Source organism: Vombatus ursinus, unplaced genomic scaffold (genome assembly GCF_900497805.2).
Source record: "Vombatus ursinus unplaced genomic scaffold, bare-nosed wombat genome assembly UNPS02014812.1, whole genome shotgun sequence".
NCBI classification, from domain to species: domain Eukaryota; kingdom Metazoa; phylum Chordata; class Mammalia; order Diprotodontia; family Vombatidae; genus Vombatus; species Vombatus ursinus.
The window spans coordinates 88018517-88162695 of NW_020954590.1; the positions used below are offsets into that span (position 1 = coordinate 88018517).

Here is a 144179-nt window from a genome sequence, read left to right on the forward strand (position 1 = left end):
CGTTGTGAGTATGGATAAAGGACAGATTGGAGAGAGCTGGAAGAAAACTTCAACCAAGTAAATTGTTACTTCTAAAATGGCAGGGAGTGGGTGGTGGCAATCATAGGGAGAGTGCCTCTTCCTCAACGCATCACCCTCCGAGAAGATTTTGTCAAGCCTGATTGAATGGCACGAGGGGATTTCAGCATCCTACTCTTCAGCTGTACTGCTCATCCCATCCCTGAGCCCTAGAAGTTCCTTTGGTCCGTGACACAATCCTCATTGTGTTGTAACAGTCTTCTTGGCTAGGTCCTAGAGAAGATCTTTATACAATGAGATGGCCTGAAAGCTGTCCTTGTCTTTTAAAGATTTCCTGACTCTCTCAATTCTCTTCTAACTAGTCGATATGCTTAAATATCTTTGGCAGACTGTAGACCATTACTTTAGACAGAGGCTTCATGACCACTTGCCTGTGATGTTGTATAGAAGATTCCTGTTCAGTTTTGTGTTGTACTAGAAGACTTGGGACGTGTCTGCTAACTGAAATTCTAGGATTTTATGAAACTAATATTATAGTATTCCATTATTTACTACCATATAATGTCATTACAAGGTTGGAATTAGAAGATTTGGGAGAGCTTGAGCTTATGAAAAGTGCTGAACAATTTTCCTTTTCCATTGTAGTGCTGGTCCAAAATATATGTGCTGATAGACTAACTCAAAGGGCTGTCCATCGAACTGCTTGGCATAGTTGGAGCAATATACTATCTCCATCTACTTGGTTCTCCCTGTTTGGATTGTTAAGTTGATCTTCTTTGAGTGTTCATTAAAGAGACCCAATCACACTTGGGGACTTGATGGAGTTAGCACAAAGGCATCTGGAAGATTCTACCATCTACATGGAACCCCACTTCCATTTGGACAGCCCATATGTCATTGGTGAATACCTTTGGTGAGCATGTCTCCCTGTTTTATGCTTCCCTTGATATTGATATTCAGAAGATTACTGAACAAATTTATCTCTGTGGTTGTACCTCTCAAGAAATCTCACGTTATCTTAAGTTATACATGGGAGACACTTTATTGGAGGAGAGGTTTAAGAATTTTTTTTGTCCAACCAAACCAAATACTTAAAAAAACAACAACAAATAATAAACACATTGGGCTCTTGTATTCTCTACACCTTCCAAGCATTTGTATGAGTACAGAAATGTGACCTCCTGTTAAAATCATTCACTAAAGTCTGCTTATTCCTTCTCATATTTCATCAAGGAATCTTATATTTATTCTCATAAAGATTTTTATAAAGATGAGAAAGTATGTGTACAGGTAGGTGGTTAATGATGTCCTCTCACTCATCACATTTTGGTAAAAAAAATATCTAGCGTGATTTTTTTCCCCAGTGGTTCATTATATTCCCCTTTACCAGACACATTAAAAATCTGTCCTTCAAAGCATTCAAATTTGCGACACTTCCAGCATAGATTTCTTCCGTAACACTTCCTGGTATGTTTTGTCTAATTAAACAATTCTTCCTGTCTTCTTTATCAGTGCTACTCCTACTTCCTCATATGTTATATGACCACGATGGACGAAGGCATTAGAATCCAGATGTGGTGAATGCAAATTTCACTTGCCCCAAATGATGTGAAATATTTGATATGAAAAGGTTGACAGATTTGTTCCACGTTTCATCTGCTTGTTCCTCTAATTTCATCTATAAATGCCCTTATGAGCCAGCATTGTTAGGCTTTATGCTAAACTTTATGCAGATTTATTTTCCCCTTCATTGATTTTTCTCTGATTTGTGAGGCAATCTTTCATCCTCCTCTTCCATCGTCGTTTTGCAAATAGCTTTATATTCAAAGCCAGGCAGTCAGTCAATAGGCATTGATTAACCACTTGCTCCGCTTCAGGAGCTGTGTTAATTGCCAGGCATACAAAGGAAGACAAAACCAGCCCTAGCATTGCCCTTGGTGGTCATTGGTGGCCATGAAGCCTGCTTGGTAAGAAAGTGAAGTTTGTGTTGATTAAAGCAGTTTGCTTTTTTTGTTGTAATGAAATAGCCAGGGGTCCCAGAAAGCCCTGGACAATAGCCAGCACTCAAGTAGTGAGTAGTACAGACTCCAAATCCAGCATTCTCTCCACAGCCCCAGTGGCCTCAATCTCTACCCAGATAAATCAAAACAAGCTAGTTTGAAGAAAGAGAAACCACTAACCATTTTGGAGGTGATTGCATTTACAAAGTGCTATGGGCCAGGAGCGGGGTATACAGATACAAAAGTAAGACAGTCCCTGCTTCAAGGAACTTAAATTCAAATAGGGTTTTATTCTAATGATATATTCAAGGTCATAACATTAGAATATATAGCAGAGCTGGGATTCTAACCCAGTCCTCTGATTCCAAACTCAGTTTTTTTGTTTGTTTTTGTTTTGTTTTATTTGTTTCTCCAGTTTCTGTAATCAGAATTTCTATAATCTATAGTTGTAGAAAAAGAATAACATTTTGGAAAATATTGCAAAAAAACCCAAACAAACATTATTACCAATTTAACCACTGGTACTATAAATATGAGTCCTTGTCCAAAAAACAATGAGTTGACATACTGGAGAAGCTCAGTCATATCAGTGTGAAATTCTCACTAGAAATAAAATTGGATATATAGAAGTTACAATTCAATGGGAGAATGCTACATGGATTCCCCCTAGGGAGACAAATAAGGCTCTTATATTATGCCTCGATAGATACTCTTTGATCCAGCAACACTGGCCTCCTTGTCATCCCATGAACAAGACACTCCATTTCTCAGCTCTGAGCATTCTCTTTAGCCGTACTCCGCATCTGGAACACTCTCCTTATTCCACTCCAACTACTGACCTCCCTGGCCTCCTTTAAATCCCAACCAAAATCCCACCTTCTACAGGAAGACTTCCCCTACTCCTTTAAATTCCAGTGCCTTCCCTCTTCTAATGATTTCCTGTTTATCCTGTATATAGTTCCCTTCATATACATTTGCTTGCATGTTAGATTGAAAGCTCTCCCATTAGACTGAAAGCTCCTTGAAGGTAGGGACTGTCTTTTGTATCTTTTTGTATTTCCAACACTTATCTCAGTGCATGGCACACAGTGAGTACTTAATATTTGTTTGTTTGGTTAGCTGGCTGTTGTCCTTCGTTTTTGAAGAGGACCAAAATGACATCATGATGTTAGTTAGAGTCAAGGCACAGTGTGTCCAACCTCGGACCAATATGAGGTTGGAATGCTCTGCCACAGATCAGGTACACATAGTCCGTATGAACATTTGGAGGGGAGATGTCTAAATTTGTGCATCTCATATTTCTTTTGAGCTTCTACAATTCTGCTTTGCTCATGTAGAGTACAGCACCTTTTTGGATGTGGCACGCTGTGCTGGGCAGTCCTGAGCCGTTGTCTCCCATGTCTCACAACTGATTCCAAAGTTCTTTAGAAAGACTTCGAGAGCGTCCTGATATTGCTTCTTCTGACTTCCGCGTGGGCTCTTGTCTTGTGTGGGTGCTCCTTAAAATCGTCTTTTAGGCAAACTTACTGTTGTCATTGGAACAATGTGGCCAGCCCATCAGAGTTGTGCTCTCTGCAGTACAGTTTGAATGCTTCGCAGTTCAGCTCAAGAAAGAACCTCAGGGTCTCATACCTTATCTTGCCTGGTGATCTTCAGACTCTTCCTAAGACAATTCAGATGGAACTGATTCAGTTTCCTGGCATGGCACTGGTAGACTGTCCAGGTTTCACATGCATACAGCAATGAGGTCAGCACAACAGCTCTGTAGACCTTCAACTTGGTAGGCAGCCTAATACCTCTTTCTCTCCCACACTTTTTTTCCAAGCCTCCCAAACACTGAGCTAGCTCTGGCAATTCATGCATCAATCTCTTCACCTATGTATACAACCTGGAAGGTATACTGACAAAGTAAGTGAACTTATGCACAGCATTCAAAATTTCTCCATTTGATGTAACTGACAGTTCTACATATGGATGGTGAGGTGCTGGCTGGTGGAGAACCTGTGTTTTCTTGGTATTGATTGTTAGGCCAGAATTAGCACAAGTAGCAGAGAATCAATTTATATTTTGTTGCATCTCAGCTCAGAAGCTGCACTGAGTGCACAATCATCTGCAACCAGAAAGTCTGACACCAACTCTCCCTCCACTTTTGTCTTGGCTTGTAGCCTTTGCACGTTAAATAATTTATCATCAGTTCAGTAGCTGACCTTGATGCCATTTTTTGTCCTCATTGAAGGCGTCTGATGACATCACTAAAAACATCATGCTAAAAAGCATGGGAGCAAGCGGGTAACTGGGAAAGCGTGAGAACATTATCCATTGTCCAGAACTTGGGCAAATATGTTGTCATGAAACTAACATACAATACTAATGAACTTCTCCAGGCAACCAAATTTTTCCATAATTTTCTGCAAGTTCTCACAACTGACAGTATCAAAGGCCTTCATTAGAGTGCATCGATTCTATAGCTGGAATGCACTCCCTCCTCATCTGTTATGCTCAGAATCATGATCATCATTTGAGGCTAAGCTTAGGTACTATTTTCTCTAAAAAGTCTTCTTATTCTACCTGCTCTTATGTCCACAATGGCTAGGACTTTCCTGCTTCTCAAATTAGTTTGTTTTTATTTATCTCTAAATGTATCAGGGCTATGGAGAGAATGCTGGATTTGGAGACTTTGCTAATTACTACTTGTATGACATTGGCTAAGTCAGTTAACCTTTCTGGGTCTCAGTTTCCTCATTTGACTGACTCAAGGACATTGGACTGCTAGATGACATCTAAGGTTCCTTCCAACTCTAAATCTATGATTATATATTCTATGGTAAAATGTAAGCTCCTCGAGGGCAGGAGACTATTTTTTTTTGCTTTTATAGGTGCTCATGAAATGTATGTTAAATGTTGAAATAAAATGTGTCATACTCTGATCAGTAAAAATAGTCATTTTAAATAAAGTTTTAGAAATTTACTTAGCACTCATTATATGAAAATAGAAATAGTATCATACTTCATTCGTTCATTCACCATTCATCCATATATTTGCCCAACAGAATGAATGTCCATTTCAGTGGAAGTGAATTTTCCTACTTATCTTTCTACCCCTTTGCTCAACTGAAATTGAATAAAATATTTCCCTCATAAACGGAGACCACTCTTTCAGTCATTTTCCTCCACTAACTGGGAGAGTATGCCATAGTGTGGTAAAAATGTTACTGGACTTACAGTCAGGAAACCTGGATTTGATTCAGACCTCAAAGATGCTTACTAGCTCTGAGATCATGATTGAATCATACCAGTCTGTCTGAAGCTATTTCCCCATTTGCCAAACTGGGATAATACTACATGTCTCACAAGGCTACTGTGAAAAAACTGCTTTGTAACAACAGATTGTTGTATAAACACAGAATAAGTCATTGTTGTTCTACCTTTGTTCTCTGCTGCCATCTCTTTCCAAATGTGACCCACCAGCATTACTCAATGGTGGCTCCTCTTTTGAAAAACCCCTTTTTTCATTCTTATTTTCTCTAGAACACCTACTACTTTCTTAAAATGATTTTAGTGCCTGGCTCACAACCCTCTTTTCTACCCTGCCATTATCTTTGGTATAACTAGGGCCATCAGATGTAAAGGGAGAGATATAAATGATGTTTCAAAAGCAGTTCTAGGTTGTGGCAGAAATTAGTCAAGAAATATTAAGTGCTTACTATGTGCCAGGCACTGTGGTAAGCGCTGGAGAAGGTAGTGAATGGATAAGCAAAAACTAAAATTGATAAATGGAGGTCAGTAGTGAGGAAGTTTAACACAAGCTAGTCGAGAATTTCAGGAAGTATATAAAAGTTGTTTAATTGGAGTTAAAGGACATTAACCCTTTCATATCCAGAGACTATGTTTCATACCTGCAGCCCTATTATGTTGACCAGTGGTTGCCTCAGGCACCTATATCTAGGCCTGGGCTCATTCCATTCCCAGGCCATCTCATCAGTGGTTAAGCCTTGCCCACCTCCTCTTCCAGTTCTGTAATGATAATCAAATCAACTCCCACTCCCCACCCCTGTTACTTTCCAAACCAAAATATCACTTCTTGGCCATGACTCTCTTAAATATATGTTTAGTCATTTTTCAGTTATGTCTGATTCTTCATGACCCCATTTGGGGTTTCCTTGGCAAAGATACTGGAGTGGTTTGCCATTTCCTTCTCCAGCTCATTTTACAGATGAGGAAACTGAGGCAAACAGGGTTAAATGACTTGCCCAGGGTCACACAGCTAGTAAGTGTCTGAGGGATTTGAACTCAGGTCTTCTTGACTCCAGGTCCAATGCTCTATCCACTGTGCCACCTAGCTGCCCTGGCTCACTATAACAATGTCCTGAAACAAATTCTTCTTCCACCTACAACATGCAGCCTGTGAATTGTATGTCCTCAGTCTCCAATTTGTCTCCTTCATACCCCTCACTCCAGGGATGCTTCTCCCAGGCTGACTTGATTTTTAGTTTTCGACTTGTGCTCCAAGTAGACCCCTTCCCACACCTCCCTCCCCTCCTCAGATCCCACCTTGGGGAGCTTAGTGGAAAGAAGGACCGCAGAGAGCAACAGAGATCAGGCATACTTCCTTGCCCTCAGCTAAGGGGCCAACCTCTCCCCTCTGTCGGGGATAGCTGGCCCAAGCAGACCGTTCCCAGTCACCCAGGCCTGAAGATTCTGAGTCATCTTTTACTCCTACCCATCTCCCACATCTGATTAGTCAACAAATCTCATCAATTCAATTTCCCCTGTAACTTCCTCCGGCGTCGGCCTTTCTCCTCCCACGGCTACCACTCTCATCCAGTCCCTCATTACCACTGTCTTGGAAACGACAGCCTTTCTTCAACTCTAGGGATTTTCTCCCTCCAATCCACTAATAAGTTTATCTTCCTAACTTAGGGCTTTGATCATATCACTCCCTAGATCACAATACTTCCTGCAGTGACTTGTTGCCAAGTGAATGACATCTGAGCTTGTTATCTTCCCACTGGAGACTTCCAGAGTCTGACCCTTACCTGCCCCCGCCCCCAGCCGCGTCTTACACTATGGCCCCTAACGGACCTCAGCAATTTTCAAACTTTTTAGTCTCGGGACCCCTTCACACTCTTAAAAATTATTAAGGATGCTCCCCCAAGAACTTTTAAGTGAATTATAGCTATCAATATTTACCTTACTAAAAATTAAAGCATCTTATTATTATGAAAATAATTCTGACCTCAAGGACCCTCTGAAAAGGCCCCTAGACTGTACATTGAGAATTGCTGATGTACCTTATATTTCAGCCAGACCGGACTACCTGTTTTCTGGACATTTTTTGGGGGGGGGCAAGGCAATTGGGGTTAAGTGACTTGCCTAGGGTCACACAGCTAGTAAGTGTCAAGTGTCTGGTCTGAGACGGGATTTGAATTTAGGTCATCTTGACTCTAGGGTCGGTGCTCTATCCACTGTGCCACCTAGCTGCCCCTGGACACTTTTCATACCATCGATTCCACAGCTCAATCTGTCTGGAATACCTCTCTCTTTCACCTCTGCGTGCTGAAACCCTACCCATTCTTTGAGGCCCAATTCCAATGCCACTTCCTTTCTGAAGCCTTCCCTGATTCCTCCCATGTTCCAGGTAGAAGTGATCTTACCCTAATCTGAACTCTTATAAGATAGTGGTATAGTGTCGCAGTGGCAGCTAAGTGGTGCAGTGGATAGAGTGCTGGGTCTGGAGTCAGGAAGACCTGAGTTCAAATCCAGCCTTAACAATCAGTAGATGTGTGACCCTGAGATAGTCATTTAACTTCTATCCACTTCAGTTTCCTCATTTGCAAAATGAGGATTGGGCAGCTAGGTGCAGTGGCTAGAGTGCTGAGCCTGGAGTCAGGAAGGCTCATCTTCACAAGTTTTAAATCTGGCCTCAGACTTGGCAAGTCACTTAACCCTATTTGCCTCAGTTCCCTCATCTGTGAAATGAGTGAGAAGGAAATGGTAAACCACTCCTGTGTCTTTGCCAAGAAAACCCCAAGTGGGGTCATGAAGAGTTGGACGCAACTGAAAAATGACTGAACAACAACAAAAATGAGGATAATAATAGCATCTACTCCTCAAGGTTTGTTCTGAGGATCAAATGAGATGATAATTGTAAAGTGCTTAGCATAGTGTCTAGCATACAGTAAGTTATATATAAATGTTAGCCACTATTATTATTATTGTTGGACTTGAAGACTTCCAAGCTGCCATCTAACTCTAAATCTACGATTCTATATCACTTTGTTTCTCTCATATACTCAAAACATTTTACCTCATACTAATTTATGGGTGTGCTCTTTCTCAAGATGCAACATTGCATAGGGAGTAGAGAACTGGCCTCAGAGCCAGAATGACTTGAGTTTTCTCAGTCTCTGACAACTTCTGACCATGTGACCTTGGACGAGTCACTTAACCTCAATGTTCTAGGGCTAGGCAATTAACTAAGATTGTAAATTACAGCAAAGTGCCAACCTGCACTGGTCAAGGAAGTTCCTTACTGGAAGCTCTTATAACCAATGAAATCACAGGTCTAGTTCCTATCCCTACACCTTCTCTCACCTACAAGATCCAAATAAACTTCTTAAAGGCAAGAACTGTGCCTTATTCCTCTTTGTATTACCTAAAACAGAATTAACGTAGTGCCTAGTACATAGGAAGAACTCAATAAATATTTGCTGAATGAATGAAATAAATTCTTTTTTTTTAAAACAAGGCAGAGAAATTGCCTCTTGAATTAACCAGTCATTTCCCATCACATATTCACAAAATGCATTTGAAAAATTAAAATTAATTAAAAATTTAAATTTAAAAAATTAAAAACCAGACTGCGACTTTGTCAGCCAAGTAGGATCACATAGATGGAAGATTTTCTCCTTCCTTACAGTGTTTTAGCCATGATAAGAGTATCTGGTAGCATCCCCACAGGAGGGAAGGGTGCAGAGTTTTCATGGCCTAGATTGACATACGAGTTGCTGAACCTACAAACAATGTCATTAGTCCAGGAAGGGACCTGTACAGTTTCATCAATTAAGCAGAGCAACCTGTAAGTGTATAATTCTGTACATCCTCAAATTAAACCCAGAGGAGAGCTTTCTTTGCACAAACTTTAAGGAAAGGGTACAATATCACTTTCTCATCTGGGAAGAGGAGAGTTACTTTGGAGATAAAGAACTGATACAAGGGGGTGATCTCTAATGGTGTAGTAAATCTCAGGCGGATCCCCTTGATAAGGAAAAAGGCAATAAAATGAGAAAGACTACTCACCTGGAAATAAGGGAACTAGGCAGTTGTTATCGTAAATGAAAAAAAATTATGCATTTGATTCAGAACCCCCAAAATATAGTGCAAAGTGTGTCTTACTTAACTTAGGGATCACTTAGCATGTGATCAATTTATTTTTTAATGGAATAGACTTATTATAGTTTCTTTTTTTTCTGAATGATAAGTCCATTAGTTGAATTGGCAGATACCCTGCTACCATAGGATTATTTAAAATCTACTTGTTTTGTTTGGCTCTTTTATTCATAATAATAAAATTTGATTTTTTACATAGTGCTCCACAATTAGCAGAATGATTAGATCATCTGACTCTCACCACGACCCCATGCATCCGGTAGTACAGTATGATGTCCATTTCACAGACTAGGTTATTGAGATTTAGAGCGATTAAGCTGTTTCTCTAAGGTCATCCAGGTCTTTTTGACTCTAAGGCCGGTGCTCTTACCTCCATACCTCCGCCATTTTGCTAGTAAGTGTGGAGGGGTGGGAGTGGGGGAGGAACTAGCCAATGAGGATCCAGTCCTTAGAGTATGTGTAGCATAGGCTGCCTGGTCTGGTAAATGTTTGGTGACCTTGTTTCTGGGCCTGTGTATTGGAAGGGGCTCTTTCCACACACAAGCTGTCTCTTTGCCCCACTGCTTATAGCAGTTCTTGCCTTGATGGCTACCAGAGAAGAGAGTTCTGTTAATGTAAAGCTTTTCTATACATATTCAATTTCCTAGTCATTTGAAGGACCAGAATTTAAGAATACCTGGTAGGGTCAACCTGTGCCAATTGGTGAATTTGCACATACTAGAGACAGTAAAGTGAAAACTTTTATTTCAAAGTAAAATTTTAATATCTGCTTGTAATTATTTGTATTTAAAGTATATATGCACAGATGGGAGAAATTAGAGTAAAATTATAAAAAATATTATTGTGTCAATAGACGTAATTGATGCAAGTCCTTCAAATAATTAAAATATTTAATCACCACCCAGTAAGCAGACAGGGAAAACAGTCAAGATACCTGCTTATGCTCTGAAGTGGGGAAAGGGCCTCTCCAACCATATATCTGTCCAGAAATAAATTTACCAAGCCTCCATCCATGTAGGTTAATACCAAGCAAAGCATATTTTGCATGTTCAAAGGACTGAGCCTTTATTGGCCAGTTCTCCCCCTCCCTCCTTACTCAAGGTTCTAGAGGAGATGGAAGGTTTAACATTCAAATATGTCTGATTATGTAGAGTTTTTCATTAGAAGAAAGATTATTCACAGTTAAATTGAAAGGCATCTATAAGTCAACCTTATTAAAGGAATCCCAGAATGCAAAGTTGACTAGATTCAAAAAAATGTTTCTGTTATCTGACTTGCCAGTGACTTGTTAGCTTCCTGTTAGTACACTGACATTCTGAAACAGCTAAATTTGCCCGTCTGGTTTCCTGGGTCAGTGCAGATGGTGAACAGAGAGAGGTGATGACAGATGCTTCATTGTGAGCAGACTTTTAAGCTGAGGCAGATAGGCACTTAACCATAACAACCATAATAATAATAATAAACAATAATAATAATTTGCATGTATATAGAACTTTAAGGTTTTCCAAGTGCTTTGCACGTTACCTCATTTAATCCTCACAATAACTCTGAGGGGTAGATACAATTATTGTCATCATTTGACAGATGAGGAATTTGGGACTTGCCCAGGGTCACATATTAAGCTCAGGTTTTCCTGGCTTCAAGTCTAGCACTCTATCCTGTGTACCACCCAACAGCCTGAATTGGACACTATGGCAGCCTAAGGTATGCCTTTTGCATGATCATTTTCTGTCTTCAGTCTATGAAATGAAGGAATGCTTTATGGCTATGAGCATCTGAGTATACTTAAGCCACACTCAGATTAGTGCTATTCACTTCACGGGCCCATCAAAACAGCACTACTGCTGATACATCTATGCAATCTGGTAACACACACAGAGATGGAAGTATAATTGTCATACTAACTCCTGGGTACAGATCACTGTGACAGAGTTTGACATTTGTATTTCGACAGTTTGACATCATGAGATCTCATGATCTCTTTGTCCTTGCCAATAAGGAAGAAAAAGAAATTGAGTTCAACCTTGATGTTATCTTTTCTGTCTTTCCATTCCAAATCTTCTAAGATTAAACCACTATAATGCATTAGCTATTTCTACCTAAAATAAAAGGCAACTAAAAATTATTTAGGTGTCTATCATGAGCATTTTCTTCTAGAAACTTACTTTAAAAATACCTTTTCTAGGAAACTTTCCTTAATTAAATAGAAAGTATAACAATAGCTAGCATTAATACAATGCTTTACATACATACATACTTTCCTTTGATCCCCACCAAAACAACCTTGTGAAGTAGGTGCTATTATTATCACCATTTTATGGATAAGTAAGTAGAGACTCAGAGGTTAAGTGATCTGCCTCAAGGTAACATAGGTAGGTAAGTGTCTGAGGCAGGATCTGAACTCAGGTCTTCTTGACTTCAAGGCCAGCAATCTATAATGATACTAATAATTCTGTTATGATCACATCTTCTTCCAGTATGGCAATTATGTGTTTCACTGTAACATATAAGAATATATGCACAAAGTTCTAAATTATTTATGTCTTTATGCATATTTATATAATTTTATAAGAATGATTTACACACCCATTAAGGGCATCCTTGGTGAAAGTGTTCTATAGGAACAAGCAGGCTTTCACAAGTGATATTCCACAGTAGAATATAGCTATACCATCGCATGTTTGACTTAAAATGAAGAGAATGCAAAAATATATTGTATTTATTTTTTGTTTTTTTAAAATGCATTTGGTTCAGGAGAACAAAACACTACCTTAATAGTTTCCCTCCAAAAAGTTATCTTTCATGGATATGTCAAAATTATACAAAATACCTGGAAAAACATAGCAACAGAGTAAACCATGTGCAGTGACACTCTGTTCATTAATATCAATGGAAGCATTTTTTTAAAAGTTGCCAAACGTTTTTTTTAATCACTTTCAGGGATGAAATCCAACACAGAGTCCAAGTTAAGGAGGGGTTACCTATAGATGGAAAGTTTCTCCAGGTCCTCTTATTTATGGACTAGCTTGTGTTGAGGTGGCATTAAGCACTGGAACATTGCAAAACCTCCTAAATGGATAATCATAATAATGCTAAAGTATTTGGCCTAACTCTTTATTCAGGAAAAACCCAGTGGATGAAGGATGACTATCACAGAGGCTATGATATAAAATTGGATGGACATCTATAGAACTCATCCATTAATATATCTCTTGCACAGATATTGCAGTTGGGTCCAGAATTGAACAGGAAAATGAGGTACATTGCCTTTGCTGAACAGCAAAGTTATGGAAATGCCCATAAGCTTTCTTGACACAAAAGCCTATCATCTTAATACCAACATTCTTCAAGTGTTGTCCTATGGTTGTGAGTCATAGAACACTACAGTTTCCAAAGAACTAAAATTGAGAATAACCCTAAAGGCCATAATGGGCATCAGTGGGCTCCAACAAATTACAAAAAATTATGGATATATCACCAAAGAAATGTATTGATGAAAAAAGGATTGATAAATGGTCAAAGGATATGAACAGGCAGCTTTCAGATAAAGAAATTAAAACTATAGTCATATAAAAATGCTCTAAATCACTATTGATTAGAGAAATGCAAATCAAAACAACTCTGAGGTACCACATCACAACTATCAGATTGGCTAACATGACAAAACAGTGCAATGATAAATGCTGGAGAACATGTGGGAAAATTGGAACACTAATGCATTGCTGGTGGAGTTGTGAACTGATCCAACCATTCTGGAGAGCAATTTGGAACTGCAACGAAAGGACTACAAAACTATGCATACCCTTTGACCCAGCAATAGCACTTCTAAGTCTGTATCCCAAAGAGATCATACAAATGGGGAAAGGATATACATGTATAAACATATTTATAGCAGTTCTTTTTGTGGTGGCCAAGAATTGGAAATTGAGGGGATGCCCATTGATTGGGGAATGGCTGAACAAGTTGTGGTATATGAATGTAATGGAAATCTATTGTGCTATAAGAAATGATGAGCAGGCAAACTTCAGAAAAACCTGGAAAGACTTGCATGAACCAGGAGAACATTGTACACAGTAACAGCCCCATTGTACAATGACTAACTTTCATAGACTTGGCTCTTCTGGACAATGCAAGGATCTAAGACAACTCCAAAAGACTCATGATGGAAAATGCTGTCCACATCCAGAGAAAGAACTATGGAGTCTGAGTGTAGATCAAAGAATACTATTTGCTGTCCTTTTCTTTTGTGGTTTTGTTTTGTTTCTTCATTCTCATGGTTCCTCCCATTAGTTCTAATTCTTCTTTATAGCATGACTAATGTGAAAATATGTTTAATATGAATGTATATGTAGCACCTATAATAGATTGCATGCCATCTTGGGAAGGGGGAAGGGGGAAAGTTAAAATTCAAAAGCTTATGGAAGTGAATGTTGAAAACTAAAAATAAGTTAATTTTTTTTAAAAAAAGAATTGGGCTGGTTATATGCAAGGAATGGATAGTCTTTGTATGTTGTTGGTGTCCACACGGTGCTAAGAGAAATAAAAAAGACCATCACCTCTTGTACATTGGGTGGGTTTAATAGTTACACAAGATGGTAGGCATGGATGGCTTATAATCTGCATCATTGGAGAGAATTTCTACAACAATGAGATCTCAGAACCATTTGTGTACTGGAGTAAATGTATTGATTTTGCGTCCTGTTTAAATTGTAAAGTCCTCAGAACAGACGTTGCATTTTCTCCTACCTTTGTAATGTTATAGTGCCCACCATAGCTCAATGCCCCCAAAGAGCATGCAATACTTTTCATAATTATTTTCATATACAACTGATTTCAGCAACACCATGACAATAATGGTCAAGTGAGCTCATTGGTACCCAAAGCAATGGCTTTATCCTAAAGTAGAATTTAGGAATTTAGAAACAGATCTTAATTGACTTCTTCTTTGAAAGAATGAAGACCATTTCCTGTGGTTTGGGAACAAGTAGTTAAGTATAATCCTGAATTTCTAAAGCAGACAAATTAGGGAATGGCTATTTGCTTCATGAGGTAGCTAGGTGGCTCAGTGGACAGAGCGCTGGGCCTGGAGTCAGGAAGACCTAAGTTCAAATGTGGCCTCAGACACTTACTAGCTGTGTGACCCTGGGCAAGTCACTTACCCCTGTTTGCCTCAGCTTCCTCATCTGTAAAATGAACCGGAGAAGGAAATGGCAAACCGCTCCAGTATCTTGGCCAAGAAAACCCCATAGACAGTATTGGCCAGCTATGTTCCACGAGGTCACAAAAAGTTGGACACTACTGAACAACAACAACTTGCTTTGTAGGATATATTGCAGAAGAAAAAGAAAAAAGAAGGGGAGGGGAAAGGATTCTTTGTAGAATCCTTCAAATAACTAGCTCCCTTTGTGTATTTTAAAAACAGAATTGATTTACAAATAGATTTACCATTTACTAAATTTACTGAATGGAAATACAAACGCTCATCTGTTTGCAGTGGGGAGAGGTAGATTTGGAATCAGAAGACCTGGAAATCAGAGGCTCTACTACCTACTTGTGTGTGACCTGGGGTCAATCACTTTAACTCTTTGATCCTCAGTTTGGTAATTAAGGGATTGAATTAGATTACCCATAAGATCTCTACCAGCTCCAAATGTATGATCCTATCTGTTGGAAACAGTGTCTTCTGCTTCTGTTATCTTCTTAGAAAAAGGGGAAAAAAACCAACCTAGTGCCTCCTGGTGGCCTCAGCACCCTGGTTTGCAAATGCAACTGTATGGACTGTCTTGCCTCTGCGGCCAGACCACATCGACAGAGGACATCATTCAGGAGTAGCAGGATAATCTCTCATGATACAGTCTTTAGACTTCCATTTGGATCATAGAATCTAAGGCTCCAAGGGCCCTTCGAGATTATCTGGTCCAATGAGCTTATTTTCCAGGTGAGGAAACTGAGGTCCTGATAAGTGAAGTGATTTGTCCAAGGTCCTACTGTGAGTGTGGCGTTAGTGAAGTGAGGTCTGAGTCAAGGTTTCCTATTTCCAAATCCCGTGCACCTGCAGAAATTGTTTACATTTTGTTTTGAAAACAGGTAAATGTATATTTTAAAATGAAAGAAGCCTTAGGTCAAAGTGGGGATGGAACCCCTACTTTTCAGACTAAACAACAAAATATTTTGGTGTTTGAAAACACTGATGGAGAAAATCTGAGCACCTCTGTAACCATTGGCAGCAGGCCTATGTAGAACAATGGGTGAACATTCATGAAAAGTGGAAATGATGTACAGTTTGGTATCACTGGCTGTCCTGTAATAGCAACCCGTATGGTCTTGCATGTTTTATTCATGCTTTCTTAGGTTTTCCAGAGGGATAACCAATTGGCTGCTAGGGTAACAAATGAAAAGTAAGCTGACTCCATTGACCTGCTTAACCCTGCACAGAAAGGATGGAAAAGAGCAGCCATTTGCTCTGAAACCGAACGACAGGTATGGAAAGTGTTTCTTCCATCATCCTTGTCCCACATCTCTTTGGCACAGTTATTTCTACACCAGCATAAAACTCAGCAACACGTTCCCATTTGGAGGTGACAGACTGGATTCCCGGTTTAAGGCTCTCCATCAGTGGTTTTAGGAACAGGTACTGTGGGTCCCTGTTGACACCTTAGCGTGTTTGGCTTTGTAGTTTGTTTACCTGATTGCTTATGCAATTCTGGAAAAATTAAATGTTTCCAGAGAACATAGAGGTAGTGCTGTTTGATGGCGAGGTTAAAATTTTTTAAACAAATAATTAACAGTTTTTAATCTGATCTTAGCTATGAGATGCAATGTTATTTAAATGTGGGGATTTTGTTCGGTGGAAAATATGGAGACAGATGAAACCAAGTGTGATTTTCTGTCCTGGGAAAGGCCCCAAGAGTGAGGGGTCTTGTTCTTCCAGGGGTAACTGCATAAAGGGAAAAGTTAATTTAGTTTTTAAAAGTGAGCTAGAAGTGTTTTACTCATTATTTCTCCCCTCCTTCAATCTTTTTTTTTCCTTTTAAGTTCTGAAAGGAACCTGTCAAGAGAGACTGGGTTTGGGTTTTTTTATATTTCAGGTAGATTGAAGAAACAGATTCTTTTGTTTTGTAAGAAAACTTCCGTTTTCTCCTTAAGGAAACTTTACCATCTGAAGTGACAACTATTCTACTATCCAAGGCTTAAAAATTATGATTTAAGCAGAAGCAGCTCATTCTCAGGGCGCTATGCCTTCTTCCAATTATAATATCCTCTAGAGACTGACTGGTATGATCTGGTTTGGAAGTGAGTGTTAGCATCATCAGTTATATCATCAAGGCATAGAATTCATTAATAGCATAGCAACACAAATGGCAGGTTGTTTAAGAGAAGACCTTAAGTATTTTGAAATAGCTTTTATGTTCCAGTGAAACAAAATTATGTTTCAGTATAGGAAGAGGTGATTTTGCATTACATTTTATTTTGGCTAGATGGCTTCTGGATAACTGACTATGAATAAATGATAAAGACTTTAATTTTGCATTGGATTGCTAGGATTAGAAAGACCAAAGAGAAAGAATTCATGAAAAATACATTTTACTTAAGGAATTTAAAATGAGTATGATTACATTTTTTAGTTCCATAGACACCCATCCAGATATAGTTTCTTGTGTGCAATCTTTTGACTATGACTGAATAGTACCTGTGTCCTTACAGGGATATTCCTCTTTTCTATAACTTAATGAAACAACTAGAGAGTTCTAATGTATTACTCCATTGAATCTGAAACGAAATGTAGTGTAAATCAATAATATATGAAGGGTCTGGTTTCTAGTGCAGCACCAAGGAGACAGAGGAAAGCAGACAGTTGACTTTATTCAGCTCACAAGGCAACCTCTTGGTTTTTTAACATGTCTGTCCTTGGAGACAAGTCACTGTTTATCAGTATTTCTTCTTGGTTGTGTTCCACCATGGAGAACTAATCTGAACAAACAGATACATTTTAGGAACCAGAGCAAAAAAGCTGAAATGTGAGCAGTAAACAGTATTTCTCATGGTTCTATGATACTTCATGTTTTCAGCCAATCTGTAGGTCAATAAGCATTTATTAAGTGACTGCTATGTACTAAGCATTTGCTACCCCCCTGGAGATACAAAGAAAGACAATCCCTGTCCTCAAGGAGCTCACAGTCTAAGGGAAGAGACAACATGCAAACAACTATATGCAAAAAAACTATATCCAAGACAAATTGGAAATGATTAACAAAGGTAAGGCTCTAGAATTAAGGGGGACTGAGAAAGGCTTCCAGTAGAAGGTGGGAATTTAATTGGGACTTGAAGGATGCCAGGGAAGCTAGGAGGTAGAGATGAAAAGGGAGAGCATCCCAGGTGTGGGAGACAACCAGAGAAAATGGCCAGAATCAAGAAATGGAGCATCTTGTTTGAGGAACAATGAAGCCAGTGTCACTGGATCAAACAGTACATGGGGAAGGAAGAGTAAGGTATAAAAATACTCAAGGGGCAAGGGGGCAGATTATGTTTTATATTTGAACCTGGAGGTGATAAGGAGCCACTGGAGTTTATTTAGGGGGAGAGGGGAAATGACGTGGTCTGACCTGCGCTTTAGGAAAATCACTTTGACAGCTGAATGGAGGACAGATAGATTACTCTGATACTTTAAAAGCCCTCTGGTTTCATTGGTGTAGTCATTCTGTCCACTGCCATAGATTGAAATACCTCCGTATCTGCTTGATCTTTGTGATTCTTGCCCCTGTTTTCCCATAGATTTTCTACACAGATTTTCTGTACAGGAACCACCCAATGTGCCAGAAGCTATCTCCTGTTTTTTTTTAGGAACTCAGCATTACCAATATAAATAAACATTACTATAAAACAGCAATTAATTTCCGAGTCTAGTTTAGCAGAACTGCCTCATCATCTAAGATGGTCTTTAAATGAAGAGAGAGCTTTAGGAACTGAGGAAGAAAAGGGACTAGCTGTTTAGTCTATCTCTCTGAAGATGAAAACATGCACATATTAACAGTATCTGTTAATTAGAATATCTGTAGCTCAGTATTATCAGTATAATTAAACAGTATCTGAGAAATTAGATCAGCCCCTACTTTCCCCACTGACTCAGTAGGATTAGGGTGTCATAAATATAGATCCGGTGTGTATTTATGTAGGGAAGGGCATTTTCATACAGGACGGACAGACAGGCACTACTCTGCCACCTCATTGGTTCAAAGCCCCAAGCAAAAGGAGGGTCAGGCTAAGGAGTAGAAAGGGGAAAACCAGAGACACACATGTGCTACTCTCCATGATTACTCCATACTCCAGGAGGAGATAGAAAGGTAGTCAGATTCTGTTAATCAGTGCACAGTTAACTAATGCCCTTGTTAGCCACCAGCATCCTATAATGGCCACTTGACTTGCAAAAATCAGGGAGACCAGAGAGAGTCAAAAATGTGTTAACATTTTTTAGACCCTGTGACATTTTCCTCTCTTTTCAGTCACAAAGGGAGGAATCAAGCTATTGGTTCCATTTCTTTAGTCTCTTATCTGACCCTTTGGCCCACGGCCAACTCTTGATGATTGATTTTTGTGGACCATTTTCAAGAACTCATCCCTTCTTTTCTCCTTCACCCAGTTTGACTCTGGATTGCCAGCAGTAGGGCCAAGATGGAAGTGGGGTCCTGGTCAGATGGGTGTGGGAAGACAGATGTATGACCATGTTACAGAACCCACATAGAGGTAATTTTAGGATTTCTCATTATTTTCTGATACCATTCCTCCTATCTCTCATTAGGGTTTCTAATGAACACCTGGTAATATTTTTCCTTCTGAAGACTAAACTGTCTCAAATAATGCTTTTTTGATTTTTTGCTGAAGAATGATTTGTTACTTAGGATCACCAAAATAGGATCCTGAAAATAATAGTGGAGGGGTGAGTGGTGGGAGACAATTTCAATCAATTCATCTTGACAACATCTCAGGATTTAAGGCTGGAACATGGGGCCCTAACCAGCATGCTGAGCTATAATAGTAGCAAAAATACAAGATGGGTAAAACCAAACTCAATAGCAATTCACATGAAAGACCTTCAGATACAGAAAAAAAGAGTGCTAGACTTAGAATCAGACAATCTGGATTTTAGTCCTTGTTCAACCCTCTTACCACCATGTGAACTTGGGAAAATCATTTAATTTTCTCTGAGACTTAGCTTCCTAATATATACAAAGGGAAAAGTAGTATTTGTACTACATCTCCCATAAGGGTATAAGAAAATACTATGAAAATTGTAAGGCACTATACAATTATATAATACTTATAATAACATTGATAAATAAATATGGGAAGGGTAATCAACCAAAAACTTGATGTGAGCCAATATTGTGATATATTTTCTTAAAAAGCTAACAATCTTAGAATATATTGAGGTAAAGTATTCAAATTTAGTTTAGTAACAGTCCCACTGGCTCTGGTCTGTGGTCAGACCATGCCTAGAGTATTGTATTTGGTTCAGGGTGCCACATTTTAAGAGAGACATTGACAAATTGGAATACATCAGGAAAGGAAATCAAAAGGAGGTCCAGAAACTATCATTCTTAATGAGATACAATTCTGTCACTAGTTATGTGACCTTAGGCAAGTTGTATGTCTCCTCTGAAACTTAATTTCCTCATCTGAAAAATTTAGCATTTGAATTAGATGATTTCTAAGGTCCTTTTCAGGGGTAGCTAGATGGTGTAGTGGATAGAGCACCAGGCCAGGAGTCAGGGAGAATCATTTTCCTGAGTTCAAATCTGGCCTCAGACACTAGCTGTGCCACCCCAGGCAAGTCACTTAACCCTGTTTGCCTCAGTTTCCTCATCTATAAAATGAGTTGAAGAAGCACTCCAGTATCTTTGCCAAGAAAACCCCAAATGGACTCACAAAGAGTCAGACACAACTGAAATGACTCAACAACAAATTCTGATAACACTTCAAATATTAAATAAGCTCTCATATAAAATAACCTTTAGTTATTTCTTCTCTAGGTTAAATTCATAGAAACATAGTATGTTAGAGTTGAAAAGGACCTTGTTATCATTCAGTCATGCCTGACTCTTTGGGGTTTTCTTGGCAAAGATACTAGAGCGGTTTGCCATTTCCTTCTCCAGCTTATTCTACAGATGAGGAAACCAAGGCAACCAGGGTTAAATGACTTGCCCGATGACCCTATGGTCCTTAACTCAGAAGTCGTCTTCTCTGGAGACCCAGAGAAATCCCTGCTTTTACGTTGCAGGATCTCAGATGCCCAGGCTGACCGCTGCCTGCACAGATGCAGGTGCGGAGAGCTCTGTAGCTATAGAATCTGAGCTTTCAGGGCTTAGTGAGGGTTGAGTTCTTCTTAAGATACTGAAACTCCTGATGAAGTGGAAAGAGCCCTGGACTTGGAGTAAATCAAGAGATCTGAGTCTGAATCTTAGCTCTGCTAATTCCTACTTATGTGGTATTCAGCAAAATCACTTAAACTCTCTGAGACTCAGCTTACTGGAAAGCCCTGAGAATTGCAGTGGGAATGGGGGTAGAGGGTGAGGATAGGAACATGGGCATTCCTTATGTGTCCCTAAGACAGCATAGTGCAGGGAATAAGAGTGCTGGACTCGCAGTCAAGGAGACCTGGGTTCAAATCCTGCCTCAAATGACCCCAGGTACATCAATTCACATCTTAGGGCCTCGGTTTCCTCATCTGTAAAATGAAAGAGCTGGACTTGATGGCTTCTGTGGTCCCTTCCAGCTCCCAATCTCTGTTCTTGTGGCTGGTGGAATGGGGTGACAGCTCCAGTGCCCACTTCTTCCAGGACCCTGAGCGAAGGATGGGGCTTCCTTTCTACTGTGTACCCTGGGCTCCTCCAGCTCCCAGGATGGATTGGCCCTCCAAGGTGCCAAGGGTAGAAGAGCAAAGGGGGAAGAGCAGGAAGGGAGCCCAACAAAGCCCTCTGATGTGCCCAGGGCAATGTCTAAGGTTTGTGTTCAAATCCTCCCAAGGAGCTGGTAGGCAGGACCCCTCCCCATGGCCAGAGCCCCCAGGGATCCCCAGAAAGCCAGGGTTCTCCCCTCCCCCACCCTGTTCCCCAGGCCCCAAGGATCACAAGTATCAGGTACTGTTGTTGTTGTTGTTGTTGTTGTTTGTCCTTTGTTCTCAAAGAGGACTGTGACACCAGGAAGGTGATGTCACGACTTGCAAGTGAATTGGATTTAAGTGAGGCAGGGCTGTGCAAAGTCACTAGCCTCACTTTCTCCTCCGGAGTCATCTGGGTCTAGTGGTAAGATATAGATCTGGACAACTGGAGATGGCCTCCTTCAGGCACTGAGACCTCCACCAGACAACCAAGGTCAAGGTTTCAGAGTAAGGTTGCCAGCACCTCCCCTGCCAGGACCTGGTACTACCTGATGTCTGCAAGCCTAGATGAGGTGTTCTGGTGCTCCCACCCCAAGAGGGGGAAACCTGGGGTTCCTCGTCCATTCTCCTCCCCACCCAAAGTCATGCCTCTCTGCTGCTACTTCACCCTGGCAGATCTGGCTTTTTCCAACAGGCCTTGACAAAGCAGGGTAGGGTAGCAGCTAGTGTGCTGGGCTTGATTGAGGTCAGGAAGCCCTGTGTTCAAATCTCACCTCAGAAAGTTACTATTGTGTGACACTTACACACGAAACCTTTGAGGCAATTACTTCTTTAGCCCTCGGCTTCCTCATCTGTAAAATGGAGCAGGGGGAGGAGGTGGACTCAGCTGGAAATTCCTATCTGCACCTTTGGCAAGTATGGTAATAATAATCCATGTATGGGACAAGAAGCCAAAAGAATGCCTTCAGGGGGAGGAGGCAGGAAAAAAAGCAGGGCAAAGGCTACCAAACCTGTTGGAAGCAGACAGAGATTCCTGGTATCCCCAGGATAAGTCAAGGCTGCCACAAAGGGGTGGGGTATGGAAAGATTGTGCAGAGTGGTGAAAAAGTTCATCCCTAGCCTGCCATCCAACAGCTTCCTATTTTAACTAACTGTTCTTGCTAGCTCTGTTATTTTATATAGCTGACTGTTCTAAGGACTGTCATATTATATATATGAATTAGATATTCACCCTCTAAATTCAGCAACCTGGGACAGAGCCCCAGTCACCCTATCCTAGTTATGACTATGATCTTGAGACTCCAAATCTCTAGAGAAAATCTGACCTGGCTTCCTTGTGGGACTCTGCTAAAAGATATTTTCTCTTTTTAGTATCTAAGGAAGCATAGATTTTTTTTAAAGTAACCCCTTTATTAATAATGACTGCATCTCTAAAGTCACAGACAAAGTAAGGCAAAGGATTGCCTGATAAATTTGGAGTTGTCTCAATGGCCAGTAAAAATAACAACAACAAAAATCTACTTTTACCTGGTTTATCAAGAAAAGCTTTCTATGATCTGCGCTCACTGGGCCTTCTTTGCATAATGCTTTGTCTTTCTTTATCTATATGTTTCAGTTAGTGCCCTGTCCCAGCTCTTTTTGACTCCTGTTTTACTACTGGCACACAAAACCCATCCCAAGGCTGTCATTTTACAAAGGGATTTAAAAAAACAGAAAATCAGAAAGTTCAGAAAGTAGAACCCAGTGTGTGTAACCGTTGTGGTTATCTTTTCTCTGGTTTTGCAGTCTGATCAATACGTAAGTCAGATGGCTGATCAAAGGCAGCGGGCTATGTCGACATCTGGAGAAGCTTTATATGAAATTCTTGGTCTACAGAAGGGGGCAACACAAGAAGAAATTAAGAAAACTTACAGGTACAGATGAGGTGCAGTGATGGCATTTGCTGTGGGGCTAGGGACTCCTATTTTGTGATCGATGATGAAAGAAAATGAATCTCTGGTCAACGCCAGGTTGTGTGAATTGTGTTCAAATCCTCCCAAGGAGCTGGTAGGCAGGACCCCTCCCCATGGCCAGAGCCCCCAGGGATCCCCAGAAAGCCAGGGTTCTCCCCTCCCCCACCCTGTTCCCCAGGCTCCAAGGATCACAAGTATCAGGTACTGTTGTTGTTGTTTGTCGTTTGTTCTCAAAGAGGACCCTGACACCAGGAAGGTGATGTCATGACTTGCAAACGAACTGAATTTAAGTGAGGCAGGGCTGTGCAAAGTCACCAGGTTATGTGAATTTAGTGCCTCATGGTCCATCTCTTCTAAGATCATTGGCAATGTAAGCATTTAGAGACTGTATGTCAGCTCCTGGGAAATAGGGACTATTGATTTCATTTTATTAATATTTGCATCCTCTGGTTCTGGTAGAATGCCTGCTACTCACAGGCACTTAATGAAGGGCTCCTTGATTGATTCATTGATCCACAGGAACTGTCTCCCAATAGAACTCTGTTATAATCTCAAGCTTAGGGGACAAAGATAACACAGGCATCTTAAGTTTTCAGTATCGCAACGAGACAAAGAGACTATGCTGGGGAGCCTTGGTTTGGTCTGCTGTATAGTACAATCTATGGCAGACAGAGGCACAGAATGCGTAGAGGCACAGAATGCGTAGGGGGCCTGGTTTGATATTGTGAGCTGGGAACAAAATATTGCTAAACAAAAGTAATTTAGGAAGAAGTTTAAGTCGCCCAACAGAGAGGAGAGCCAAAATAGGTGGCTTGCTGCCCCCAAACTTGCAAAAGCTGCACATTATATAGGACACAATCAAAGAAGCAAATAAACAATAGTTGACTGGTTAATACATGGTAAGTTTTACGAATAAGGCACATAGGTTGATTAAACTTCACATAGAATAATTAAAATGTACTTCTCAGAAAACCAGAAATGAACTGACCCTTTCAAACATCAATCTTTGGGTCCCTTGAAGTTTTCTGAGGTCAGTACAACCCGGGATCCTTGTTAAGCATTAAACTAGTCTGGTTATCTAAGCAATACATGTCTTATCGTGCAAGGCTAGATTCAAACAATGAAATAATTAAAAATCTCTCCTATAACTCAGTACTTAATAATTTTATCTAAAAATTGGTAATTAATAATTTTACCTGCAACATTTTGTAGAAGAGCTCTTCTTAAGCTTTAGCTCCATCTTCTCACACCCCACCTGATTTTCCAGTTAGCTCTAACCTATGCAAAGAATGCAATATGCTGTGCTCCAAAGCTCCAGGGCTTGGTTATATGTGGGAAAGAAGCCCAAGGGGGTCAGGGTCAGAAGGCCCAAGTTCAAGGTCTGGCTCTGACACTTGTGAACTGGGTGACCTGGGACAAGTCCTTCATCTACATAGTGAGGGGGTTATTCTCAGGTCCTTTTCAACACCAGCATTTTGTTTTTCTTTTAAAACCTGATTAGAATGATTATTTTTAAGTTAAACCAATTCATGCTCATTACTCAAGTGTTATAAACCATTTAAACATTTTCAGTTTCCTTGTTTTTGAAATGGACTTGATGATGTCTAAGGTACCTGACAGATCTAACAAATCTGTGATCATGTTATTTTCCTCCTTCTGGTCAAAAACCTACATTTTCTCTGCACCTCTCACATTGGTAGTTATTGATTCACGTAGTAACAATTCCATACTTAATTCACATTAATTACCTTACACTAATTTTAAAGTTTATTTTCCTTCAATTTATTTGGAAGAAGAGACCTATAGTAAATAACAAAGAATCCAGCCTGTTTAGCCAAAGGAGATCTGGAAAGCTTCATCTCTGAGGGGCAGAGGTCTGTCTCCTATTAAAACTCATGCAGCATGGTTCTGCTGATGTTTCGTGTGGACATAAGGGAAGAACTTATTAGCCCATTTATGCCTCACTTTCTCTACTTCTAAGAAGGAAGGATCATAAATCAAGGGCTGAAATGGACCTAAGAAGCCATCTATTCTGGCTCCATTTTACAGCAGAGAGCACTGAGGCACGCAGGAAAATTACATTAGTTGCTGAAGGTTGCACAGATAGTGAGTATCAGAGCTCAGATGTGAACCCAGGGCCTGCTAGCTCCCAAGTCAATATTCTTTCCAGTATAACTCGGGATGAGGAACCTGCACTATACCATGTTACCTTCAAAAGGAAATCTGCCTTCCAGGCTATATTTATACATCTCAAAAGGAGGGGCAATCTGTTGATTTGATCCAACCAATTCAAAGTAAAAAAAAAAAATCCTTGATCTTAGTCAAAAGGTCAAAAAACAATGAATTAGTCTGTAACTACATGGGATGAATAATTCAAACTAGAAACCAAAGATGCAATACAATTTGATCGGAAATTCCTTTCTGTAGGGGCTCTGGCTTGAATTGGAGGGTTCAGCTCACCATCACAAATGGCACAAAGTGAGATCTCCACTGTGATATGGCTATAGAAAATTCTATTACAATAGCAATGATGGCCCAAATGGCAAGGGATTTTCAACTCCTGCTTCATGTGTGTGCCTAATGTAGACAAAACCTGTATCTCTATTTTATGGAATCTTTCCAAAGCAAATGTCCCCTTAAGTTGGGAGGAGAGTGGAGCAGGGAGAAGGGGTTTGATGTCTGTCTGATGCAGCTCTCCTATCCTGACCCACTAAAAGTGGCTCCCAAATCCCTGGTTTCCACCACCCTTCCACACCAACAAATCACTCCTACCCAAAGGAGTAACATTATGTGAGCAACTGTGCTTCAATAACAGCCACCACCCCTGCCCCAGACCAGCAAACGGTGATATCAAGCACTATCTTTTAAAAATCTATCTTCAGTTTCTCACTTTTTCAAGTGAATGTGACTTGTAATCGCTTTCCTTACTGCTTTTTTAATCAAAAATTATGGGTCATTTCCTAATTAAGGTACTAATTATGCTGGGTTGTTTACAAGTTTTATTAATTACAACATAAAGCCTTTTCATGTAATTCACATCTTGCTATTAATTTTGTTTTAATATCACACAAATATTATTTTTTCCGCTGATTGGGGTAATAGTATGCTGCCAAAGGCATTCACATCTGCCTAAGTGACACATTTGTATTCTGCCAGATATTCATAATGTATGAGGGGGTTGAAAATCCACTGAGAATATCATTCTTGCATTCAGGGATCCGGATTAAAGCAGTTGCAATATAGTAAAATTAAAAGCCAGGCAAATATAATAAAACTGCCAACTGTTTGATCCATAGGTGACTCTGCTTCTCTTTCAAATATAACTTTATTCTTTGAACTGGGATGATATCTCTGGAAACCAAGTTGGATGACAAGACTGTCCCTTAAAACTCTACCTGGGTGTCTGAAAAGTAGAAAGTGGAGAAGCAGAAGAAATCCAAAAAGAGATTTAGATTTCTGACTGAAAGGAGTTTGTTGTAGTAGAAAGGATTCATACATTGGGTGGGAAGTTAGACGATGAACTCTTTGCTCCTTTCCAAATCTAAATTCTATGATTCTGTATCTCTCATGATCCCTCTTGGTGTACATTTAAGATAAGGTTATGTAGGAAACCTGAAATATGTTTTAGGTAATACTATATGTGTTTTATTCTCTGAAAGACAGTTATACTCCTGAATCCAAATATTCCAGTTTTCTCTACCTTATAGATTTTTCCTTAGATTTTTACTTTTCCATTAACCACTGAGGTCTATCTCCATAAACTATTTTCAGAGAGCAAGAAAATGGTTTGCCTGCTCTTCCTTCAGGGAATTTATCTAGATAGAGGTCCATTTCCTCACCCTTCCATTATTTTAGGAGCTAGCCTATCTACCTCAAGAATTCTTATAGGATCATAGAGTTAGAGGTGAAAGAGATGTTACATATTGTCTAGTCTCATCTTATAAATGAGAAAACTGAAGAACAGAAATCCCAGGGTCACACAGCTATTAAGGGATCTGATCTAGAATTCAAACTCAGACCTTCCTATTGCCATAGAATCTTCTAGGGGAATAAAAGAGTCTTCTTGTCGACACCATCTGAAACAAGATTAAATTGGGGAGCCATTTAATGCACATTGATCTCTTCTCTTCCGCCAGATGGCTTAGCTTATAGAACTGACCATAGTCAGGCTTGAACTGCATCAATCATTGGGGTGCTAATTCAAAGGTCTGCCTGCTTGCTCCACAGAGGGAGAAAAAAAGGGATAATAAAGATAATGAGAGAATGTTTTTAAAGAGCTTTGGGCCTTTTTGTGGATGAAAGGCACAAGACATTTACCAGATTCGGTTAATGAATGGATCTATGTAATACCATGATCTCTTGTGTTTTTGCACACTGCTCCAGTGTATACAGTATAAGGTTGAGTTTGTGCCCAATGTCATGTGCTCTGTGATGGCTGGGTAGTTGAGAGACTAGGAGACTTTATTATGAAATGTTTCTCTTTCGTATTTCTGTATTTCTAAGACTCCTAAGCCCATTGCTAATATGATCTCAATATCTCATTATTAGCATTATCTCATTTAATCTTCTCAAAAGTGGAATTAGTTGGGAGCAGATACCACGCTTCCTACTTGGGCTTGGTGGATATGATACATGGGGACTCAGAAATTCTTCCAAGTCTCTCTCACTTTGATTGAAATTCTTCACTTGACACAGTTTGAAATTTTACCAAGTAGCAATTCATTTGGGTTAATGAATCCTTATCATGCAAATATTTCAAAAGACAAACACCCCTGAGAGAATTAAGACCCACTAGTCATTTACACCTTTCACTTGGTTTAATTAGATTGTTTTCCTGCAAGTTTTCCTACAAGTAAGTCTTAACTAAGTTAAGACTTACAGTTTAGAGCTTCGATTGGGGAGGCAGTAGAAGAAAGAAAGGTAATTTTGGAGCATGGGATACAATGAAGGAGAGGGAATCCTTAGAAGACAGAATGCCAAAATAAGAGACTTTGTGCCACACCAGGTGTCCAAGAAGTTGAGGGACAGAAAACACAGAGGATGACAGAAGATCAAGAAAAGGGGAGTGGGAAAACACCAAAGATAATTTTACTTATTTATCAATTTTGCTCAGGCCCTACCCTGCCCTGTCACACAGAGGCAAAAACTGAAGCATCAAAGACTTGTGACTTGGTTGCTATTGATTTTTCACTTGCCTTTGAGCTAAGTCACATAGTGATCAGACAGTACAATGAATATAAAGGTTGGGATTCATTCTACAAATGTGATTAATATTCAAATATGTGACTTGAAGGTGATTTTCAGCACAAGAAGTTGATCTGATTCCATATTTTCCTTAGTACCTTAATTTGGCCAGGCTACTACCAGCTGGAAGGTCTTGGGCAATATATGGGTCACTGGATACTTTGGCTACATTTGATTAAATGGCCATTATACTTGTTAAGTGACGGGGCATATGGAGAAGAATGCTGTGCTTTCATTCCAAAGTTAGTAGGTTGCTAATATATACCACCTGCTGCTACCTAATTATAGCCTAAGCCACTTAGGCAGATCTGAGTATCTAGCAGTCACTAGGTTTGTCCTAGTTTCTCTAAGAAAGAATCTGAGTACCTAGCAGTCAACTAGATTTGTCCTAGTTTCTCCAAGAATATCACAATTTCAAAGCAAAAAGCCTTTGTTTCCATTCTCTTGCTGGGTTGTGCATAGCTATAGGGCACTGGCGATACCCCTTTGCTGCTGTTTAGTCCAAGTCAGCTCAGTATATTGATATATTGAGTGAACGGCAATGTACTGCAATGCTTTAAGAATCTGGGATTTCAATTCTGTGGATCTCCCCGGGGGCCCCCCCCCCACCCTGGTCTTTCAGTCTGTTTCTCATGTAGGATCACAGTTCTCGAGCAAGAAGGGTCTTCATAAGCTATCTAATCCAGTCCCCTTATTTTACAGATGAGACAAGTGAGGCTCAGGGAGTCAACGTCAGCAAGGTAATTAGTGTCAGAGGCAGGATTTGAACCTGGGCCTTCTGACTCTAAAACCAGTGCTTTTTTCCCCCTATAACACATGGCCTCCCATGTCAACCAAAGTTAATTGTCACTTAAGAAATACTGAATAAGGGTATGGAGCATTTTTATTTCATTTCAATTTAAGAGATGAAGGTAGTAGTTGTTTACCCTATCTCATGACATAATGTTAGGACGTTTGATACCTGTCCTGTGTAAGCTACTAGATGGGTAAGCATCATACTGAACAAACTTCAGAGACTTCTGAGTTTCACTGAGGATCTTGACCTGCTTCTCACAGAAAGAATGGTTGAAATGATACTTGACTTTACAGAGGGCTTTAACTAGAATCAGCATGGGGTGGCAGATAGAACAATTAAAATCAAAACACCTGGGTTCAAATTCTGGTTTGGTTTTTTTGTTTTTGTTTTTGTTTTTTTGTTTTTTTGTTTTTCTTACCAGGAGAATCTTGGAAGGAGTCACTTTCCTTTTCTGGGTTCTAGTTTCCTCATCTGTAAAATGAGAGGACTGGGTTGGATTAGACCATACCAAATCTCCCTTCCAGCTCTAAATCTTGGCCCTTTCCTGCTTAGTATTGGGATAGTGAAAAGGTGTTTGGAGAGTGACCTCTAAGTTCCCTTGCTGCCCAGATGAGACTAATTCTGCTTCCATTTTTGATAGAGAACTGCACCTCCTGCTTCACAAGATTTCAAACTCATTTTGTCACTCTCCACTCTGTTTCATGTTGAACTTTCCGGAAACAACAAAACAAAACTTCTCTGAAGTGCCTCCAAACCATGCAAAGTGAGGAAAACTCTGCTTCCATCCTGAACAGGAAGAAATTCAATTACCATGACACCTTCCCTCCCCTGCCCCCAGACAAATCTAGTCTGAGGTGTTTTTATCCATATTTATCAGTCATTACAGGTAAAGACAGAGGCTGTTCATGAATAAAATAGAAGTGTCAGAGGGACTCATATCCAGTGGGAGAAGGGTAAATATTTGCAAGATCAAATGATGATTCAAGCTCAGAGATTAATTTTAATTAATCCTTTATCAAGCGCTAATTTGTTTCCTGAATCTTAAATGTTTCCATTAAGGAAGGAAGGATGGTACGCCGTGCTCACTCCTCTTGAGTTCAGGTCCTTGATTCTGTCAATGCCTCTCTCATCCCTTTCTGTTAGTTAAGCACCAGCTATGGATTATTTTCAATGATTCATTCAAAGAATATTTATTTAGCATCTACTACGTATCACACACACCTTTCAGTAAACTTCAGTGGTTCTCTACTACCTGCAGGATCAAACATAAAATTGTCTTCTTGGTTTTTAAAACCCCGTATAACCTAGCCTCTTTCTAACTTTTCCAGGCTTCTTACACTTTGCTCTTCACATTCTCTATAATCCAGTGACGTTGGTCTTCTTGCTGTTCCCCACACACATGACTTCTGACCCCAAGCCTTTTCACCAGCTGTCCCTATTTCCAGAATGCTTTCCTTCCTCCACTCTGTCTACTGGCTTCCTTCAAGATTTAGTTCAAATTCCACTTTCTGTAAAAAAACCCTTTCCCATTTTCCCCACATGTCTCATGACTTGTGTGTTTTCTCTGAGATTATCTTCCAATTACCACATATGTATCTTGTATGCAAGTGGTAGGTTTCCTCTTGCCAGAGTTTTGCCCTCAGTAGCTGGGTGATCATTTGTCCTTGACATCGCAGGAAGGATTCTGGTTGGCCTAGATTGACATTGAGGTCTAGAGAAGAGTCTATGACTCTGAGTCGACGTTCAGGGGTCCACGTTGGGCAAGATTAGGGTGTCCTCACACTGTACATGCATGGGTCAAGTTCAAGTCACACACACACACACACACACACACACACACACACACCATACAAGAGCAGAAGACTGGAAACAGTGTTTAAGGTTGCCCAGAGCAAGGAGCTGGGTCTGCAGAACAGCATATTTATTTGTATTTATCACCTCTCCATAGGGTTTTAAGCATGTATTTGGATGAATCGAGGCCGGTAGGTATGGGTCGCTCCATGTATCAAGCAGGGTTCTCTACTTGTTGATTCTAATAGACTATATAGAAAGCCATTTGGTCATAATTCCAATATAACTTCTAAGTGGATTCTGCTAGTCCGAGGCAATAGAGCCGTGCCATCAGCATAAAGGAGGATACTTGTATTCTTGGTTGTTATAAAAGTTAGACATGTCCACGTCAACTAATAATTGAACTAAGATCTTCAGATAAAGAACTGGAGTTACATCCATTGGGTATCAAAGTAAACCTTAAGTTTGATTTGTAATTGTCTACCATTTTGAAACAAAATATTGGTCAAAAAATAGTTTCAAATGGGCATACTTTCTTGCCATTTTTGATAGCTGGGTGACACAGTGGATGGAATGATTGAATAGCAGTCCAGAAAGCCTGAGTTCAAATCCTGCCTCAGACATGTGTAACTGTATGACTCTGAGCAAGTCGCTTAACTATTTAGCCTGAGTTTCTCCATACTTAAAATGGGGATAATAATAAATGGCACCTATTTCCAGGTTTGCAGTGAGGATACAAGGAGATAATATTTGTGGAGTGTTTTGTAGACCTTACAACATTATATAAATGCTAACTATCATTGTTGTTATAATTATTATTATTATTTTGATGAAATTAATTTCATATGCATATGTATTTGTGTGTCTTATGGGCAAAATAGCTTAGTTCATAATCTTAAAACCAAATGGTCATGAAATCTGTGACATTCAGTGTTACATTCAAACTTTGAAAGGTTGGGGCTATGGATATTCCTTTCTTTGATATAGATTGTGGCTTCTCCATATTTCATGTGTTGCCATGATTAAAAAAAAAGTAAGTGATGCATGGCCAGCCAATCTTCTGGTGGCGAACCTCTCTCTATACTCAGGTAGACTGGTGCTTAGATGACAGGCTCAGATGACAGGCACAGGTGTGCCACCAGCCCCACACTTGAAGCCATTCCACTTTGGTAAAACTTGCCAGAGCTTAAACTCTCTGATGGCATAGCATCTGAGAGCCCAGTAACACCTCCACACTACAGCAAAGTATCAGAACAGGTCAAAAGCTGTCCCTTTAACCCAAAGTGCATCACTTTATTCCTGAGCAAAGCTTACAGCTGTAACAAACCCCTGGTGATATAGATTTTAAGAGTAGCTAAGAGGCTTTGCCAAAGGATATCGATGGTGGATCAGTGTCACAACTCATAAATCCTAATCCTCTTCATGAAGAAAAGGGATGAGAAATACTCTGCTAGAAAGATAATGAATAGACAATAAAGGGAGACAAATTTCAGACCATTACAAGATATAAATTCCCTAACAATTAGACTTCAGACTTATTTCATCTGAAAAATGAAATAGATCACCTTGTGAGAAAGTGAGGACCTCTACTTAAAATGGGAAAACAGAACATGGACATACTATAGAGAGGATTCATTTATCAGATGTGGAGAAGTTGGACTAGGAAACCTCTTCATGGCCTTTCCAACTTTAGAATTCCATCCCCCAAAATGAATTAAAATTATAATTGATATAAATACATATTTCTAATATTAAATATATCATTCATTACATTTTTTACAAATAAATAATCTTCATTGGTTTGGGGAGCTTTATAATATCTCATTTCATTAAATAATTCATTATATTTCATTAAAATATTAATAGATATTTAATGAAGTATATCATGCATTATGCTTCCATAAATCAATCTTCATTGTTTCAGGGAGCTTCATAACTCCCTCTTAAATATGCTATGGGAATAACTGAATAAAACCTGGGATAGGACATTCCCAAAGGACTAATGACCATTGGTGAAGACTACTTGAAATCAGCCTCCATCACTGGCATTTAAGATTTTCAAAAATTTGGAGCTGATTTTGTCCACAAAGTCCCACTTCAAAAGACCTTGGCGTGGAGTTGATTCTGGCATCTCAAAAGCTATGTAGGGAGAACATAAGCTTTGGCAGGTTTCACCAGGCTGAAAGGCCTTTAAGTACAGTCCTGGCAGCAGCTTGTGTGTATTTGTGAGGCAACTAGGTGACACAGTGGATAGAGTGCTGGACTTAACCCTCCTCAGCCTCAGTTTCCTCAAAGGTATAATGGGGACAATAGGAGTACTTACCTTGCATGAGCGTCATGAGGATAAAATGAGATAATATTTGCAAAGTGTTTTGTAAACCTTCAAGTGCCCTATAAATGCTAGCTATTATTTATGTAACTCCTATAGTAAAGCCCATTGATATGGGACTCTCTTGGTGGAGAAGAAAGCCCTGCCCTCTGTGAGGAGCAGAGCAGACTTGCTGAGAGCAGAAGAGCTTTAGTTCTCAGCCATTCCTCCTTTGGGGATTCTTAAATAGGGAGTCCCTGTGTGGGGGGACTCTCACCCCAAGTGAGAGTCTTCTTCAAGTGTGAAATCAGCTTCCAGCTTTGAGAGAGAAGATAGAGTAACTAACCCCACTTGTGGTCACTAGAGGAAAGACTCTGGGAAGATATGAAAGGAGCTCCAAGTCTCTATCATGCCCTTACTCCCAGTTTGCTACTCTAGAGACTTCAGGGAGTTTCCCATGGGTGAGATTAAGAACAGCCTTTCTTGGTTGAGCTGAGTTATCTTGCTCCTTCACTTTGTATTGTCTGGTGTACATTTGCCTATGTATAACTTCTCTGATTCCTGTTTTGCTATGATTTGGATAAATGGACTTCTTCGCTATGTGTGTTCATTGTGGAATTGGTATTGGGTGGTCAAGCCTTGGATATAAAGCTTGGAATCCTCCCTTCCACCCAAAATGACAAAGAAACTAAAAGTTAGTTGGAAATCAATCATATCCCATAGATGAAGAATATTTAAGAGGGCAGATAGATGTACTTCTAGCTGGTACCCTTTCTCTCTGAGGAGAACAAAGCAGTGGCCTCCAGAGCCAACCTCCTGTTTTCCTTTCTGGGACAAATATGTCTCCCTTGGAGAAAGGTAAGGGGCACGGGGAAGGGAGAAAAGGCTAGAGACGTCTATCCTGCCTCCCTTCGAGCCACACAAGGACAGTATTCTCACCACACATGTGGTCTTCTTCCCTACATATGGGACTCTGTTTTTCCTCACATTATTATTATTGTTATTACTTTCCAAAGCAAGCCTAGATAAGTACAGAGAGACTCATCAACAGTAAGAATCTGGTGATTAATTCTTTGGTTATGGCAAACTGTGAAACAAACAAATACAAAGTGTCCCTCAGTCCTGGGTGACCCTCTTTTGATTTTTATGGTGACAGCTACAAAATGGCAGAAAAGTGGGCAGAGGGGGATAAGACTCACCATTTCTTGGTAATCTATAAGCATTAACTTAGCCATAGGTACTCTTAATTGTGAGATCCTTGTCCAGTATGGAAGCATGTTTTTTACATGAATTATTGATATAAAATTGCTTGCCTTCTCAAGGAAGGGAGAGGGGCAGGAGAGAGGGAGAGAATTTGGAACCCAAAATTTTAAAAAATGAATGTTAAAAAAATGTTCACATGTAATTGGGAAATATTTAACAAAATAAATAAAAATATGTTTGGAAAAAAAAGAACCATCTTTCACAGGATACCGGTTACCTCCTATTACAGTGTTCATGTATTTGTAAAAAGACCACTTTGAAAATAATTATGGCTTTTGCACCAACATCTGTTGCACAGGATAAGAAGGTAGACAAATTCTGCAGAGAACTCAGTAAAAACATCTAAATTAAAGCAACATGAATTTTAACATTTTATGCTTTCAATACAAATGGGAGTATTTCACTGAGAGTACGGTGAAAGATACGCTGAAAAACATGATTTAAGTATAGGAAATGAGGAATCCAAAAGGCTTACAAACTATATAGAAATCATGTAACTATTTATCATGAATACTTTCTTGAAAAAAGAGTTGGGAGTCACTGGATATGATAAGCATTACACAAAATCACAAATAAAAATGATTATATTTGAAGAGATTGAAAATGCTTGTTTATGGATGTGAAAATCATTTCTGAATTAGCTGTTTGTATACAGTCAAACTGTAAACTTGTTAAAGCAAAATTAATGCCAAATGAGAAGACTAAAATTGAGAATATATGTTGTCTAATTAAGGCAACTTCAGCTTGATCTATTTAAACAAGTTGTAAATGCCAAAAAAAAAAAAAATAGGAAATGGATAAAAAACAGACATTGATTTGGAATAGCCCCATTTCCTGAGAAAACTAACTGATATATGTGGATTCCTAAAATGAGATCAAAAAGTACCTAGAAATTATTCAGCAGTCAATCAACAAATGTCTATTAAGTGCCTAATATGTGCTGAAAACTGTGCTAAACTTATCCATGCAAACACTTGATCTCCTTGCTAAGTGGAAAGATATGGCAACTGAGAGCAAATGTACCTTTGCATACTATTGAAAGATCATGAGAACCATCACCTCATTAAAAAAAAAAAAAGTGTGGTATGCCATGGGAGGGGAAGGGCCAAGTTTGTAGAAAGCTTGGTGAAAGAGACAACCAAGCCAGCCACCCAAAGACATTTAAAGATAAAACTCAAAGGAAAAATGAGCAGACAAAAAGAAGTGGGAAAGATCTGCAAAGATTTTTACAACAATTTTTTCCCATAAATGACAGTGGAGATAACATATATTGCAGTGTTGTATGAAGAAGAAATGACATCTAAGAAAAAAAAGAAATGTGGAGCTCAGCTCCTCTGAACCAGGTCAGGTATATAAAAAAGAAGTCTGTCCTAGAGGTAATGTAGTTTTGAAGGTTTCAGGGAAATGATTCTCAAGATATCTGAGAGAAGGGAAGATATAGGAGGTTTAGGAAAAAAACCCTTCAATCTTATTATTAGCCAAAAGAAAAAGAACCAAGAAAATATTACTACCAAACTATACACCTTTCTTAGCTTTACAACATGTTAAAAAGATCAATATATACGCTTATCTAGATCATCCTTGATGAAGGTAATCAAAGGGAATAATTGGGATTTTTTTCAAATGGCATCCAATAGGAAACTATATTATTACAGTCACACAAATGAAAAAAATACATGATCCCATTTTAGTTATCATTAACTATAAAAAGGCATTTGATTAGAAAGAACAAAATGCCTGAAGGCCTGTCCTCCAACAAGATGTTTCTCATACATACATTAAAATAATTTATAATCCACTGGAAATTGTAACAACAGGGATAACTTTGTTTGATGACCCTCTGATTATACATATCAAAGCATGCAATAGGGATGTATACTATCCAAAAGTGTTTTTCCTTAACCTGAGGATTGTTTAATATGGAATTCAAATCATAGCGAAATTCTCTATAGATGATTAAGACTAGTTTCTCATTTTTACAGATAACATGGTACTGATTATATCAAAACTTAGAATATTACATAGACTGCTAAGAGATAGCTATAATCACTCAAAGGAGTTTGGCCTGTCTACACGTGAAAAACCCAATGGATATAGAATGCCTACCATCCATTTGGATGAATAATCCATAGATTTGGATTATCAGTGTATACATCCTGACAAGATACTGCAAATGGACATTGAGCTAGGCCCAGAACTGAACAAAAGGAGAGTGGGCTAAACTATCTTTGAGATATTGTGTAGTGCTTTTAATGATCTCAATGACTGGTCTATAAATCAAAGGCCTGGATGAAATATTTTTTAAAAACAATAGTCTTCAATTGATGTTGAATAGCTATTATAATAAGTCCTTTTTGCCCATGGCAAATCATTGGCTTGAGCCACATGACAGAGAAGAGACTTTTCAACACCCTTGGGGAACCACAAATAACCTCTAGTAGGAATAAATATAACAGACTTATCCCTAAAGGAGTGGAGACAGAGTCAATCCATGTTACATTGTCATTCATAGAAAATACCAGTCTCCAAAGAGTGAAGTAGAAGATCATCCAAAAGGCAGTGGACAGGTACATGGTGAGCATGAGTAGACTACAAACTATTACCAACCAAAAATTGCTTAGAAGAGACTAAGTAAAAGATTTCATGACGGATATATCTAATCAGAAAAGGAATTGTGCTAATCATGTAGCATGATCAAGGGTTAGCCCATGTGCTCCATGTAGCATCAAGACATCTAGAATAATGCCTCCAGCACATTAGGTGAACCCTTTGTGGAAGATTTACAGAAGAACAAGGACAAGAGTCATGTAGGATGAGAAGTGATGAATAGATTATAAGCCTTATCATTTGAGGAAACACCTAATCAATGCAATCACAAGTCATCCAAGTATCCAAATACTTTTACAATGATTTTTTTAAAATGGTGATCACATTGGATTATTACGTAATGTACATTTTAAAATATAGTGGGTTTTTTAAGGAGGATTATATACATTTCTGGGAAAATGGAGATCTAAAATTATTTAACATAACAAAGAAGTGTCATTTTCACTGCCACTAGAGGTCAGTACTTGTTACTAAATACAGCTGGGAAAAAGGTTAATTCTTCAGAAGACATAGAATTGTTTCTGTCGTGCAAAGCCTGCTCATTTGACTGGAATCATGAATACGTGGATACCAAACACCCAGAGAAGATATTAACCATGACTGGGGATGGTGCTATTTAGGGATTCCACTTGCAAATGTGATGAAATAAGTGGGCAGTATAGATCTCATGGAGCATATTCCACATGCTCCATGATGATTCTCAATTTACAGATTATGTGGCAAATGCTAATAGAAAAGTACTTGTTAGATAATGATATCCTAATCAAGATGTAGTTCTAATCAGACTTGAGAAGCAAGCAGTTTACTAGCCTAGCACTCGTTAGGAATTCTTCCCTCTTTAGCATTTCTCCCAGGTCCTTGGCCCTACTCAGGTCTCTACTGCTCTTACAATTTTCAGATATACATAAAATTCAAGCTGGTAGAATGTAAGCTCCCTAAGGGCAAAGATTTTTTTTTCTTTCTTTGTATCTCCAGATCATTGCAAATAAGTAGTTGTTTAAAAAATATTTCTTGAATTGGCTTGTATATTGTAATCCTGACGTCACTCTGGTATCTGAAGGGTTTCTATCACTCTGGCAAAGTGGGTGTTTATAGCAAGAGATGAAAAATAAAGTATGTACTCATTGGCTGGGAAATAGTTGAAAAAACTATGATACATGAATGTAATGGAATAAATGTTCAGTAAGAAATGATAACTATGAGGAATAGAAAAGATACTGGAATGGTTTGCCATTTCCTTCTCCAGCTTACTTTACAGATGAGAAAACTAAGGCAAACAGGGTTCAGTGATTTGCCCAGAGTCACACAGCTAGTAAGTGTCTGAGGCTGGATTTGAATTCAGGTCTTCCTGACTCCAGGGTTGGTGTTCTATGTACTGTACCACCTGGCTACCCATTGTAAATGCAAATATCATTAAAAGGAAGAACCCTGAGTAACTGAAAAACCAGGGAAGGCCATGGAGAACAGCAATGAAACATACCTCCTTCCTCATGAAACATGACAAGTAGAGGGACTACAAGCACAGAATATGGTATATACAATACTCACTAAATCAAGTGAGAAGTAGTTTTCTATCATAGTGAACGAGCAGAAACTACAGGTAGTTTGATGGGGAAAAGAGCCATGACTTTGTTTTGTATTGGGCTATGAGTTGGACCTGAGCAGTGTCCTTGATAACCTGTAGAGAGCTCCATGTGAGAATGAGGCCAAAGGTCAGGGAATAGGAAAGGTTTGGCTTAGTCAATAACTTGCTATTCCTTTTATGGCAGATTAGGGGAATCCCAAGATCAGATTTCTAGCCTCTGTAACCTGACCTTTCTGTACTGTGTGGTGTTTTTACCTCTCTCCCTTAGTTGCTAGTTAAAACATTTTATAAAGGCCAATTCCTATTTGTAGGTAAGCTAAGGGAAAGTAGGGGACATTGATACTAGGCAAGGCATGGTCTAGTGGCAGCAACAGGGAGACACAGAAGAATTTTATGGGGTACACTGGTTAGAGGTCATACAATTAGAACTGGAAGAAATCTTGGAGGTTATACAGTGCAATCTCCTTACCTTAACAATTATAATACACAACAACAATAGTAGAAACAGACATTTATATAGTATTTAAGTTTAAAAAGTACTTTTTGGAGATTATCTCCTTTGATTATCACAATGGCTCTATGTGGTAGGGATTATAACTACTATAATCCTCATTTTTACATATCAGTAAACTGAGGCCCAGAAAGATTACATAACAGGTGCATGGTCACCCAGTTAGTATTGGTTTACATATGAGGAAACTGAGGTACTGAGGTACCCAGAGAAGTAATCTAACTTATCCAAGATCACAGAGATAATAAGTATCAGAGCTGGGAGACTGAATTTTAGAATAGCAGACTATAAAGGTGACAAAGGGAATTAGATCCAGGTCTGATTGTAGTTTGGCTAGTATCTTTTTTCCCCAGCTTGTGGTGTCCATTTCCTTACAAGGTCCCTACCCAGACCTGTTATCTTCATCACTATCAATGTTATTAAGTGCTGCTCTGTACAGCTGTTGGAGCTATAAAAAAGTCGGAGTGGCTGCCCTGGGCGGGGGTGGGGGGGGCGCCCTTCAGTCTAGCTGGGAAGACATGCCAGACAGGGGAAAAGTAAATAACAACCCAAGGGAGCCTACACTAAATGCCTGATTTGTTCTATGAAGTTTGGATTCAGTCAAAGGGCTGCACTTGAGGACCTAGAGGGCCACATGTGGCCTCGAGGTTGAAGGTTCCCCACCCCTGGTAAACAATACTTGATAGAGTTGCTCAGAGGAGGAAATGGTCACTGCAGTTTGGGCAGGAAGGGGAAGGCTTCATAGAGTACAGCAAAAGATGGATGTTTTCATCCCAGTTCTGTCACTAGTTGAGCTTTGCGGGCAAGTCATTTCACCTCTGTTAGACTCTCAATTTTCTCTCCGTATTATGCTCCTGTGCTAGTTTTCTTTCACTCTTAAAATTATCTTGCACTTACTTATCTGGGTAAATGTTGTATTTTCTTAATAGTCTGTAGGTTCTGTCCGGGCAGGGCAGGCCTTCTGTCTTTGTGTCTGTAATGATCAGCACTTGGAAGTGCTGAATAAATGGTAGTTGAATACAGTTATCCCTTCCACAATCCACTCAGGGCACAAACACACCCCTTCCCCACCCCCTACCGCAAGGATCTGGAAAATCCACATAAAATTTTTTGGCCCTCCCTTCATACCAGAGAAGAAGTCTGAATTATTATGGTGTTAAAAATAAAATATGTTGATGTTCTACAATACTATACATATATCTCATGCATTTCTGAGTATCTAAACTTTTTCTGTATCATCTGCTGGACTTCGCATATTGTCTGCAGCTCTGAAAAACTCCCAAATAATTCCCATTTAATTTCTTAGGCCGACCTGTGATATATATAGAAAGTCATGATGTGCAAGGGATAACTGTAAGTAAGTGAATCTTTTAGGACTCTTCCAAGCTGTCAGTCTTGGTGATTTTAGATGGTAGGCCTTCAATTTGGTCTTGAAAGAATAAGACCTTAATAAATGAAGGACAAAGGGGAGAGATAACAGTGAATGAAGACTAAGAGGTGGATTTGCTCATGGATTAGGGGGTATTCTCTACCTGATCTATGCCTCAAACTACCTCCTGGCTGCTCAGGGCCCATAGTGAGTGCTATTCTAACCTTACACTGAAGCTTGCCTATCCTCTATCTCATCCCCAAGGTTCTTGGTGCCTCTCAAAGTAACCACTGATTAATATGAAAAATAGATCTAGACTAAAGAGAGAAGACTAGAAGAGATGGACAGGGTCCTCTTCTCTTCCCTCACTTTCCTCCAAGATAATGTGCATTTTTCTCAGTATTGTACAATGCAATACTCTGTTGTAGAACTCAGAGAAGTCCCCTAAAGACTAAACTGTGCTGCGGGAAAGACTGGTTCTCAAATAGGATGAACCTACCCCGTATCCCAACCCTAATCCCAAGAACAATTTGCAAGATAGAAATGTTACAGGCAGTAAGGATAGTGGGAGAAAGATCATTGGATCTGGAGTCAAAAGACATAGGTTCAAATCCCAGTTCTCCTCTTACTACCTGTGAGATGCTGGATAAGTCACCTCAGTTTCCTCATCAGTAAAGGGAGGGAGGGAGTCAGATTAGATGACCTCTAAGCATTCTTCACACTCTAGTCCTATGTCCTTACAAGCTCTAAAAAGAAGAGATTGAACTGGATGGTCTCTAAGGTTCCTTTCCCATTCTATTAATTTATAAACTGATTTCACCATTTGTTGAAGGGAAGTCCACTCTACTCAAAAGATATTTATTGAGTACCTATTGTATGTACTCCACTGTGCCAGGCACACAGAGGGTACAAAGATGAATAACACTGGAAGGAAAGAGGTAATCCAGTAACTAGCTCACACCCACAGACACCAAACTATGACATTTACAGATTCATTTATGGCATCTCTCTGAGTTCACTGCTTTCTATTCATACTGGCCTTGACATAAAATATAAGATAAGTAGTAATTCTATTCCGATTTTAGTAAATTTAGTAAATTATCTGATATTGATGCAATGAAAATATTATTTAATATTCTGATTTTGTCAGGAGTAAAGGCTAGGCACCAGTATATGTATAAATACTTTATGTTAATTATTTGATTCACCACCATTAAGCACTTCATGATACAAGTCTTTTTCTTTGGGGGGGAGGAGGGAAGGTGGTTTCTTGGCAAAGATATTCGAGTGGTTTGTTGTTTCCTTCTCCAGTTCATTTTACAGATGAACTGAGGTAAACAGGGTTAAGTGATTTGCCCAGGAACACACAGCTAGTAAGTGTCTGAGGCTGGATTTGAACTCATGAAGATGAGTCTTCTTGATTCCAAACCCAGTGCTCTATTCACCTAGCTACCTTTCATTGACTTAATAGTTGGTTAAAATGGTTTTACCTTTCTTTGTATCCTCAGTACCTAGTACAGTGTCTGGCTCATGGTAAGCCTTTCATAAGTGTTTGTTGATTGATTGACCAGTTGAATGAATGGAGTAAGGGTCCCAGAAGCTGATTTTAATCAGCTGTGTGTGATCAAAAGAACAGAGGGTATGTGTTTGTTTCCAGGGGGTGGTCTCCATTCATGCCATCTTCCCCACTATGCACCACAGAATCAAATGGAAGATGAATGAATGTCTCTCACAGATTGACAAGGATATAAATAATGCAGGATTTGTATTCTAACAGGACCATAGAAGTGAAACACATAAAAAAAGAAGGAACTAGGAAGGGAGCCTTCTGTAATTTTATGATTCTAGCTGTGTCCTCTTGTATTTCCAAATGGTGGGTGATGTCCCAGCAGGCTCACAGCCTAGAGATTGACTCCTGAGCCCAAGGAGGTTGATGTAAATTAATTTCCCCAAACCTCTAACATTAGGAATTAACCACTAGATTCTTTTGCTCAATATTCTGAGCGTTTTTGCTAGGCCTTCCCTGATTTTTCATAAAAACATGTATGCCTCCCAAAGGCACAAATGAACTTGGAATGCCATGTTAATTTTTAGTTTCATCTGTTTCAGGTCAAACCCTACTGTAGCTATGTGCTCTGAATCTACCACAAACACTGATTTACAGGTCGGTGCTTCCAACTCATCGACCAATACTTGCTTTCAACATCTCTCAGGCGTCTAGTTGTCTGCCTTTCTTTCCAGCTTCTCTGGTCATCCTTCATGTCAGTAATAAGAAGATCTTGATGGTCCCTTCAGCGTTAAATCTTATGATCCACAGTCTTTCAATTGTATACATTCATGGCATTAGCCAGAGAGGCAGACTGGAGTAGGGGATAGAGAGCTGACCTTGGAGACATGGGTTCCATGGCTGGAACCTGGGTTCAAGTCCTGACTAACACATACTGGCTGTGGGACCCTGGGCAAGACCCTCTCACTGTCTCTCTATGACTCTATCTTGTAGAGAAGATACCACTATGTATTGGTAGATAGAATGGATACAATGCCCAGCCTGGAGTCAGGAAGACCTGAGTTCACAACCTGCCTCAGACACTTACAAGTTGTGTAACCCTGGGGCAAGTCACTTAACTCTATTTGCCTCAGTTTCTTCATCTGTAAAATGAGCTGGAGGAAGAAATGACAAACCACTCCAGTATCTTTGCCAAGAAAACCCCAAATGGGGTCATGAGGAATATGACACAATTGAACAATAATTAGAAGAGAAAATTTCTCATCTAAGAGTCCCTTTTAATAATAAAATAAAAAGTCCAGTCTTGAATCCCTACTGGCAGCGGCTACTCCATTCCTTTCTTGCTGCTCCCTAGAACTACGGAGGCCACAACCACTGGGACAGGCATTCTGACTGAGCTCACTATTAGGCTTTCCACACACAGCCACAAGACTTCAGTCCTTGGAGAAAGGTCAGAGAAGGACCTTCCTGAGAGAGTGGCAGGGTAACTTTTAGTTAGGAGAGAAACTTTTGAGAAAAATCAGAGTTTTAGCAGAAAGAACAGGCTTTTTGAAGCAACCAAACAGAAGCAGGGGAAGCAGTCATGAGATCAGATGAGCAGGGGTTGGGGCTTTGTTCGGGGTGAGGGTGTAGGAATTGCCAACCAGCCTCACAAAACATGTAACCAGCGCATAGCAAGCAGAGCTCTTGTCTCTGTCACTCTTGTTCCAAGGGAAAAAAGGTCTGACCTAGGGGTTGGGAACACAGTTCAGAGTTCAATCAGTGTGGATGGAGATAGGAGTTCAGAATTTAGAGTGAAGGTGAGAAAATAAGGGAGCACTCAGGCAGAAGACTAGCGTTCTTAACAGTTGTCCATAGCAGGAAAACAAATAGTCACAACTGTAGCCTCAATACAACACTGGGCTCCAAATCACTGGCTTTCATGTGTAATTTCATAGCTTCTCTGAATTTTGGAAGGAGAAATAAGGGGAGAAGTATGTAGTAACTGCAAACAAGATGCCAGCTTTAGTCAGCCCAGATCAGTGCAGTAGTTAAGGGCATAAACACTTAGAATCTTAAGTAGAAGGTTGCCTTTTGCCTCAGCAATTCCTCCCTGCTGACTTCACTATAGGGAATCTGTTGAAAAAAAGGATCTTCAGCCCTCAATGGCAATTTGTCAAAGTGAAGTTTGATTCAAGACATTTTCTTCTCACTAAATATGCCTACTTATTTTCCATCTTCACAGACAGACTATGTGACCTGGGCAACTCTCACTGCCCACCTCCATGGCAACTCTCTTAAGACTTTAAGTTACAGATTGGCATTGGTGAAGGGAGTTTCCGTACTAGGAACTCCTCACACAAAGGAAATTGTAGACCTGAACTTTAAAAAGTTAAAAAAAAAAAAAGATGTGGGGATCCTTAACAAGTATTTCTGTTAGCCTGATCTCCTGTGGAGGAAATTTTTCTATGGAGGTCCCAAAGTCCAGTTGCCTGCCAGGAGGTCTCAGAGTGCTGCTAGTGAGGGGAAATAGGGTTGGTTCAAGATCAGTCCCTCCATTCTTTCTTTTTTCTCCAACTCTGTATTTAGAAGAACATGAGAAACCAAATGAGAATGAATTTCTCTGCATTTTGAGCTGGCAGAGATCCAAACAGTGTTTAAAAAGTGAAGGAAAGGGGCAGCTAGGTGGTTCAGTGGATAGAGTACTGACCCTGGATGCAGGAGGACCTGAGTTCAAATTCGATCTCAGACACATAACACTTACTAGCTGTGTGACCCTGAGCAAGTGACTAAACCCCACTGCCTACCAAAAACAAAACAGTGAAGGAAAGCCGACACTCTGTTAGACTTTTGAATTGCATGTCAGCCTATAGCCGAGCCATAAGAAGGAGAGGTGTGTGTGTGTGTGTATACACACACACACACACACAAACTTATATACATATATATATATATATACACACACACACACACACACACATATATATATATACATATATCAAGGAGTTGGGTAGGGATCTAAATTCTTTTAAAGAACAGGCCGTATGCCTTGTATTTGCTTTGCTTGGTCTACAGAGCCCTGAAACCAACCAGAGGAAATACTGCCATTAATACACCAGAGGTGGCCAATTCAGGTTAAGGACAAGGCAGCTAAATATCCTGATGTTTTGAGGAAAATAATCGAAGAAGGCAGAAACACTGATTAAAATTTTTTAATGTTGATGAAACAGGCTTAGTCTGGGAAATTATGCGTTCTAGAATTTATATTTCTAAGAAAGAAAAACACTCAACCTGAATTTAAAGCATCTAAAGATCACCTAATACTTTTATTGGGAGATAATAGAGAAGGGGATTTTAAATTAAAACGATGTTTATCTGCCTTGAAATCTTTACTCTTTGAAAGGCTACAACAACAATCGCTTCCAGTTCTTTTGAGAACAAATAAGGAAGCATGGGTGACTGAGGCTGTTTCTGAAGAATGATTTTCTTTATTTTAGCCCAAATGTTGAACAATATGGCAGCAATAACAATATTACACTTAAAGCATTACTGATTCTAGATAATGCCTCAGGTCATCCAACTATACTTGGTGCATTGTGTCAGAATGTGAGCATGCAAATTTGCTGAGATGTGAATAAAGCTATCTGCACCAACCAGTATATGTATGAATATTTAAAGAAAGAGAAAGTTTGGTTTGTGCCGCTAAGCAACAACAACAAAAGCAATGTTATCATATCATCATTTTATCAATGTAGGCTTATCTTTAAGGACACTATTCAGTCATTTAATTTTTTTAAAAAATTTATTACTTTTTCATAAGCTTGAATCAGAAATATATACTTTTAATCTTTTGGTGTTGTTACATTAATAAAAAAAATTTTAAAACTTATTTAAAAAATTTTTCAATGCATATTTCCATTGGGTTGGGACCAATTACAAACAATGTAAGGATCAAATAGGATAATTTTATGTAAAGCACTTTTTGCATTGTATTTTTACATTTTTTACATTATATATTATTATGTAATCATAACTATGAATAATGCAAATTTGAATAATGCAGACACCTAACAAGATTCATTATTAGCACTAATCAAGACCTAGATGACAATCATAAAAGTGATTTTTATTTAGGTTTGGGTTAGACTAGATGAGTTTTGAAGCCCCTTCTAATTCTGAGATGCTGCAATTCTGAGGGCAATACTCTGCAAGTGTACAATGACAAGCAACTAATAACACATGGGTTATTGCTTGGTCCCAAGGAACAGCAATGTATTCAGGATTAAAAGGCAAAATGTTATTAATTATGCTTGCTCCCTTGGACCTGCTTTATTTCCACGTGTTTAATGTTTAGATCTATCATGCATTATTTTATATTTTAATTATCTATGTCTATCATATCCCCATACTAGACCATAAGCTCCATGAAGGCAAGGACTTTGTTTTTTCTAAACTTTTTATCTCCCCCTGCTCCTAGCACTGGCTATGGTCACAGTAGGTGCCTTATAAATATTTGTTGAATTGAATGGAATTGAACTGGAATAGCTAAGAAAACAGGGATAATCCAATCCAATACCTGTTTTTCAAAGAATTGTAATCAATTCAAATGCAGCAAAATCACTGCAAAATTCTACAAATTCAATTTCAACAGAAATTGATTGAGTGGCTTGCCATGAACACAACAGCAGTGCTCTCAAGAGTCGAAAGGTAAAAGGAAGCCCCGTTGCTCACCCCAGCTGTTTGCCAGCTGGAAAGCATTTTTCATCACGAGTAAACTAGAACATGGTTTTGTATTGTTACCAAAATGGTGCATTTCACACAACAGGCCTCTCAACCAGCCTTCTTCATTTTGTGTTTTGCGTTTACAAATAAATATACTGCCTTTGGCTCTATGCATATTTATAAATTTTTAAGAACAAAAATCACAGGATTTTGTGCCGTATATTAATTACCAGGAACAAGTATGGTACCAGCAACCATGCTGCCAGCAAAAGAAAAGAAGAGAGGAAAGTCATTCATTTGACCTTCTTGAGAAAGCACTTGAGTTTGTAGGAAGACAAGAATCTGGAGGTCAGCTAATCTGGAGGAGTGGCTTGTGGAATTAAAGATGGTGGGAGGTTAGCACTAGTCCAGGGATCAGAGTCAGAGATAGCTCCACTGAGCTTAGATTTAGGTAGCATCTTCAGGATGATGATATTACTGACTAAAAAGAAAATACAGCCTGAACCATCCCCTTGTGTGTGGCTGCATGCTATGTAGAACCTGGTTTGGCAGATGTATTTTTCCCCAAATTAACTGTTGGTTGAAGCAGCTGATTGTATCATAGTGTTGGGACACCATTTCATTTGAGGTCATGTCCTCCAACATAAACCTGGCTCCAGCTGTGCTGGATGAATAGCAGAATGGTCTTTTGGGAGGCTATTGATTAATCTTTTAGAAAACACTTTCATGAAGGGGAGCACACGGGGAGATAGCAGGAGAAATGTGCTCTCGACCCTCCCTAGAACTTGGGACACCCTATGCATGAAGGAAGTGGTCGTTCTGTGACTTATATTGGGGGTGGGGATCTAGACTTAGAGCCAAGGACTTGGGTTTTATCCCTGACTCCTTTAACACCCATGAGGTCTGACACCTTTCCTTCCCAAGGCAGCTAGCTAGGCAGTGGACAGAGTCGGTCTCAGGCACTAGCTGTGTCACTGGCAAAGTCATTTAACCTCTGTTTGCCTCAATTTCCTCACCTATAAAATGGGGATAATAACTATATCTACCTCACAGGGTGTGCTGGTTAGGATCAAATGAGACGCTATGCCCGACACCTAGTAATCCCTCACAATATGCTTGTCCTCTTCTTCCCCGTCCTTGTAATACAGGGAATCACGGATATAGAGCGGAAAGGACCTGAGAGGCTGAAGACATTGAGCGATGGTCCACAAGTATTTGAGGAAGGATATGAACCCAAGTTCTCTGGGTTTAGAGGAAATGTTCTGTCCACTGTACCATGCTGCCTCCCCTCAGGCTCTCTATGGGCAATATGTGGATAATAAGGATAGAAAGGTGAATACTGACAAGGGGCAACTAGGTGGCACAGTGGATAGAGCACCAGCCCTGGAGTCAGGAGGACCTGAGTTCAAATTTAACCTCAGACACTTACTAGCTATGTGATGTTGGTTTGGACTAGATGGCTTTCTAAGATTTCTTCTAACTCTATGATTGTTTAGTCATTTAACCTCTCTCAGCCTCAGTTTCCTTATCTGTAAAATGGGCATAATAATAGCACCTTCCTCAAAAGATTGTTATAAAGATCAAATGAGATTTTATATATATATATGTATATATATATATATAAAATGTAAAACATTTTGTAAGCTTTAAAAGCATTATATCAACAGTAGTACTATTATACTACCTTGCCCATATAGTTTACCATCAAATGCTATCTGTAGATTTGGACCACACTGTCTAAATACACTATTTTTAAAAAATAATGTTATTTTTCCCCAACTACATATTAAAACAATTTTTAAATTTTTTTTTTGTTTTAAGTTCCAAATTCTATCCCTCGCTTCCTTCCCTCTCCCTTTCCTGAGATGGCAAGCAATTCAGATACAGGTTATACATGTGCAATCATGTAAACCATTTCGTTTAAATAGACCATTTATGATTTGGCTCTGGTCAAACAGAACTTTTGCTTCTTTCTTTTTCATTTTTAAGAAAATTGGCTCTGAAACACCATCCGGACAAGAATCCAGATAATCCTGAGGCTGCTGAGAAGTTTAAAGAGATCAACAATGCTCACACTATATTGACAGATTTGACAAAGAAAAATATCTATGATAAGTATGGGTCCCTGGGACTCTATGTGGCCGAACAGTTTGGAGAGGAAAATGTTAACACGTACTTCATGCTGTCCAGCTGGTGGGCAGAGGTGAGACTAACTACTTCTCTTCTTTGAAGGGTGTTCCTGGAAAATCTTGGATTTGTGGAGTTTTTTCTGTTATGAAACTTTTTTGCTTAACTATATTGTCATTCAAGTCTTGAAAATATACATAGATATCACTTCTCTGAAAAGGTGCTATCTGAGGAATTTTCCTTTCTGTTTTAATTGATCAAACAATTAAAATACACAGCATGTCTTGTAACACTTCACGATATTAATTATATTTGAAGTTGGAGCTTCAGGTTAATTCAGACTCCCCCTTCCCCTCCAGTAATGACAGAATAAAAAGTGAATCACTGCTCAAAGCCAAAAAAAAAAATTCATTTGTGTGACAATTGCTTAATAAATTATTTAGAACAAATTTAGCTGTGTACTTTGCTATATATAGCACAGGCTACAGAAACAACAATAATCAAGGAGATGGTATGTGGTACTTGTGTCAAATACACTCACCTGGAGCTCTCTCTGAGGGTGTGGGAGAAAGGAAGTGGGGGAAAGGTGAGAATGAAGAAGTGAGGTGAAAGATATTACATATAGTGTGAACTAAAATGACAGGTGTTGGTGGGAGGAGGGGGAATCTGCATTTTAGGAACCTTGTGGCATTAGAATCTACTTGGATACACAGCCACCAGGTTTGGTTTCCAAAGTATTCCCAGTATAAGCACAGACTCATGTGATAATGGTGACTTTGGGTTACTATGTACCTGTGTATGTACATGATTCTCTACAGATACAGACTAAAGCCATGATACTTGGCTTTATCAGTCAAGTCTTTCACGACTCTTATCTACATAGGAATCAAGCTTAATCAGTATGAGTCTAAGAGATTTCACATTCTGGATGCTGTTCCCTTTCCTACCTTCATCTACAAACCTTGCAAAAATAAAAAATGAGCAAATGAAAGAAAAGCTAACTTAAATATAAGAGGTCCCTACTTAGGTATATCTAAGTGAGGTCCTTGAAGCAGGGACTGTATCATTTTTGTCTTGTATCCCCAGTACTTAGTGTGGTGCCTGGCAGATAGCAGGGACTTAATCCAATACGGACTGTCACCTCCTCACTGTAGCCCCCAAAGAGGCAGTGTGGCATAGTAGAAGGAGCAATGTGTAGAGTCAGAGGAGACTTGACCATCGGCAAGGCATGGTCTATGAACTTGTATGAAATCTCAGTTTCTTCATCTATAAAAGGGAAGGGACAGTAATAATATCCATAATACTGGCACATGAGGTTGCTATGAGGATCTGATGAGCTGTAAGATGCTTCACAAATCTCCAAGTGTCAGTTCTTATGTCAGTTCTTATGCCCTTCCCAGTGCTTTTGGATCTCCCCAGGATCTCAGACCCCTTACTGTCTTAGTTGGAGAATACCCGGAACCCTCTTAGTCTTTCCTACTCCCCTTCTGCTACAAATGGAATGTGCTGAGTCCCCATCAGAAGACACAGCTTGAACATGAGAGGATAGGTTAGTGCATGCATATGGAATTGCATCAGAGGGACATATATTATATATTCCTAACATCCCATGTTGGACCTTTAATTCAGTTTTTACATAGCAATAATTGTATAAAGTTTTCAAATAAAAGAATATAATGTTATAAATTCTGTACTACTCTAGTTCAATTAAATTATGATTTAAATGTTTTTAGACAGTAATAATAAACATTTATATGGTGTTTTAAAGTTTTCAAAATTCATTACTATATATTATTTCATTACTCAGCTACTCTTTATAATATTTTTTCTTGTGAATGGAAACGTGCCAAACAACTTGATTTACAAATGAACATTTGTAACATGACCCATTTATAAATTAGGGATTGACTATATAGCTTAATGAAGAAGGCGATCCTTAACCTAATGAGGTCAAGTATGAATTCCCTGGACTTCCCTCTTCTCTAACTCAAGAAGTTCTCTATCTTTGTTTGTCTTTCTCTTCTTCCTTTCTGCCTCAGAAGGAAAAATAAACCTTCTCCTTCCCAAGACAAACCCTTCCCTTGTATTCTTGATCCCACTCCCTCAAGATTCCTCTGGGAACTTTTCCATCACATTTCCCTCTCTTGCATCTTTAATTGTTTTCTTTCCTCTAACTGTTTTCCCTTGGTGTAAAAACATAGGATCATAGATTTAGAGATGTAATACTAACTCTAACCTCAAAGGTTATTAAGTTCAATCCCTTCATTATCTGAGACCCAGGGAAAGTGATACACTCAAGTCTCACAGATAAACTGGCAGAAAAGGGATTTGAATCCAGACAATATCTCTGCAAAGACAGCACTTTCCTAATGGTTCAAGCAGGAAAGGGTCTAGTTTATGCTCAAGCAATTAATGTCTTGCAAATGGGATAAAGAACCCAGGACTCAGGCTTTTCCAGACTCCAGTTCTCTTGCCTCAAGACCACATTATCCCTCTAGATACTTGATAGTATACATGCTGCTACCCTTTGCACTTAAATGAGTAAAAGTTTGGTGGATTCTAAAAGACTGATTATAGATTTAAACCATAATCTGATAATATCTGTAGCATTTCCTCTAAGCTTCCCCATACCCAAATTTGTACTTGCAGTTTGGATTTTCTGAGGGAACCAAGTTTAAAGTACTCTGTGGGTCTATACTCCTAAAACTATGGCTGATGAGCCCCCACTGTCACATTCACCTTTAATAGTAAACCATTTGAAACAATTACTTTGAAGAAAAGGCATTTACTGAAATGTCATAGCATGAACTAGTAGTAGGAAAACATGACCCCTATTGACCTTTGGTTTACTCTCCCACAAACACATACTGAAATTGCCCCTACAGAAGCTCTAACTAGGACTTTTTTTTCCCTGGAGCAAAATGGCGCCTGGGACAATGGACACATGATTCACTTCAATGGGGGGGAGGGAGAGAAGAGGAAGAAGCAGAGGACAGGGAAGTGAAGGATATATTAATATAGTGTGAACTAAAATGGCCGGTGTATGGTAGAGCAAAAATAAATCTGCATTTTAGGAACCTTGTGAAATTAGAATCCTCTTGGGTATACAGCCACCAGGTTTGCTTTCAACATAAGCATGGACTCATATGATAGTGGTAGCTTTGAGTCACTATACATTTGTGTACACACATGGTTCTCTAGGCATAGACTAAAGCCATGATACACATATTTATATATATAAGTCCTTGGTGGCTCTTATCCATACTGGGATGAAACTTAATTGGTACAAGTGACTCATATTATTTCTTTTGCTAAAATTATGAAGTTAATATCTTGCCAGTTTCACAAAAGTTAGGTGAGCATGGCCTTCCAGTAGGAGGGGAAAAACAAACTTCGCACTGCTGGAATACAGGATTGTGGAATACTATTAAAATTATTGATGTTCTTTTTGTGATTATTGTAAGGGACCTTAGAGGTCAGTCTTTCTAGTTTGTACCAGAACAAGAATCTACAACATCCTTACCAAGCAGCCTTCCAGCCTTTGCTTGAAGACCTCCAATGATGGGGAACTGAGTATTTCCAAGGCTGCTCATTCCATTTTGGGGCAGTTCTAATTTACCCCCATCAACCTTCACTCATTGCGGCTGATTCTGCCCTATGTACACGTTTGTTCTCTTTTCACATGACAGCTTTTCAGATACTTAAAGAAGGCTCTTGTGTTCCCCCTACATCTTCTTTCTGTAGAAAAGAGGGTCTTGACAACCCGTTTCCACACTTTAAAAGGCTCCAGGGCCAGGGGAAAGGTAGACAGGCTTACAAAATCAGAAAAACCAATGGCCAATAAAGGTGACTCAATTGTTGAATGTACCATCATCTAATAAAGGAGATTCCCAAAGCAGTAATTATAATAATACTAAGGCAGCATGTCCAAGCCCCATTGGATAAGCCAGGTGTTGCAGTAGATAGAGCACTGGGATTAGTCAGAAAAACCTGAGCTCAAACCAGGTCTCAGACCTTAGTTATGTGATCCTGGGAAAGACACTTAACCTCTGCCTGCTTCAGTTTCTTCAACCATTAAAATGGGAGAATCATAGCATCTACTTCCTAGGGTTGTTGAGAGGATCAAATGAAGTAACATTTGTAAAGTGCTATTTTTACAGAGTGCCTCTAACATAGTGGTCAAAAAATGCTCGTTCCCTTTCCCATCTCTTCTCCTCCCCCCACCCCCTTCTTCCAGTCCCTTAGAGCCAGGAAATCCTAGTTTCAAGTCCAATACTAATGAAAACATATTAGTTGGGGTTTGGGGGTGGGGAGTCACAACCTCTTGGCACTTCAGTCAACTCACCAAGACTAAGAAACAGACAGATTCCCTATCTGCATGGAGAAGTTTCAACACCAAGAGTTTCCAAGACAGACGAAATCACAAGTCTGGACCAAAATGAGGAAAAAAATATTAAGTAATCCTAAGGTATGAATGCTAGCACTACTTATAAAAAATGTTCTCTTTGACTCGGTGACTTTTCCTTCCTGTTTTTTAGTGTAAAGTGTCTACTACCATCTAACGCTACAAGTTCTAAGCCATTTCATTCTCAAAGAAAGTTAATGTAAGAGATGTGTCCCAGGAAGGTGTCCATGGAATTTGTGAAATACTGGAAAGAATCATCTACCCATAGCACAGGCCTAGTTATTGTCCAGGTAGTTTTTGCATTCCTCAGGGACCGACAGAAGGACAGAGCTCTCAGGGTGCCCAGCAGAAACATCTCTTCACCCCTACCCCACGGAACAGCGGCCTGGAGTAAAGTCCCTTTGCAGAGTTGTCTTTGGGGGCCTGGCATCATTGACACTGTCACCCACTCTCAGGAAAATAAGCCTATTCACCTAGCCATGCCCCTGTCTGTGTAAGTGCGTGTTGTTCCTACCTACCAAGACGTGCTTCAGCTGAATCATCCACAAGTCAAAAAGGGAGAGTGAATTTTATCTCCCAATTTCCTGTCTTGGTGTTTTGGCCCTGTTATTTGTGTGGCTAGTTGGTGAAGCTGGTTGGAGTTCTAACATTCTTATCCTTTGGGGAGAGCAATTCTCTTTTGTTAGGTACCAAACAAACCTGGGGCTGGTTGACTTATTCTAGTCTATGGCTTTTCATAATGACCAGACATACTTCAAAAATTTTTTTAACTGGGCTTTTTGATTTCCTCTGTGATTATGTTGTTTTTTTTTTAAATTTAAACTTATTTATTTATGCCAAAATAAACCGAGGAACTGTATAAATAAAATTATACAAAACTTTTTATACAAATAAAATCAGATTTAAATCGTTGGAGAAATATTAATTATTCATGGGTAGGCAGGACCAATATAATAAAAATGACAATTTTACCTAAATGAATTTATATATTCAATGCCATCCCAATTCAATTACCAAAAAATTATTTTACTGAATTAGAAAAAAATCACAACAAATTCATTTGGAAGAACAAAAAAGTCAAGAATATCAAAAGAACTAACGAAAAAGTGTAAAGGAAGGAGGTTTAGTACCACCAAATCTCAAATTATAAGGCAGTAATTATCAAAACTATATGGTATTGGCTAAGAAATAGAAAGGTAGATCAACGGAACAGAGTAGATGTACAATTTACAGCAGCAAATAAATATAATAACCTTGTATTTGACAAATGCAAAGACTTAAGATTTTGGGATAAGAATTCATTATTTGGTAAAAATTGTTGAGAAAACTGGAAAGCAGTATGGTAGAAACTGGGCATAGACCAAAATCTTACACCATTTACCAAGATAAATACATGATACATGACCTAGATATAAAGAAATTTTACAAGAAAATTTGAAGAACATGGAACAGATTACATTGTTTTTAGAAGAACTAAATGCCTGCAGCTTCTCTTGCTATCTGGACTAGGAGAGGCAAGAACAACTCAATTACTTTGGAAAAAAACATTTATTAAGTGCCCACCCTAGGTAACCTACTGGGCACTGGGAAACAAAAAGGCAACACTGTCCCCTTAAGTGTCTTATCTTAAAAGGATGAAACTGTGTGTGTGTACCAATGAATGAGTGTGAAATGAGGTACAACGTGATAAGGGTAAAGGAGATACTCACACCAAGTGTTTTATGTTTTAACGGAAATCTGAGATCACTTTCAGCTGGACAGGAGAGGATTTGAGGTCTAGAAAGGCTTCTTGTGGGAGATGTAACCTGAGCTGGGCCTTGAAGGCAGAAAAAGATTTTTAGCAGGTGGAGCTCAGGGTCCAGTCAAAGGGGGATAAACTGTGTGAAAACTATAGTGGAGTATACATACACGTATGGATGTATGTGCATGTGAGCTACAGATGCGTTTGCCAGCACATCTCTGAGGAGATGAGATACAGCTATCTCAGTTCAGAGGTATTTGGATGCTATTAATTATGTTCTAAGATGAGAAATACATGTTTCCAGAGGATGCTAGTATCTATGGTTTCTTTTACTGGGTGGAAGGGGTGAGGCTGAGGATGGTAGGGGAGGTGGGTGGTCTGGGACAGCAAATTTATGATAGGCAAACTATGAATATGGCAATTTCTGAAACCTTCTCCCAGCTCTGGGGGATTCTGGCATCAGAGTGTATGCTGAGCCTGGAATCTCAAGATGAGTTTAAAACCTGGCTCTGTGGCTTATTACCTGTGCAACTTTAGGCAAGTCACTTATAACCCTGCAAGCCTCAGTTTCCTCATCTGTGAGGCCCCTTCCACCTTGAGATCTAGGATTTCTACTTTGTAGCTGTGTGGCCCTGGGCGAGTCATTTAACCTTAGACTCGGTGTCCTCATCTGTAAAATGCAAAAAATAATCAGTGCATCTATAGGGTTGTGAGGATCCAATGAAATGACACGTGTAAAACACTTTGCAAGTCTTAAAGTGATCTACAGGGTGTCCCAAGCTTTTGTGACAGTCTGGGTAAATGCTAGCATTATCACTTTCCCCATCATATTTTGATATATCCTGGGTTGGCATGAGAAATTGCATGGGAATTTTTGGAGAGTTTTGTGGAAGATGAAACTCGAAGGCCAGCAGACAACTCAGAAAAAGTTTCGAAACTAAAATATATGTTAGTACTGTATAACATCAACATGTTTTATCTTTTAATACCATAATAAGTCAGACTTATTCTCTGGTACTAAAAAATTTTGTGTAGACTTTCCAGATTGAGGTGGTGCCGTGTCCCTAATCCTCTCTATGTAGATTATTCTCATTATTTCTAAGACTTCTGCCAATGCTAGTAATTTACACATCCCCAACTCAGTGGTATTCTGAAAGCACAGCATGGTGGTAAAGAACTCTGAACTTGAAACCACAGGGCCTGGGCTCAAAAACCTGGCTCTGTTGCTGACTTACTACCTGTGTGTCCTTGGGCAAGTCACTAAGTCAGGTGGTTCAGTGGATAGAGTGCTTGGCCTGGAGTTAGGAAGACCTGAATTCAAATCCAGCCTCAGATACTAGCTATGAGACCCTGAGCAAGTCAGTTAACCACTATTTGCCCTAGTTAGGGTTGTTGTGAAGATCAAATAAATAAATCAATCAAATATATAAATAAATCAAATAAAGTGCTTAGCATAGTATCTGGCACATAGTAGGTGCTATAGAAATGCCTATTATCTGGACCTCATTTTCCTTATTTGTAAAGTCAAGGGACTGAACTAGGTGACTTCCAAGTTCCGTTCCTGCCCTAAATCTATGATCCTGTGACTCCGATGATTTCTTTTGGAATTTTTCCTTCTCTTCCTCTGTCTCCTGCAGACCCTCTTTGTACTCTTTGGCATCTTGACGGGTTGCTACTTTTGCTGCTGCCTCTGCTGCTGTTGTAACTGCTGCTGCGGACACTGTCGGCCCAAGTCCCCAAAGGGAGGGGAAGGAGAAGTCTATGTGTCCCCAGAGGACCTGGAGGAGCAGATCAGGAGTGACATGGAAAAAGGTACCATAAGATGGGCCTTGAGGGGAGGTATTTTCAGTTTGGGATAGTTCTATCTAAGTCTCTGGCTATGAAAGGCTGTATAAGTGTATGGGCACTTGTATAGATCTCAGAAACCAAACTAGTCCGGCCTGAGATATTCACTAACTGTGTAACCCTGGGCAAATCACTTAACCTTATTTGCCTCAGTTTCCTCATCTGTCAGATGAGCTGGAGAAGGAAATGGCAAACCACTCTAGTACTTTTGCCAAGAAAACCCCAAATAGGGTCACAGAGAGTTGGACACAACTGAAAAAACCATAAAAACAAATAATGACTTAGAGTTGGGAGCACTTGGTAGCATGGACCCAATGCATGAGTGTTTGGGGAGATGACAGGAGTTTGAGGTCTCATTTTTATATGGTTTTTTTTTGGAGAGGGAACAGGCCAACTCCTATTTGTGCCACCTTGGGGTTAGCTCATTAACATACCCAAATCATCTCAGAATTATCAATAAAACTTCAAAATTACATCTCTAAATTATAGTACCATTTGATGTTCTGTTGCCCCAGAACTGTGAAGGTCTGGATTCCTTCTGGATCTTACATATTACAGGATAAGAACCTTGACAGGCCATGCCTAGGTGGCTTCAGCTGATTCAGCACATATTACCAGGATGTGAATTTCAATTAATACATGATACAGTTTGTAAATTACGCTCCTTTGATCTTTGGGATAGTTTGTACGTGACTTCCAGGTTCCCCTTTGCAGTCTTATTTCCTGCCATTGCTCCTTCACACTAGTGATTTATAACCTTACTTATTATACTAACTAGAAGGGGGAGTGGTGGTCAGGGGGACCAGAACAAGATACAATTTTAACACACCTGTCTGCTTCAGTTTCTTCAACTGTAAAATGGGGACAATAATAGCACCTACTTAAGGGTTGTTGTGAGGATCAAATGATCAGATTTTTAAAGTTCAGAGTATAGTGCTTGGCACATAACAGGCACTTAAATGTTTGTTTCCTCCCTTCTTTCTTTTATACTCCCTCCCTCTTTCTTCCTTTCTTCTTTCCTCTCTTCCCTATCTTTATCCTTCTTTCCTTCCTTTCTTTCCCTCCTTTCATTCATTCTTTCCCTCTTTTTTCCTTCCTTCCCTCCTTCTCCCTTCTTTCCTTCTTTCTTCCTTCCTTCCTCCTTCCCTCCCTTCCTTCCTTCCAACTAAGACATTTCACCTCACAATCTGAAAGTTTTCTGTATGTCCAAACATAAGAAATACCTACATCAGCAGACTCAGACCAATGGTCTATCTGGCCCCAAATTCAGCATTTGATTCAGGTTTAAGGATAGTTTCTGGAAGAGTAAGGTAGTTGCCATCCTTGAGTAAACCCTACCTTTAACTCCTCTTTCGTAGCAGAGAAATCAAAGCTAACGACTCTTAACTCCCTTATTGTAAATGGTGCAGTGCAGAGTTCTCTGAAAAGCCATGTTCTTCCCTCTTGTTGAATCTGTTGCTGTGGTAATGTTGTTGTTGTTGTTTTTAAGTTCCACCAAGTTATTGAATGGCCTCTGCTGTAAGTGTCGCTGTGGTAGATTCCTTCCTGGAACAGGTATTCATAGCAAGAGCCAAATTCCTCGCAGGTTTCCAGCCTCCAGGGTGACTGGAAAGACTGGTCATTAATCTATGTACCCCTTGCTGTTCTCAGACCTGGCACGACTGTGCTCACAATTTTGTTTAAAAGGTCAGATTGTAGACTAAAAAACAACCAGGTTCCATTCATCTCTTGTTATTTTTGTCCGGAAGGAAAAGACCCCTCCTTTTTCTATGTATTTAAAAACTGACATTTTTTTTGTCAGGATCTATGCTATGTATGAATGCATTTTATTTAATTCTTTAGTTAAGACTTTCCCCTCTGTCTACTAGGCAATACATTTAGGTGGGACATTGATGAATCAGAGAACATCCATGGGGGAGAATGAAGGTGACAAAGGGCCCTGAGTCCCTGCCTTTAGAGAATCTGATGAAGGACCTAGGGACACTTAGTCAAGAAAAGAAGACTCCGTAGGGTTATCATTTGGAAGAAGTATTAGACTTATTCCATTTGGCCCTACAGGGCAAAACCAAAAATAATGGGTAGATATTACAAATTTTAACTTAATTACAGGAAAACCTAAAAAAGTCTAGCTTTCTTCAAGTAAAATTAGAGGGTAATAGTTTCTTTCAATGAAGGAAGACTGAAAACAGAAGATAGATGACCACATAGGTAATGTTGTTGAATAGTTTCAGTCGTGCTTGACTCTCTGTGACCCCCATTTGGATTTTTCTTGGCAAAGATACTGATGTGGTTTGTCATCTCCTTCTCCAGTTCATTTTACAGATGAGGAAACTGAGGCAAAAAGGTGAAGTGACTTGCCCAGGGTCATAGGGCTAATAAGTATTTGAGGCCAGATTTGAACTCTGGTCTTTCTGTCTCCAGACCCAGCACTCTATCCACCACACCACTCAGCCACCCACATTGGTATACTACAGTGGAAATCCTATCCAGGTACAATTTGAATTAGATGGCTGCTGAGGTCTCTTCTGACTATAATTTGCTGTTTCTGTGAGATTTCTAAAAGACTTGGTTTGGTTTATAGATTAATACACAGTGAAAGAAAATTCTTCTATGGATAAATGTCAGAGGAAGTCCATGTGAAGGCTATTCCTTGTATGTATTTCAGCTCATGTGTGGAAATATTACTAGATCAATCCTGCACAGACAATCTTTAGGGGACTTTGAAAGGGAACTATCAGGAACACAACTCTCAAGTTACCTCTGACTGGTAATGAGTAGAATAGATTTTTTTTAAAAATGAGTCCATTAGAAAGTGATTGTGAGCACACACCTGTAGTCCTAGTTACTAAGGAGCCTGAGGTTGGTGGATTGCAGGAGCTCAGGAGTTCTGAACTGCAGTGGGGCTAAAGCCCATCGGGTTTCTGCACTAAGTCTAGCACTAATAAGCCCCTGGTTGCAGAGGGCCATCAGGCTGCCCAAGGAGGAACAAATTGGCCCAGGTTGGAAACAGAGCAGATTAAAGCTTCACTACCAATCAGGAGTTCAGGAAGGAGGTATTAGGCCTGTAAGTGGCCACTGATTTTCTAGCCGGATGAGATAGGGAGCAATAGTCCCTACCCCAACCCCTCCAAAAAGATGACATTCTGGCTTAGAGAACTTTGCTTTAGTGACTTTTAAAGGAAAGAAGAAAAAGGGCAGCAAACATGAGTTACCTATTTAGTAATCACTTCATTCTTTTCATTTCAAGGCTAATCATAGAATCTCAAGCATCGGCAGGGACCTTAGATGGCATACAGTCCAACTGATCACTCAAGTACAGGAGTTCCTCCTACAGTGCATCTGATGAGGCAACCAGTTCATGCATATAATATCCTGAGATCATAGATTTAATGTTGGAAGGGACTTTTGAGGTCACCTAGTCAATCAGCAAGCAATTACTAAGTACCTAGTATGTGCACTAGACATAGGATACAAAGACAGAAACAAAACAGTCTTTGCCCTCAATGAGCTTATACTCTATCAAGTACCCTTTAGATACTGACAAAACAGGCCTAAAAAGTTGATGTGTTTTCCAAGGTCCCATAGGTAGTAAGTGGCAGGTCCAATGCCTCTAGACCTAGCCATCTCTCCACTGCATGATTTGGGTGGCTATAGTTGTTTTTCTAGTTTAAACAACATCTAGATGGTCATTGGAAGATTCCAAATAGAGATTTCTCCAGACAGGCTATTATTCGAAATTTATTCCTTTGAATTCACTTCCTTTTCTCCCATCAAACTACTCCTTTATAACCTACATTAGGGGAGGGTGTTACAAGAACAGAATAATCAGTGTCTATCACCAGTGAAAGGAGATTTCCATCAGCCTATATAGGGTGCTCCTAAGGGAGGGCTGGAATGCTTTTACCTGAATTATCTGGCTCATTCTTTCAAAGGAAGTCTGAGATTTTTGTCTTGAGTACAAATAACAACCACAAATCACACTTTGCTTATGCCAGCCTGTAATGACCACAGATGATTTCATTTCTACACTTCACAATGATTTTGAAAAAAACATTTGTGCGTGTGAACCTGTTATTCAAAGACTCTAATCTGCAAAAGTAAAGCCCAAATAGGATGAGCTCTCAGGGCTGCCAATGACGACATCCATTTAGCACTTCCTTGTCTCCCCATGCCATACAAGGCTGAACAGGAGCTAACTATAGACATCAGCTTCTAATTTCAATTCTGATGCTTGACATCTGCCTGCTAAAGACATGATGGAATGTACTATACACATACTCCTCAATCCACACAAATCAATGTTTGGAATATCAAATCCTATTTTTTCCCCATTGACTTACATGATACAATTGGAAATATTTTCCAGCTGCCTCAAGCTTCCTTAAGACTTCTAATTTTAATTGATTTATAATCCTTTTTTGGGGGGGGGAAGACTTCTGCTACTTGTTGTTCAGTTATAACTGACTCTTCATGATCCCATTTGGGGTTTTCTTGGAAAAGACACTGGAGTAGTTTGCCATTTCCTTCTCCAGTTCATTTTACAGATAAGGAAACTGAGGCAAACAGAGTTAAGTGACTTGCCTAGGGTCACACAGTTAGTAAGCATCTGAGGTGGCATTTGAACTCAGGTCCTCCTGACTCCAGGCCCACTGCCCTATCCACTGTGCCACCTAGCTGCCTTCTGTTGTTATTAGCCTGTAATGCTCTCTTTACAGATGTCTCTGCCAGGTATTACCTGCAACCTCTTCATATACTGCAGTCTTTACATACCTGGCCTCTCTGGTCAGTGGGAGAGGTTGGCCATATAATTTTAAATTCATAAGCAGTCCTGAGAGCCGATTCTACTTAGGCTTCCACATTTATTATAATAGAAAGAGCACTGGAATGGGAGTCAGGAGTCTAGTGTCTGTGCTAGCAGCCTGCTTTTTTGCGGTTGATTTTGCTGGGAAGACCATGGCCAGGTCTCAAGACAACCATCTAGCTTCGCACAGTGACGAACTTCCTCTGGCAGACACACACTATATCCTTTACCCTGGCCTGCCATGTTGTGTTGAAGAGTCATGCTGTTGGATGGGAAGGGACCTAAGGAGAGTGTGTGGATGGTTTAGAGATGACCTACCACCATCACTGGAGGAAACAACCATGTTTCAAGATGGGCTCTGTTGATTCTGAGTCAACAGGATCATCTTCATAGACAAGGACAGCAGGTTGCAAGGTGACTGCTCCCCAGATCTGTGTTGTCCTTCTTTGTGTATATGTTGTACCCAGGAAGATCTAGGTCCTGGGCTCAAATCTCTCCTCAGACACTTAGTAGTTAAGTGATCCTTGGCAAAACACTTATCTCAGCCTCAGTTTCTTCATCTGTAAAGTGAGGATAAACTGTTTCACAGCCTTGTTATGAGGAACAAATGAGAGCTTGCATGTAAAGTGATTTGCAAACCTCAAAGCAGTTCCCTCCTCATCAGAACACAGGATTCTTGAGAACCAAAATTGGGCTACATTTTTATCCTTGTACCTCCAGTATCCAGCATAGTCGTTTTCACATAGGGATAGGGACTGGATTTGGGATTTCATTGATCTAGGGAACTCCCAAAATGAGGAAACTCTCTAGCAATGCCAGTTGGTTGTTGTTGCTTATCTTTCATTTTCCAAGAGTACCATCGTGATGTCTTGACTTGCTTGTGAATTGGATTTGAGTGAGGCAGAGTTGCACAAAGTTGTCAGTCTCACTCTCTCTTCCTGAGTCATTGGAAGAACAGTAGGAGGCCAAAGTCAGAATGACTGGCAATGACTGGCTCCTTTAGAGGGTGCCTAGGTTCACACAGCCCAAGGCAGGTCTCAAACAGCAGGTTTTCCTGATAATACTAGCTCTGACTCTCTAATCACTACAGTGCTTGTGTGTGTGTGTGTGTGTGTGTGTGTGTGTGTGTGTCTGTGTGTGTGTGTATGAGGTTTATTGGCCTTTCACATGGTAGGTATTTAATAAATATAAACCTGAATTGAATTTCCCAAAGGGGAAATTATTGGACAACAAAAATCCTCAATCAAAGTGCAATAAAATATCATCTTCATGGAGTCATCACCCTCCACCTCCTTGATTCCATTCCTTCTCCTCCCACTTTTTTGATATGGCCTCTAAAGGAGAAGCAGTTGTAGTGTGACCTTGTTCCCAAGATGTCAGCTGCAGCACACACAAAAATATGTTTACAGCTTACTCACTCTTGCTTTTCCCCCTGGAAAGAACCCAAACTGTTCTCTAACCACTGAGGTCATGCCGTATGGTGTGTAATTAGACTCCTGCTCTTGGCCAAGATATTAAATTCTCTCTATATTTTATGTGTGAGGCTCACCGTGACATTTACTCACTGTGACAGAAGGGGTCATATCCCCCCATCATCTCAGAATTCAGAGAAAGTAATAATTTTTAAGCCCTATGTAGGGGCTAGAGCTGTAATGAAGCTAAATTACATTATCTTCCTCTATATGAAAATATCAATCATGGGTTGCTAAGGCACCAGTGAACAACATGAAATGATGCAGTCCACCCAGACCTTAGGGGAACTTCTTAAAGTAATAAACTCACAAGCCTTTCCCAAAACATCAGAAAGAAGACCTGAAGGTCTGTCTTCCTGCTGTTGACCACAGTACAAATGTGCTTCATGCGCCTAGCCCACTAGGAAAGCAGTGTATATTCAAAGATGGCAGCTACCTTGGAGAATCCTTTTCCATTTCCATCCTGCCAATTATTCCATTTCTAATTTTCATACCCATATCTATCCAAAGTTTTCACACTTTAGGAAAGTCTAGGCAAAAATCCCACCCTTATTAGCATTATACAACCTTTGGGGTTTGAACCCAGGTCTTCTCTCTGGAGAGCTAAACTTATTCCATTGTACCAAGCTGAAGGGTAGAGGGAAAAAATTCTATAGGGTTAGAGTATGAACAAAGGGTAGAGAGATAAGGAGAAGGGTGTGTTTGTATGTATGTATGACACAAAGATGAATTTCAATTTTTTAACAGCTTTGCCTAAGGCTAATCCCTTGTGCCCACTGGACTTCTAGTTATGCCCACTAAGAACTATTTCTTTTGTGGTTCTTGCTGCTTCCTTCCTCTTGTTGACATGGAGAGGAGAGGGCTGGGAGTGATGTTACCACTGATATTCACCATGGACATAAACAGATCCTTGCTAGCAAAAGGAAAACCAATCATTTAAAAAAATTAATACACTTTATTTTTTTAACCCAATTACAAGCTAAACAATTTTTTTTGACATTTGGGTTTTTTTTTTTTAAGTTTTGAGTTCCAAATTCTATCCCTCCCTTCCTCCTCCCTCCCTGAAACAGGAAGCAATCAGATATAGGTTATACATGTGCAATCACGTAAAACATTTCCTTTTTAGTCACTTTATATAAGACTTGAAATTAAGAAAAAGAATGAAAGAAAGTGAAAAATAACATGCTTCAGTCTGTATTCAAACAATCATTTCTTTCTCTGGTGGTGGATAGCATGCTTCATCATTAGTCCTTTGGGATCGTCTTGGATCATTGTATTGCTGAGAATAGCCAAGTTATTCATAGTTCTTCATCGAACAATATTGCTGTTACTGTATATAATGTTTTCCTGATTCTGTTTACTTCACTTTGCATCAGTTCATGTAAGTCTTTCCAGGTTTTTCTGAAATCATCCTGCTTGTCACTTCTTATAGCACAATAATATTCCATCACAATCACATACCACAGCTTGTTTAGTCATTCCCCAGTTGATGGTCATCCCTTTGATTTCTAGTTCTTAGACACAACAAAAAGAGCTGCTATTAATATTTCTGTAGTGACCCTGGGCAAGTCACTTAACTCTGATTGCCTCACCCCCCCCAAAAAAATAAAAATAAATATTTTTGTACAAATAGGTTCCCCCCCCTTTTATGTCTTCAGGTTATAGACTTAGCAGTGGTATTGCTGGATCAAGCACAGTTTTATAGCCCTTTGGGCAGAGAGGAAAACCAATCGTTATGGTTGTCTGATGCAGTAACTACCTGAAGAGAGTGAGAAGTGTTCAAAAGCATAAGTGGGGAGGTGAGGTGTCATGAAGAGTCACCTCTCTCATGTTAGGCATGCTCATCCCCTCCTTCCCCAGGCTTACCATTCTCTTTCTGTGTGCTTGGCCACAGCCTGAAGCCCAGCCATGCCCCAATTAGAAGGACAGGCCTGCATAAATATGAGGCTCTCCCTAATGAGAACTGAACTAGACTCTGAGGAGGAAACAGATGGAATCATAATTCCAAGGAATAATACACAGGCACCTTCAGTTGAGAAATCATACAGTAAAGGTTTGGGGTAGTGGTTCTTAATCTTGTCTGGTGAAACCTATGATCCTCAAAATGATATTTTCAATTGCATAAAATAGAAATTTAAAGCAATATGAAAAAAAGTGATTGTAAGTGAAACATATTTATCAATTAAAAAAAAAGTTCATGGATCCCAGGTTAAGAGGAAAAAAAATGAGCACTAGGTGGCTGCTAACTCCCCGTTTAGGGGTACTGAGTCAGTTATCGTTGATCTTACAAATAACAATTCAGAAGTATGCTGTCTTCTCAGGGTATCTGAGCAGGATGTGACAGGGCTTCCCAGGGCTTGTCAAGCCTGATGACTAATACCAACTTTTGGTGAGTCACTCTTGATTACACTGCCAGAAGAAATCTAGAAAACATAGTTAAAGATTATGAAGTCTTAGGCAAAAAGACTAAAGGTCTTAGGGGCACAGGTGGTATTTTCATTACAGTTGCTATTCAAACACAAATGTTTCAAAAGTGAAAGGCAGATTTGAGAAGCAGTTGGTTAAGAAAATGGCATCTTTGAACTTAATTTGGATTTCTGGACCAGGAACTAAAATATGTGCATGGCAGAGTCTTGTCAAGGATAGCATGCACCTAATAAGGGCAGGTAAAAGTGTGTTTGCCTTGGAGCCTCACAAATCTAATCAAAAAAGTTAACTGAAAAAGATTGAAGGAGAATCACATTTGCATATCAACTAATCTAGCTACCTTAAGAGAGTCACCAAATGGTTGAAAGAAGAGCAATAAAGATGCCTAGAAATTCACGAGATAAAATTCTAGAAAAGAGCTAGAGATAAAACTGGACTCCAAGGGATAATGCTGATGACTTACTTTGGCAATGTTCTTTAGTAAATGGTGATGGGAATCTAAAACGATAATATATATAGGTGAGGACCCACATAATGCCACAAATGCCCTTCCAGACTTGGTTCTAGTCATTGGCTTCTTTCTATTTCTTGAAAAGGACACTCCATATCCAGATCCCATACATTTTCACTGGTTTGTCTGCCCCTAGGCCTGGTTATATTCTTCTTTCTCATTTCTACTTCCTGACTTCCCTGGCTTTCTTCAAGACAGCTCAAAATCTTCCTTTTGCCAGAGGTTTTTCTCAGTTCTCCTCTCGCACCCCACCCTACTCCACTGCTAGTACCTTTCCTCCAGATTTCCTCCAATTTATCCTAGAGATCTTGTATGTACAGGGTTGTTTGTATGTTGTCTCTGTCATTAGAATGGGAGCTCCTTGAGGGCAGGCACTTTTTTTTTGCCTTTCTTTATAGTCCCAGGGCTTACAAAATACCCAACACATAGTAGGCTTTTAATTAATGCTTGTTCACTTGACTTGAGTCCCAACTTTGCTTCTAACCAGCTGTGTGACCTAGGGCAAGTCATTTTTCTATGAACCTGTTTTCTTATCAGTAAAATAAAAGGGTGAAGGAGGGGTATGTGTGGGGGGTGGAATAGATAGCTCCTTCTAAAATTCTGTGATGCTTTGAGGTTAGGGAATGAGAGTATCAGGAAAATGTAGAGCTGGGCAGTAGGACAAATTATGCCAACAAATATTGTCTTTTCCATAGGGAACCAACAAATGGAAGAATATCCAGAATGTATTTTAGATAGATGGATAGATAGTATTTTATATATATAACGCATGTGTTGCTGACGCTCCATGACTTCTTTTTGAGGTTTTCTTGGCGAAGATACTGGGGTAGATTGCCTTTTCCTTCTCCAGCTCATTTTACAGCTAAGGAAACTGAAGCAAACAGGATTAAATAGCTTGCCCAGGGTTACCCAGCTAGTAAATGTCTGAGGTCACATTTGAGCTCGGGTTTTTCTGACTCCAAGTCCAGTACTCTATCCAGCTGCCCCTATATGTAACATATATGTATGTATATATATGTATGTATGTGTATAGTATATATATGCATGTGTTTATATATGTGTATATATACCTAATTGATTTCTCTTGAAATACATCTATCAGTTGTCCTTGAAAGGAAATCTAATGAAGAGGATGTTGCTTTGTTTCTTTTAGAGGCAGACTTCCCCATCACCCTCCAGCCCACCTGTGCAAATGAGAAAACCCAACTAATCAGAGAAGCCCGCAGCTATACCACAGACTCCTAGATATCCAGCTCGCTCAGGTCCATGGGTCCTTCTGGAAGCAACAGCAGTGTGCCTGGCAAGTGGAGCGATTCTTGAAGGAAAGAGCCCCAACAATGTTGCGAAACCCCAGGAATCCCTTTCTCATTTATGCTTTATTTTGAGGTTAGGCACAGGTGGTTGCAATGTAATTTTCTGAGCATGCAGACTCTCTTTGAGTAGACTTGCTAATGAAACAGATTCAATTAGACAAAGGCTTACAGAGTGTACCTTGTTCCCCCCTCACCCCTACTCCTCCGCCGAGACACTATTGGGGCCTAGAAGGTTTGAAGGACCAGTGTGCCCTTACTGAATCAAACTTCTGCCAGCTCCAAGTCTAAAACCAGGAGTCAGTGAGGGGCATATCTATCTCTTTTTTCCTCTAATAACTAAAAGCAGTCACAAGAACAGCCACTGATATTAAAAGAAAACGTTTAGGGGAGAATTTAAGAAAAATTTGTCAACAGAGGCCATTCTCTCATGACCCCTTGCTGCCAGAGGGATTTCCCAACTCACTCCCAGTGGGTTTGGGTTGCAAGGTGTTAATGACATCATTGCAGATTGTTGTTGGGGATGGGGCACCTGAGGCTTGTACACAAAGAACAGGTAGCTGGCAGGTAGCTGGCTTTCACTGACTTTCCAGCAGCAGAAGAATAGGATAAATGTGAGGCTAAAGGGCATCTCATCACAAAGCATCCTCTTAAAGTATCATTTGAAAGGTCTAAATCACCATTTCAAAAATTGGGACTTGCATTTGCTCCTTGATTTCTCCCCTCTCTCCCTCCTAACTCCCTCCACTTACTTACTTTGCCGCATTAGACCTTACATTAAGTTGGGTCAATTATTTTGAGCTGTGACTTACATTTTGCTGTAAAGTTATTACCTGCCACTGACCATGCTGCAGGGGCTTTGCAGTTTTAGATTACCTGGACTAGAAACAAGGAAAGACATGCCAGAGATATACAGAGGCTTAAGGACACAGGCAGAGACAGAAATGCTTACTTTCAGGCCCTAAATTTCACAAACTTCTTTTCCTGGTTTGTTTTGGAACTGGTTTCATTTTGAAGAAAGAAAGAAAAGCTCAGCGATACACATTAGGGGAGAGAGTATCTATCTTAGGGAGTGAAGTTCTGTCCATTTTCTGATTCAATTACTTCATTCATATTTCAGCAGGAGAGGTGGGAGGGAAGTAATGAGTAGAGGACAAAAATAATCTCCAAAATTGTACAGGAGTAAAAATGAATTGTTTTAAAAGGGTTTAATTGTTTTTCTCTCAAAAAAATTATTCCTTTAAACATTAAATATCTCTCTTGTTATCATTTCTTATTTACCACTTGGAACTACATTCAATTGCTAAATACACATTTTTATGTTTTTAGGCTCATAAGATCCTGGGAAATGTTTTAGCTTCAGTAAAGTACATAATAGAAAGGGCCCTTCGTTTTTGGGAGTCGGAAGACCTGGGATTTAGACCCAACCCTGCCCACTTGTAGGATCTAGTGAGGATTTGATAATAGATAAGATAGCAACAGCTCACATTTATATGGTGCTTTGCAGTTTACAAAGCAATGTTAACAATTATCCAGCTAGGCAAGGCAAACATGATTTTTACCATTTTATAGATGAGAAAACTGGCCCTGGGAAACTAATTGACTTGTCTAAGGTCAAATAGTTATTAAGTGGCTGAGCCAAAACGCCAATCCATCTGCCTTTCTGTCAAAATTCACTGCGGTCTTTCTGGTGCTTGAGAAAATTAATGATGTTATCTAAGCACAACATATCATTTTATGATTATGTATATGTAGCTACTATTTGCAAATGTAATATGATTTTATAAGCACACACCCTTTGTATAACATGGAATCTACTTGGAAAAACACAAAAATCTCTTAAAAGCACTCCCTTGAATTACACTGCTTTCACAACTCCAGTGAGTGCTGAGCACAAAGTAGTGTGAGTCCATCATTAATACAACTCACTGCTGACCTTTCTTGTGAGTAAACATGTGGCTAGTACACTGCCTAATCCAGGGGTAATTTCAGCTACCACATAACCCTTCCACACAGTCCCTAGGGAAAGGGTGAAGGCTAGTTAGCAATTTGGTTATATGTTGCCCCCTGCTGGTAAATGTAACTCAAGCTCTTGAGTTTTCAACCTCATCTGGATTCAGAGGTATCTTTGCTATAGATCACATCTTTCTCTATATTGCGACCCCTGGGCACAGAGCAGAAAGATGGAATAATAGATGGATAGGAAAATTTGGCTCACAAATTGCGATATAAAGGTGGCCATGCTTCCAAGAAGGAGGTAGGCCACGATTTCCACTTATTGACTTTAGGCATTTTTCAGTTGTGCCTGACTCTTTATTATCCATTTGGGATTTTCTTGGCAGAGATACTGGAGTGGTTTGCTATTTCCTTCTCCAGCTCATTTTACAGATGATGAACCTGAGGCAAACAGGGTTAAGGCACTTGTCCAGATCATACAGCTAGTAAGTGTCTGAGGCCGAATTTGAACTCAGGAAGATGAGTTTTCCTGACTCCAGGCCTGGAACTCTATCCACTGTACCACCTAGCTGCCCTAACTTCCACTTAACAAAGGGTTTATTTCTGGTGTTCCATGCAGTCAGTCAATAAACATTAAGCACCTATAATAAATATTAAAACAATAAACATTAAGGCAATGTACTAAGTGCTGGGGATACAAGAAAGGTAAGATAGTTCCTACCCTCAGAGAGCTCATAATCTAATGGAAAAGACAATATATAACTATCTACAAACAAGCTATACACATATTAATTGTAGATAATCACCAGAATTAAGAGGGATCAGGAAAGGCCTCCTGTTGAAGGTAGGACTGTAGCTGGAACTTGAAGGAAGTCCGGGAAGTTGGGAAGCAGAGATGAGAAGGGGAAACAGTCCATGCTTGGGGAACAGCTAGTGAAAATAGCCACAGTAGGGAGATGGAATGCCTCGTGTATTGAGTACTAGGTATGCACATAGAAGACTTCAATACATGTGCAGTTGAATGAACGAATGCATTCCATCAGCTACACAAAGAACTCCCTTCTCACCTGATGAAAGGTCTGAATAGACAAAGGAAAGGGGTCCCTGCTGAAAGTATAAGCAATTTAACAAAATATTACTACAGAGTCATCCCTTTGCCCCAAGCTATGTTAAAAAACAAAAAACAATAAGTACCCTCCCAACTGGCCCATGGTACATGTTCCTGGCTCCGGGGGAACAAGGACAAATAGCTTTAATGTGAGATAGAGATAGAATCTTTTTTTGGCTTAAGTCTTAATTGGTGTTTTGAGAAACAAACTAAGGCAAAACTCCCAGAACACTTTCTTTAAAAATAACAAACAGGTAACATAATTATTTTGGTACAAAGTAATAAAACTCTAAATCCCAAATAGTACAAATGCTAAAATGAAATTTAAAAAATTTAAAGGCACTTAATGTGCCCTGCACTTAAAGTTTGCTTAAGTGGTAATGATCTCCTTGAATTGCTGGCCCACATATAGGCTGCAACTTAAGGCTTTACAACCTCCCTCTAAGCAAACAGGAGAAATCTGCTTATGGAAAGGGGTCTCATTGTGGCTCTGTTGATAACCAAATCTTTGGCCTAAGCCACACACATATCTGAATTTCCACAAAGGTAACAAGAAGGGTATTGGAATAAATTATCTTTTGGGTCCCTCCCAACTCTAAAAATCTGTAATATTCTCAGGCTGACAGGTTGTTAAGATATTGTTTCAGGGTCCAGGAGGTTACTCTGGTTTCTTCTCGGCTCCCACATCTAAAAGAGGAATATATGTATGTATATGTATATATATACATGTGAATACATACGTATTCACATATATACACATACATACATACATACACATGTTCTACTGAAGTTCTTCTATTGCCTTACAGAACTAGTCCAACTCTGGAAGGTTTTGGTGGGTTTATGCAAAAGTAGGGAAGAAGGTAAAGTACTACGCAAAACTTAAATCATTATTTAAATGTGAATTAACATGATTTTGATATTCCTAAATTTGAAGATGGAATTGTAACTCCACTTTTCTTTCCTGTGTGTTCTGCAGGGGCCACAGGCATGTCTGGGAATTCGGCTAGGGTGGAGGTGGGATGAAGGATTTCCCTCTGTTAAATGGTCAAGCTGCTGGCTGAGGGATAATCAATAGAGAGGTGTGGTGGTGGTGATGGTGATGGTCTTGCAATTGGAGGAGGGGGAACAGTAGGAAGGTTGGCAGCACAGCTGAATATTGTAGTGTTAAGCACCTAATTTAAACCCATTTCAAATATTTCTCATCTATGGCCTACTGTGAAGTCCTCTGTATGTTTCAAATATACCTGAATATCTAAAGTTTATTGTTTTTGATGAAGGCTGCTAATAAAGGCTGCCTCTGTGTAAAAACTCTAATTCCTCTCTCTGCCTCTGTACATTTCACTAAGTCCACTCTAGGAATAGCCAAGCAGTCAAATGGCCAGTCTTTGAGACAACAGACCAATTTTCATGCCTGGCTGTGAACTAGGCTGTTCATTTGCTTGAACTATCGGATGAAGTCAGAGAGTTATTCATTAACACATATGAGTAATGCTCAAATAACACCCTTGAATTGTAACATTTAATAACTACTAATTAGTGGTGAGGATGATGATGACAGTGTGAGAAGACTCTTTCCCTCCAGCTTACTAACATCAACCTATTTACCTTAGATTAGATGATGAAATCAGCAAAGTAGATGTCTGACTATTTCCCACAATTTGCCATGAATCCGTTTTGTCTCTTTATCCCCACAAATAATATTTCAGTGAATCCCTGACCTCATCAGTGTAGGTAAATCTACTAATTCATATCACAATCCTGTCACACTTTGTCATGCTAGATGATTCTTATCCATATTTCCCCATAAATGTTCTATAAGAAATTTATTCATTCTGTTAGAAGGTTATCCTTTTGTTCTCTGGTTACATTTTTTTGGTGGAGACCAGCACCTAGTTCAGGTTGTCTATCCATTATCTTTCCTTCTTCCTATACGACTGATTTATTGAGGCATTCTTGTGCAAGGGCACTGAATTTGGACTTAGATTGACATCTTGGCTCTAAGAGAAGAGGACATAAACGCCTGCCCATCAGTTGGGGAATGGAAAAACAAAATGGATATGGATATAATGGAATAGTTATGAATATTAAAAAAAACCCTTTTGGTTAAAACAGCAATGTAAAAGGTCATGGAGGAGCCTGGTTTTCCTCAACTCAAAAGACACTATGGCATTATACATAATGGATATAAACTAGAGACCTTTCCAATAAAATAAGGAAGAAAGCAAAGATGTCCATTATCACCACTACTACCTTAAATTGTGCTTGAAATGTGAACTATAGCAATAAGACAAGAGAAAGAAATCAAAAGAATAAGCATAGACAAAAAGAAAACAATTATTGCTTTTTGAGGATGAAATGATTGTTTACTTAGAGAACCCTAGAGAGTCAACTAAAAATTAATTGAAACAATAATTTCAGCAAAGTTGCAGGACAAAAATAAAACCATATAAATCATCAGTACTTCTGTGTACTACCAACAAAACTCAGCAGGAAGAGATACAGAAATTCCATTTAAAGTAATCAATAATGTAGAAAACACTTGGGAATTTACCCACCATGACACATATAAGAGAATACAACTACAAAACACATTATGGAAATAAAGGTAGATCTAAATAATTGGAGGAATATTAATTACTTATGGGTAGACTGAACCAACATAATAAAAATATTATCAAAATTAATTTACTTGTTCAATACTGTATCAATTAAAATACCAAAGGATTACTTTATATAACTAGAAAAAAATTACATCTGGAAGACCAAAAGATCAAGAATCTCAAGGGAAATAATGAAAAAGTGGGAAGAAATAGGCTCAGCAGAAAAAGGCCTCGAACTATATTAAAAAGTAGTGATCATCAAAATAGTTTTGTATTGATTAAAAAGCAGAGGGGTCTACAGAACAGATTAGTTATACAATACATAGAAGCAAATCTACCTCTATTTTTTACTTCCTATTCCCTTAGTTTACTTTCAAAGGTTAGATTTCTAACTTTGACTTTGCTTAGCTCTTTCTGAATGAATTGCCTGGCATGCAGGCAGGATGATTAGATTGCAACTGTAGATGGACAGGCATGTCTAGCTTTTGACCACAATGTACTTTCCAAAGTGAATCCACTGTGCTTGATACTAAATTAGAGCTTCTTAGTGATTCAAGTTCTTTTGTCTTCTTGGAGCATAAAGCCTGAAGATATACATGGTCATGTTTTTCACTGTTATACCCACTGTCATACCCAAAGATCCCAGCTACCGGGCCAGGACTCTACATTCAACAAAAGCTGCTGGAAAAACTGGAAAGAAGTCTAGCATAAATTTGGTATAGAACAATATCTCACACCATATGCCAAATGGATCCATGGCAAATACAAAAGATCACATCATAAAAAATAAGGGGAACAAAAAAAGAAATTTCTCCTTTCAGATCTATGAATAAGCGAAGAGTCTGTGATCAAATGATAGGATCCCAGAAAACAAAATGAATAATTTTTGTAACAAAAAATTGAATTTTTTTTCACAAACAAAACCAATGAAAGTAAAATGAAAAGGGAAGTAGTTAAACTGGGTATTAGGGCAGATCTGACTCAGGCTGAACTGCTCTTAGTTGAGGTTCGATGCTGGAATGAAATTAGGTCCTCACAGGTCAACAATTCACAAAGGGAGGTTTACTTAGTGACAGCATAGAAAAGACATTCAACAAGAGCATTACAGCTATTAATTAAGGGAGAGTTTCTCCCCTCCCCTTGTCTCCAAATGGAAACACATCTGGTCATCAATACAGTATTTGGGAGCATCTGCCAAGTCTGAAGGGCTCTGACTCCATGTATATGGGCCTTTTTATGACCTTGACTAGGACGCCACTTAAACATGACAAGAAGCTACCAGAGAGTTATATGAGGTCCAGCTTGACTCTCAGCACCCTTAGATAATTGGGGCTTGAGAATAGCTTATCTCCTTCCAGGGAAGAACTAGCTTAATCCATGCTGAGGGAGAAGGGAGGAACCCTTGTAGATAGTACTTCTATCACACCAGGAAGAAAAAAACCTTTGCAACAAATTTCTCTGTCAAAGGTCTCATTTCCAAGATATAATAAGAACCATTCCACAATTGATAAATGGTCAAAGGAGAAGCAGTTAGGTGGCAAAGTATATGGAGTGTTGACCTTGGAGTCAGGAAGACCTGAGTTCAAATCCAGACTCCTACCCTTAACTGTATGAACCTCCGCAAGTCATTTAACTTTTCTCTGCCTCATTTTTGTCAATTATAAAATAGGGAATCATAGCACCTCACGGGCTTGTTGTGAGGATCAAATGGGATAATATTTCTAAAGTACTTAGCACAGTGCCTGGAACATAGTAGGTGCTTAATAAATACTGATTCCTTCCTTCCCCCCACCCTCACCAAAGGATATGAATATGCAATTCTCAAAGGAGATATTCAAATTTTCAATAGTCATATGAATAAGTGCTATAAATCACTAATAATCAGAGAAATGCAAATTAAAGCAATGAAGAGTTTCTACCTTATACTCATGTATATCACCTTTTGACTGATTGGCAAAGATAATCTTCAAAAAAAAAGGAAAATGACAAATGTTGGAAGGACTGTGAGAAAACAAAGACATTAATGCACTATTGGTGGAGTTGTGAACTGGTCTAGCCATTCTGCAAAGCAGTTTGGAACCATGTTCTAAAAGTCATTAAACTGTGATCCAGTTATACATCTACTCTATATTCCAAAGAGATCAAAGACAAACAAAAAGGACTCATATGTACAAAAATATTTATGGCAGCTCTTTTCATGGTAGCAAAGAATTGGAAATTGAGGAGGTAACCTATCAACTGAGGAATTCCTGAACAAGTTATAGTATATGAATATGATGGAATAATATTGTCCTGTAAGAAATGATGAAGGGAGTGGTTTCAGGAAAACCTGGGAAGACTTGAATGAACTGATGCTGAGCGAAGGGAGCAGAACTAGGAGAACAATTGATACAGTAATAACAACATTGTAAAAACAAGAATTCTGATTAATGAAATGACCAACCATGATTCTGGAGGACTGGTGATCGATAACCTGTGTTACCCATCTCCTGACAGAGAGGTCATGTATTTAAGAGGCAAAATGAGGCATACATTTTTGGACACGTACAATGTGGGGATTTGTTTTGTTGTCTATGCATATTTTTATATCAGGTTTGTTTTTTTTTTCTCAAATAGGAGAGAAGGGTGGGAAGGACAGAAAATAAATGCTTACTATTTGAAAAATAAAATAAGAACTAAACTAGGGAAAAATAAAGAAAAAGGGCACCAGATTGAATGATGTTCAAGATATACAAAAAGAAACAATAGTAATTATGAACTAGACTAACGACAAGAAAACATCAAACATGATGAAGAAATACTATAATCTAAGTGACGCCCAAGAGCTAAACACAAAATAAGAGCTTAATTCTTCCACAAGTATAAACAAAATCTCAGGGGAAAAAATTCTGTGGACACAAGGAATAAAAAAGTTACTGGAATAAATTAAGCAAAATGTAAATGACATTTTAAGTAAAGTAAGTATTGTATAAGAGATAATTGGTAAGAAGATGAATAACAGAAGGGAGAAAACTTTACCTAAGTAGTCAACTCTCTGAAAAATAGAATGAAGCAAACAGAACTCAATGGCTCCTGGGGACAACCAAAAATATTAGAATAAAATCAAAAGATTGGGAAAAATAGAAAATGTAAAGTATCTACTAACAAGCTGTCCCCAGCTTGACTTGGAAAACAAGTTGAAGAGTGAAAATTTAAGAATCATTAGGCTCTCTGAAAACTACGACCAAACAACAACAACAATAAAAACTGTGACATTATATTTTTTTAAAAATCATAAAAGAAGACTGTCCAGGTCTGTTAGAATCAGAGGGCAAAGTGAAAATCCACTGATGACTTCCTGAGGAAAAACTACAAATTGAAAGTAGACAGGAATGTCATAGACCAAATCTAAAGCTTCCAGGTTAAAGAAAAAATATTGCAAGCATCCAGAAAGTGTTCAAGTACCAAGGAGTCAGTCAAGTACCAAATTCAGGATCATATAAAACTTAGCAGCAACTACTACAAAGAAGAGAAAGTCTTGAAACATGATACTACAGAAGACAAAAGATAAAGCCTTACAACCAAGAATAACTTATCCTGCAAAATTGGATATAATTCTAGAAATGAAAAATTGACTTTTAAGCATCTTTATGAAAAGGCCAGAGCTGAATAAAAACTTTGAAATGAAAACAACGGAATCATGAGACACCTATGATAGTAAATACATTTGATCAATTGGTTAGGGCAAAATGGCAATGGAGGTGGGGAAGGAGGGAGGGAGGGAAATAGGTAGCACAAGTGTAGTTATTTCACTACATCTTCATTGGCTAACAATGTAGAAATATCCCAACCACCATGTGATCCTAATAACTGAAAGTCTTCAGGCTCTATGCAAGGACATGGTAAAGCTGATGGTCTCATCCACTGTTGTAACACCTACTTGCTGTACTTGGACTGCAGTACTGTCTAAAACTAACTCTTCATTTTAGATAGATAATGTAACCCCAGTCCTAAAACCCACTGGTATGGAACTCTCTCCTTATCGGTGGGGTTCAGGGGTGGGGTGGAGTTGTAGAGAGTGGGAGAAAGGGGTCTCTCCAGTCTTACTCAAACTTTCTTTGAGTTACTGTGTCTCTTAAGACTTTGGGTGCTTCTGGCTTCCAGCTTCAAGAAAGAGGATGGAGGATGCCAATCCCACTTCCGGCTGCCAAAGGAAAACTTTGGGAAGAAGCCAACAACTATTCTTCTTCCAGATCTACAGATAGGAGAAGAGTTTGTGATTAAATAATAGGATCCCAGAAGATAAAATGAATAATTTTTGTTATAAAAAATTGAAATTTTTTTCACAAACAAAACCAATGAAAGTAAAATGAAAAGGGAAGTAGTTCTACTGGGCATTACGGCAGGTCTGACTCAGGCTGATATCCTCTTAGTTAAGGTTCGATGCTGGAATGAAATTAGGTCCTCAAAGGTGAACAGTTCACAAAAGGAACTTTACTTAGCAAATAGCATAGCAAAGATAGTCAACAAGGGTATTCCAGCAATTAATTAAGGGAGATTTTCTCCCTTCCCCTATCTCCATATGGAAAGACATCTGGAGCTGGAAGTCTCCATCATGTTCCTGTCCCTAGTTTACTACACTGGAGACTTTGGGGAGCTTCCCCTGGGTGAGATCTAGGATGCCTTTTCTTGGTTAAGCTGAGTTACCTTGCTTCCAATGGGAGAGCTCCTTCACTTTGTATTACCTAGGAGACATTCTCCTGTGTACACCTCCTCTGATTTCTGTGTTGCTATGATTTGGATAAATGTGTTTCTTGGCTAATTGCTATGTGAGCCTTAATTGTGGAATCAGTACTTGGTGTCAAGGGGTCGTCTTGGATGTAAAGCTTGGGGGTCTGGTTTCTCCCAATAATGAAATGATGATCAGAAGTTAGACTGAACCTGAAAAACCTCATTCCCTTTAAGGGGAGTAAACACATATAATTCTAGCCTGGTACCCACTCTCATTGAGGAGAGCAGGGCAGTCAACTTCTGCCCTCTACCTCTTTCTTCCCCTCCTGGCCAGAAGACAGTCTCCCTCGGTGGGAGTGGAAGGAGGGGAGAAGAGGCTGAAAATGTCTATTCTGCCTCCCTCAGAGCCACACAATACACCCCCAGGTTATATCAGGGGACACAATACTACTAACTACTAACTACTATCCACAAAGATCTATTTGTTCCGATGCTTTTAAGTTCAGTGCTATTTAACATAAGTGGGAGTTTAATATAAGTGAAAGCAGTTTCATGACTATAAAAGTATCTGGTCTCTTCTCCTTGTTTCTTTGCCCTTGAACAAGGGACATTTTCTTTTCTGACAATAAAGCATTCTGCTGGCATTCCAAATACTCTCCTTTTCTGCCTTAGATTATCTCTCTCTTTCTCAACTCCTCCCTCTTCCATGAAATACTTTACTTTTCAGTCTTAAGTTGTTGCAGAATGCTAATTGCTTGTGTGCTCCGTGCAGACCCAAAAGGTTATAAAAACCAAATCTGTACACCAGGAATCTGAATTTGCTAATTTAGCAGATCTACTTCCAGTTTGGCCTCCTCTCTTTAGTCCAGTCAGAAGGCTTTTGTCAAACTAGAACTGCTGTTTATGTTTTTTTTTTTTTTAAAAAGCACATTAACTTAAATGCATCAGAACAAATGGACCTTTCCTATCCATCTAAAATGAAGAACCAGCATTATCTGTGGGGAATGCTAGAGGAATTTCCAACAAAGATAAAGCAAGATAAGAAAAATAAATTGAGGGAATATACACAAGTAAAGAAGAAAAAAAATTATTGTTTGCAGATGATGTGATGGTTTACTTAGAGAACCCTAAAGAGTCAACTAAAATCAATTAAAACAATTAAGAACCTCATCAAAAAATTAAGACACAAAATAAACCCACATAAATCTTTATCTTATTTCCCAATTAAAACTAGCAAGAAGAGATAGAAGCAATTTTATCAAATAAATGTGGATTATATAAAATATTTAGGAGTCCCACCCTCTATAAGATACATATGGGAATTATATGAATATAAGTTTAAAAAATACAGATATAAAGACAGGTCTAAATAATTGAAGAAATATTAATTGCTTGTGGTTGGGTTGTACCAATGTAATGACAATAATATGACAGTAATACCTAAGTTTATTTATTATCATACTAATCAGCTTAACAAAGGTTATTTTATAAAGTTAGAAAAATAATAACAAAATTCACCTGGAGAAGCAAAATTTCTCAAAGAAAATAATGAAAAAATCAAGAAGGAAGGGGTCCGAGCGGTACCAGATGTCAAACTATACTATAAAATAGGAATCATCAAAAACTATTTGACACAGGTTAAAAAAATTGATCTGTGTAACAGATGAAGTGAATAAGCATAGATAACATAGTGCTCAATAAATTAATAGACCTCCATTGATATGGTTAAAGACTCACTATTCAGTAAAAACTACTGTGACTACTCTAAAAACAGCTGAAATTAGGCTTAGACCAATCTCAATACAGCGGGAAAAACTCCAAATGGATCCATGACCTAGATGAAAGAAGAGAACATCATAAACAAATTAGAAGAGATGGGAGGTCAAATGGTTTGGGAAGGAGAGGAGAAACTTGGTAATGTTTTTAGGCAGTGGGGAAGCAGCCAGGAGATAATGAAGATGAGAGAGGGTTAAGACAAACTCATGGAGATTTTTTTAAAATAATGAGACCAATGGCACAAGCACAGTATTTGGCCTTGGCAAGAAAGGTCATTTTTTTCTCAGAGACTGGACCAAAGTAGCAGAGGAATGACATGGTGAATTATATGGAGCAGTTTTAAGGTGAGGAATAAGGAAGAGGGAGCTCATGACAGGTAGTGTTTCCTTCTGAAAAGGAGGGGAAGGGAATGATACAGGGAGGGAGAAGAGAAGGTTTAGAATAACCATTCCAGGGACTATGATAGTCAATCAAGGAAGAATAAACATTGTGCTGCATAGCATGGAAGGCCAAATTTAGCTTATATAACACAATTCTGTAGTGGAGTCAGTCTGCACAGAGGTGTGTGACTTCCAGCCTCACTGGCAGCTATGTGGCAGAGGCTGTGGGTAATCCAGAGTTAGGGTTTGGCAAGGCATGAATGAATGTGATAGGATACTAGGGCAAGGGATTCAAGGGTCAAGTTCAGTGATCTCCTCAATTATGAGTCAGGACAGTGGCAGGAAGAAAATGAGGCTAGAGCAGAGAACCAGAGCGGGGCAGCAGAATGGTTAAGGGTCTGGTCTCCAGACATAGGAAGATCAGTTGAAGTTTAGGGATGTTTAGTCTGGAAAAGAGAAACCTGGTTTACCAACCTCTGCTTTAAAAATGGAAGACAATGTTAATTAGCATCAATATACAGAAAAGAGGAAAATTTTAAATTGTGATTGAAACAGATGAGTTAAAACAGTTACTTTTAAATATGTGCATTTTAAACCTTTGGAAGATTTCATTCCAAATTCAGAATCTAATAATTACCAAAAAAAAAAAAAAAAAGGTTCAGGACAATGAACTTAGCCGTAACATAAAATTCATGTTACTTGCCACAAAGTTAAGATAAAGTATATAAAGCAGAAAAAAAAATCAGAAGTCATATTTACAAATGTCTATATCATGTGAATCATTGCCAAGATTGCTTCTGTTAGTAGTAAATACAGTATATGCTTTAATTCTCAAATTACTGCAATATTAAAAGATTCTTTAATCAAAAATTTAATTCAAGGATGGATTGTATTCAAAGACCTAAGGACCTTTAACTAAAGTCAAGCAAGGTGGTTTTGAGGAAGAGATACTAGATTTGTCTGAGAGGGCAAAATCAGGGACACTGGGGAGAAGGTGCAAAGAGGCAAGTTTAGGCTGGATGTCAGGGGAACAAAAACCCACCCCAAACCCTCTGTTTACTAGTGCTCTCCTAAAGAGGAATGGGCTGCGCCATCTGATTTAGAGGCCCTGGTCTGAGGCTGCAGGATTAGCGTCTAAGACTTCTGCTCTTGAACAAGATACTGATTGTTGGTTGCCCCATACAGAGGCCAAAGCTGTCCCATTTGCCCAGGGAGCAAATGTTTGTAAAGCACCTACTATGTGCCGGGCACTGTGCAGAGCGCTTTACAATGATCACAGATTGGTATGCATATGGTATTGGGTTACATAGAATGGTAACAGTGTATATATTTTAATTGTCCTATGTGGTTAGAAGCAGAAGCGAAAATGGATAGTCTCCAATTTAACATTCTACTCCATTCCATCACCCCACCTCACCCCACTCCGCAAAAAATTAAAATTAAAAAATTCCATCCCTGGACAAAAGACGAGCCAGGTAGGAGTCGAACCTACAATCTTCTGATCCGTAGTCAGACGCGTTATCCATTGCGCCACTGGCCCTGCGCAAAGCGGGTGGGGGAGGGCGTCTACACAAAGTCTAGAAGGGCGGGAGTGGAGCGCCCCCTGTACCAATGGACTTGCAGCGTGGGTGAGGCGTGTAGGTGTGCAGACCTGCACCTCCTGCCGCGGGGGTCAGGGGTAGGGGTGGGGTTAGGACCTGGGCAAAAACTTTTAGCGCGAGCATGAGCAAGACTCTGGGACCTTAGTTTGGATCGGTCTTTGAGGCCTGCCGGCAGGTAGGTAGCTGGGTATGCGCAAGCGCGTAGAAACGATTCCCTACTGGACTCGGGGAATTTGTCAACCCCCGCTGTTAAGTGTTGAGTCTCACGGGGGCGCACACATAGACCGTGTCCCTTCGATAGCTCAGCTGGTAGAGCGGAGGACTGTAGTGTGAAGCGTATGCGCGAGACATCCTTAGGTCGCTGGTTCGATTCCGGCTCGAAGGAGACAACCTTTTAGGTTTTCTTTTTCTTCTGACTCCATCAAACGTATAGATTTCACATTGAAATAGAAGGGAAAGAGTTCTTACCTTTCCTGATGACCCCTATCCTGACTCTTACAATTTTCAATTTGCATATTCCTCAAATGACCTTTTATTTACTTATCTGTGTCTTCACATACTTCCCAGGTAGACTATAAGCGCCTCGAAGGCAGGGAGTGTTTCCGGTTTGTAGGTCAAGCCGGGTGCCCGCCGCGCTTTTTTGTTCTCTTGTTTCCCCGGGAGGGGGAGGAAAGGGGAGAGGGGGAAAAACCGAATGTTTGGTAATTGAAAATAGTAATTTATAAGAGGTTGATCAGGGCCACCCCTATAACGACAGAGGCGGAGAGAAGCCAGACGAGAGAGAGAGAGCAGAGCACAGACGGAGAGAGGCAGAGAAAGGCAGAGACAAGGAGGGAAGGTAGCGAAGAGAGCGAAGAAACAGAGGCGGTGAGAAAGGAAAGAAGGCAGAGATGGAAACGCAGACCCGAGGGGAGGAGGGAAGAGGGCGGGGACGGAGCCGGGAGGGGTGGGGGGTCCTCAGGGCCGGGCCCGCACGCGCTGCTCGGTTTTAAGCACAATCCATTTCCTTACAACCCCCCCGCCCCGTTGGAAATCCACCCTCCAGAATAAAAGCGCCTGCCCTCTCCCGCCGCGCTCGGACCGTCCCAAATCCTCCAGTACTTGGGCCCCTCGGGCAAAATCTGGAAATGTGGAAAGCTAGCCCGGGCCCACTGTGGTCATCGGAGAGGCGAGAGGGAGAGGCCGGGCGCGGGAGGAAGCGCGAGCCGCTTTATACAGCCGCCCTGGGACTCCGCTCTCAGCTTCCTTCGATAGCTCAGCTGGTAGAGCGGAGGACTGTAGAGGCGTGTGCTCCTTGGTGATCCTTAGGTCGCTGGTTCGATTCCGGCTCGAAGGAAAGCTTTCTTTTTTGTTGTTTGTTTTTTTTAGTTTCTCCTTTAAAAAAGTTTGCTGAGAGCGAGTTCCAGAGGGAAAAGCGGAAGGGGGCGTGGCCAGCCCTGGAAGCCTGCCAATCAAAGCCGCGGCAAGCGCTCCCTAGGGGACGCGCCAAAACGCTACCTTGCGGGAGGGGAATTAGCTCAAATGGTAGAGCGCTCGCTTAGCATGCGAGAGGTAGCGGGATCGATGCCCGCATTCTCCAGCTGCTTTTCTTGTTTCAATTGATAATCTTTCCTTTCCCTGGCTCAGACACAGCTTTACAATTTGCATCCTCCTCATCTTTTTGCCGGAGGACAAGTTCAAGGAACTTACCAATTCGATAAACATTTATTAAGCGCCTGCTATGTGCCAGGCACAGTACTAAGCGCTGGGGATACAAAGAGGCAAGACAGCCCCAGCCCTCAGTCTATTGGGGGTGACAGCATGCAAGTAAAAATATGCAAATCAAGTTATGCACAGAATAGGAAATAATTAACGGGGTGGGGGTGACCCGTAGTATGTAGTAGCTACTGGAGAGAAAATTTTGCAGGGATGGTGATTGCAAACACACTTCCCACCTTCCCCCTTTCCCTTCCCCACCTCCCTGGCTGTTGCCCACCATCCTTTTTTTGTGACCAGTGGCTTACCCTTGGGGACCCATCTGGCTGGTGTTAGGGGCCTGCCACCCCAAGGCTAAGTGATTTTCCAGTCACTTAGTGACTTTCTGCTTAGCACAGTGTCTGGCACTTAATAAATGTTTATTGAATTGAATTAGATTAATAAATGGAAGAGCCAAGATGGATGGGGAACCTTTTTAAAAAATCTGTCGTTTCAAGAGCCGTAGAAATGAATGAAAAAACAATTGAATATAATTTTACCTTTTATTTTGTCCAAGAGAGAATATAAAGTATTCAGTTTATTCTGGCTCTCTCATTACTTGGGTGACTCTGGGCAATCCACTTGGGCCTGACTTTCCTCATCAATGAAGGGGTTGGATGAAAGGGCACCTGAGTTTCTTTCCAACTCTAGACCCAAGACTGTATGACCCACAGAAAATTATAAGTACTAAAATATATACTCAACTCTATGCCGTGGTCAGTTAAGGGAGAGAAAAAGAGTTAGGGAGAAAGGAGGAAAATCGTCATGGGAGAAGGCAGACAAGTCAGGGAGAAATTATGAAACTCCCAGGAGGGAGGGCGACGAAAGCGTGGAAAGCGTTGATTGTATATGGAGCCAACATAGGTGTTCCTCAGGCTCCCGTCCTGGGCCCTCTTCTCCCTCTACAGCTGGAGCTCTCATTAGCTCCCATGGATTCAAATGCCATCTCTATGCAAGTGATTCCCAAATCTACCTTTCCTGCCCCAATCTCTCTGCTGACCTCCAGTCTTGCATCTCAGAAATCTCAAACTGGATGTCCAGCAGACAACTAAAAAGCAATTTGTCCAAAATGCAACCCACCATCTTTCCCCTAACCCCTCCTGGCCTCCTTCAGTATTAATGTAGGGGTCAACACCCTCTTCCCGGTCTCTCAGGCTCACAATCTAGGAGTCACCCTGGACTTGTCACTCTCTCTCACCCTTCCTCTCCCCCATCCACTTTGTTGTCAAGGTCTGTCGATTTCAAGAATGCAGCATCCCTGGGATACATCCCCTTCTCTCCTCTGACGCTGCCACTGCCCTAGTACAGGACCTCATCACTTCATACTTGGATTATTACAGTAGCCTCCTGGTGGGTTTGCTTACCTCGTCTCTCCCCACTCCAAACCTCAATTCAGTCACTACAGAGATTTTGCTATAAAGTGCAAGTCTGAACATGTATCCCACCCCCATCACCAGTAAACTCCAGTGATTTCCTATTGCCTCCAGGAGCAAATAGAAAATGCTTGGGTGTTCAAACCCTTCATGGCCCAGAGCCCCTCCTACCTTTCAAGTTTTATGCCTCACCCTCCAAGAATATTCTTCAGTCCAGTGATACTGGCCTCCAGACTGTTCCATGAACAAGGCTCCATTTCTTGGCTCTGGCCATTCTTTTTAGGAGTCCCCCATGTCTAGAATTCTCTCCCTCCTCCACTCTGACTATTGACCTCCCAGGCTTCATTTAACTGAAATCTCACCTTCTACAGGAAACCTTCCTCACCCCTCTAAATTCCAGGGTCTTTTAATTATTTCCTGTTTATCCTGTATATAGCTTGCTTTGTATTTATTTGTATATTGTCTCTGCCACTAAATTGTAAACTCTGTGAGGGCTGAGAGGTCTCTTGCCTTTCTTTTTTGGTATTCCTTGGGCTTAGCAAGGTGCCTGGCACATTGTAGGCTAATATATGTTTATTGAATTGAATTGAATTTAGAATCCAAGCCTGGCTATTTACTACCTGTATGACCTTGGGGAAATTCAGTTAACCTGTCCCCGATTATTATTTTATTAAAAACTCCATTTTTTTAAAAAAAGTGATTATTATTTAAGGATACTATGAAGAAGAGAGGCCTGTGAAAGTGAATTAGTTATATACTATGTAAATGTGGGATTTTGAAAGACAAGCAATGTACCTACGGCCAGAGGAAGGCTATCCTGAATGTGTTGGTGGTGACTTCCTAAGAAGGTCAGGAGGGACCTTCTGGAAGGGAGGAGGGATTTTCTGGTCAGGACAAATAGATGGGTAGAGTGGTGACCAGCTTAAAGGGATTTTTAGTGAAACTGCTCAGTTTAGAGAGGAAGCTATGTAAGTAAGACAAATCGTTTCTGAATGAAAGTGCTCTGAGAACAATCTGCCAGGAAAACCAAACCAAACCAAACCATAAGAATAGGGATATCAGAAAATCAAAAGAACCAAGCAAAGAGAAATGGATTGTAGCGTTGAAGAGGTTTATCTTTGCCCCTTTTCCTCAAAAGGAATTTGGCTCCTTTGTTTACAATTCCCAGAAAAACCTTAAAACTTTTAGATTGTCTCTTTGAAATCTTATTCAAATGTGCTTTCCTTCCTGACGCCAAAAAGAACCTGGCTTCAGTTGTGTTTACCGGTCCCAGGAATACCTTAAAGTTTTAGAAACTGCCCTATTTCCCTTTAAAAGCCCTTTGAAAGCAAACTCCCCCCCTTTCAGCTCCCTTCATTATCTATTCTCATTGTCTGTTCAAATCTCTCAGACATTCCAAACGGAACTCCCACCTGGGCCCTTTTTCTTTATCACCTCTGCCCTTCAACTGGCTTTGTCTTGTGGCTACACCCAATCTCCCTTCCGTTGTTTCACCTTCCTGTAGCCTTTGGTCATTTCTCACCCTTAATCCTAGCTAGGCGCCACAAGGTCCAGGACCCAGGAGTTCTGTTCACCCCAGCTTGCTAGCCACTCCCATCCAGATCTCCTTAGACCCCTCCTCCCGTCACTCCAAACTGCTTGGCCACTCCTAGACCCCTCCCCCAGTCTTTCTGTACTTAAGACTCATCTTTGCCCCATTCTGACGCTGAGCTTTCTTCATGCCCAAGAGGCTGAGACTGCTGCTGAGAACCTCTCAGCCCAGAGGCTGAGATTCTCAAGCCCTATTACAAGCGTCACCTGACCACCTTAGCCCCAATTTAGACCACTGATGTTTGGGTTCCTTGGCAGTCTGGCCTATATGCTTTATCTTTAATAAAGTTTTTCTCTGGCTGGAAGAAGATCTGAGTTGAATTCATTCAGGCAGATCCATGCCGTGATTTGGAGTTCAGCACCCCAAAACCTCCCGCTATCTTGGGGTGCCTCTGTGCATCTAGGAGCACCCCAAAACCCCCCTCCTCTTCAGTGTGGTTGGATTTACACAGACCTTACTTTGATGATAAAGTACATGTACCACACCCTTCCCTTAGCATTTAAGAAGGGTAGCTAGGTGTTAAAGTGAATAGAGTGCTGGGCCTGGAGTCAGGAAGACTCATCTTCCAACTGTGTGACCCAGGGCAAGTCACTTAAACCCTGCTTGCCTCAGTTTCTCATCTATAAAATGGGCTAGAGAAGGAAATGACAAATCACTTCAGTATCTTTGCCTAGTGTTAAAAATTATTTCTGTCGGTAATCTGTGTCATGGAGACTCAGAGCTTCACCCCGCCCCCCAGCCTTCTGCTTCAAAGTTCTTCAGGACATCACTGATAATGAGATTGCATCGAATCTTCTTATCCTGGTCAAACTCAACCCAAACCTGAACTGATTTTATCCTATTCAGGCTTGGGTGGAGACAGATACTACTGCCCAGATAGACGGAGGCAGGGAGTGGTCTGGAATGATGGCAGATTGATATGAGCCCCAATATCCCAAGCCGAGCCAGTTCTGAACTGGCCCCCTTTGAGGGGGAGGCCAGTTTTGGACTGAACTCCCATGCAATGCTTGTCAAGCCAGCTTGAGAGAAATTAAACCATGGACACATGTACCCCAATATCCTTTGTCTCTTTGGGTTCAGGGCTTACACTGGAAAACCCCAAATGGGGTCACAAAGAGTAGGACACAATTGAAACCATTCAACAACATCGCTATGGTGACTGGAGCAGAAGATGTATACCGGGGAACAGTGGAAAGTAAGGTTGGATAGGAATTGGGGGTGAGGAGGGTCAATGCCCAACCATGTTTTTACTAAAAGGAATCTTTTGAGTTTAGACCCCTAAACCTATTTATTCCCTTGTTGCTCTTCAACTGATTGACTAAAGGTTGACCTGAAGCCAGTAAAGAAAGTTTATGGCCTGCTACTCTCCATAGTGCTGAGTGGGGCCACCTGCACTCTTCCTCTGGCCAGCTATTTCAAGAGTTGGCTGCCCAACGCCAGGATTGGGGAGGGCATGTGGGGGGAGGGGAGACTTCCATTTACTGAGTTTAGAGGCTGGCCATTTTGGAGGGAATCACAGTCTTTGGCAGTTACTGCTGCTGCTATAGATAGCTTTTATTGGATACCTTTCAGAATGGATGATAAATGCACAGACCACTAGTTAAGGACAGCTTACTGTAGCCCTCAGTTGGCCTCCTTTGACTCTTTACCGCTTTTCCTCTTTCCCTCCCCACCCCCAAAAGATGTTATTTTTCTGAAAATTTTCCTAGTATAAGTGGTTGTCAAGATTGGGACAAATGTCAGCAACTGGGGGCCTGGAATGGAGGGAGATCTTTAAGGGAATAATTTGAGGGAAGTAATGTCTGTCTATCAATCGATCTGTGTGTGTGTGTGTGTGTGTGTGTGTGTGTGTTCAGAAGTGTCTGCTTCAGAGACCTATGATTTCACAACTGTGGTTCAATCCATGAAGACAAGTAGCAACGTGCTCTTCTCCTCTCCCCTCCATATACTTGAGAAGATGGCCTTCATTATATTATGTTTCTCCTCAAACTCACCTCTTTTCCAAACTTTTTGCCGAGGGCACAATCATCTTTCTAATCACCTAGATTTGCAATTTTTAACTCCTCACCCTCACTTAATATTTCACATGCACAATCAGTTGCCAGATTTTGATATTTTTACCCCTACAGCATCTATTCATCCCTTCCTCTCTACTGGAATAGCTACTGTTTTCCTTCAGGTCCTAATCTCACCTGGTTTACTACAATAGCCTCCTAATTGGTATCCCTGCCTCAAATCTCTCCCAGCTTTCAATCTATTCTCTCTAAAACTGCCACCTAAGTGATATCATTACACTGCAGATCATTGGTAGCCCCCATTCAGGAACCTTCAGTGTGTTATCTTGTTGCCTCTAGTATCACATATTATTTCATTTTACCTTATCTTTTAAACATTTATAGTTAAAAATCAAATTCAGATTTTAGTACATAAATTTATCAAAGTTTTCATTTTAAATGTATAATTTTAAAATGCTATTGTGTCACAATATACATAACTGTTAGCGCAGTAACACAAGTATATAATTTACATATAAGTAAAATGCATATATTGGAGATACAGACTCATTTTTTCCCCTGACAGCCTGGAAATTTTGCTCCGCATTCATATTTTCTGGCTTCCCAGGCTTCCTACAAGTCCCAGCTAAAATCCCACCTTCTGCAAAAACCTTTTCTAGACCTCTTTAAGACTAGTGCATTTCTTGGATTTAGTATCCCCAGTTCATTCTGTAAATATCTTAATCGCACATAGTTGTTTGCATACTGTCTCCTCCATTATACGGAAAGCTCCTTAAAAGCAAGGACTGTCTTTTGCCTTTCTTTTGTTGTATACCTAGGGCTTAGCACAGTGCCTGGCACGTAGTAGGTGCTTAATAAATGATTGGGGCAGCTAGATGGCACAGTGAATAGAGTGTTGGGCCTGGAGTCAGGAAGACTCATCTTCCTGAGCTCAAATCTGGCCTCAGACACTTACTAGCTGTGTAACCCTGGGCAAGTCACTTAACCCTCTTTGCTTCAGTTTCCCCATCTATAAAATGAACTGGTGAAGGAAATAGCAGACCGCTCCAATATACTGCCAAAAAAATCCCAAGTGGGATCACAAAGAGTCAGATATGACTGAAGAATAAATGAAGAAACATAAAAATGTGATGACTTGTAATAAAAAATGTTTGGAGGTGGTGCGGTGGATAGAGTTCTGCCTTTGGAGTCAGAAGGACCTGAGTTAAAATTTGGCCTCAGGCACTTGACACTTACTAGCTGTGTGACCTTGGGCAAGTCATTTAATCCTGATTTCATCACCGAAAAGCAAAAAAAAAGAAAAGCAAAAAAAAAAAGTTTGGAGTCCATTGAATGTTTAAGTTCTTCTCCATCCCTATCATTCTATGAAATATTATTTTAGAGAGTGAGAGTGAATAACTCAGTCTGGTGTTTTACAGGATCGTAGATTTAGATCTGGAAGAAGAACCTTTAAGATCATCTGGTCTGACCCTTTCATTTTACAGATGAGGAAACTAAGGTACACAAAGTTGAATAATTTGCCCGAGGTAGCCAGTGTGAAGGGGCCTCCTTTGTACTCTGTACAAGAGGGGACCCAGCATGCATGCTGCTTTCTCTTGTAATAAATATGTTATTACTAAAGTCTTTTGGAGTTGTGATTCTTGGTTAATACCAAGAGCTAAGCCCAGATTCAACCCCCAGGCTTCTGGCTCTCGAGTCAGTGTATTTGCAGCAAACAACTTCCCCTTCTGCCTCTCTCCATGTTACCAGGATGTGCAACAAAGAAGACTTCAATATTTCAAAGATATGGAGTTTCATCTATGTGGATGTTCCCTCCACCAACAAGGGTTGCAACCAAGTCATCTAAATTGATTTATGTATTTTTAGTTTTCAGCATTCACTTCCAAAAGATTTTGAGTTTCAAATTTTCTCCCCCTCCCACTTCTAACCGCCGCCCCTTCCCCCCCCACGGCATGGCATGCAATCTAATATAGGCTCTACATATACATTCATGTTAAGCATATTTTCCCATTAGTCATGATGTAAAGAACAATTAGAACTAATGGGAGGAACCACAAGAATGAAGCAATAAAACAAAGCACCAAAGGGAAAGGAGAGCAAATAGTGTGCTTCCATCTGCATTCAGATTCCATATTTCTTTCTCAGGGTGTGGATAGAAATTTCCATCATGAATTTTTTGGAGTTGTCTTAGATTCTTGCATCACTTCGAAGAGTCAAGTCTATCAAAGTTAGTAGTCCCATAATGTGGCTGTTACTTGTGTACAACGTTCTCCTGGCTCTGCTCATTTCACTCTGCATCAGTTCATGTAAGTCCAGGTTTTTCTGAAGTCTGCCTACTCATCATTTCTTATAGCACCATAGTATTCCATTACATTCATATATCACAACTTGTTTGGCCATTCCTCAACTGATGGGCATCCCCTCAATTTCCAGTTCTTTGCCACCACAAAAAGAGCTGCTATAAAAATTTTTGTACATGTGAATCCTTTTCCCCTTTTTGTGATCTCTTTGGGATACAGACCTAGAAGAACCAACTCCTCTATAACTTAGCAGAAAGTCTTGGAGAGTGGCTGTGGACAAAAACATCACCCTTTGGTCAACCTGATGATGATAGCTGATATTTATACTGTATAGTAACTTTAAATTTGGCAATGTGCTTTAGGTACAGGGTGTCCCAAAAGTCTTAGTGCACTTCTAAGCTACTAAAGTTCATTCTTGGCCCATAATAAACCTACAGTTATTATTATCCCCATTTTACAGATAAGGAAACTGAGGCCCTAGATTCTAAGTGACTTGCCTGGGGTCACATAGATTGTAAATGTCTGAAGCAGCATTTGAATTCAAGTGTATACTGACTTCTACTTCTATACTCTGTATACTATGTCTCTCTGCCTAAATAAACAAACTTATTCAAATATCTTTAAATTCTTAAAGATCTACAATTCTGTTTTTGGCATATGACAACCTCCACTCTACTTTAGGAGATAACTTCTTGGGTCGCTGTGGCTGAAAAAGTCATTAAGGTGGTCAGCCTTCTGGAGACATGCCTTGCTGCATTTTGCTGGGTTGGTTCTCAGACATGTAGTCAATCTATTACCAGTCCCAGACTTGGAAGTCTTTCTAGCTTGTGATCCATTCATATGGCCTTCAAGAACCTAAGCTCACTTACTTCCACAATATGGTCGACACCAGAACAAGACCCCAATGCAAGGGGTTAAGCGAAGGTTGTCTTCAGCTCCTGATGTTATATGTGAAAAAGAATAAGTGGGGGAACCCCAACAATATGAATAGTTGTATCTGGGCTTTATAGATTTTTCTTTTTTTTTTTCCAGCTCCGAAATAGAATTTGACTTAGTCTATTTCAACTCAGATTTCGGTTTAAAGTTAAGAAGGCTCTAGCCATTTCAGAATATGGCTTTTCTTGGGTCAGCTGTTGTTTATTTTTGGCACATGGATCAGCCCAAGAAATATTTAAAGTAATGTATAAATTGTAACTTTCCCAGGGTTTCTTTAGAGCTCTTTCTTCTGAGCTGAACATTATTAACAATAAATTTGTAGATAGAGCAATTTTCAAATGAAAGAAAGCCTTCAGCTAGAGTTTTGCAAACTGTTTAATGAAAGAAATGCCACGATGTAGCTCCTGGATTTATTAAGGATGGGATTTTTTTTTTCCTTTTTTCTTCTACTGTTTGGTTTTTGGAGCCTTGGGCTTGGAGTCAAGAAGGACCTGAATTCAAATCCTGCCAAAGACACTTGAGCCTTAAACCTCCAAAGTGGCATCCGGAAATTTCTATCATTCTTCTCAACTCCTATGCTGAAGCAAAATAATGGTCTAGTTATTTGAACAATTCTTTTAATTACCCAACTAAGGCAGTTAATTAGCCATTATGTTTGATATGCAGTGCCAAAGACAGCACATTAGATACCTTCTATAAAAGATATAGCCTTCATCTTCACTTACTAGTTATGTGATCCTGGGCAAGTCATTTAATTGCTCTGTGCCTCAGTGTCCTCATCTGTAAAACTTATGTAGGGGGAGGGGGTAGAGTTAAACTTTATGACCTCTAAGGGCCCTTGCAGCTCTAAATCTAGGCTTCTATGGTCCTTTTTCACTTAAAGGAAGTATCAGGGTTGTGAGAATGATAGCCTTAAGAAGGGTAAGCTCACATCCCTTGTAATACCTACCATTGTTCCTGGTACATAGTAGGTGCTTAATATTGAACAAATAATGAATGACTGAATGTTTTCAATCAGAACTCTATTTTATATATATATATATATATATATATATATATATATACACATATGTGTGTGTATATTTGTTGTTTGTTAAATTCTCTTTATATGTGCTGTGTTCCCTCAGTAGAATATAAGCTCCTTGAGGATAAATTGTCTTGTTCATCTTCTGTCAGCTGCAATACCAAGTATAGTGCCTGGCACAGAATAGGCTTTTGATAAATGCTTGTTGAACCAATGGATGGATGGATGGATAGATGGATAGATGGATAGATGGCTTCACTACATGTAGTGTGTTGTTAATTTGAGTTATTTTGCACTGGTTGCCAGCTTTTGGAAAATAAAGACAACATCTTTTCTGGAGGGTGTCTAACATGCCATCTTTGGCATTGCACACTAAATAGAATGAATGTGGCTCGTTAACTGCCTTAGTCGGATTATTAAAAGAATTGTCCCAAAAACTAGACCATTACTTTGCTACAGTATAGTTGCTGAAAACAACAACAGAAATTTCCAGAGGTCACTTCTTATAGTTAATATGTTAGTAGAATTTAACTTCAGTGCTAGTATCCTAAAATCAACAAATAGGGATAAAGAAAAGACCATTGGCCATCCTGGGTTATCAGTTATTAAGTGAATGCAGGCTTATTTTAGTAAACGCACCTCCTGATAAGTTCCTATGGCTCATTTTATTTTTAGAACCTAGAAGAAAGGCAGTGATAAACTGGTCACTGTTATCCACAGACACAAACATTTTTTTTCTTTTCCTTTCATGGGTGGTTCTGAGTTTGAAGTTTTAGCTGAAATATTTACTGGTTATACAATTGTTTTGCAAATGCTAGCAAATACCAGCACAGATGGTTTTGACCTGAGAGTAGACATCGCATGTCAGAAGTAATCTGGGAAACAGTCATTTTAAAAATAACCCTGAAAGAAGTGTCTAGTTCAAAGGGTTGTATGTGTCTCAAAAACAGCTATCAACACAGGGAGGGCTGGGAGCTGAGATATATTTGGGTTACATTCAATTTAGGAGAACTGTACTCCCATTATTACTGACCAATAACATCGAAACCTCTTGCCAGCTGTACAGCAAGGAGAAAATAACCTTCTCCTTAGCTTACATGCATGCCAGTTGGAAACTTACCACCAACCTCAAACCCCATGACAACAAGTTCCAAGGGACTGTCCAGGACCTGGTTTGGGTTTTTTTTGTTTTTGTTTTTGTTTTTATTGCTGTTTTGTCATCTTGAATATTTTTTAAATAAGTGACCCATTAACTAGGGCTTGGAGATTTTTTACTTTATAGAGATTTTTTCAGGTTGCCATCTGCTCTTAGAGTTTGTAATCACTTGAAAGCCAAGGACGGTAACAAGTGTAAGTATCTATAATAAAGCAGACCCTCTTAGATGACCAAAGTTATGGCACTAGACTGATTCTTTTCTTTTTTTCTTGTTAAAGAGATTCTCTTCCCTCAGAAGAAAGCATTATTATGTGCGGTTTGATGACTCCCCTACTACACTTTGGAAAGAGGGACATACTAAACAGTGTTTGTTGTGCCCTGGGCTACTCCAGGAAGGTCAGCTATTCAGTTATTCAGTAAGTAGTTACTGACCACTCACTCCATTACTAGGCAGTGGCTCACACTTGCTTTTGTTGGGGACAACTGTCAGCTTCTCTTTCCCTTCTCTATGAGTCTGTCACTCTTCTTCCCACCTCCTCCCTTCTTCAGCAGGCCAGGAATGTTGGTCTCTGTGATCCATCACCTGTCTGAATCCATCCCCCGTCACTGGCATATATGGACAAGCCGGCCTGACACCATGTGATGAGGGACTGCTAAAAACAGCCTCAGCCCCCACTCTGAACCAGCCTTGAAACAATGTCCTCTAGCCAAAGAAACCTAAAGGACACTTGAGTGCACAATCCTTGGAATTCTTTCAAGGAAACCAGCCCTTAGATTTACCCCTCCATCCATCTGGATCACCCTTTCACTGACACCACACGCTTCAGGGCCGGTGAGGAGATGAGTACATCTCTAAATTACAAGTCTTTTTCCAAGGAACAGCAGACGATGGACACCCTGGAGAAGCAGCTTATCTGTCCCATCTGTTTGGAGATGTTCACAAAACCTGTGGTGATTCTTCCATGTCAGCACAACCTGTGTAGAAAGTGCGCCAGTGACATTTTCCAGGTAGGTTTGTTTGCTTATTCAGGGAGGAGGGCACGTGGGGTAGAAGGAGAAACCCAGAAGCAAGTACTTCCTATGGAGATGAGGTCCTGCTGGGAATTTCACAGGGCTGGATTTGTTCTGGAGGCAGGAGAGGGAGTTTGTCCATTTCTGTTATTTGTGTTTTCTACTTTGTAACCCCCTTACCACTTCCTGTGATGGAGTATTATTTCAAAATCCAAGAGCCAGCACCCCTAAGAAAGGAGGGAAATCCATTTTTCAAAGTTTTAAGTGAATTATCTATCACTGGCGGAGCATCTTTCGGGTGCCTTGAGCTGTTTTCTCATATGGGCTTTATGTTTCTTTAGGGTAAAGTTGAGCTCCCCTTTTAAGATTTTTGGATGTGAATATCTTAGGTTGGGGAGCCCAAGTCTTCTGGCCTGCTTCTAGCCCCGCCCCTTTCTGAGTAATATAAAGCAGCTCTTTGTCTCTTTGTTCTATGGTTCCTGGCACATAGTAAGTGCCTAATAAATGCTTTTTGACTAGAGATTTGTGACTAGATTGCCAAGTCTTTGTGAAGAGAACAAAGATTTAGGTAGTAATGCAAATAGGTTAATGAAATAAACTTCCACACCATTTGAATATAAGACCGCTTCCTTAGGGTAAAAAGGGAACCTGTGATGCCTGGAGGAATTCCATAGTTTGGATTAATATTGGCTTTTTTACATATGAGGGGGCTCTGGGGGAATATTATATACTAGAACTTTAAGTTGAGGTTGTTTGACCAATTTATAAAGTGGAAATTTAGGCTTAAGAGGTCTGGGAAAAGTTATCTGTGTCATTATTGAATTGTTTTTTTTGTTGGGCAAGAACAGGCCTCAAACCCATACTTGCCAACGAGAGGAGGCACTACAGTGGCATCGGGTGGTCGATTCAGGTGCCCTTCCTGCAGGCATGAAGTGGTTCTGGACAGACATGGGGTATATGGACTTCAGAGGAACTTGCTGGTGGAAAACATCATTGACATATACAAGCAGGAGTCCACCAGGTAACAGTCCAGTGCATCATTCCTTTTTATCCCACAGTTACTCTGTGGAGGGCAGCTAGGTGGTGCAGTGGGTAAAGCACTGGGCCTGGAGTCAGGGAGATCTGAGTTCAAATCCAGCCTCAGATACTTACTAGCTATGTGATCCTTTGTGAGTTGTTTAGCCCGTATTTATCTCAGTTCCTCATCTGTAAAATGAGGACATACTAGAGAAGTAGATAGCAAACCATTCCAGTATCTTTGTCAAGAAAACCCCATGAACTTGGTTCATGGGGTCACAATAGAGTCCAACACAACTGAACAACAACAACATTCTGTGGGTGCTTAATGACAGGATACAGACCTCTGCTTTACTAACTCAAAAGTACAGAACTTGGACTAAGTTTTTACATGTAATTCGTGGCATGGACTGAAATTTTGGATTTACATGGACCAAGATCAACCTCCAGGGTGTCACAGAGAAATCTCTGTTCATCTTGTTTTGCCCTCAGCAACAATTGGCCCTTGGAAAATCAGGATTTGTCTCATGTTCAGGTACTATGTATAAGCACAAAAGCTGACCATGTGTTGTTGACTATAGGACTGGCATTGTTTAACCTGACCAAAGAATCACAAAACAGATCAGATTCAAACCCAAGCCTAGGATCTGTTCTCTCCAGTGGACTAGTCCAGAAAGCTAGACCTTCTCCAGTCACATAAGACTATCCTAGGATTGAGTCTCTCCCACAAGAAGAAAGCACTTGGAATCGTTAAAGAGTCAATCCTTTACCCCTGGACCCTCGGTGTCCACATAACTTTCAGTAACTGTGAAGGGAAAAGTCCAAGTTTGAATGTCTACTTTGTAGCTCTGTTCCTTGCTGCTCCTCAGTTCTGTCTCCTATTTGATATGAAAACTCCTCTGCTTGGTCTAGCAACTTGGTGTTGTTCAGAAACTGTTTTATTTCTATGAGGTCTGGCCCAGGAATAATGTATTGTCCAGCATCTTCTCCTCTTTGTCCAGGAGGCTTGGACCCAGAAGTCCTCTATGGCTCCATTCCTGACCCTCTCTTGCCACTGGCTCTTCTTTCAGAAGCTCCAGGTTTGGCCCAGAAACCCCTCACCACTCCACCACTGCCTCTGTTTGCTGCCAAGTTAAGGGGTGTGTGATTCTCTACTTTCTTTAGACTATGTAGTTCCCTAGAAGGACTTCCCTTTAAGGGAAATGGAATCTATGGGTCTTTAATCAACTTCTCTCTAGCCATCTCAGTTTCTCTCCATACCTCTCTCCCTAGCCCTCTAGACTAATTTTTAAAGGCCAAGTACTAGGGCATGGCTCAAATGTGTGACTGCCTGTGTCTTAATCAGTTGATCCTTAAAGTGCTATTAAAGTGGCCAGGTTAATTGGAACATTTTTCAGGAGATGTTATCAACGTCAGAACAAAGACCCCCTTAGCATTGATGAGGCATTAACCTTGAGAAAGGATTATCACCCCCTTTATATACTAGAAAATATTTGTCCTTGTTAGTCTTGTCCAGTGAGAGTGGGTACTACTCCCAAGAGAATAAAGGAGGTTAATGAACATAACAGAATCTCAATTGTTTCTCTGAAATTATTTCAGAGATCATCTAGTTCAATTCTTACCTGAATGAAAATTCATGCTACAACCTATTCAACAGGTAGGCTCCAGTCTTTTATTTATTCATTTTTAAATTTTAGTTTAGTTTTTTATTTTTCCCCAATTACATGTAAAAATAATTTTTAACATTTTTTTTTATTTTGAGTTCCAAATTCCTTCTCCCCCTCCCTGCCCACCCTCCTTAAGAAGGCAAACAATTTGATCTAGGTTATTTGTGTGTAGTTATGCAAAAGACATTTCCATATTAGTCATGTTGCAAAATATAGACCAAAAAAAACCCCAAGAGTAATTAAAAAAGTAAAAAAAAGTATACTTTGACCTTATTCAGACTCCACTGGGTTTTTTTCTCTGGGGATGGATAGCATTTTTCATCATAGGTCCTAGCTAAATCATTCACAGTTGATCATCTTACAATATTGCTGTTACTGTGTACAATATTCTCTTGGTTCTACTTATTTCACTTTGCATCAGTTCATGTAAGTCTAGGTTTTTCTGAGAGCATCCTGCTCATCATTTTAAAAAAAATTTCCATTTATTTATTTATTTTTAATTTCCACATTCACTTGTATAAGATTTTGAGTTCTAAATTTTTCCTCTCCCTCCTCTACCCCATCCCCAAGATGACATGCAATTTGATATAGGCTATAGATGTACAATCATATTAAACTTATTTCCACATTTCATGTTGTGAAAGAAGAATCAGAACAAAAGGGAAAAGCCGTGAGAAAGAAAAAACAAAAAAAAAAGAGAAAATAGTATGCTTCAATCTGCATTCAGACTCCATGGTTCTTTATCTGGATATGGATAGTATTTTTCATCATGAGTCTTTTAGAATTTGCTGAGAAAAGCTAAATCTATCAAAGTTGGTTAACACACAGCGTGGCTGTTACTGTGTACAATGTTCTCCTGGTTCTGCTCACTTCACTCAGCATCAGTCCATACAAGTCTTTCCAGGTTTTTCTCAAGTCTGCCTTTTCATCATTTCTTATAGCCCAGTAGTATTTCATCACAATCACATGCCACAACTTGTTCAGCCATTCACCAGTTGATGGGTATCCTCACAATTTCCAATTCTTTGTCACTAGAAAAGAGCTGCTATAAATATTTTTGTACATATAGGTCCATTCAGTCTTTTAGAGGAAAAGAAGGAAGGAAAAAACATTAAGTAATAATAATAATAATAACATTTATATGGCACTTACCATGTGCCAGGTACAATGGTAAGTGCTTTACAATTACTATCTTACAACAAACCTAGGAGGTTGGTGCTATTATTATCTATATCTTACAGATGAGGAAACTGAGGAAACAGAAGTTAAGTGACTTGTCCAGCGTCACATAGCCAGTTGGTGTCTGCAGTTGGATTTGAATTCAGGTCTTCCTAACTCTAGGCCCAGTGCATCCCATTGTACTTCTTATGCCTTCTTTTACTGAAGATGTCTAATGGCAGGGAATTTACTATATCCTGATGTAATCCATTCCACTTCTGAGTAGCCCTAATTGATGAGAAGCTTTATACTACATCTAACTGAAATCTTCTCCTCTTCAACCTCTACCAACTGTCCCTAGTATTGCCCTCAGGGTCCAAGTAACACAAGTCTATTCCGTGTTCCATAAGACGGCCTTTCAGATACTTGACGACAGCTGTCATGTACTCCCCTAAGTCTCCCATTCTCCATGCTAAGCATTCCAGTTCCTTCAACCCTTCCTTGTATGGCATATTCATTCCCCAGTCCTCTCGCCATCTGGGTTGCTCTCTTTTGGACATGTCAGCTTGTTTGTATCTTTCCTATAATGTTGTGCCAAGAAGTGAAGATGGTATTCTAGATGGGGAGACCACTGGGGCAAAGTATAGCAGAACTCTTACCTCTCTCTTTCGGGACATTATACCTCTCAATGCAGCCTAGTAGACCATTAGATTTGGGGGGGAGGAGAGAGAGTTGCCTCACTGAACTTTCAGTCATCTAAAACCCCAAGATCTTTTTTCTCAGGACCTTGTGCCAACTATGGCTCCCTGTGCTCTATTTTTCGAAATAACTTTTGGAACCCAAGTGTAGAACTCAGTTTATCCCTATGAAATGCCGTCTTATTTGACCTAGCTCACTTCTCTACACTATTACCTGTACTTACTTGCTTTGGGTCTGAACTTTGTCATCCCATGTGTTAACTACCTCCCCAAACATTATGTCATCCTCAAAGCTTGACATTGATGCTGTTGTGCTGCTTGAGAATGAAATAACTTATTAATGATATTCTGTTTTGGAAGAAAATACTAAAGAATTATAAACTCCTTGACTGCAGGAAACTTCAGTTTTCATCTTAATGTCCTGTGTCCTTAGGACAGGGCATGCAACAACAGAAGCACATAATTAATGGTGATGGAATTGAATTAAAAAAGTGTTATAAGCCCTCACCTCTTAAGATTTTAAACAAACATAAACAGGTGCCATAATTCAACCATAGAGAAATAGTATAGAAGAGACACTTTCAAATCATCTCCTTTATCCATCTTCAAATATGCAGAGGTAGAAGGGACCACAGGGATTATCCACTTCAATTGCTTCATTTTACAAATGAGGAAACTGAGACCCAGAGAACTTAAATGACATGCCTGAGGTCACACTGGTAGTAAATGGCAAAGCTATGATCCAGTGAATTTCCCATTGAAATATACATACAATATATGAATACATAAACTTACATGTATATTATACTCTGTATGCATATATGTATATACACATATAAAACACTTGTGTTTATATGAATATGTGTATGTATAAAGAAATAGAATGGCAGGCCATGTTTAGGTTTCTAAATGCTAACTACATACTATAACTGTATACTCAATGCTAAAAACTATATAATTTCCTCATTTTAAAAATAGGGATAATAATACTAGCACTAACTGGTTCATTGTGAAAAAGTGCTTTGTGAACCTTAAAGTATTACATCAGTGCAAATTGTTATTATTACTTAGCTCAGTTCAGTTGAACAAACATTTACTAAGTTCTTACTTATTAGATATATGTGACCCTGGACAAGTAACTGGGTTTTAGAACGGTTGTAGATCCACATTGGTAAAAGAAGCTTTGTCTCCAGAGTTCTGTCCTCCAATGAAGTCATACGACTATCAAAAGGGATCCGTGTTTTCAATGAAACTTACTTGTAAAAGAGTTACCTCAGGCATTAAGGGATTAAGTAACTCACCCAGGGTTACCCAGCCAGAGCAAGACCTGAGCATTAAGTAACTTTGAAGACTTAGGACAAAATTATTTGCTCAATATTGTTCTTAGATAATATAGCTCAGGGGACAGCTTAGGGGTAGTGATGGTGGCAAGGATATTAATAATTAACCTGGCATTAATAATAACTTTGAAACTATGGTCAGTGTGTTAATAAACATTTATTAAGCACCTACTATGTGCCAGGCACCATGCCAAGCATTGAGGATACAGATGAAGGCAAGATAGTCTGGAAGACCTTAGCTTAAAAAGGCCAAGGTCTCCCACAGCATCCAGGGCCATCTCTAGTCATTCTGAGCCATATCAGACCACTGGACCCAAATGGCTCCAGAGGAGAAAGTGAGGCTGGGGCCTTGCACAGCCCTCCCTCACTTAAATCCAATTCACTTGCAGATCATAGCCTCACTTCTCTGATGTCATAATCCTCTTTGAGAACAAAGGACAAATGACAACCCAACACTCTATCCACTGAGCCACCTAGCTGCCCAGGACCTTCCAAATAGATGCTCACTGGAGATCGTTTGCTCACAGTAGCATTACCTCAATTATTCAGCCTTTCTCACATTTCAGTCATTTTTTCCCCTTTGACAGTTACTTTGTGGGGGAGGGGAAAAGGAAGATTAGGGAGTGGATAGAGACAATAAGAATATGCTGCCTTATGCTGTTGCCTAAAAGGTGAACATGCCCATCTCTCCTGGGTTTAATTTCAAGATTACTTATAAATAATCCCATTCTTATAAATAGAGCCTTTGAGATGTGCCTTAATGTCTTTCTTGCTGCCTCTGCCTTTGCCCTTGCACAGCCAGTAGATGGACTGTTTTGAATGACAAATCAAGGCAACTCATGGAAAGTGTCATGCTTATCCCTACCTTGAGGAACCCTTTTTTTGACCCTTAGTTCATAAGTGCATGACAAAGATCTAATCAGGAAATTAAAAATTTTTTAGGCATGTGTAGTTATATTCCTGTAGCTTCATATAGGAATCAGTAACCATAATAATAAAAATAATAATAACAATGGGGCAGCTGGGTGGCTCAGGGGATAGAGTGCCTGGCCTGCAGTGAGAAAGATCTAAATTCAAATCCTGCCGCAGACACTCACAAGCTGGGTGACCCTGGGCAAGTTACTTCACATCTGTTTACCTTAATCCAGTGGAGAAGGAAATGGCAAACCACTCCAGTATCTTTGCTAAGAAAATCTCATAGAGAGTCATGAAGAATCGGATATGAGTGAACAGCAACAAACCATAATAATAATCTCTTTGGTTGTAAGCTTGTAGTGCTTGATGAACTAGCACTGGGTGAACACCAGATATTTGAGCCTCACAATGCCCTCTGAGAAATAGGTAGTACCCCCATTTTGTAGCTGAGAAAATTGAGACTCAGTGACTTCTCAGTACTTTCAGTACTCCTCGGCAGCTTCCTAAAGCTGTAGTCACCGAGCAGTTGCTCTTCTGCATGGGTAGAAAGACTTCTTCACAGGAGCTCCTTATACTAATGCAATTATGGATCCCCTTAAAAAAAAAAAAAGGAACTGAGAGGAGAGGAGAGGAGAAGAGAGGAGAAGAGGGGAGAAGAGAATTCAGGAGAAGAGAGAGAAGAGAGGAGAAGAAAATAGAGGAGAGGAGAGAAAAAAGAAGAGGAGAGAGGAGAGAGGAGAAGAGAGGAGAGAGGAGAAGAGGAGAGGGGAGGAGAAGAGAAGAGAGGAGAGAGAAGAGAAGAGAGGAGAGGAGCAGAAGAGAAGAGAGGAGAAGAGAAGAGAGGAGAGGAGAAGAGAATTAAGGAGAGGAGAGAGAAGAGAAGAGAGAAGAAGAGAGGAGAGGGAAGATGGTAGAGGAAAGGAGAGAAAAAAGAGGAGAGGAGAAGAGAAGAGAGGAGAGGAGAAAGAAGAGAAATCCAGGAGAGTAATTATAGAGGTAATGCTTATCAATACTTTTTCACTTGGGTCCTAGATCCTTTTTCACTTGGGCTCTTTTGGTTATTTCATTGTTTGGTGAGTGTCTTCATCGGGGAGTAGAATCATAAAATAGAATTTTACTTACTCTTACTTACATCTTACTCTGATATTTCCGAAGAGCCATGAGGTAGCTAGAAGGTCTGTTGGGGTAGAGTGCTGGCACTGGAGTTGGGAAGACCTGAGTTCAAATCCAGCCTCAGATTCTTGCTTAGCTATGTGACCCTTGGAAGGTCACTTAACCTCTGTCTGTCTTAGTTTCCTTAACTGTACATTGGGGCTAATATTAGCACCTAAACCCCAGGGTTGTTGTGAGGATCAAATGAGATAATATTTGTAAAGCTCTTAGCATAGTGCCTCACACATAGTAAGTTTTTAATAAATGCTTCTTCCTTCCCCCCTCCAGGGAGCCATGATTTTACTTGTAGCCATACTCCCTCCCTAGCTCCAGATTGTAAGCCCTCCATTCTTTACTAGATGGGCTTTATGAGTTGCTCTGGCCAAAAGATTCATCATCACCTGGTAGCCAACCTTCTGGTGATGAACCTCTCCAGACTTAGCTGGACTAGTCATTAGATGACAAACACACAATTCATCCCTAGGCCCTTCTTTCAAGCCTTTCCAGATTGTAGAATTTGTGTTCTGTTGTCATGAGCTTGGAAGCCCAGTGTCATTGCACCTTGATGAACTAGCACAGTAGGACTTCAGTCGTCAGAGGTGTATGCCTGCCAGCAACCTTGGGAAAACCTTTGTCTCTAAAACTGTTGGTTAAACTGAGATCTGGGCATTGCAATGAAATAATAACAACAGTTATGGTATTAACTGGCATTAACATGGTACTTGAAGGTTTCGAAGAGCTTTACATAAGACCATAGATTATCTCATTTAATCCTCACAGCATCCCTGTTAGGCACATGTTATTGTTATCCTCTCTTTACTGCTAAAGAAGCCAAAGTTGAGAGAGGTTTAGTGATTGTCCAAGGTCACTCAGCTAATAATTACCTGAGAAGAGAGAAGGATGAGAGTGTTTCAAGGAATGAGAGACTGGGGATGGGGAGATGTTCCACTTTTATTAACTGCAGTAACCAGAGGACTGAAGAGGAAGTAGGCTCCCCACCTCTTGCCAGAGAGGTGATGGATTCAGGGTGCAGAAAGAGACATGTTTTTGGACATAGACAGTAATGGAATTGACTTCACTTGACTACATGGGTTATGAGGATTTTTTTTTCTTTTCTTTTTTGTTCGTGGGGAGGAGGAAGTGAGAGAAAAAAGAAACTTCTATTTAAGAGACATAGAATCAAAACTCACAGCACTGATTGGCCCACCCCTCTTAATTTTAGTGCATTCACTCTGTTAATTATTACCTATTTATCCTGTATATGACTTTTCTGTATATGTTTATTGTCTCCCTCATTAGATCATAAGCTCCTTGAGAGCAGGGACTTGTCTTTTGCCTCTTTTTATATCCTTAGCACTTAGCACAGGGCCTGCACATAGTAGGAACTTAATGACTTAGCATGGTCTTGGCATTGACCACAATAGGGAAAGTAATTCTGGAAGGAAATTAGTGGACACCTGGGGAAGGGCCTGTGGAGAAATACTCTGTAAGTATAGAAGGGTCTCTAGAATATTCCTGAGCTCCTAGAATCAGGAAGGCCTGAGTTCAAATTGCTAACTGTTACTTTGGGCAAGTGACTTTGATTCTAGTTTCTTCAGCTGTAGAATGGGATAATCGTCGTATCTACTGTGATGACCAAATGAGATAACATTTGTAAAGCATTTGGCACATAGGAGGTGCCATGTTAATGACAGCTATTATTAGGCAAGTCTAGGGGATACAGGGACAGGGCTGGGCTCTCTTCAGTGCCCCAATCTACTCCTGGAAAAGTGGACATTGGGGGCATATTTATCTTGAGTGTTTCTTTCACAGGCCAGAAAGAAAGTCAGAGCAGCCGATGTGTGAAGAGCATGAAGATGAACGCATCAACATTTACTGCCTGAGCTGTGAAGTACCTACCTGCTCCATGTGCAAGGTCTTTGGGGCTCACAAAGATTGCCAGGTGGCTCCCCTCACACATGTTTTCCAGAGGCAGAAAGTAAGTAAGGACAGCCATGGCTCCACCTCCTCTCTCCCCGTGTAACCTCGCCTTGTAGCCTCTGCTTCCCAATATGGCGGGTCAGGAGGACCCAGACCATGAAGGAGAGCACATTCAGGAACCTGGGCGGGTATGAGCTTTGCTACAGCCCAAGTTTCCCGAGGCGCTAAGTCCTACTGGTTTAGGTAGCATGATGTGGTTGCCTGGGCTAGAAAGTTTTTAGGAACTAACTTATGCAGGGTCAGGAAAATCCAGGCTCTCCCTTGGGGCAGACTATGAACAAAAAAAAAGAAAAAAAGAAAGAAAAGAGGTATTTATGCTCCCCCCACAACTGTATGTCATTTTATCTCAGTCACGACTGAAAGATGCGTTCCCTTTTCCTCAACAGGCCACTTTGGTATAGTAGAACAAACACTGGATTTGGAATCAGAAGACTTGGGTTCAAATCCTGGCTGTGTTGCTAATGATCTGTGTGAATTTGATTAAGTCCCTTGACCTCTCTGGGCCTCCATAACCTATCTCTAAAATGGTGAGAGGGTTAGAAAAATGAATGAATGAAAAAGTATTTACTAAACAGTTACTCTGTGTCAAACACTTGCTAAATTCTGGGGATACAAAGAAAAAAATACAAGACAATTTCTTCTCTCCACAAGCTTATATAACTCACATTTGGAGAAGACAATAGGTAAAGTCAGCTGTAGGGCAAATGGAAAGACCCAGAAGTCTGAAGCCTATGAAGTGAATGGCAAGGCCTAGGGGCTCTTGGGGTGGGTGCATAGCAGGTCAGATAACAGTGCTCAAGGGTTTAGAAGTGGCTGAGCAGATGGTAAGGCTGGTGGTCTTCCATATTGCCTGAAGACTTGTACTTGGTGACTCCCAGCTCATCCAAGTAGTATGAACAATTATGTCACTCTCCCCACCTGGTTGCCTCAGTGGGGTCTCAGTGGGGTCCTTTAAGTTGGGGACAGAGGGCTGAAGAAAAGACTGAGGGGAAGCTTCTCCCCCAAGGGCTACTTACCATTCATTTCTAGGTCCTGTAAATAGAGGACAGTTGGAGTTGGTAGTACCCAGTTGAAAAAGAAAAAAGGATAAGCAAAAAATTTGCTTTAAAATTAGAAGAAATGTCTATGTCCTTATGCCTCTCTTGGTCATAAACTGACACTATGGAAGAACATCTCTCCGAGCATGATCCTTAACCCTGACACTGTGCATTACTCGTGGGGCCACTGCTTGCTGGTCAAGCCTTGCAGTCCTGAAGTTTCACGCACCAACAGGTAGGCAGTTTTCCATTTGATATAGAGAAAGAACATGTGTATGGATGCTCAGATTGGTGCATCTACCATTAGGCTTTGTGAGGTTTACTAGGTCCAGATTGCAAGGATTCAGTGTATGTGTGACCTCCAGTTCTGGGTTTCAGTCACTGAGACTGCACACTTAACATGTTTTTGTATCATATCAAATTTGATTGGCTTCTAGTACGCAAAGCCAAAACTTCTCCATCCCCACTAAGACTGACAACTACCAGTAATTACTAACGAATCAAGCTAGATGAATGTGAAATTCTATCAGAGTTCAGCAAAGGGCTCTTTTAACCCTCATGATTTTCTGCTGGCTTTGGATTTATCCTTTTCTTGCTCTGGATCTGTGATTTCAGTTCAAGGAACTTCTGGTATGGAAACTTCTTCCACTAACTTAGATTATAGAGATGGAAAGGAAGTCATCCCAGTCCAACCCTCTTTTTTTTAACAGATGAGGAAACTGAAGCCCAGAGAGGTTAAGTGATTTGTTGGGATGGATGGATATTTATTTATTAAGCACTTACTGTGTGCAAAGCACATATGGGGGTTTCAGCTCCAAGTCTGATGGAAGGGTCCCTTGTGCTTAGGGTGTGGTGGCAAAGCAGACGTAATGCCTCTTCAGCGTCATTCCAACTTGTACACAAGCATCTCTTCTCTTACACTAATTGCATTGACCAGTTCCTGCTGATGAAATATCTCTTGTGAGGAGATATCCTGGTTATCACTTTCCTCAGTTCCCACTCTGCAAAGTCAGAGGGTGTGGGGGTGGGGGTGGGGAGGGAGATGGGGAGAGGCATCTTTTCTCAGGTGCTTTTGGCCCTCTGCAGAACCTGGAGCAGAAGAATCAGGCAACCTTAATCCTCTGGGCCTCAGTTTCCTCATTTGAGGGCACTGTAGGTTCCAGGTGTGAGTCCTGGTGCTAATTCCCACAGAGCAATCTGAGTTTCATATAAGCTGTGATGATACCAAGTCCTAAACGTGCCCAGGGTACATAGGTAGTATTTGAGGCATCATTTGAATGCAGGTCTTCCTAACTAAGTCCAGTGCTCCATCCACTGCACCATGTTGCCTGTTTAATAAACACAGCAAGTCCTTTGTAAATTAGAGCAGAGCTGTCAAACACGAAGCCTGCAGGCAACACTCCCTGAGACAGCAGAAACAGATTCAAATGTAATTGGGAAATATATAACATGATAAGTAAAAATGTAAGAGAGCATAGATAATCTCAGTATGTGGTGCTCTAAGTCAGTGTGCAGGCCGCAGAGATCCTTATGCACGATCTAGTAGCTGCTGCTCCTGTTTGAGTCTGATACTACTGGTTTAGAGTCTCAGAAAGTTGTCCAGAGTGCTGAGAAGTTCAGGGATTTGCCCATGGGCATGATCATTTGCCCATGGATTTGCCCATATATTTGCCGATGGTCATTTACTCATCTGCATGTCAGAGGTAAGCCTGGCAGCCAGGTCCTTCTGATGCCAAGGCTAGCCCACTACGAATGCTGCCACTTTCAAGGCTGATCATGGAATCATGGAATTTGGGGCTGGAGGGAACCTTAGGGTTGACCTGGTCTATGCTTCTGGTAGGATAGATAAGAGAATTGAGACCCAGAGAAACTAAGTGTTTTGTTTACCCAAGGTGGTTTGTCATGGTTCAAGGGAAAGAATACTGTATTTGGAGTCTGAGGACCTGGGTGATCCTTGGGAAAGTCACTTTGTCTTGGTTGGCCTCAGTTTCCTTATTTGTAAAATGAAGATGTTGGTCTAGATGACCTCCGAGGCTCTCCTTAGCGCCAAATCTGTGATCTCATCAACTAGTTAGTGGCAGAGCCAAGTACTGGTACTCCAGCACTTTTGGGAGTCCAGTCTTGAAAAGCATAGATACAACAAGTGCTGTATAAATATAGCTAGTGCTTTCTATCCCCGAAGCATGGCTCTCTTATATGCCGGGTCAAAGGGGAAGACAGAATTTGAAAGACAAAGCTGTTTCGGAACCAGACTAACGTCACCGTTTTCAATTTGTAATTAATGCCGAAATCATCATGAATGATTTTTTTCTAACAATTTTTTTCTGAGTCCTCTTGGCCAAGAACTGGACTAGGTAAATAATTCTTAGCCAACATTTATAAAATCATAGATGTAGTTGAGTTAACAAGTATTTATTGCCTACTATATGCCAAGCACTGTGCTAAGCACTGGGCAAAGAAAGACAAAAGACCACCCCTGCCTCAAGGAGCTTACCGACTAATAGAGGAGACAATATGCCGACAACTGTGTGCAGACAAGCTACATACAGGATAAATAGGAAGTGATCAAAAGAGGGAAGGCACTGGAAATAAGAGATCTCAGGAAAGGCTCCCTGTAGAAAGTGGGATTTTTAGCTGGGACTTGAAGGAAGCCAAGAGGCAGAGATGAGGAGGGAGAGAATTCCAGGCGTGGGGAACTGTCGGAAAATGCTCAGAGCTGGACGCTGGAGCATCATTTACCCCAACCCCCTCACTTTACAAATGAGCAGACTGAGAGTGACTTCCTAAGGATCACACAGGTATTATAAGAGATGGGATTCATCTAAAATCTAGGATTTTCCTCTATCTAACTCCACACCCAGGAGTGTACTGTCACATGTTAGCTCTCTAAAGATCTCAGCTCCTCTGTAATTTGTAGTCTCAGTGAGCTGTGTGGAGATCTGAGAGGTTCAGAGATTTACCCGTGATCACACAGCTAGTAGGTGTCAGAACTACGTGCCTGGCATTCATTTACTGTACCACATCTCACAGATACTTTCTTGTCTCTTTCCTTTTTAAAAGTGACTATTTTATTAGCTTCTCTTCAATGTATTGTCTTCTATATGTTGTCAGTTATCCCTTCCACATTGCTGGAGCTAGTGGAGCAGTGCCCCCGCAAGCTGGAAAATCTGCATATTTTTTGGCCCTCCTTTCATACCAGAGTAGTAGTCTGAATTTTTTCTTTTTCTTTTATGGGATGTTTACAGTATGTTATTGTAAAATTTGGGTTAAGTATTTGGTCATAGGCTCTGTGTTGTCTGCTGGCCTTCATGTGTCATCTGTGGCTTCTCGAAACTCCCCCCAAAATTCCCATTAATTTTTTATGCCAATCTGAGATAGATTGAAACCGCGATGGGGAAAGTCACAATGTGGAAGGGAAGACTGTATAAAGATAACCATCATTAGGATTTGATTTCCTCGGGAGCAAGACTGGTTTTTCACTCTCTGGTCCAGGCTTCCTCTGTGTGATCAGGTGATCCCACTGGTGATATGACTGCTTAGACTTAGACCATCAGTCAGAGAGAGGCTAACTGGACCATGGAAAGATATGGCTGTGTCCTTATTCACACCCTTCTCTAATCATCTGATTGCCAAATATTTCTCAGCATGTTCTAAGCAGCCCGATGACTTCATGAGTAGAAACATGAAAGAAACCTCTTTACTACCCATTCTACAAAAATGGTCTCTTACCCTGGCTGAATGACAATGACCAGGCTACATGAGTAATTGTGGGAGACAGATTTGTGCTTATAACTGAATAGCACAATGAAAAGAACAATGGAGATAGAGTTAACCTCATAATTAAGTTTCCTTCCTCCCTCTCTGCCTCCCTTCCTCTTTCTGTCTTTCTCTTTCTCTCTCCGTTCCTTCCTTCTTTCCTTCCTTCCTTCCTTTCTTTGTCATAGGCCCAATCCCAATGTTGATCAGCATAGAGGCTTTAACCTGCTCTGTTTTTCCAACCTGGGCCAGTTCACGCCCTCCTTACGCAACGTGATAACTTTCTGCACCTAGAGACTCACCATATTGGTTTTAGACTTAGTGTAGACATCCACTCAGTTGCAACTCGGAACTCCTAATCTCAAGCAGTCCACTAGCCTCAGCTACTCCAAGAACAGGGACTATAATTGTAAGCCACAATGCCTGACTCAGGATGAGTAAAGCTGAAGGAGCTACTGCCTTAGTGGGGAGGAGATGCTTGGGCAACATAGATGCCTTGAGAAAATAAAAAAAGAATACCTTAAGACTTGGACTGAGGGATGCTTCATGTCCTTATTTAATTTCGCTCCCAAATAGCATGCATATCCACAGACCTGACAATTCTTGAATCAGGTGATTGGACTTAATTTGGCTTGCTATGGGTAAAAGCAGAAAAGGGAATAAGGATTTATTTATTTATTTTTTTAAGTGAGGCAATTGGGGTTAAGTGACTTGCCCAGAGTCACACAGCTAGGAAGTATTATGTGTCTGAGTCCAGATTTGAACTCAGGTCCTCCAGACTTCAGGGCCAGTGCTCTATCCACTGTGACACCTAGCTGCCCCTTTTGTTTTTTGTTGTTTTTTTTTAAAAGGCAATTGGGGTTAAGTGACTTGCCCAGGGTCACACAGCTAGCATCAGGTGTTTGGTCTGAGGCCAGATTTGAACTCAAGTCCTTCTGACTTCAGAGCCAGTGCTCTATCCACTGCACCACCTAGCTGCCCCAAAAAGTATTTATTTATTAAGTGCCTACTATGTGATAGGCACTGCACAAACATTATTTCATTTGATCCTCACAACAACTCTGGGAGACAGGTACTGTTATCTCTACCTTATAGTTGAAGAAACTGAGGTCAACAACAGTTAAGTGACTTGCCAAAGGTCACAAAGCTAATAAGTATCTGAAGGCAGATTTGAACTCAGGTCCCCCTAACTCTGAGGCAGTTAGATGATAAAGTGGATAAAGCACTGAACTTAGAATCAAGAAGACTCACATTCATGAGCTCCAATCTGGCCTCCGACACTTAAAAGCTATGTGACCACGGGCAAGTCATTTAACCCTGTTTGCCTTAGCTCTTCATTTGTAAAAATGAAAAGGAGAAGAAAATGGCGAACCCCTCTAGTATCTTTGCCAACATAACTACAAAATGTGGTCACCAAGAGTCAGATGAGACTGAACAATGCAACAACAACAACAACTTTCTGATTCCAGGCTTGGCGCTCTCTCCACCAGGTCACCTTGCTACCTGCATGTAGGAGAGGAGAAGCTATTCATCTTCAGGGAACTTGTATGAAAACTTTCCTTATTCCCCTGAGAGATCGAGAGCAAGCCATAGAGATGCGCTTGTGGGGCATCTAACATCTCCATGCCTGGCTTCTGTTTTGTGCCCCACCTGAATAGAAAGCATGGAATGGGGGTCAGTGACCGTGTACTGGAATCAATCGCTGTTGTCTCTCTCCCCAGTCCGAGCTCAGCGATGGCATTGCAGTGCTCGTGGGAAGTAATGACCGAGTCCAAGGAATAATCAGTCAGCTGGAAGAGACGTGCAGAATTGTAGAGGTGAGTTCCTGGACTCCTTGCCCTTGTCCACAACCTGCACTTGAAACTCCCAAGGTGAGGTCAGCTGCTCAGTGACCCTGCTGGGAAGCTGCATTTTGATGATGGATACTTTTCTCACCCAACCTCCCTGCCTTCTCTCCTGCCACATCTCTGAAAGATGTCCTGAGTGGGGAGAGAAGGGATTTGTCAGTTCTGTGGGATAACTTGGAGAGGAAGATTTTCCCCATGTTTACTACAACTGTTGTTTGTGCTCAATATTTGGTGTTTCTTGATCAGCCGAAATGGAGAAATTAGGGAGAGAACAATTTCTAACGGAATACAACATATGACTGAAATGAGGATGCAGAATAGTCAGGTAGAAGGAACATTGGACTTGGAATTCCAGTTCTCAACTGTGGCTTGTTAGGGTATGTCAAATAAGCTCTCCTATGAGCTTCAGTTCCTTATCTGTAAAATGGGATCATAATTCCACTGCCTCCTTCACAGAGTTATTGTAGGAAAGATTTTTGTAAACTGTAATGCACTAGATAAACGTAAACTATTATTATGATGATGATAAAAGATGGTTCTCTTCTGATCTGGTGGAGTTGAAGTAGAAATAGTCCTGGGACAAGTCACTATCCTGCTATTTTTTTAATATTTATTATTCTGCTTTCTATTGCACTGGTAGATAAAATGACTTTTTGTGGTTGAAAAATATATTAGGATGCAAATGCATCTTCAGTGGGCTCACTGAGAGCATATTCAGTAGAATTCTAGTAGCAGAAAGGATGATGGGAATGATATGTGCCTTGTTCTGTTCTCACATGATTTTGATTTCTTCTTTGAGGTCTGTTTATGTATTTTGAAGTCTTTTCTTTCCGTGCAGCTTGAAGGCTATATTTTATATGTGGACACATATTAAAATATTTTTCTTAAATTTTTTTATGCATCGGTGTTACATCATGTAATTTTGGACAACACTTTGTCTATTAAAATGCTCCAGTTCCAATTTAGTTTATTGTGTGAATCTGCAAGATATTTTGAGGTCTGTTTCTATAACGTGAGGGTTTGACATCTCAGTCCATGAAAGAGAGTGAATTGCTAATGTGTCATTCTAGTCACCAGGTCATGAGGTCATGTTTTAGAAGATACTCAGTTAGGTGTGAAATTTTTCCCATCTGTTATGAAGTTTTGGTTTCCATAAACAAACCTCACTCATTTCTCTTCCTTTCTTTCTCCAACACCTCCTCCTCCTCCAACACCTCCTCCTTCTTCTCCACCATTCCTTATCCTCCTCTTCCCTCTCCCTCCTTTTCCTCCTCCTCCTCCTCTTCCTCTTCTTTCTTCCTTCTCTTTCTTCTTCCCTCTCTCCCTCCCTCCCTCTTTCCTTCTCCCTTCCCCCTCTCTCTTCCCCTTTCTCTTCCTCTCTTTCTCCTTCTCGTCCTCTTCTTCCTTCTTCACCTCTGGTAATGAGAATTCCAAAAAAATTAAGACTGAAAAATTTAAAGGACTTTAAAGGTTAGAATTCATCTTTTCAGAATCACTGGATGTTTGAAACTGTGTAGTATAAGCCAAAGCAGTATACTCTGATCCTGGACAGTTTGACTGTGCAGAGAGAGAAGGAGACATCTTGTTTGACTCTGCCTGCAGAAGACATGGCTCGTGGGCTCCTGGGCTGTCTGACTGTTTTGCTCACATTTATCTAGAAGCTCTTAGTAAAAGAGACACTTGGCAAGTCCATTGTTTTTCAGAACCAACTGTGAACTATATTATCATTGGTATACATGAAGGGAAGAGGGTAGGGGAGTGGAGGATAAAGGATGTTGAACTTCAGAGGCTGAATCTGGAATCACAGGCCCTGAGTTCAAATGCCAGATCTACCACTTACCTATGTGGTCTTGGGCAAATTCCTTGACCTCTCCAAGCCTCAGTTTCTTCATCTGTAAAATGAGAGGTTGAAGTCGATACAGCAATGTGCTGGATCCAGCTCTTATAGGCTCCCAAGAGCCAATGATCATATTTTCAGAGTGAGCATTTATACCTTGGGAATCAGTAAAACTATAAATCAGGGCTTGATTTATTGTTTTGTTGATTGTCTGAATTTTAAAAAGTAATAGAGAAAATGCTAATAATGCATGTTAAATTTAAAAGTATATCAGGATACAGTTTTTTGTATTTTTTTTGTATTTTTTTGTAGAGACAGCTGTTAACCATTCCCCAGCACATGCTTGACTAGGTGGCATCTATGGTCCTATCCAACTTGGACTTATGATTGTATAAATGCAAAAATCTGGGATTTAAAAATAATTTTTATGGTAGATATTTTTGCTTTAATCTTGCTCTAAAGAATAGGATCAGGGCCAAATTCTAGTAAAATCAAGGATTATAGGATCTTAGTTGGATAGATCTCAGATCTAAGTTGAAAAGGGTCTCAGAGACCATCTAGTCCAATCCTCTTACTTTTTAAATAGGAAACTCAAGCCCAGGAAATTTAAATGACTTGCCCAAGTTTTGACTCCTAAATTGATTGAATTGCTGCATGACTTACAAACATTTTATTTTAATGGCCATACATCATGGAAAATTAATTCCTGGTATTTCCTCCATTTCTGTCCTTCTAGTGATCTGAGAGCCAGCTGGGATTCAGGTAATCTCCTTACTTACTTGAATAAAGACCAAATGGAATCTTGTAATTTTTGTACAAAACTGGCAGAAAAGTCTCAAGGTCCACAGAAGACTCCAGACTACAGGAAATATGAGTTGGCACTGTAGTATTGTAATTTAAAAATAAATGTGGTGCTAGTAGAATGTAAGTTTCCTAGGGGGCAAGGACTGTCTCCCTTTTGTATTTATATTTCTAGTGCCTGCACTGTCTGATACATAGTTCAGTCATTTTTCAGTTGTATCTGACTCTTTGTGACCCCATTTGGCATTTTCTTGGCAAAGATACTAGAATGATTTGCCATTTTCTTCTCCAGCTTATTTTACAGACAAGGAAGTGAGGCAAATAGGGTGAAGTGACTTGCCCGGGGTCACATAGCTTTTAAGTGTCTAAAGCTGGATTTGAACTCAGGAAGATGAGTCTTCCTGACTCCAGGCCTGGCGCTCTATCCTCTGAATCACCTAGTTCCCCTGATAGATAGTAGATACTTAATAAATGCTTATTGACTGAAAAAATGAATAGTACAATGTATAAATAGGTGTATAGACTATAGGTACCATGAGTTAACTCTCATTGGTCAGGATTTCATTGAAGCATTCCACTTGTGGCACTGTCCTTTAAATGTGTTATGTTATAGTGTTACCCTCAATACAATGAAAATATTCAAAGTTACCTAACACAGTGATGTCTAAGTCAAACAGAAACCAGAGCTGCTAATCTATACATAAGAATCCCTGAGGCAGTATAATGATTTAGTTTTAAAATGTAATGTTATCTATGCTTTATTGTATTTTTATTTACTTTGTTAAATGTTTCCCAATTATATTTTAATCTGGTTTGGGCCACACTCAAGAATGTTGGGGGTTGCATGTGGCCATTGGCCATGTGTTTGTTTCATGCCTCTGGTTTAGCGTATTGAATGCCTTGCCTCTGTAAAGGATTTACAGAAGGAAGCGGGCAAGAATTTTATAGGATGGGAAGGCGTGGAAGGATTTTAAAGACCAGTACTAGTGGATAGATTACAGATCCAAGCATGGAAAAACATGAGAAGGTCTAGAGGAGAATAATCAAAATAGTTAAATTTGGGGAAAGATAGCCTTTATAGGAAAGGATAAGAAAACTGACTTGTTAGGTTGGAAATGAGAGGCAGACTGGGTGGAGTGGGGAAACAAAAACAGTTTTTAGCTAATGAAAAAATGTCTCAAGAAGGGTAGAGAGCAGTTGTTTTCTGTTCCAATGAGAAAATGATAAGGAGGAGCAAGCTTGAGCTTTGTTCAGGGATTTAGATTAGCTAGAGTGAAACATCTTATGGTGGAACCAGGAGCAATAGATGGAAGTAGGCAAAGAGGCCAATTTTGTTTTGACCTAAGGAAAGACTCCTTAATAATTAGGGCTATCTGAAAATGGGTTGCCTTCTGGGGTAGTGAGTTTCCTGTCACTTAAGAACTTCAAGTCTCGATGACTACTTGCCAAGGATGTTGTAAGACAGAATTTCTGCTCAGTATAATGTGTACTAGGTGACCTCCAGGTGCCTTCCAGCTCTGAGATTCTATGTTAATAATAATAACAACTTTGTAGCTCTACACATCTAACAGTATTTTCAGAAGTTACTAAGGATTTTTGAAAATTACAAAGAATACGGAACTCCTTCTTTGAAGGTCCTTAAGACCATTCTGTTTAGAATGGCTTAAGATGATTGCCGAGAGTCAGCAGAGGGACTAACTCTAAGGATACCTCATCACCCTCTGGTCTCTCTTTTAAGAGAATGAGAAAATGGGGAACTATGGGAAAAGGACCTCTGTCAACTGTCATCCTCAAGGTGATTTTTGGGGTAAAGTTAGGGGATTGTGTGCAGATAATCTGTGAAGCTACACAGGAGTCAGTATCCTTAGCTTCTAGGCCATGGATGTTGTGGACTAAATCCCATCCTAGCATATGAACTAGAGAAAGCATCCTATCTCTTGATCTAGCTTTTCTTTGTCAGAGGCCGAAGTTGCATCCTGGGCCATGGTACTGTGGTGACTTCCATTCTCTGTTTCTCCCCTGGTTTCTGCTTGCCTCATCACCTACTTGGGAGCACTTGTTTAAAATGTAACTGGCTCTGCCTCTTTGTGGTGTGGGGGTGGCAATAAATATTTATTAAGCCCCTACTATGTGCCAGGCCCTGTGCTGAGCACTGGGGGCACAAAAAAAGAGGCAAAGGACAGTATCTACCCTCAAGGAGCTCGCAATCTAATAGGGGAGAAAATAAACAAACAAATATGTACAAAAGGCCATATCCTTATATTCCTTATAAAAAGGAAATAATTAAGAGAGGGGAAGCCTAAAATAAGAGAGGTTGTTCTGGTACAAGATGGGATTTTAACTGGTACTTAAAGGAAGCCAGGGAAGTCAGAAGGCAGATATGAGGAGGGAGAGCATAAGAGAGGTGGGGATGTTGTTATTGCAAATTTCTCTTCTCTGATTGGCCAAGCAGCCCTTAGGGATGAGAAAGAGAGAAGCCCCTAGAGTGGGTACATTACTCAGCTAAAGTCTTCTGGTCTTATTTCTTTGGGCCCAGACATTATCCGTCTCTGGAGATCATTAGTTGCACATGTCTAATTATGGCACTGATTAATGTTATTCTGGTTGTCCTTGTGAGGTGGGCTTGGCAGGGGAAACTGGGACCAGAGAAAATCACACTATGCTTTCTCTTCCCCCATAAACACAAAATTTTTTATGAGATTAAAATAAGATGAAAACTAATAAGGAAAACATTGGTAGGGAAATTTTTACCTTAAGGAATGGGGACTAAAGCTGTGATTTCATCAGTATAGGAAACTCCCTCTGCCAGTGCTGGTCAGTACCTTTACTGCCACTTCAAGTCTTAGAGAGTTGTCTCAAGCAGTTGACCCTTGCTAAGGGTCACATTGCCAGTATGTTAACAGGTGGGACTTGAACTCATGATTTCCTGGCTGTAAGACTAGTTCTCTGTTGATTATACCATACTGACTCTTCTACTATGGGAGAGTTTATGGGTAGATTGTATGTACATAGGTACGTAGGTATTCACTGGGGCATTTTTGGCACCAGCTAATGGAGCTACCTATTTCTCCTTCAGCTGAGCCCCTCCTTTGGGCCTTTCAAACCAAAATTCAGGGCCCAAGACTATCAAACCTGCAATAGAATATGGACTCAGATTTGTCATATCTCATGGACAGCACCAGAGAAGTGACAATAATCAATTAATGCATGCAAATGGTAAAGTGTAAGATAATGTTCATGTTACATATTTTTTTCTTTGGTTTTCTTTCTTCCTTCCTTCCCTCCTTGCTTTCTTTCATCTATGATCACCTATATGGGTGCGAGGTCAAAGAATTTGTCACCAACTGACTACACTACTGTTAATGAACTTCTTTGAATCTACTTAATATGGCCCTCGGAAAGCAGCCTGTTGGCAGGACCATATTCAACATGATAGAATCTGCCAGAGCTTGTGCTAACCTAGTATTGTCTTTGAGAACTTAGGGTCACCTCTGCACTACAATGAGACACAGAGAGATGTCTCCCTGGCAAAGGAAGTGGTCCCAGTCATCCCAGAGGATGAGGGATAACCAATGGGTGACCCACATGCTTCACTGACATCCATACTATGTCAAGAGTTCTGGTTGAGACCCCTGAGACGGTTGGGTAGATCTCCCTATGGAGGAGTCGTGAGACCACATCAACAAAAGTCATGTAAAATAGGTTGGCATGGGTGGGTTACAGTGTGTTTTATTGGAGGGAATACATATTTTTAAATATCAAAGTGTAGAAAGTCAAGTAGATAAATTTGGTTTTTAAAAAATCAGTTTTTTAATTACCTGGCCATGATTAAAAAAACTGATTCCTAAAACAAAAGTTACTCTGCATGAGCTTAATCACATATGAATTTTTACTATAACAGTTAACTCTCGAACAGACTTTTTCACTTACAGTAAAAAAAATACATTTCCTTCTATTATCTGTACTATGTTTAAAAATGGTTAACATGATTTGTAAACCCCAGCTAAGTGGTGCAAGTGGATAGAACACCAGGCCTGGAGTTGTGAAGACCTAAATTCAATTCACTTACTAGCTATGTGACTCTGAGAAAGTCACCTTTGTTTCCCGTGGTTTCCTTATCTGTAAAATGGGGATGTTGGTAGCACCTACCTCCCAGGATTGTTGTTAAGGTCAAATGAGATAATATTTATCAAGTGCTTTACAAACCTTCAGGTGCTATATGAATGCTAGCTATGATTATTATTATAAAACTAGCACTAGAGGCAGTTCCCCAAAATGGGTTCCAGAAATATTTATAGTTCAGACAGAATTATTGGAAATTCTTAAAAATCTGTCATTTTTCAGATATCAGACAAGCTTCTCATCAACTGTTTGTGATTCAACTTGTAAACAGCTTCTTTTCAACATTCAAGAGAAACAAATATATCTTATTTATTTATATACTTCCCTTTGGGAGGAATAATATTAATAGCCTGACTCCCTTCTGTTGCCTTTCATACCTACTGACATAGGATGAATTGAAGTCCATGTCAAAATATTCCCCTAAGGAAAGTCAGGCTTTCTAGGGATGGGGAGAGCCAAGTGTGGTGAGGCAATCCACTTCTACCAGTGACCCATCCTAGGTATGACTCCAGCCTGGCCCCAGGTCATCTTTAACCCAATGGAGACAAAGTCGGGGCCGATTGTTTCTTGGAGAGTTAGATCATGGGTGCATCAGATCTTTACAACAGCCTAGTAGTTTCTTGATCAAAGAAGCCAGTCATAGAGAACATAAAAGACATTCTAAGAGTGATCTGGGGCTCTTGGACTGAAGGTTTTCTGGATTAATTCAGAGGGCAGCTAAATGTCCTAGTGGATAGAATGCTGGAGTTGGTGTCAGGAAAACTGAAATCCTGCTCCAAACACTTACTAAAGGTATGACCCTGGGAAAGTCATTTCACTTCTTTCAGCCCTAGTTTCCCTATCTGCAACATGGGGGTAGTATTTGGAACCTACCTCACAGTATTGTTGTGAGGGTCAAGCAAGATAGTGTATGTAATGTGCTTTTGCAAACTTTAAATTACCATGTAAATGTTAGCTATTATCACTGGAGGCATTGCCAGCTGAAGCATATCTTCTAGCTTGAGTCCCAGGCAGGTTAGTCTTGACCCCAGACTCAGAACAGCTATAGGAAAGTTGGATAGAGGCTGTTCATTGGTTTCAGCTTTGGCTAGACCAGCACGATACAAAGGTTCATGTGGCTGTCCTGTTTAACAATACAAACTGCTGTATTATGGGCTTACAGATGTGGAATAAAGTCTTGGTATCTAGTATCTTGCTATCTATTTACCCCTTTTCCTAAAGAGAATTGATGTGTCATAGGTCCCAGGATTGCTCAGTGGTCAACACCTTGTATAGATTATCCCCCTTTAGTCTCAGAACAACTCTGCCAGGTTGATATTCTAGGTATCATTTTTTAGCACACTGAAGATTTTGTTTGTTATAGCTTTAGAATCTCTGAAATTTTAGGAATTTCTGGAGCCTCTCCTCCAGTATATCTGGCTTCACCAGGAAACTGACCATGAGTATTTTTTGTAATATGATTTTGTAATATGATTTAAATAGATAGGCTTTTGAACTGTAGAAGAAGAATAATCCAAATTGAGGAATACGTAGTCTCCCAGAGGCAACTGGTAGCGCAGTGGATAGATTGCCAGGCCTGGAGTTAGGAAGACCTGGATTCAAATCCAGCCTCAGACACTTACTAGCTATGTGATCCTGGGCAAGTCACTTAAGCTCTGTCTGCCTCGGTTTCCTCATCTGTAAAATGGGGATAACAATAGCATCTGCCTCCTAGGGTTGTTGTGAGGATCAAATGAGATAATATTTATAAAAAGCATTTAGCAATGTCTGATACATAATAGGCACTACATGAATGTTTATTTCCTCGATCCCACCTTTCAGGTCTCTAAAAAGGGAGGAGCCATTTGTAGAAACCTGGAACTTTTAGTGGGATTTGGAAATCTGCTTGCTTCCCTTCAGTGGGTTGGTAGTATGTTAACAGCTTTGGCAGGACGCCAAAGTTTTGGTCTTTCAGCAGTTGACAGGCAGCTGCCCCGAATTTCAGAGTTCAGGAGAAAATTCTAGGGATCCAGAATCTAATTAGTAAACTGCCTTCAATTATACATGAAGAAACGTCACCAAACATAATCTCTAAAGTCCCTTCCTGCCCTAAAATTCTATGGCCCATGACCTGTATTGCCTCCCCACCCACACAGAACCCCCAAGTGATACTTGTTCTTCTTGGAAGTCAACCATCAACCGTCTAAAATAGTCTAATCATTTTTTTTTTACACTTACTAAGCAGTCAGTCACTGTTGTATATTGGCAACAAGGCCATATGAGTAATTTCAGTGACCTGGAAGTGACATTGTTCTAAAATAAATCTAATCTCAGCAGTCTTTTCTTTATTTATTTCTTTTCCCCAGGGGATGCTGTAGGGTCAGTGGGAAGAACAGAAAGTAGATGTCTATATTTACCTACTCAATTGAGGTTTAGAATCAGATAATGTGGACAGACTTCCAATTAAGACCTAAGTGGTGGAAATGTTTAAAAAAAAAGATTCTCAACCCAATGAGGTCTATGTTCATATTCTAACAAAACAGCTTTAAGCAAAACTCTTCTTTGCAAGGTTAATACAGCATTGTAGCTGACATTTCTCTTGGGCTCCCTAAGTTTCTTACCTTTGTTTTCTAAAGGAGCTAACCCTGTGTGACTCAGTGAAAGGAATTGAATTTATATTACAAATGAAGCTAGCATATTCAAGTAATTTGCCCATCGACTAAATCTGTGTTCTTTGTCACCCAGAACTTTCTAGAATCAAAACCAGATTGCTGCATGACACTCAGAACAACTGTGGGGGGGGGTGGAGGGTGAAGGGAGATGAGATAGATATGGGTGGGCCTTGTTTGGCTGCAGCTGCTCAGTTATGAGTGCACTATTTGAATCCTTTTCAACTCTATTTTGGTTAATGATGCATCTGTCCCTTATGTGGTCACAGCAGCAGAAACAATTTTCTCAGGTCTTAATGTGGTTTCTCTTCACTCTAAGTCTATGTTCTTCTTAGCTGTCAAAGTGATCTTCCAAAAGCTCAGGTCTATCCATCTCTCTCTCTCTCTCTCTCTCTCTCTCTCTCTCTCTCTCACACACACACACACACACACACACACACACACACACACACACATACTCATACACTTCACCAGCTCAATAAACTCCAATGACTCCCCATCCCCTACAAAATTAAATATGAAATCTTCTGTTTGATGTTCAAAGCCCTTCCTAACCTGCTCTGTCTCCTACCTTTCATCCTCCTACACCTTACATCCTCCTAAATGATCTGTTATCCAGTGACACTGGCTTCTTTGAAATTTCTCAAAGAAGACACTGTCTCCCAACCCCGTACATTTTCATTTGCTGTCCCCCATGCCCAGAATTCTCTCTCTCTTCATCTCTGCCCCCTGGCTTCCCTGGCTTCCTTAAGGTCCCAGCTAAAACTCACCTTCTATAGGAAGACTTTCCAGATCCTTTTTAATTATTATGTCTTCCCTTTGTTGATTATTTTCAATAGAAATCGAAATCTTGTTCATACATAATTGTTGTCTCCCCTATTAGACTGGGAGATCTTTGAGAGCAGAGAATATCTTTTGGCTTTCTTTGTATCATCTTTGCTTAACATAGTGCCTGGCACACAATAGGAGCTTGATAAATGTTTATTGATTGATTGAAAATACCCCTGGAATCTATGTACCCTTTAGAGTTGGAAGAAGCTATATTAAAAGGGGCAGGATGATACAGCAGAAAAAATGTTTCCTTTAGGAACCCCTCATCCTCTGTAGCAATCAGGAGGGGAGAGTTATTTATTAAGTTTCTTCTCTAGGAGAGAAATAACCTACACTTGGAACATAGGTAACAGTCACTCAACCTTGGCAGACATATAAGCATTACAAACATCTCACACTTTATTGAGTCACTGCACTATTCTCAATATTGGTTGGTAAAGAGTGAGCCTTGTTTCTTTTTTGGCAAGTTAATTGGGGTTAAGTGACTTGCCCAGGGTCACACAGCTACTAAGTGTCAAGAGTCTAAGGCCAAATTTGAACTCAGGTCCTCCTGACTCCAGGCCACCTAGTTGCCCCTTGAGCTTAACTTCTTAAAACTTCTCCTGAAAGTTTATGCCTTAAACATTTTCAGCCAATGATCCCTTTTTACTAACCGAACCACTGCAGTCAAATTCCTTTCCTTTGTCTCTACAACTCCGCTTTAGCCAAAGGCACACTCACTGGGTCCCTTTCAATGTGGCACCAATTTCCTGTCTCTTTCTAGTCAATTTTCCCAATCTACCAATGCTCTTCATAAGTTTGCTTAACCTACTAATTGTTTCACTCACCCTATCTCACTTACCTTGCCTCATCTTGCCACCTGACTTCTTCCAATCTTTCTTGGGTTCGCCTCTTCATATTTTATTCCCTAATTCTACTTGATCTCTTTAATCGGATAAATCTTCCTTAAATGCCCCCAAACCTCTGTGTTTCCCTTACAAACAGGAAGTAGAATCTAAACCAGTACCTGGACTTAGAGATTGTTCTTCAGATTTTCCAATATTTCTCCTAAGTTTTGTCAAATTTCTCCCCCTCATATTCAACCTCTGATTTACCTCAATAGTTCAAACCTTTCTAAGTCACTTATGTATTTTTTCCCCTCTTTCCTTATTTGGCTTAAACCCCTTTCTTTCCCTCTTCTTCTTCTCTCATAGAAACTGAAGCAGGAATAGAGGTAGTAATCCCAGTGTCTCTGCCCTCCTCAGACCTCCCCTGGAGCATTGTGCTCGTTTCTGGGCTCCACAGTGAAAGAAGGACATTGATACACTGGAGGGTGTCCAGAGGAGGCAGCCAGGATAGTGAAGTCATTAAGCATTTATGAAGCGCCTCGTATATGCTAAGCATTGTTTTAACTGCTGAATAATGAACGGCCTTAAGTTCATGACATATGAATATCAGTTGAAGGAAATGGAGGGTTTTTTTTTTTCAGGAGAAAAGAAGAGAGGGGATGAAGGATGGGATGGGACCTAAGAGCTGTGCTCAAATATTCGAAAAAAGAGGGATTAGACTTATTCTGTTTGAACAGATCTGAGGGCAATGAGTAGAAGTTACAAAGAGGCAAATTTTGGCTTGATGTCTGGAAAAAAAAAAACCTTAGTGTTTAGAGCTGTCCCAAAATAGAATGGGTTTGCTTTGAGAGGTGGGGGGGGGTCCCCCTCCTTTGTAGTCTTCAAGCAGAGCTTGAACAGCCACTTGTCAGGTGTATTGTACTGGGGATTCCTTTATTGTATAGGTTGGGTTAGATGGCTCCTGCTCAGCTCTCAAATTCTGGCATTCTTTGGCTTTTTAATCAGAGGTTCTTGGTTCCAATCCCAGTTCTGCAACTTATTAATTGCGGGGCCTTGGTCAAGTCACTTATCCTCTGCAAGCCTTAGTTTTCTTCTCTGTAAAATGAGGGTTTTAGAATGGATGACCTCCAGTTCTAGGATCTTATACCACAGAATCTGGTTCTTTCTGGTTAGTTCAAAGAGCACTGGTCTTCTAGTTAGAAGACTTCATTCATTCATTCATTCATTCATTCATTCATTCATTCATTCAACAAGCATTTATTTAGTATCCACTAAGTGCTGGGCATAGTACTAGTACTTGGGGATGCACAAAGATAAAGAAAAACTCTTACTAGCTATATCACTGTGAACCCTGAACCCCAGTTTCCCAGGATTCTATAGGAGGGAGATAATAATATTTGTATTATATGTCTCACAGCATTGTTGCTAAGAAATTCTGTTAAGTGTGAGCCATTATTTTTACTACTAAGGCAACATAACTAATTGTTAATGACTTCCTTGGAGGTTGGTTGAATCGGACCTTCAAAGAAGATTCCAAATACAAACATTTTTTGTTATCTTTGTCTGCTGAAATCTGCTTGAGTATTTCTGCATGTGGTCATACTGGAGGTCAGGGAAGAGAAGCTTATTCTGTGTACATTGAGGAATTATGGTCATAAACAATGTTGACACAGTGGCTTTGCTCATGAAATCCTTCCCTTTTCAGTTCTGTTTCTTCTCCTTAGTCATACCCAGGAGCCTAAAATTTAACCCATGGTGCTTTTGTGAAGTCGTTTTAAACATTATGTAAAACCACTGTTAATGATTCTTTATTTAGTAGTAGTAGCTGTGTTAAAATATACTTAAACAAATGGAGAGATTAAATCAAAGTTATGTCTATAGAGGGCCAAAAAATGCTTTAAGAAGTCCAATTATTAGGATACTTAGTTCATATTACATAAGTTTATAGAATTAGAGCTGGAATGTACCTTAGAAGTCATCTAAGCTGATGAACTCAGAGTGCAGATTGAAGCATATTTGCTTCCTCCCTCCCCCTCCCTCTCTCCCCCCTCTCCCCCTCCTCCTTCCTCCCTCTTCTCCCTCCTCCCTCCCCCCTCTTCCCCTTCCTCTCCCTTCTCCTCCTCTTCCTCCTCCTCCTCCTCCTTCTTCCTTTCTCTCTCTCTGTCTCTCTCTCTCTGGCTAATGCAGAAATTTGTTTTTTCATGGCTAGACAAATTTGTAATGGGTTTGTTTGTCTAGACTTCTGAATGGGTGGAGGAGGACGGGAGGGACAGAGCAAATTCAGAACTGAAAATTAAATGAAATTGAATTTTTAAGAAAAAAGTCATTTAAACTAACCCTTTCATTTAAACATTAAAAATATTTTCAATTTATTATTTAAACATTCTTTTCTTTCTAAAATTTTTAGTTCCAAATTCTTTCTTCCCTCCCCCCATGCACTGAGAGGGCACACAATTGTACATATAAAATCATGCAAAACATATTTCCATATTAGTTGTATTTTTAAAAAAGCAAGAAAAATAAAGTGAGAAAATTATACATCAATTTGCACTCAGAGTTCATCAGTTCTCTCTCTGGAGGGGGATAAGCATTTTTTGATCATGAGTCCTTTGGAATTGTCTTAGATCATTGTATTGATCAGAGTAGCCAAATCTTGCACAGTTGATCATCATTACAACATTGCTGTTACTTCTAACAATAATCTCCAGGTTCTTACCACTTCACTTTGCATCAATTCCTATAGGTCTTGCCATGTTTTTCTGAAATCAACCCTCTTGTCATTTCCCACAGCACAACAGTTCTCCATCACAATCATACACCACAACTTGTTCAGCCATTCCCCATTTGATGACCATCCCCTTGATTTTCAATTCTTTCCCACCACACAAAGAGCTACAAATGTTTTTGTACATATAGGTCCTTTTCCTTTTTCTTTGATCTCTTTGGGATACAGGCCTAGTAATGGTATTGCTGGGTCAAAGGGTACGCACAGTTTTATAGCCCTTTGGGCCTAGTTCAAATTGTTCTCCAGAATGGTTGGACCAGTCCACTACAACAAGAGTTTATTAGTATACCTGTTTTCCCCTCATTCCTTCCAGCATTTGTCATTTCTGATAAGTATAAGGTGGTACCTCAGAGCTGTTTTAATTTGCTTTTTTCTAATCAATAGTGGTTTAATGCATTTTATATGACTACGCATAACTTTAATTTCTTCTGAAAACTGCTTGTTCCCCCACATTTTTTAAAGATCGGGGAACTATGGCCCAGAGAGTTTAAGTTATTTGCAAAAAAACATGTTTGAAGCCTCTGGCACAAAATCCAATGTGCCTTCCACTGTACTTCCCTGCATGTAGTGCTTTGAGGTTTACAAAAAGCTCTGTTTTCTCACAATAAACCTAAGAGAAGGGTAGATGCCGAAGTACAGCTCCTGAAACATTGGCTTCTGAGAAAACGTTCTGATCAGAGATTCGATTTTCTACTTTTCCTGCAGATGTCTTGGCTTTGTAGAGACACAATCAGCCCATAGCTCCCTGCTTCACTCTATATAGCAAAAGGTCTCCCTGCCCTTCAGATGATTAATTTTGGGAAATGCTTCATAACTTTGATCACTCAACAGGCAGCATTATGTGTTCATTTCTGATGGGAGCTTTGCAGGCAACTTTCCTTTAGCTCTTCTAGGACACTGGAAGCCAGCAGGCAATACTGCCCTGGCTGTACTGTATAAAGGTCGGGTTGGGATCTGAGACTTTCCAGCTGAATCAGCCTGGAGGTCAACCAAGGGCAACAGTGATGGACAGTTTTCCTCTCTCACTCTTGCCGTGTCAGACAAAATTTAAAAAGACAGTTCCATAGACCAAAGAAAGATATAGGAAATAATAAAAGAGAAAATTAATAGGCAGGAAAATAATCTTGTGGTCTCACTTAACAATTTTAAACTGCAACATATATCCTGCCAAAGGAATTTGTGTGTGTGTGTGTGTGTGTGTGTGTGTGTGTGTGTGTGTGTGTGTACCCACATATAAAATTCCTGGACGTGAGTTCAAAGAAACCTAACTTTTTACTCAAATGAGAAAGTTTGTTAAGAGCAAAAAGAATTTTTTTTTTGACCAGGAGGTTGTTGCAGAGCAAAGATAAAGTTGGCTGCTATCATGAGTTTGCAGACAGCAAGATGCCTTTGAAGCATGCTAACTGTATACATTTCCATAATGAAAAAGCCTACATTCCTTTCTGATTATATTTTTAGGTTACTATAAAATCAACACCGGCAGCATTTTAGGTGACATTTATAAAGGCACTTTGTTGTACTAAATGGCAAACCAATCACTACTGATAACTTTTTCTCTTCCCCTGACTAATTTCCCTTTTGGTAGCACATACCTGATGAACACTGTTCTCCAGAGAAGAAATGAACAAACTAGGGAAGGAGTCAGTTCTAAATTCACTGACTTTCACATAACTTGGTTGAACCTCTGTCTTCAAATGAAAAGTTAAAAGGACACTTCCATTTAAACTTATCCCATATTGTACCCACCTCCACAGGGAATATGCAAACCTTTCCTTTGTGTGATGTCTGAGTGATATCTCATACTGGAAATTAATATTCAGTTTACCTCCCAACTTAAGCTGGCTTCTAAGAATTTAGTGGAACTAACTGACTTGGAAACTCAGATAAAGAAGCATCATTTCCTTATTTTAGAAACAAGTTTGCTTCATCTTATTCTGACTTGCATATATATATACTGAAGTTATACGATATCTGTTTAGCAAAACAAAAAACAAGAGCAAAAAATAAACAAGAAACAAAGACACGGTAGGAAGGGTGGTTATAGGTCCTTTGATATGGAGAAATCAGGACCTATCATAGTCCATTCCTGTCCTCTAAAAGATAATGACATCATTTCAAGTCATCCTGAAAAGAAGTAAGATGACACTTCTAGCCACATTCCACCATACTTTAAGCACACAGAGAGATTTTCTTTTTTTAAAATAGAGGATTGGTTCATTAGTAGTTATCCAAACAACAGCAATGAAATCTCCCAATATTTTAGTTAGTCAACTAGCATGTTTTAAAGTGCCTACTATGTGCCAGTCAGTGTGCTAAGTGTTAGGGATACAAAGAGAGGCTATATTAGAAATAATTAATGGAGGGAAGGCTTTAGAATTACGAGGGACAAAGAAGAGTTTCCTGTAGAAAGTGAGATTTTTTCTGGGACTTGAGGGAAGCCAGGGAAACCAGGAGACAGAGATGAGGAGGGGGAGCATTCTAGGCAGGGGAGACAACCAGTGAAAAGGAGGATCTATGTATGTGGGGGTGAGTAAGGTGTAAGAAGACTAAGAATGGTCTTCTTACCAGTAAAGTAACAGGAGGCCAGATTCTGAAGAGCTTTGAATGTCAATGAGAGGATTTTATATTTGGTACTGGAGACAATAGGGAGCCATTGAATGAAAAAGGTTACATAGTCAGATTTGCACTTTAGGAAGATCATTTTGACAATTGAGTGGAAGATGAATTGAAGTGGGGGACAGCCTTGAGACAGGGAAACCAACCAGCAGGTTATTGCAGTAGTCCAGGAGTAAGATGATGAAGGCCTACACCAGGGTGATAGCAGTATCAGAGGAGTGAAGGGGCATATATGAGAGATGTTACAGAGGTAGAAACTAGAGGACTTGGTAAATGATTGCAGATGGTGGAGCAGTAAGAGAACGTGAGGAATTGAGGAGGATGCTTAAGTTTAAAACTCAGGTGAGTGAGAGGATGGTTTTACCCTCAACAAATCTCACCTTCTACAGGAAACTCTTCTTTGTCCCTCTTAATTCTAAAATAGAGAAGTTAGGAAGAAGGGAGGGTTTGGGGAAGAATGATAATGAGTACAGTTTTGGTCACACTGAGTTTAAGATGTCTGGGACATCTGGTTTGAGATATCTAGTGGGCAGTTGGAGATAAGAAACTAAAGGTGAAGAGAAAGGTTAGGGCTGGACAAATGGATCTTAAAATTATTGCTATAGAGATGATAGTTGAATTCAAGGAAGCTGATGAGATCACCAATGAGATCAATGAAATAGTATAGAGAACAGAAGAAAGCCCAGGAATGAATTTTGGGGGATATGCACTATTAGTAAAGGAGATTGAGGAGGTGTCAGACAGGTGGGAGAACCAGGAGTTTTAGTGTTTTAATAACACTAGAGAGAAGAGAGTTTGAAGAAAAGGGTGTGTCAAAGGCTGTAGAGAGGTTAAGAAGGATGAGGACTGAGGAAAGAGATCACCGATAACTTTGGGAAGAGGAGTTGTAGTTGAATGATGAAATCTGAAGCCAGACTATAAAAAATTAAGAAGACAGTAAAAGAAAAGGAAGTGGAGGCATCAATTTTAGACAGCCTTCTCAATGAGTTTAGTCACAAAAAGGAGGAGAAATAGCTAGTGGAGAGATGAATAGATCAGTGAAGATTTCTTGAGAATGGTGGAGACATGGGTGTGGTTTTTATAGGCAAGCAGTGTAGTACGGAAGCAACCAGTATACTGCGACAGAAGATAAGTGAGGAAGTGAGGATGAGTCTAATAGAGGACACGAGATGGAATGGGGTCACTTATGTATGTAGAAGGATTTGCTCCGGCAAGAAAAAGAGCTACCTCTTCATGTTATATAGGGAAGAAGGAGGAGATAATGGCGGAATGATACTTTTTATCTCAGACAAATTTTACAGCATGTAATTTGATAAAAGATGAAAAACTATATCTGTAAACTACCAAAGGTCATCTCCAAAAACCTGAATATTCTCAAATACAGGGAAAGTCAATTATTTTTAGGAAGAATTTCTCCAAAAGCCCTTTTAGGTATCACAGAAATAGATAGCACTTTATCTTCCCAATAAGTTCAAGGGTGAAGCAAGGATGCCCATTATCACCATTTTTATTCAATATTGTACTAGAACTGCTAGCTTTGGCAATAAGAGAAGAAAAGGAAATTGAAGGAATTAGAACAGGCAGCAAGGAAACAAAACTATCACCCTTTACAGATGATATGAGGGCATCCTTAAAGAATCCTAGAGAATCAACTAAAAAACTAGTTGAAATAATTAACAACTTCAGCAAAGTTGCAGGATGTAAAATAAGCCCACACAAATCATCAGCGTTTCTATATATTACCAACAAAGTCCAGCAGGAAGAGATAGAAAGAGAAATTCTTTTAAAAAATAACTGTAGACAATATAAAATACTTAGGAGTATCTGCCCCAATGCAAACCCAGGAATTATATGAACACAATTACAAAATAATTTTCACACTAATAAAGTTACAACTGAACAACTGGAAAAATATTAATTGCTCATGGGTAGATAGAACCAATGTAATAAAAATGACAATTCTACCTAAATCAATTTACTTATTCAGTATCATAACAATCAAACTACTAAAATCATTTTAAAGAGCTAGAAAAAATAATAACAAAATTCATCTGGAAGAACAAAAGATAAAGAATATCAAGGGAATCAATGAAAAACAAATGTGAAGGAAGATGGCCTAGCGGTATCAAATCTCAAACTGTATTATAAAGTGGTAATCATTTAAAAACTCTAGTAGAGGCTAAGAAATAGAGTGGTGGATCAGTGGAATTGATTAGGTACACAGTACATAGTAGTAAATGACTGTAAGTAATCTATGTTTGACAAACCCAAAGATCCAAGATTTGGGGGTAACAACTCAACCTTTAACAAAAATTGCTGGGAAAACTGGAAAGCATTTTGGCAGAAACAAGGTATAGACCAACATCTCACACTGTCTTCCAAGATAAGGTCAAAATGGGTACATGATATAGACATAAAGGATGATATCATAAGCAAATTGGCGGAGCCTGGAAATTTTTGTCCATAAGATCTATGGATAAGGGAAGAATTTATGACCAAACTGGGACATAAAATGAATAATTTTGATTATATTAAATTAAGATTTTTCACAAACAAAATCAATGCAGCCAAGATTAGAAAGAAAGCAGGAAACTGGGGGGGGGGATTTTTTGATACCAGGTGTCTCTGATAAAGGCCTTATTTCTCAAACACATAAAGAACTGAGTCAAATTTATAAGAATACAAGTCATTTCCCAAATTGACAAATGGTCAAAGCATATAAACAGGCAGTTTTCAGAAGAAGAAATCAACGCTATCTATAGTCATGTGAAAAAAAATGCTCTAAATCACTATTAATTAGACAAATGCTAATTAAAACAACTCTGAGGTACCACCTCACACCTATTAAATTGGCTAATATGATAGAAAAGGCAAATGACAGATGTTGGAAAGGATGTGGAAGAACTAAGACACTAATGTACTGTTGGTGGATTGTGAACTGTTCTAATCATTCTGGAAAGCAATTTGGAACTAAGCCCAAAGGGTTATAAAACTGTGCCTAGCTTTTGATCCAGCAATATCACTACTAGGTCTATATTCCAAAGAGATCAAACAAAAAGGGAAAGGATCTATATGCCCAAAAGTCTTTATAGCAGCTTATTTTGTGGTGGCAAAGAATTGGAAATTGAGGGGATGCCTATCAATTGAGGAATGGCTGAACAAGTTATGGTATCTGATTGTGATGGAATAATATTGTGCTGTAAAAGAATGATGAGCAGCATGGTTTCAGAAAAAACCAAGAAGACTTATATGAACTGATTTAAATGAAGTGTGCAGAACCAGGAGAACACTGTACACTGTAACAGCAATATTGTATGATGATCAACTGTGAATGACTCAGCTGTTCTAAGCAATGCAACGATCTAAGACTATTCTGAAGCACTTATGATGAAAAATGCTATCTACCTCCAGAGAAAGAACTGATGGAATCTGAATGCAGATTGAAACCTTTTTTTAAACTTTCTATCTTTTTTATTCCTTTTTTTTGGTTTTGTGTTTTGTTTCACAACATGGCTAATATGAAAATTTGTTTTGCATGACTTCACTGTATAATTGATATATTGCTTGCCTTCTTAGTGGGGAGGGAGGGGCAGGAGAAAGAGAATTTGGAACTCAAAATTTTAAAAAACAAATGTTAAAAATGTTTTTACATGTAATTGAGAAAAAACCAGACTGGGTGCCATTATTACAAATTGGAGGGAGGAAGGCTCATGGCAGCAAGATTCTCCATGCTAGGATCATTGAATATGCTAGCTGTGGCCAGAAAAACTGGAGGTCCCTGGAAAGGTAAAGACTGCCTGCCCAGACGGAGAAAAGCTTCCAAGTCCACCTGTATCCTTAACTCTTTCCCTATGATGTGAATTCATTCCCTGGGCCAGAGTTCCTCCAGAGGTTCTGGGTCAGCTTCAAATGACTAGGCCTGCTGGGTGTGAATCCAGCAGTAAGTTTTGAAAGACATAGTTGTCTTTGTACTAATTTTCCTGATTAAAGGAAGACTAAACTGCATTTTTCCTAAAGGACTTGTGTTCAAGTCAACTCCTATGTATGTGACTTCAGGGATTTAGGAAAGTGGTAGGCTTATAACCATTTGGGGGATGTTTTATTATTATGCATTATTTTTCTGTAATTTTGCACTATCTGCTTATCAGTTCTTTGCTGAATAAAACAACTAGATAGTATCTAAAAAAAAGATGCGCATTAAAACCTTTCTAATCTGAACCAACTCAACTCACAGGAATGTTGCAGAAGACAGAAACAGGAGCTGTGTGAAAAATTTGATTATCTCTATGGCATCCTGGAGGAAAGAAAGAATGAGATGACACAAATCATTACAAGGAGCCAAGAGGAGAAACTGGAGCATGTCCGGGCACTGATTAAAAAGTATGCAGATCATCTGGAGACAGTATCCAAGTTGGTTGAGTCAGGAATTCAATTCATGGATGAGCCAGAAATGGCAGTCTTCTTACAGGTATGGTCCAATGTGGTCAAACAATCTAAAGATGTTTACCAGGCGGACAGGTTGGATACAAAAGGCTGTTTGTTTTGGTCAGAGGGTAGGAAAACATCTCTCCCTCATAGCATATTTGTTATATTTATGTCCATCTTATTATATTGAACAATTTGAGCAAATGAAAATATTCTTTCCTTCTGTGCTTAGCTCTTAATCTGATTATGTTACTCAGTAAAGTATCTTTAAAAGGTCATAATGTTTAAATGCAAAAAAAAGATTGTGATTTAAATTTTATTGGATGCATTACACTTTGATATTCTAAGATGTGGAGAGAATTAGAGATCTGAATGCGAAGTATCTTTGACAAAAAGAAAGAATTAAAGCCACCTTTTCTTGCTTTCACAGAATGCCAAAACGCTGTTACAAAAGTAAGTAACTTTTTCATTTGATGAAGAGTTTAGGTTTTCTATTTTTATTCAAGACCATCTAACTAAACAGTGATTGCAACTGCCACATTGTCTTGGTTTCAGAATTTCTGAAGCATCCAAGGCATTTCAGATGGAGAAAATAGAACACGGCTATGAAAACATGGACCATTTTACAGTCAACCTCAATCGAGAAGAAAAGATAATAAGAGAAATTGACTTTTACAAAGGTATATCACCCACCAAAAATGGCTGTCTTAAACTGCAGGTGTGTGCAAGCTGCTGGAGGTTGGGGTGTCAAGGGTCACACTCCAGTGTTGCTGCCAAAATAGAACCTGACAACTTTGTAGGAACCATAATTGAAAATGAAACTTTGTTTCACAGCAGAATCATGCATCTTGTTGACAAGGGTTATTCTGGCTTTGGCTATCAGAGGGTCTCTCACACCACGATATACTTTGTTGACAGTTAAGTGCCTCTGATGACTATAGCAACCTTAGTTTAAACATCACTCATGATCACGTAAAATGCCACTCGGTGCTAGTTTGAAGACCAGTCAGAAAAGGGAAGACATCTGGGTGGGAAATTGTATAGTGTTTGTTTAAGTAAATACTGACAGTTCACAAATCAGAGTAGCAGGTGGTGTGGGGAGGGAGGTGAGGGAGACTGGGTAAGCTGTAGTGAGGAGAAGCCGGTGCTAAGGTCTAGAGACAAAGTGGACCAGTCCTAAAACATACCACCCGTTTTCAATAACAACGCTAAGAGGCTAGGTCCTCCAGTAATAAAATGAAGCAGGCATGGTACATAATCTATTCCGATATGTTTAGGGAAGAGGAGGTCATATGATCATAGATAGAAATTTGGAAGGACTTCATAGGCCAGTCTCTTTAGTTTACAGATGAGGAAAACCTGAGACCACACAGGTAGTAACCATCAGGTCGTCTGACTCTGGGGCCGGTCATCTTTCCATTGTACCAAGATAGGTAATACATTCCATTCTTTAATGGTCACTATTTATGATCACTACACTTTTCTTTTTACAACTAAATCTCAAAATAATCTCGCTTTTCATCCAATTTCTTGATTTCTTTAGCCGTTAAGAAAAGAGATGATATTTTCTATTGGAACTACTTGGTTTAACTGGATGTTGGGGGTACCTCAGGGAATTAAGAAATGAATGAAGTTCAGCACCATGCTTGGGGCCAGTGGGCTAGTTTAGAGATGTGTTGGTAGAGACTGCAAATGTTTATGTGGGAGAGGAGGGGAAGGAAAAAAGAAAAGAAAGGTACTCATTGCTATGTTGAGTGGTTATGTTTGCCCTGTCCACACATAATCAAAGTTATAGGGCCCAGCATTCAGTGTAGACAGGAATTTTTCTAGCTACCATACTGAGCCTTGTAAAATATCAGAGGGAGGTAGAGGGAAATATCTTCCTACTTAGAGGTGTGCTGGTAAATGTTTAACAACCAACTTTTTGAAAATGCATAACACAATTTTAAGTTAAACCTGCATTATTAACTTTTTCTCCATCATTTTCTTAAGTCTAGAAAATCAAGAAGATAATAAATCAAGCCCTGATTTGTAGTATTTACTTATTGCCAAGGTTTAAATGCTCACACTGAAAATTTAACAGTTGATTCTCCCAAGCCATTGAGCTGGTTCCAGTACCCTTGCTTCTACTTTGTGGCTAGGAGAGTTGTCTTATTTATATTCTTTTCAATAGTGTTATTGGACCAGGCCTGCAATTTTATTTGTGTACAGAGCTCCCAAATAAGAAAACTCCCTTTATCAGTGCAGTCAGATCTGCTTTGTCTTAGAGAGGGACCTGGGAGCGTTGAGAGGCTAAACCAGTATATGTCAGAGGTGAGCCTTGAACCCAGGCCTTTCTGACTCTAAGGACTGCTCTGTATATACTAACACATGCCATCTCACTGGTTTGTTATTCTGTATTTAATTGGTTTGTTATACTGTCTTTAATTCAGAGGTGTCTTGGTATATTTTTACAAGTATGTACAATCTCTTTGCAGGTGGTGCAGTGGATAGAGTGCCAGGCCTGTAGTCAAAAAGACCTGAGTTCAAATCCAGCCTTAGATACTTACTAGATGTGGGACCCTGGACAAGTCACTTAATCCCATCGGCCTTTGTTTCCTCAAATGAGTTGGAGATGGAAATGGCAAACCATTCCAGTATCTGCCAAGAAAACCCCAAAAGGGGTCATAAAAAATCAGACACTTCTGAACAACAAAAGCCTGCTTACTCCACAGAAATAAAGTGAAAATGATAGCCAACTCCATTTGTTCCAGACTTTTCCTGGGTATAAGTTGAAAAGACAAGCACAACCCCTGAATGTGACAAATGTCTGAATCTTGTAGAGTCCCCATGAAGAGAGCAGGGAGCACTGGGGTCAGATGATGTCGATCTGGACACCAGGGTATCTCCTCACGGATTGTAAGCAGAAGAAAACTTGAAAGGGAAGGGAGCCTAAAGGCCTACCTACTCATTGGGACAAGTAGCTAGGCTCTATTCAGGCATTTTCCAGATCAGATTTGTCCCAGTTTAGCTCAGTGTTAAAAATTTGAATTTACAAACAGATAAACTAAGGGGCAGTTATCCATGTTACTAAAATATTCTTACTTTTAAACAGTAGCTCCTCTGGTATATTATCCTGCTTAGACATCATTCGATTCTTTACTAAGAGTATTAGAAAGGTGGGTCAGAGAGGAACTCAGCAGCTGTAAGGCGCTCTATACCTACACAAATACATGTGAACATTGACAGATGGGACCTGTTCAAATACAGAAAGAAAAAAAGAACAAAAACCTGGATTAGAGTCTTAAAAAGATGAAGTTATATTTAAAAAAACTTATCAAATTGTAAAACTGTCTTTGAAAACAAGTTAACTTCTAGTTAGCTCTTAGAGTTGACCATAAGATAAAGATTCAAAAACATATTTTAATAGAGTGGAAAAACCAATGGGAAGGGCAGCATTGCATATTGGAAATGAGGGCTGGATCTGAAGTCACAGGTCCTAGGTTTGAATTCCACACCTGCCTGTGTGACCCTGGACAAATAACAACTTTCCTGGGCCTTTTCAGTTTCTTCATCAGTAATAGCTAACAGTAACATAGTGCTGTAAGGTTTACAGAACACTCTGCATGTGTTATCTATTTCATCCTCACAGTAACTTTGGGAAGTTATTATCGGTACTATAATCATTCTCATTTTACAAATGGGGAAATTGAAGCACAGAGAGGTTAAGTGACTTTCCTGGAGTCATACAGCTAGTATCTGAGGTAGGATTTAAAATCAAGTTTTCCTGATTCCAAGTCCTATATTTTATCCACCGTACCACCTAATGAGAGGTTTAGATTAGGTGACTATGAGGTTCCTTCTATACATGTATACACCTATACCTATACCTAAATATAGGAGGTACCTTCTACCTTTAGCCTATGAACTAAATATTTAAAGCTTGCTGTTGGTAAACCCAGCATAATTTATTATTATTATTACTATTATTAGTTTAGTAATAATAAAAACAAGTAAACTCCATTGTTTTAAAATTACTAAATCTAATTTTTCTTGGCACTTGGATTAGATAGGTCCCAACTGCTAATTTGTTTTCCATATTTACTATAAAAATAGCAATACAATAAGTACTGTACAAATAATAACCAGCATTTATATGGTGCTTTAAAGTTTGCAAACCACCTTATATATGTTATCTCATTTGATCCTCACAATAACTCTGTGAAGTAGACGCTATTATTATCCTTATTTTGCTGATGGGGAAACTGAGGCTTAAAGAAGGTTGATTGACTTGCTCAGGGTCACATAGTCAGTAAGTGTCTGAGACAGACTCCCAAGCCTAAAGCGCTGTCCACTGTGTGCTCTGACCATCCACTGTACCACCTATTTTGCCTGTAGCTTATCTGGTAATGATTTTCATGAAGATGGCACTTTTAATGATTAAAAAGTAGCATTCTTTCCATATCAGAGGAGGAGGAAGAGGAGGAAGTGGCCGAAGAAGCATTGGAAGATGTCTGTACAGAGTCATCAGGGGAAGAAGAAAATCCTGGGATGGTATCCCAACTCTCTCCACCAGATGCTGAGCACCAGTCTGTACCTGAGGCACTTCCTGTTGCATCTGAAGAACTACCACCTACCCCACCAGCCGCTGCGGGGGATCTTGAAACTCAGGTAAGCTTATCCCAGGGTTCTCCTCGCCCCTGGGGCAGATGAGGATGGATCATTGTTCAGCAGTCTGAGCAATTTATTCTGACTCAAAGCAAAATTTGTGTCAAACATTCCTACACAATCTACGGAAGAAAAGATTTCAGGATGGTTATATCGTCAGGGAAGGAAGCTCTCAGGGTGAATTGTGAAGGGATTTTTGGTTGTCATTTGATTAACAGAATTTCTTCCTCTCTATAAGCTCAGTATTTCCACAAGGAATTTCCTCAAATCCACTTAGTTCATCTTCTGAGTCAGTAATCATTTTGCCTATAAGCTGTAATTTGCAGGCACTTGAAAATGTAAAAAATCACTGAAGACTGGTACCAGGAGGTTCATGTCCATATTATGTTCATTAGTGAAAACATAGAAATTCACTTTATAGGCAAGACAGGAATTAAGAGAATTAATATTATTTGAGAACTTCAGTTTTTAATTTAGCCAGCAAAAAAAGAAACCATATAGGCCATACAAGTTCATTTCTCTCTGACTGACCCTGAAATATAATCTGATCTCATGTCCTTTTTCAGTCATGCAACAAATGAAACCTGGTTTCCTCTGTACCTATTTGTCTTGTCAGCTGGATTGTTTAAGCGTTTCCTTAGGAAGGGCAGCCACCGCTGTGGCTGATCAACTATCTTCTATGTGTTTCTGGGATGTCATAATCTAGATTTCACGCTCAGTAGGTTCCCAGTAGTGTACTGCTGATTTCATGATGCTTTCAATGAATGAGATCCCTACCTGTTAAATTGATGGACATTGTGCAAACATCGATGGAGGAGGCTCCTTTGGCCCTCTGCCTGCCTGTCATAGATGACTGAAATTATTTGTGTCAACCAAAGTTTCAAAGTAACATGGAGATAAGAGTTGTTAAAAAATTATCCCAGCTGGGCATGTTGTCATCCACCTGTAATTCTTGCTTCAGGGGAGTCTGAGGCTGGTGGATTGTTTGAGGTCGGGAGTTCTGAGGTGCAGTAGGACTGAAGTTGACTGGATATCTGCGCTAAGTCCAATATGATGAGCCCTTAGGAGTGGGGGGCCACCAGGCTGCCTTAGGAGGGCTGACCCAGCACAGGTTAGAAAAGGAGCAGGTCAGAACTCCTAGAATGATCAGTAGTGGGGTTGGGCCTGAGTGTCTGCTATTCACCAGCATAGGTGATAGAGACTTAGTCTTTATGAAACAAAACAAAAAAAGAATTAACCGAAGACTACTTTGGCAACTTAAAGCAAGGTGCCGTTTTTTAAATAACTTACAGCTCTAAAGAGGAAGCATTTCAGACGTAGATGCAGAGTCTTAGTGCTATGAACAAGTTCCTCCCCAAGTCAGAACAAGTCTAAACTTTTTTTTTTGGCTAGGCAATGGGGTTAAGTGACTTGCCCAGGGTCACACAGCTAGTAAGTTTCAAGTGTCTGAAGTCGAATTTGAACTCAGGTCCTTCTAACTCCAGGGCCGGTGCTCTTTCCACTGAGCCACCTAGCTGCCCCCAAGACTAAACTTATTATAATTTTTGAGAATACAAAAAAAAATTATAGTAAAGGAGACAAAGTTAGGAGATTAATGAAGGTTTACAAGGTTGAGAGATAAGTGAAGACCTACAAAATAAAAGCAGTATTTTGTTTTGAAATTCATAGCAAAAATTTTACACATTAACGTATACTTAATTACAATTAATTTGCGTGGGTGCCTTTCATTGTTCTGCCTAGAAGCAGTGAGGTTTCCAATGGAAAAGACAATTTTCTCATACTCTTTCTGGGCTGTAACATCAGCCTACCCATAGCCCTTTGTAGTAATGCCAAGCTTTCTAGAAGCTTAAGCCAAGTCAATGAGCATTTATTAAGTGCTTATTATGTGCCAGGCACCGGGCTAAATGCCAGAAATACAAAACACAGTCCCTGCCCTCAAGGAGCTCCCAGTCTAATGGAGGAGACAACATGCCATCAGCTGTGCACATACAAGATAACTTGGTCATCTTCATCTGAGCCAGCAAGGCAAGGGGAGAACTGAGTCCCCAGTTAAGGTGCCATGTAGTGGCAGTAGGTCTCTCCTATTACAGCTTTCATAGGTCAGCAGGTGTCACCCAGGCCTGGGAACATGGCCAGGACTCCATCCCCGATGGAAAAAAGCACACTGCCCCATACACACCACCTAGACTGGGCTAAGCTTGAGACAGTCCCCCTTTGCATGTTGTCCTTGTCTCCACCCTCAAGAGGAGAGGCCCTTAGCTCTAACAAGCATAACTAGATAAAACACAAAACTAGATAATAACCACAAGGTGATTGACTAAATCTTTTGTCCGTAGGAAACCAGACTGGAAAACTGTGTTCATAATTCTCTGAAAGTTCGTTATGCCCATAGAAAAGTAGGTGTCTACTGGAATTGTATTTCTTCTTTTTATTAATACATCCAATTCTCAGTTTTGGAGGGGAAGGATTGCAAGCATTTTTGAAATCCATGGAAAAACACACACACACACACACACACACACACACAAAACAAAAACAAACCCTCATTTTAGCTGACAGCTTTAACCTTCTCTCACAGTGCTTGGCACAGAGTACAAGCTTAATAAATGCTTTTTCTCAATTCATTCATTCATTTTCATTGAACAAAAGGAGCACCACTGATTCTAGGTTTCATGTCTTCTCCCTGCTCCTAACTACCATCCAGTAGATTTTGTTTAGAGGAAATTGAATAAGAAGTAGACAGGTGGTGAGAGAGAAGAGGAGAAAGGAGGGGTTCAGTTAATTAGCCCTGGAATAATTGAAAGTTCAGACTCCAAGGCATGTGAGTATAGGCAAGAATTCTTACAGGTTTTCTGGGTGACAAAGGGGCATGAATAAGGAAGATCTGAAACAAATTTATCAAATCAGCACACAATGAGAATCTGCTGGCTAGAAACAGGATAATAATTAAAGCCCACTGCTTTTTTTTTTTTTTTTACTTTCACTTTGTCCACTTAAGGGGGAGGTGGTGCCAAGTGGTGCTCAGCAGACTCCACAGTCTGAAACTCAAGTACTGTCAACAGCATCGGATACCCTGGATCCCTTGTTTTATCCTAGTTGGTATAAAGCCCCCAAACGGCAAGGCGCCAACCCAACTTCCACCCAAGTGAGTGAAGGTTCGGGTCAAGTAGGGCCTTCAGTTTCTGTGGATGCCAGTGGCCAGAAGGCAGAAGAGGCAGAAACCACCACAGCATCCAATGAGAGGGAAGCACTGAGTGGTAAGGAAGCTAGTACCACTGCAGCCACTTCTCAGGTCAGTGTCCATCCCCATTGTGTCCAAATGCTTTTATTCATCTATCACTCGAACTCCCAACAGAACATGATAGGACAAGCAAAAGGTTTCCAAAATGGAGCAACGGCAACAAATAAAATCAATTACAAAGTTGCAATTTAAAAGTATTTTTCATTTTGACCTGGCCACCTTATAACTGGCTTCCCAGTGGGGGATGTATAAAGAATCAGGCCCACTGGTAGGCAGGCCTGCAGTGAAGAGTTACTTTGTCTGCAGTGATTGGTTGGTTTTCCAAGTTGCCCATGTGGAATGGCCACTTGTCCTTGCATGGCCTTTGCCGTGTCCTCCCAGAGCTTTTTAAGCTTAACCACTGGCTTTTGTGTCATTCACAGCAAGGTCCAAGAAAGCATGATTAATTGGAATTTAATTCTGCCCTGGAAATAACTCCTCTGATTCATGACTTTTGGTAGTGTTTCAGCTATGCTAGACAAAGATAGCTTCAGCTTAATTATACCTGTGCTTTCCTGGCCATGGATTCCTGGTAGGGGCTGAAAATGAGGTTCCGTTATGTACTTTGCCCCTGTTTCTTAAAGAGATACTCCATGCTCCCAAACCATTATATTTGAAATTTTCATTTTGATATAATGAGTGTTTGAAACCCATGTCGTAGGTTGGGTGTTCGCATGGGTATGTTTCACAGAAGAGACCTACTCATCTTCTTCTGTGGTAAGAATGCTGATGGAGATTTGACACTCGTAGGCATTCTTGCACTGGTGTGTGGGTTTGGGTGTTGCACGAATAAAGGAAGGGTTTGACAAAGAAATGTTATCTCAGCCATGCTTTTGGGCTGTGAAAAAACAGATCGAATCTTTTCCAAATGGCAAGAATTGTTTTAACTGTGACCTTTGAGGCATATTCCAGGCTGGGTGAGGTAAGCTACTACAGTTTCAAGAGGAGAATGATTGTTGAAAAATGTAAAATACTAATGTCAAAAACCAAAAAAAAAATTTAGGAGAAAAATAGTTAGTCAATGTTTGCTATGTGTATTCTTTTTTTGTTTTTTGTTTGGAAAAATTTCTATGGAGATTGTATATAAAGCAGTGAGAACAAGCTCTTACTCATTTTAGTAAATGCAAAGAGCATGATAACATAGTAAAAGAAAGTTGGGTGAGAAGGAGTTGTTTTTTGAAAAGAACAGAAGAATTCATAATATTTAATACATAGTATTTAATAAATTCTTATTAATTACAGGCAAAAAGTTGGTTCTGAATAAAAAATGAAAGTACAACTTCTAGATTAGGTGTTCTTAACATTGGGTCTGTGAACTTGCTTAAAAAAATTTAAAAAAATATTTTGACAACTATATTTCAATGTCACTCATTTCCTTTGTAATTTCATGTAATTTATTTTATCCACTTAAAAACATTATTCTGCCTAGGCTTCATCAGACTGCCAAAGGGGGCTATGGTACAAAAAAAGTTAAAAACTCTTGCTCCAGACAATGTTGAAAACTATAGTTATTTCTGAGCCTAACAGTGAAGCATTCTTCTTATTTCCTCACAGGAGTTAGCACTCTGCCTATCACTTTTGGCTTTTGTTATCATACTTCACTGCATCTGGAGTCAGATTCATACTTGATTTTTACCTTGATGGGTAGGACATATTTTATTTATCATTGACTAACATTATCAGTATTTCTATCCATAATGTTCCCCTTCCGGATACTCATAGGTGTGTTTCACCCCATGCCTGGAACCTGAATTGTCTTAAGAGAATCATGCTGTCAGATCATATTTGCTGCCTAAATCTCCCTACTGCTCAAGCTCCTCCATCCCCCTCTTAAAGGAAAAATGCTCCATTATCTAATCTTGCATGGTGGAAACCTCCTTTCTCTCTGGGAAAGGAGGAGGTCTGACTCAGAACAATGACTCGATGGGTAATTATTCAGCAATCCAGTACAAGTTAACCTAACCAAATGATGGTTTTAGGAAGCCTCGCTCCACACAGAATAGCTTCATGAGGTATGACAGAATACTCACTGCTCTCAATACCAGCTTTAGTAATGATGATGACTCTTTTCTAAATTACAGTCTAGGTTTTCCCTTATTAAATTTTAAGGGTTTATTTCCCCTATCACACCATCTCCATGATGAGAAGGTTCTGCACAACAATGATACTGTAAGTTTGAACTGGAGTAGAGGGGCCTTCCTCCCATCCACATATCACCTGGATGTATCTGGGCCACTTGGCAAGAGTAAGCCTACCTCTGGAGAAGTGCCTCAACACTCATGATCATGGACAAAGGGTCAAAAAAGCAAAAAAAAAAAAGTAGAGAGGTTGTTGAATCAGTGACTATTTACCACCCAAAGGAAACCAAGAGAAAAACCAAGGAATCAAAAATGACTTTTAAACAATGTTTGCAAATTATTTTCTAGCTTTGATCCTTTTAACCAAGCCTTTTTTAAAAAATAAAATTCAGTTATAAAAGTTTGTTTTGGTGCTGGTATCTTTCTATTTTAACTTTTCTTTAAGATGATTGTTATCATATTAAATTTTAAAAATCTAAGCCTGACAGCCTTGTAAGTAACTGACCCTACTGAGCCCGCTTCTTAGCTCCATGGACCTATGTCTCCAAAGGGTTTCAGGGTCACTGGCAACATGCAGCACCAGCTATTTCTGGTTCGTTGACTTTTCCTTTGGTTGACATTTGGCTGATCTGGGAGCTCCCCATCACAGAATTCAATTTCTTTGATCTCATTAGTTTTCAGTTGTCTGCCTTCCAATGGCGGTGGCTGCTTGTCAGCCACCTTTCAGGCTTAGATCCATCAAACTGTGTGAGAGATTATGGGATGGTGGATATGGCTGCTCCTTCTCCTCTTAGAGAGTAAATGAAGTGGTCCATGGTCCTAAATCTTCTTGACTCTGTCCTTGTTAGCAACTCTTCAGGTCTGGGTTATAGTGACTTGTTTGATATCTCCTCTTAATGTTAATTATAACTAGCATTTGTGTAGCACTTTAAGGCTTACAAAGTGCTTTACAAATACCTCATCTGATCCTCACAACAACCCGAGGAGGTAGGTGTTATTTTTGACGCATTTTACAGAAGGGAAACTCAGGCAGACAGAGGTTAAGTGACTTGCCCAGAGTTACATAGCTGGTAAGTACCTGAAGCCAGATTTGAATTCAGGTCTTCCTGATTCCAAGTCTTGGGCTCTATCCATTGCACTCCCTCACTGCTTCCTTTTCTAACCATTCATCAAAAAGAAGAGAATGGGAATCTACATTGACTGTGAGATTAGTGGGGACTAATGAGGAGGAAGAAAGGATCACATCTATTACAGCAACAGCCTACTTATGGATCTGAATGATTGGCTAAGAGTTCAGCCTGTGTTCTGAGTGTCAAGGGAGTTGGCACCTCCATCATCTTTGCCAAATGTGTCTGAGGCTGCAGAGGGAATGTTAAGCTTTGTGGCTGTCCATCCATTTATCCCATTTCATATATGCTAAATTTCATGTCTGTTCATTGGAATTGGGGTAGGAAAACTGAAGGAGAGAGAAGACAGAGGAAAATGCACGTTCATTTTAGCTGAAAACCTAGTGCTGTTCATATTGTTCAGGAAAGAGCTTTTGTGGCAGAGTAGGGGGAGAGGGAGAGGAGAAGTTTAAGTGCTAATGATAAAGTGATTTGGAACAATTTTCTACTGGCCCAGATCCATGAAACCAAAATGAATCAATGTTAAACAGTTACTCAACCAGTATGGAAAATTCAGGCAGGCAACAATTTTTGGAGTATTGACCATCCGTCAGCTAGCTTAATGGTTCAGGCATCCCAGATTCAATGGGAGTTGTTTCCCCATCTGGCTCTTCAGATCCTGAAACCTCCATATTTGTTTCTGATCAGGACCTGATCAGCATCTAAGTACCTCAGAATTCAACACTAAACTATTCCTGTAATTTGAAGGCTGAAGGGAGA

The 144179-nt window shown here is 39.9% G+C and overlaps 2 protein-coding genes and 4 non-coding genes across 8 annotated transcripts in view; 5 read left to right on the plus strand and 1 right to left on the minus strand.

Moving 5' to 3' along the window:
* Positions 1-23073: 23073 nt before the first annotated feature.
* LOC114053736 (dnaJ homolog subfamily C member 5B-like) lies at positions 23074-67490 on the plus strand. Its single transcript, XM_027876873.1, has 4 exons — positions 23074-23195; positions 48906-49119; positions 56827-57001; positions 67399-67490. Exons 1-4 carry the CDS (start codon positions 23089-23091, stop codon positions 67488-67490), a joined length of 588 nt encoding a protein of 195 aa, XP_027732674.1. The 5' UTR covers positions 23074-23088.
* Positions 67491-81555: 14065 nt separating this feature from the next.
* TRNAR-ACG lies at positions 81556-81628 on the minus strand. The gene has a single exon. It is a non-coding gene; the product is annotated as a tRNA-Arg (tRNA).
* A 352-nt stretch (positions 81629-81980) lies between these two features.
* TRNAY-GUA lies at positions 81981-82074 on the plus strand. Its single transcript has 2 exons — positions 81981-82017; positions 82039-82074. It is a non-coding gene; the product is annotated as a tRNA-Tyr (tRNA).
* Positions 82075-82933: 859 nt separating this feature from the next.
* Positions 82934-83025, plus strand: TRNAY-GUA. Its single transcript is given in 2 exon segments — positions 82934-82970; positions 82990-83025. It is a non-coding gene; the product is annotated as a tRNA-Tyr (tRNA).
* Positions 83026-83195: 170 nt separating this feature from the next.
* TRNAA-AGC lies at positions 83196-83268 on the plus strand. Its single transcript has one exon. It is a non-coding gene; the product is annotated as a tRNA-Ala (tRNA).
* Positions 83269-94212: 10944 nt separating this feature from the next.
* Positions 94213-144179, plus strand: part of LOC114054203 (tripartite motif-containing protein 55-like) — a 77591-nt gene continuing 27624 nt past the window's right edge. The window contains exons 1-10 of one of the 3 annotated variants that reach the window (XM_027877369.1): positions 94213-94234; positions 94695-94826; positions 95678-95850; positions 104589-104754; positions 111271-111366; positions 132098-132331; positions 132719-132741; positions 132844-132968; positions 136736-136938; positions 139934-140227. In XM_027877369.1, the coding sequence (XP_027733170.1) occupies positions 94707-94826; positions 95678-95850; positions 104589-104754; positions 111271-111366; positions 132098-132331; positions 132719-132741; positions 132844-132968; positions 136736-136938; positions 139934-140227 (1434 nt within the window). In that variant the 5' untranslated portion in view covers positions 94213-94234; positions 94695-94706. Of the gene's footprint in view, positions 94235-94658; positions 94827-95677; positions 95851-104588; positions 104755-111270; positions 111367-132097; positions 132332-132718; positions 132742-132843; positions 132993-133374; positions 133395-136735; positions 136939-139933; positions 140228-144179 lie in introns of those variants that run through there. The other 2 variants (XM_027877368.1, XM_027877367.1) reach the window with 2 other exon arrangements.

Bases quoted from the DNA above. Each gene is read 5' to 3' on its own strand.
- LOC114053736 (XM_027876873.1), top strand. From the start codon at position 23,089: ATGGCTGATCAAAGGCAGCGGGCTATGTCGACATCTGGAGAAGCTTTA. The intron at 49,120-56,826 runs GTGAGACTAACT...TGTCTCCTGCAG, and splicing joins TGTCCAGCTGGTGGGCAGAG to ACCCTCTTTGTACTCTTTGG. The intron at 57,002-67,398 runs GTACCATAAGAT...TGTTTCTTTTAG, and splicing joins CAGGAGTGACATGGAAAAAG to AGGCAGACTTCCCCATCACC.